This window comes from Hypanus sabinus, chromosome 1 (genome assembly GCF_030144855.1).
Source record: "Hypanus sabinus isolate sHypSab1 chromosome 1, sHypSab1.hap1, whole genome shotgun sequence".
Taxonomy (NCBI): Eukaryota; Metazoa; Chordata; class Chondrichthyes; order Myliobatiformes; family Dasyatidae; genus Hypanus; species Hypanus sabinus.
In genome coordinates, this window is record NC_082706.1 from 79070965 (window position 1) to 79192039 (window position 121075).

General features: G+C 41.3%; 1 protein-coding gene across 1 annotated transcript; it reads left to right on the top strand.

Annotated features, from left to right (window-relative positions):
* The first annotated feature begins 23126 nt into the window (after window positions 1-23126).
* On the top strand, window positions 23127-70767 carry dpys (dihydropyrimidinase). Its single transcript, XM_059985246.1, has 9 exons — window positions 23127-23239; window positions 26350-26533; window positions 29457-29636; window positions 39948-40137; window positions 48543-48699; window positions 54331-54472; window positions 61968-62110; window positions 67942-68149; window positions 70720-70767. The coding sequence occupies exons 1-9, from the start codon at window positions 23127-23129 to the stop codon at window positions 70765-70767; spliced, it is 1365 nt and encodes a 454-aa protein (XP_059841229.1).
* Window positions 70768-121075: the final 50308 nt, after the last annotated feature.

Here is a 121075-nt window from a genome sequence, read left to right on the forward strand (position 1 = left end):
TGACATCTGTCACAGGTTGAACTAACATAAGAATAAAATCGAGCAAGTTTATCCTTAGACATTTGAGCTCTATGTACAACCTTAAATTGTATTAGAGCGTGTTTAGCACAAATAGAGGACGAATTAACTAATAGTAACATTTTCTCCCATTGCTCAGTGGATATAAGACAATGAAGTTCTTCTTCCCATTCCTTCTTAATTTTTTCTGATACATCTGGCTGTATATTCATAATCATATTATAAATGACAGCTACTAAACCCTTTTGACAAGGATTCAGAGCTAAAATTCTTTCCGTAATGTCCAATGGACCTAGTTTCGGAAGAGACTGTAACTCATTATACAAAAAATTTCTAACTTGCAAATATCTAAAAAAATGAGTTTTAGGTAAATTATATTTATTAGATAACTGTTCAAAGAACATAACGCTATCATCTAAAAACAAATCACAAAAACATGTTATACCTTTTGTTTTCCATTAAAAAAAAGTTTGATCCATAAAGGAAGGCCGAAAAAAAATAATTAGATACTATAGGGCATGATAGAATAAACTTATTCAAACCAAAAAATTTATGAAATTGAAACCAGATTTGCAATGTGTATTTGACTATAGGATTAGTTATTTGTTTATTCAATTTAGATAAAGAAAAAGGAAGTGAAGATCCTAAGATTGAAAACAACGAAAAGTCTTGTACAGATTTACATTCCAAATTTACCCATTGTGGGCAGGCAGCTGTAGTCAATTCTTGTGTCCAAAATATTAAATATCGTATATTAACTGCCCAACAATAAAATCTCAAGTTTGGCAAAGCCAAACCACCTTCCTTCTTAGGCTTCTGTAAATATTTTTTGCCTAGTCTAGGATTTTTATTCTGCCAAAGATAAGAAGATATTTTGGAGTCAATAATATCAAAAAAAGATTTAGGAATAAAAATTGGTAATGCTTGAAATAAATATAAGAATTTGGGTAATACCATCATCTTAATAGCATTAATTCTACCAACCAATGACAAAGATAGTAGAGACCACCTGGTAGCAAGTTGCTTAATCTGGTCAATTAAGGGTAAAAAGTTAGCTTTAAATAAATCTTTGTGTTTTTTTAGTAATTTTAATACCTAAATAAGTAAAATAATCTGTAACAACCTTAAATGGTAAACGTTTATAAATTGAAACTTGCATATTTAATAGAAATAGTTCACACTTGTTAAAATTCAATTTATAACCAGAAAAGTTACTAAACTGAGCAAACAAAGACAAAATAGCAGGAATAGATCTTTCAGGGTCAGATATGTATAGTAACAAATCGTCAGCATATAATGATAACTTATACGTCCCCTCCCCATGAGTAATACCAAAAATATTAGGTGATTCACGAATAGCTATAGCCAAAGGTTCTAGAGCGATGTCAAATAGTAAAGGACTTAAAGGACAACCTTGCCTTGTACCACAGAATAACTGAAAAAAAAGGAGATCTTTGATTATTGGTAAAAACCGAAGCCAAGGGTTTATGGTATATTAATTTAATCCATGATATAAATTTTGAACTGAAATTAAAATGCTGCTTTGTATTAAATACATATGGCCATTCAACTCTATCAAATGCTTTTTCAGCATCTAGAGAAATGACACATTCTGGTATTTTGGGTGAGGAAGTGTAAATAATATTTATTAATTTTCTAATGTTAAAAGATGAATAGCAATTTTTAATAAATCCAGTCTGATCTTCAGAAATGATTCAAGGTAATATATTTTCTAATCTAGAGGCCAAAATTTTACTAAAAATCTTAAAATCCGTGTTCAGCAAGGATATAGGCCGATAGGATGCACACTCAATAGGGTCTTTATCTTTTTTAAGAATTAAAGAAATAGAACTTCATAAAAAGTTTGTGGCAATTTACCTATAATTAATGCATCTTTAAAAATTTTACAAAGCTAAGGAGAGCGTATAGAGGAAAAAGATTTAAAAAATTCTGCAGAATAACCATCTGGACCAGAAGCTTTACCGGAATTCATTGAAAAAATAGCCTTTTTTATTTCAGTTTCCGTGATAGGTGTATCTAAAAATACATTATCCTCTACTGTTAATTTTGGAATATTCAATTTCCTTAAAAATTAATTTATTATAGAAGAATCCTCAGCAAATTCTGATTGATATAAGGAATTATAAAAATTATGAAAGGCTTTATTTATCTCTTTATGGTTGATTGTTAGAGTACCATCTTGTTTACGAATCCTAGTAATCTGTCGTTTAGCCGAAACAGTTTTCAATTGATTAGCCAATAATTTACCAGACTTATCTCCACACACATAAAACTGAGTTCTAGATTTAAATAACTGATTTTCAATCGAAGAGGATAATAACAAATTATGTTCCATTTGGAGTTCCACTCTTTCTTTATAGAGTTCTTTGCTAGGAGTCACTGAATAAATCTTCTCAATTGCTTTGATTTTATCAACCAATGTTAATATTTTAGAATTAGTTCATTTCCTAACTCCAGCAGAGTATGAAATAATCTGCCCAAGAATAAAGGCTTTAAAAGTGTCCCATAAAATTCCACTAGAGATCTCTGCTGTAGAATTTGTTGAGAAAAACAAATCAATTTGTTGTTTGATAAAATTGACAAAGTCTGAGTCCTGCAATAAAATAGAGTTAAACCTCCAAGATTTAACATTAGTAAATGAGTCCATTATCTTAATAGATAACTTCAAAGGTGCATGATCAGAAATGGTAATAGAGTCATATTTACAATCGATAACATCTGTAAGCAAACGGTGATCAATGAAAAAGTAATCAATTCTTGAGTAATTATGATAAACATGAGAAAAGTATGAAAACTCCTTGTCATTGGGGTGTAGAAAACACAAAATTTCAAAAATTGCTGAATCAGTCATAAAGGAATTGATAAGAGAAGCGGATTTATTCGGAAGAACTTGGGTGGGCCTGGATCTATCCATCGAAGGGTTTAAACAACAGTTAAAGTCCCCACCCATTATCAGTCTGTACTGATTCAAATTGGGAAAGGATGTAAATAGACAAAAAATTCCGGACAATCAGTATTTGGAGCATAAACATTGACTAGAACAACTTTTTGATTAAAAAGTAGACCAGTGATAAGTAAAAATCTACCTTGTGGGTCTGAGATTGTTTCATGATGTATAAAAGAGGTTGAAGAATCTATAAAAATGGAAACACCTCTTACTTTGGCTTGAGAATCCGTGTGATATTGTTGGCTTTTCCAAAACCTAAAAAAGCGTTGACTATCCACCTTCCTTACATGAGTCTCTTGTACAAAAATAACATTAGCATTCATTCTATGGAATACTTTGAATATTTTTTTCCGTTTAATCAGATGATTTAAACCATTAGTATTCCAAGAAACAAAATTAATACCCCTATCCATATTGACAATATTTATTACAATTAACACATAAGGTTGTTATTTGTCCTCTGATGGGCAATGATTCATGGTGTTTGGCATGGAGACAGTTGTGGCATCATCCAGTACCTTTTTTAATTCACTTTCAAATAGCTTCATTGCAAGGAATGTGGTGTGAAAATTGTGGATGAATCTACAATTAAATTATAGTTGTCTCAGCCAATCATATTCCCTCAATGCCGATTCTCCTGTTTTTACCAAATACAAGTTCAGTGTGTCTTGTTGGTTGTTGTATTTCACTGTTAATAATGTTATTCCCACTTTTGGTCTCCTCTGTGCAGTCCATTTATCTTTGCCTGCCCAATGTGCTCTTCATATGTGACCTATTTGCATTTTCTGGAAGTTTGACCATTAAATCTGCATTTCTTTGGTGCATGTAAACCCTTGCAACAATGGTAACATAATTTGTTTGCCCAGGCTGCTTTCTAAGTTAGATGCTATAATTTTGTTCACACTCACTTTCATTCTGACTGCAACTCAATTGTGTCTCTGCGATTTCCGTTGAAACAGCGATTTTAACTGGTCTTTTAAATGTAAGTTGTGCTTCAGTTAGGAACCATTTTTAAATGCTTAATTTTATGCTTCCATAAACTTCTCAGTGCATCGTTAAGACCATTACTGAACTGACAATGCTCAGACAAATCTCTTCAATTCAGCCACATATGCTGAAATGGACTCCCCTTCTTTATGATTTTGCTCATGAAACCTAAAGTGTTCTGCAATTAGCAATGGCTTCAGTTCTAAATGTTCCTGCATCACTTTGACAATATCAGCAAAGCTCATTTCTGCTGGTTTGGCTGGAGCAGTTAAACTTTGAAGCAAACGGTATGCCTTTGAATCTTGTCATTGGTTATTTAATTCACTTCAAAATATTGTCCAGTTAGTTCAGTATACATATTCCAGTTATCTTTTTATGTAATCAAACATGTCAATCTTTCTTATGTAGCCAGCCATTTCTGTTTTTGTTTAAATGATTATCACCCAGTACTCACTCTTTATGGACCCACGAATTCTTCAATTTACTGACTTAAAAAAAACTTGATTATGTTTTTCATTCTCAAAAACTTGCACTGTGCTGCTTTGTTTAAAAACTTGACTATTTCAGCACATGCTGGGCTATATTTTTATAAATTTCGACTGTTCTTCACTGTGCTTTTTTTAGTTTGAACATCTTGCTGCACTTTACCAGGTCAGTAGCTGTCTCAGGTTCATTTTGAAAACACCTTATCACCAATGTTATGTTTTGTATTTTCAGAGCATTAAACTAATTCATAGGAAGACACAAGGGTCCAAAATGTTGGTTTAACTTTGCGTTTACTTTAAGCGAGGTGCACATATACTACATGGTGGTGTGATGGTGTATGCAATTCATGTGCTTTTATATATAGCCTATAATTATTTAACTGAACAAAAATGCTTAAACAAAAAATAGACGATTATTCAAACATTATTGAAATTTTAAATACACAATTTTTTCATGTTTTCATAGAGAATAGGAAGCCGTTTCACCTCTATGCTGATTCACAGAGCAATCCCATTCTCTCACTAGTTTTCCCTGTAACCATTTCTCACCCTGTTACCATGAAGTGTTTGATTGTGCTGCGCACCTAAAAACAGGGTTAATTTGAAACTGCCATTTAACCTTCAGAGTTACAAGGAGAACATGCAAACAGAGGCTGATTTCCAAGTGAAAACATTGACCTAACCAAGGTGTAACCTTTGGCTTTTGTCTTTGTACAATCATTAACCTTACATATACAACATAGCCTCACTATGCTCTATTTTCCCCTTGCTTTTGCCTTAAACATCTGCTTGGTCTGAGTTGTATGCCATTGGAAGCATTGATTTATTTACCACAGCTTTTCGTAATTCTAAATAATTTTATCTATTCTAATAAGATCTATATTTTTAAAATCTATCAGAAATTTTCCCATATTGTGCTGATTATAATGCTGAATAAACTGAAGGAAGCTTGGATCTCATTGTTCTGCATGCAAGCCAATGCATTTTGGAAAGTCAAACCAGAGAAAGACTTGTTTTATGAATGGAAGGGCACTGGGGCTAGAGAAATGGTATAGAGGAACTTAAGAGTACAATTACACAGTTTATTGAAAGTGATGGCATGGGTAGACAGGGTAGTGAAAAGGCATTTACCGTGCTGAATAGTAACAGTTAGTGGAATGGTAACCCAGGGTAGGAGAATCCAGAACTATGGGGGATAAATTTAAGGTCTCCGAGGGAAATGACTTAAAAGGAACCTGAGGGTGATTTGTTTACACAGAGGATGGCGAACAGGTGGAATGAGCCATCAGAGGAAGTAATTGAGGCTGGTACAATAGTATCATTTATGAAGCGCTTGAATAAGTACATGGAGGGGAGAGGCCTGATGGGATATAGAGCAAATGCCAGAAATTGAGGTTAGTTGGGTGGGCAGCATAGTCAGCATGGATTTGTTGGGCTGAATGGCCTGTAACTGTTCTGTATTGCTCCATGACTCTGTCTGTTGTTAAGTTCTTCTGGGACAATACAGTCTTAACATCTGCACTGACTTGGAAAAACTGCAGGAAGTGAAGCACTCTGCTTTTAGAACCACCCCAGCCCCCACCATCACCTACACAAACAATGTGTTGCCTTCCACAATCCATTTCTGCTACTCAATTTTGTCTCAGCCTCCCTGATCACATCAGCATAAAAGCCATTTGTTTAGAATACAACAGAATGTCTAAGCAATAGTATTGAATTGTGTAGGCATGCACCAAACATGCTGGAATCAGGAGCAATAAACAAGATGCTGGAGGATCTCAGTGAGTCAAGCAGCAGGTGTAGAGAGAAATGGACAGTGAACATTTTGGGTCAAGACCCTTCGTTTCAACCGAAAGATAGTGGATATATTAAAAAGAAAGGGAAAGGGTAAAGCATGAGCTAGCAAATGATGGGTGGATCCAAGTGATGAGTTGTGATTGGTTGATAGGTAGTTGTTCAATGGTGATCGTTTATGTAACAAAATAGCCAGTTTTGCCTTTCCTCACTTATCCAAAAAGATGTTGCAGATTGGTCTATCCAATACCTATAAGTGGGTCTTCTCAAACAAACATCAGTGCACACAGTACAAGCCTTTCAACCTACTCTAAGACCAGTCTAACCCATTCTGCCCACATAGCATATTCAGCCCTCTGTTCTTCTTTCATCCTTGTGCTAAACTTCAGGTTTTTAGATTCACAGGGAATGTTTTGGGGACAGCGGGGAGTTAGGAGTCAGGTTCGAGTTTGAGGACAGTGATGTGGGGGAGTTAAAAGTTAGGCCTCTTCTATTGAATAGCATTGATTTTGCGTGGATATATGTTGGATCGTCAAGCGCTATGGACGAACCCCAGTGAGGATGAGGGCTGGGGACCCTCCCAGGTGGGCGAATCACCACAGGTCAGCAAATCCTGGGATTTGAGGTCCATGCAGGTCAGAGGTATTACAGCCAATGACACCCTCCCTCCCAAAACCCCAGGCCAGAGGATCTGGAAATTGGGGGTCCCGGTATCAGAAAATCCTGTGGTTGATACCGAAGATTGAAGTTGGTGATTGTGGAAATCAAAGCCTGATAACTGAAGTCCTGGTACCTGTGAGTCCACTGGAGGCTGGCAATGCCCAGGCGGTCCTGGGTTTGAATGTACTGGAATGTGTGATGACAGTTGTGGACTGCCCCCGGCATATCCTTAGCATATGGTGGTTGTTAACATAAATGACACATTTCACTGTATGTTTCAGTGTATATGGGATAAGTAGATTTAGATCAGGTCCATTTAAGTGCCTCTTAAATGTCCCTGATGTACCTGCTCTACCATCACCCTGGCAGCAATTTCCACATACCCACCACTCTGTGCATTGTATAACAAACATACCTCTGACATCTCCCTACCCCTTTACTTCCTTTCAATCACTTTAAACTTATGCCCCATCGCATTAGCCACTTCCTCCCTGAGAAAAGGTCTCTAGCTGCACACTCTATCCATGCTTATAATTTTATTCACCTCTACCAAATCACCTCTCGTCCTCCTTCACTCCAAAGGGAAAAGCCCTGGCTCGCACCTGTGGAAGTCCTCACATACTTTAATGTATGACAGGATTAATTTATTTTGCTATTCTATCAAAGGAGAAGGCTGATTGATAAATCATTGCAACCGATATCCTTAATCCTGTCTGTGATTGACAACTTAAAAAGTTGTTCTGAATTGAAAAGGTCTTCAGAATCCAAAAGAATACACATTGCTTGAAATGCCAGTTTTCTGTGAAAGCAGAATTTGGATCCTCACTTCCCCCCAGAATAAATGCATCAGTAGGGCCATGGAGATTCATGGCAATGTATATCATGTAGCAGTTATCCACCTAATTTTCCCCCTCACTTTCAACTTAGCCCCTCAAATATTTATCTTTTTAAAAAAAATTATTGTTGAAATTATGTCCATCATCTTTTCAGGCAAAGTTGTTGTCATCATGTTGAGTGTTTTGGTCAATCTTCTTAACTGTATAAGGGTATACAACTGCATGTTGTAAAGGTCACTAGTGAACTCAAGTGCAGGATTCACTGTGATCTTGGTAATTCAAACAAAAGATTTATTACAGAAATCACCAGTGAAACTAACAAGAACTCAGGCAAACTACAGAATCTTGAAGAACTGAAAGCAGTCATGATACACAGAAGAACTCGGTCAGAGTTTCACCAGACAAGGATCCACAACGACTGAACAAGGAGGGGTTGGCAAGCTCCTACCTCCTGCCCTGCCGAAATACATTCTGAAGCACATCGGAATTCAGGACCAAACAGACATTCCAGGTTTTCAGATGAAGCAATAACCCCCCCCCCCCCCAAAAGATAACAAACGCATTGCAAGACATTGAAAATCCCATGCTAATTCAACGATCCCAAATTCAAGAGAAGTAATGAATACAAACATAGCTTAAAAATCCTCACGATACCAAATGAGACACCTGCAACATAAAGTGAAAACCTAGAGCTAGTCCAAAGATAAACGATTTTATATAAAAGGTAAACAATCCAAGGAGCAATGCATTGTCACGAGGAGACTCTGAGAAAATAGAATTTACATACTAATTGGGGTAAAAACAACCTTTTCTTTAAAAACATCCCCTGGTTGTAACACACAGAGATAGAAAGAATTTACATGGAGTTCAGGGCTTACCTTCAGAAGAAACTTTCCTCTTTATCACAAGCTGACATCAACCTGGGAGTCACTTGAACTGGAACAATGCTCCTGATTCAAAGTTTCTTTTCATTATGCTATCTATTATCTTCTTTATCTCCATTTCTCTCTATCCTGCATGTGTGTGATTACATTAAATGTGTTAAGTCTTTTTCAGTCAAGCTTCAGCATCTATATGCTGCATAAGTTGTCAAACTTCAGTGCTTCATATCTCATGCAAGCCACGTGCAGTTCCATCTTTATGTTGTGTACAATAGCAAGCTTCTATCCTGGAGCTTATGGGATATTTGCGAAGTTAGTAGCTATGCATGGGTTTTCTATAATTCATTTTAGCCTCCAACTTCTTACTTGGGTCAGAATTAACCAATTCTAGCTGCCCTTGTCTCCTTGTTGTGGGCCTACTTGCTGTGGTTTAGAAGAATGGGGGGGGGGGGGGGTGGCATTTCATTGGAACCTATACAGTATTGAAAAGCCTAGATAGAGTGAACATGCAGAGGATGTTTCCTACAGTCAGGGAGTCTAGGACCAGAGGGCACAGCCTCAGAATAGAAGGACATCTCTTTAGATCAAAGATGAGGAGGAATTCCTTTAGCCAGAGGGTGGTAAATCTATGGAATTCTTTGCCATACACAGCTGTGGTGGCCATGTTGTTGGGTATATTTAAACCGGAGTTTTATGGGTTCTTGATTAGTAAGAGAGTGAAAGGTTATGGGGAGAAGGCAGGAGAATATGTTTGAGAGTGACAAATCAGCCATGATCAGGCTGAATGGTCTAATTCTGCTCCTATGTCTTGTGGTCTTTATCTCTCTGCTTCAAGACTTCACCCTCTACCGCAGTGCGGCTGAGATATTTTGCTGTATCCTACTACCGATAAAACTATGATCCAAACAGCCCCACAAGATCAAATTTCAAAGGAGAATAATGACCCCAATGCTCTTCACATTTCTTACCCTCATTCTTGGTACCATTCACTTATGATAAAAATTTGAGTGCTATTGTTTTTTTACTTTTTGCTTCTGCTGGAATTATCCCTCTGATATTGCTCCTTCTGTTAAGGACTGCCTTCCAACACCCATCCTCCCTCCCCCTCTCCACTGCCCTCGGCTAGGGGCTCCAGTCGTGTTTCAAACTGGCAGGAGGATGAGTTTTTGTACAGCTGACTCTAAACTGCCTCTTGAGTTTCACTTTTCATGCCAATGAATCTAGTTCTTTAACCCTTGAACTTTGGTTTGGCTGTATCCTTGTTCAGCTGGCACGAGTTGCTTTGTAGTGTAGTTTCCACAACCTCACTGACTCTTAGCATAAACTTTCTTTATTTTAACTTAATATTCAACTCTTTCAAAGGTTTGTTTGATTTGTAGTGCTGACTTTCTCTCGCAAAGCCAGTGGTTTTGCTTGTTGAAGTATGCTTTATTCTATGCTTTGTTCCATTAATAAATTCTTGGGAATTTTGTTTCGGCTACACTGCTTTTTGAAGTTGTGCCAGGCCACTCACAGCTTTATCATCCAAAGGAAGGAGATTCAAATTAAATATTTGCTCTAAGTGATAAGTAAACTCCAGAAGAACTCAGCAGGTCAAGCCAGAAAATGCTCCATAGGTCAGATAATCATTTGTGGAGAGAGATAAGTGGTTACTTCTCAGATGATGAATTCTTTTATTAGAACTAGGTAAAAGATAAACAAAAACCTTAATGGAGAGAACAGTAGAATTTATTTGAGGGGAGATGTGCCTGGTAGAGATGTGACAGTGAATGACACTGTAATTAAAAGGGAGATTATGAAAATATAAACAGATTGTTAGAAGCACTTCAGTCAGGTGACACCCATGAAGAGAGAAACAGAATTAAGATCACCTACACGAAATGCATCAGGTGACTGATTGCTGGAATGGGGCATAGTCTTATGAGGGGACTTTAAGCAGACAGGACATGTTGTACATTCTAAAACAAAAATGTGGAGCCATTTGATTGAAAAGTACACATTTTTTATGGGACTAGACAGGATTCGTGCACAGATGATAGTTTGCCTGGCTAGGATATCTGGAGCTAGTGATCGGCCTCAAAAGAGGCCCAGCTTTTCAGGACTGATACAAGGAATCTTTTTTTCACTCGGAGGTAATGAAAGCCAAGAGGGTTGTGGCAGATCAGTCCATGATGTTGTTCATAATAGAGATTGTTAATTATCAAAACAAAACTGCAAATACTAAAATGTGAAACAAGAATTGAACATCTGGAAGGTCCACGTGCATTTGTGGAAAAAAGAACCAGTTTGTGTTTCTGGTTAGGGACCCTTTTCTAGAACTTGGATCTCTAGCAAATTAGGTAATTAAGAAGTCAGAGATATAGGACCATAAGGTCAGAAAATATAGGAAGGACAGTAGGCCATTCAGCCCATCAAGTCTGTTCCACCATTCAATCATGGGTTGATCCATTTCCGGTCATCCCTACTCCCCTACCTTCTCCCTGTACCTTTTGATGCCCTGGCTAATCAAAAACCTATATACCTCTACCTTAAATGCACCCAATGACTTGGCCTCCACAGCCACTCGTGGCAACAAAATTTAATTTCTCTGCATCTCTGTTCTAAATGGACATTCTAAAATCCTGAAGCCATATCTTCTTGTCCTAGACACCCTACCATGGGAAATAACCTTGCCATATCTAACCTGTTCAGGACTTTTAACATTTGGAATGTTTCTATGAGATCCCCCCTCATTCCCCTGAACCCAAGGGAATACAGTCCAGGAGTTTCATTCCTGGAAACATTCTCGTGAATGTTCTCTGAACCCTCTCCAATGTCGGCATATCCTTTCTAAAATAAGGAACCAAAACTACACACGATACTCAAGTGTGGTCTCACGAGTGCCTTATAGAGCCTCAACATCACATCCCTGCTCCCATCATCTATATCTCTAGAAATGAATGCCAACATTGTATTTGCCTTCTTCACCACCGACTCAACCTGGATGTTAACCTTTAGGGTATCCTGCATAAGGACTCCCTTTGCATCTCTGTATTTTGAATTCCCTCTCCATCCAAATAATAGTCTGCCTGTTTATTTCTTTCACCAAAGTGCATGACCATACACTTTCCAACATTGTATTTCATTTGCCACTTCTTTGCCCATTCTGCTAAACTATTTAATTCTCTCTGCAGGCACTCTGTTTCCCCAACACTACCCACTCCTCCACCTATCACATCTGCAAATTTAGCCACAAATCCATTAATCCCATAGTCCAAATCATTGACATACATCATAAAAAGCAAGAATCCCAACACCAACCCCTGTGCAACTCCACTGGTCACTGGCAGCCAGCCAGAATAGGATCCCTTTATTCCCACTCTCTGTTTTCTGCCAATCAGCCAATGCTCCACCCATGCTAGTAACTTCCCTGTAATTCTATGGGCTCTTACCTTGCTAAGCCGTCTCATGTGTGGGACTTTGTCAAAGGACTTCTATAAACCCAAGTTCACCACATTTACTGCATCTCCTTTGTCTACCCTGCTTGTAATTTCCTCAAAAAATTGCAGTAGGTTAGTCAGGCAGAATTTTCCTTTCAGGAAACCATGCTGGCTTTGGCCTATCTTGTCATGTGCCTCCAGGTACTCTGTAATCTCATCCTTAACTATCTATTCCAACAACTTTCCAACCACTGATGTCAGGCTAACAAGTCTATAGGTTCTTTTCTGCTGCCTCCCACTCTTCTTAAATAGCGGAGTAACATTTGCAATTTTCCAGTCATCAGGTACAATGCCAGAATCTATTGATTCTTGAAAGATCATCATAAATGCCTCTGCAATCTCTCCAGCTGCTTCCTTCAGAACCCAAGGGTGCATTCCATCAGGCCCAGGAGAATGATCCACCCTCAGACCATTAAGCATTAAGATTCAGATTGATGGGTTCACATTACACCGCCAAGATAGGACTGCTAAGTCTTTTAAAGTCAAAAGCCAGGGGTGGGGATGGGTAGGATGGGGAGGGTGCTTCATGATCAATTCTTAATGGTGCACAAACGTGGTGATACTGTCCCAGTCCTGTTCTCCAGAACTAGAACACCTCACGATCAACTGCCGACCATTTTACTTCCCGCTGGAGATTCAAATAATAATTTTGGTAGCTGTGTACAATCCACCACAGGCCAATGTCAAACAGGCTCTAGACAATCTGAACGGTGTGATCAACAGGCATGAAACAGCACACCCTGATGTTTTCCCCGTCATTCTGGGGATTTTAACCAGGTGCTTACCGTGCTATTCCACAAGTCTGATCACTTGACTTTGCCTCTACTCGCTGAGTACAGGCAGAGACTGAAGACTGCAGCACCAGTAGTGAGGACCAAGAAGGTATGGACAAGGGAGGTGCAGGAACACCTAGAGGACTGCTTTGAGTCGGTGGACTGAACAGTATATGGGGATTTGTCTTTGAGTTGAATGTGTACGCAACAGCAGTCACTGACTTCATTAAAACCTGTGTGGATGATTGTGTGACTACAAGAACATTCTGTACAGAGTCATATCAAAAGTTGTGAATGAACCAGGAAGTTCGTAGTCTGCTGAGGGCTAGCTCTATGGCCTTTAGGTCTGGTGATCAGGTGTGTACAAGAAAACCAGGTATGATGAGGAGGAGGGCTATTTCAAGAGCTAAGAAACAACTCCGAGTGAGGTTGGAAGCAACGTTGGATGCACATCAACTCTAGCAAGGTTTGCAGGCCATTACTTCTTACAAAGCAAAACTCAACATCACGAATGGCAGATGCTTCACTCCCAGATGAGCTCAACACCTTTTATGCTCACTTTGAAAGAGAGAATAAAATTACAGCTATGAGGATCCTTGCTGCACCTGGTGATCCTGTGACCTCTGTCCTGGAGGCCAACGTCAGGCTGTCTTTCAGGAGGGTGAACCCTCGCAAGGCTGCGGGCCCCGATGGAGAACCTGGTAAGGCTCTGAAAATTTGTGCCAACCAATTGGCAGAGTGCTCAAAGATATTTTCAATCTCTCATTACTACAGCTGGAAATTCCCACCTGCTTCAAAAGGTTAACAATTATACCAGTGCCCAAGAAGAGCAGTGTGAGCTGCCTTAATGACTGTCGTACAGCCGCACTCATATTTCTGGTGATGAGATGCTTTGAGAGGTTGGTCATGGCTCGAATCAAGGATCAACAGGGACCTGTACCCATTGTAATTTGCCTTTAGTCACAATAGGTTACAGTGGATGTGATCTCATTGGCTCTACATGAGCCCTCGGATCACCTGGACAATCCGTTGTCAGGATGTTGTTTATTGACTATAGCTCAGCGTTTAACACCTTCATTCTTACAGTCCTGATCGAGAAGGTACAGAACCTGGGCCTCTGTACCTCCCTTTCCAACTGGATCCTTGACTTCCTAACAGGAAGACCACAATCTGTGCAGATTAATTTCTCCACCTCGCTGAAGATCAACTCTGGCTCACCTCAGGGATGTGTGCTTAGCCCGCTGCTCTACCATTATTGGCAGAGTCTCAGGTGGTGACGAGAGGACTTATAGGAGCAAGATATATCAGTTAGTTGAGTGGTGTCACAGCAACAACCTTGCACTTAACATCAGTAAGACCAAAGAGCTGATTGTGGATGTCAGAGAGGGTAAGTCGAGGGAACTTACACCAATCCTTATAGAGGGAGCAGGAAGTGGAAAGAGTGAGCAATTTCAAGTTCCTGGGTGTTAATATATCTGAGAACCTAACCTGGTCCCAGCATATTTATGCAGCTATAAAGAAGGCAAGACAGTGGCTGTATTTCGTTAGGAGTTTGAGATTTGGAATTTCATTTGAAAATTTCTGCAGATGTGGAAAGCATTCTGCTTGACTGCATCAGCGTTTGGTATGGGGGGGGGGCTGTTACTGTACAGGATTGAAGTAAGCTGCAGAGAGTTGTAAACTTAGTCAGCTCCATCGTGACTACTAGCCTCCATGGTAACCAAGGCATCTTCAAGCAGAGGTACCTCAGGAAGACGGCATCCATTATTAAGGACCCTCACCACCCATACATACCCTTTTCTAAATGATTCAGGAACAGCTTCTTCCCCTCTGCCATCTGCTTTTTGAATAGATATTGAAACCACAAACACTACCATACTACTTTTTTAAAATTATGTTTTTGCACTACTTATTTACTTTAACTATTTCTTATGCATATTATATACCTACATGTATTGCATTGTACTGCTGCCGCAAAGTTAACGCATTTCATAACAGTAGTAACTTCATAGTTTAGCTATATGAAATAAGGCAAGGAAATTTACTTTTGACATACAGTATATTCTGTCAATGCAAGTTTTTCTTCAGACTTAAATAATGTAAATCATAAATGAGCCAGCATAGTTTGGACATTATCCTCTGAGGTTTCATTTTCAAGATAAGCAACATTCACTTACATGTGAATGATTGTGGCGACATCTCTTCATGAGATCTGTATCGATAAGGAAGCAATTGAAGAGATCTCCTTGATGGTGAAATTTCAGGTCTAATTACCATGTACCTATGTACAGCTGTAAATGTAACTGAAGGCTATTGTAATCAAATGTCTGATTTATAGGGATCGCAATATGAAAGGGGGGAAAATTCACATGCAGCATCATAGCACTTTACAGCCTCTCCATTGGTTCTTGGTCTGTTCAGAAAGAGGGGGCAAATGACTTGGAGCAGTTCAGAATAAAAGAGAGATCTGGGGTAAAAGCACCATGGGGAGAGAAACAATCTAAAAGAATCAAGGAATTTTCATCTTGCACATTGCAGATTGAAGGATGTTACTCAATCACAGTTATCAATATTATGGAGAAGAATATGAAAGCTAACGTGCCTCATCCTTCACCCTCTAAATATACAAAGAGACAGGACCCAACTTAAATGTCTACTCCCTCCCCTGCAGCTCAGGCAAAACAGAACGTAAAGAAGGGGAAGGCTGAAGGTAATGTCATGGAAACTGCGTAGAAGAATTTCAGCTACAACTCTAATCTCATGCAGGGATGGCCAGCCTATGGCCACGCGCCAGAAGTGGTGCATTGGATGATTAGAAGTGGTGCATTGCACCCCAGTGATAATAATAAGAAAGGAAGCCTACTCATGCAAAAAGTATTAACCAAAAACCAATTTGTAGGAAAATATCTATAACAGGAATTCAAGTAGCTTAGAGCTAGAAATGGGTTTTACTGAGAATAAATCTAAAACTTAACAATTATTTTTAGCGATTTTATTATTTCGTGCACATCTTTTGGCGAATGTTATCTTCTTTCACATTAATCTGTTTTCAATTTTAAAAAATGTTCAATGAGTCAAACTAGGAAAGAAGAGCTTTTGTTCTGCAGTGATTCCATAACTGTTCAATTATGTTATGAACAACTGTTCAACCATAACTGTTCATAACTGTTTGATACTTGTTTGATCCTGAGGCGCCAGGCGTCTGCAGCAGTGGTGTGTCGCAGGTTTTTGCCAGTCAGTTTACAATTGACACTCATGCACTACGGAGTTGTGCTTTGTTTGCCCTTCATGAACATTTGCAGTTTTGTTCTTTTTTGGAAATTAAGCCTTGTTTTTACATTCAGTTACCCATCACAGTAAAAAAGAAAAGTAGAAAGCGATAGTAAGCATGAATTCAATGAACAGTGGGAAATTGAGTTCTTATTTATAGCGGGTCCATCAGGAAAAGGGTTGTGCATTGTTTGTGAAAACACTTTCTCACATAATAGAAGACATGATCTTAATAGACACTATAAAACACAACATCAGACTGAAATAGAAGGAAAACTGAAGCTAGTGCTTGGCTCTGAGTTACGGAAAGAATATGTGATTAAGAAAAAGGAAGAAATCAAAAGAAGACACCATATATTTGTTTAAAGTCTCATTAAGTTAAGTAATGTTTATCTTGTTTTTATATTAAATCAATATATCATGTAAAAATGCTAAATATATCTATATTAACATTTTTACAAGAATTGAATGGGGGTACAAGAGTTTTATGGCGCATCTGAACTTGTGTATGAAAAAATGGATGCATGGAATGTAAAAGGTTGGCCACTTCTAATCTAACGAATAAGATACAGGCATACCTTGTCCTGCCTTACCATCTGCCAAAGCTCATATTTTTTGGCAGAATTTGCCCTTGCTGTTTTAGTAAAGCAACAGTCATTATATCACATGGCCAAGGATTGATTGGTATAAATCTTGCACAGATTTGTAAAGTGAAAATGCTTTCAGAAGAAATGAAAAGTTTCTAAATATTAAAAAACTATAAGAACAGTAAACAGTAAAAAATCTAAATCAAATCAATATTCGGTGTGGCTACCCTTTGCCTTTAAAATTGGCACGTAGTTCTATACTCTGATGGCATAAATATTGATTTCTCCATCCATCCAGTTAAAAAAATTCCCTTCCCCTTCCCTCATCCCCACTCTGGCCTCTTGCCTTGCTCACCTGCCTATCATCTCCCCAATGCCCCTCCTCCTTCCCTTTCTCCTATGGTCCACTCTCCTGCCGTATCAGATTTCTTCATCTCTAGCCCTTTACCTTTCCCACCCATCTAGCTATCCTTCTTCCCCTCCTTCACCTTTTTATTCTGGTGTCTTCCCCCTTCATTTCCAGTCCTGAAGAAGGGGCTCAGCCCGAAACAACATCAATTGTTTCTTCATTTCCATGGATGCTGCCTAGCCTGCAGAGTTCTTCCAGCTTTACGTGTGCGTTGCTTTGTGTACCTGCAGAATATTTTTGTGTTTATAAGAAAATCAGTTGGTAGGTTCTTCCAAGCATCTTGGAGAACTTGCCACAGTTCTTCTGCAGACTTTGGCTGTCTTGCTTGCTTCTGTCTCTCCAAGTAATCCTAGGCAGCCTCGATGATGCTGAGATCATCAGGGCTCTGTGGAGGCCGTGCCATCTGAAACCATTTTAAAAAAATCTAAGACTTTTGTGCAGTACTGTATGGATAGAGAACATCCCCACTTCAGAGTGGGCAATTAAGATGATATATAGATTTTCAACTTGTAACACCCAAGTTCTATATGGTAATTTGTGAAATGATTCAAAAGTGTTCCAAACCACAAAATATACAAAGGTGCAGTATATGAGCTGTTGAGAAACCTGACACAAGGGCAAATGCAACAGCTAGTTAACAGGAATGCAGTGGAACAGAGAGATCTAGGAATAACAGTGCATAGTTCCCTGAAGGTGGAGTCTCATGTAGATAGGGTGGTGAAGACGGCTTTTGGAATGCTGGCCTTTATAAATCAGAGCATTGAGTACAGAAGTTGGAATGTAATGTTAAAATTGTACAAGGCATTGGTAAGGTCAAATTTGGAATATTGTGTACAGTTCTGGTCACCGAATTATAGGAAAGATATCAATAAATTAGAGAGTGTGCAGAGATGATTTACTAGAATGTTACCTGGGTTTCAGCACTTAAGTTACAGAGAAAGGTTGAACAAGTTAGGTCTCTATTCATTGGAGCGTAGAAGGTTGAGGGGGGATCTGATTGAGGTATTTAAAATTTTGAGAGGGATAGATAGAGTTGACGTGAATAGGCTGTTTCCATTGAGAGTAGGGGAGATTCAAACGAGAGGACATGATTTGAGAGTTAGGGGGCAGAAGTTTAAGGGAAACACGAGGGGGTATTTCTTTACTCAGAGAGTGATAGCTGTGAGGAATGAGCTTCCTGTAGAAGTAGTAGAGGCCAGTTCAGTTGTGTCATTTAAGGTAAAATTGGATAGGTATATGGACAGGAAAGGAGTGGAGGGTTATGGGCTGAGTGCGGGTAGGTGGGACTAGGTGAGATTAAGAGTTTGGCACGGACTAGGAGGGCCGAGATGGCCTGTTTCCGTGCTGTGATTGTTATATGGTTATATGAAGAAAATCCCATGAACAATTGGTGTTAATTCTTGGTATTTGGTGTTTCCTCATCTGTGGTTAATTAATTATGGCAACATATAGCAAAACATAAATAACAGTCTGACATGTGGCAGGCATGTCAGGCAATTACCTGACAATTGCCAGGCAATAACTGTCATCAACAAAAGTAGGTCAAGTATTTAATTGTAATGTTCAAGAGCAGCACTGTCATTAAGTTTTCAACCATAAGCATCCTGTCGTCAGGATAGGTGTTGTCATGAAACAGAAATGGGGTTGAATTATTGTTATGGCAGGATAGAGATTAAATGCTTAATAATGAGGAACTCCTCCAAGAGAACCACAACCTTGTCATAGGATTTGGAGGCTTGTGTGCCTCAGTGACCCAGAGAGCTATATTGGCCAGAGTAAGGGCTTTATGCTTTGGCTTTTGGTGGGGTCACACATGCCAAACTGATCAAAGGGTGGAGGGCAGACCAAGAGAGGTCCACCGGTCCTCCAGGTTCAGGGGTTCAGCTTGGGGCTAACAACCCTGACAGGTAAAACAAAATTATTACAGAGACAGCAATGAATAATCTTTCTGCATCTGAGTTTTCTTGAGTCTCCACCTGGGACTTGCATGACTGACATTAGTGAAAACCAAGCTACTGACACGATGAAGGAAACCCTGAACACCGCCAGAGTTGGAGGACCTGCATTGCTGCCCTAAACCCTAGCAGCATAACGGGCAGTAAAGTAGAGAATGAGGAACTGCTTCCCAAATTGTGAGAACCTCTCTGCTATCAGCAAAGTACAAGAATATTCTTCTAAATCAGTGTATCCACATTACCATCCATCTCCATGCTTCCAGATGGTTCACTCAATTTCTCCAGCAGTAGTTCACTGTGCCTTTACTGTGTGTGTGTGTGTGTGTGTGTGTGTGTGTGTGTGTGTGTGTGTGTGTGTGTGTGTGAGATCCATAGTTAGAAAGCACTGCCAGTGAGAAGAATAGTAAAAATATTGAGGGAAAACGTTCCAGTTTGTCTCCAATTTGTACACTATACAAGGCTAGGATTTGCAGAGGAAGTATGGGGCAATGAATCAGAAAGTCATAGAGCAATACAGCACAGAAAAAGGCACTTCATCTCATCTAGTTCAAGCCAGCCTGGATTTTTCCTGGTCCCATTGGCCCACATCTGGACCATAACCCTCCATCTCTCTCTCTCATCCATGCATCTATCTAAAATTCTCAGATGTTACAAATGAATCTGCATCTGCCACTTCTGCTAGCAATTCATTCCTCTGCAATCATTGCTAATGATAACAGCCACAAAGTCGATTATCATCAACGCATTCTCAGATCATCAGTATTCATGTGTTGCTGTTTGGCTTCCCAGCTGTCTTATGTGGAATAGAACTATTATTAGGGTAAAACTGTAATAAAGTGTGAGGTTGATATTGAATTTCTTGACCAAGGCAAATGATGTACAAAGGTTAATTACCTGGCTAGGAAGGATGGAATTGCCCAGCAGAGGACTGTGACTTCATTTTACAAAAATCAATATAAAGCTTCCTTGATTCAGAGCAATCTACTCAGCGGAACTTCAAAGGTAATTCAATGGCAAGGGATCGTTTCCCTTGAATTCTAACTTACTTCTTATATCTTCGACCTTCATAAAGATCTAGTTGAAAAGACCACATTTAAAACAAGTGCAGTTTATTTTTCATTTAAGCAGTAGATTTATTAGAAACAGTCTCTGTGTGATCTATAGAAACCCTTTCTCATTGTAAAGTACTTTACTTGGTCACCCTGCAGTTTTTGTTTGCAAGAGAAAAGGGGCCCAGCCTGTTCTTCATTTCTGATCTGGTGTGAGCTTGCATTTCATGGGTCATCCTTGTAATTATTTTCCCACATCCTCCAAGCAACTGTTCTTCTACCTTGTTTCCTCCTCCTCCCCTTCTTCCTTCTCCTTTGGCCTTTTTTCTCACCCCTCCTTCCTCCCTCTTCTTCCACTCTCCCTCTCATTTCTCTTCCTTCTTTCCAGAACAAGGAAGTTTAACACAACATCTACTTTTCAATTTTACTTTTCTAGTGATAACGAATTGTTCTTTATTTATTTTTTGACTTAAAGCCTTTTGCCTGCACCTTTATTTTCTGCAGCCTTCGGAACATGTCCAATTGGTGTCATCTGAAATTTTTTAACGGCTTGCTGACCACTTTGCTACATGTTCCTGATTCTGCATTTTCTCTCCTTGCTCTGGACTTCCATGTTGTGTGCTGTTGAAGGTATCTTGAAACTCCCATCTATGTTTCATCTTCTGCAGTCAGGTACTTTCAGTTTCTGCTACTGAAAATAATAGTGTAAGTTTGGTCAATCGCAACCCTCTATTTGGAAAACTCTGCTGGAAATTGTATATTCTCAATCTCTGAAAGCTTTTCTGTGCATCTTTGATTAAGGATTGGATAATATTTCAGCCATTCAGTGAGTGGATGTCGATAGGCTGTTTCCTGTGGTGGGAGAGTCTAAGACCAGAGGACATGGTGTCAGGATAGAGGGGTGTCCTTTTAGAATGGAGATGAGGAGGAACTTCTTTGGCCAGAGGGTGTTGAATCTGTGGAATTCATTGCCACAGGCGGCTGTGAACGCCAAGTCATTGGGTATATTTAAGGCAGAGGTTGATGGATTCATGATTAGTCAGAGCATGAAAGGATATGGGAAGAATACAGGATATTTCGGTTGAGATGGAAAATGAATCCACCATGATGAAATGGTGGAACAGACTCGATGCACCAAATGGCCTTGTTTTGCCTTTAAGGCATTTATTTAGCTTTATTACATTTTCACTTTGAATAATTCATTTGTAACTATTTTCTAGTTAAAGTTAAAGGTTGATAACTACGTCGCAGTTGTTAAGAATAAATTCATTACCTGTGATGATGTCACACCCGGTTTGGCCTGTCTTGTGGGTAAGTTCCAGTTTGGAGAAACAGGAAGGCGGGAGCTTGTGTGTTCAGGATCAACATGAGAAACGTTCCATTTCTACGTACTAAGAAACATCATAGAAGCAATGCCGTAAGTTCATATGACAATTGATATGTTGAAGTAAAAATGTTAATGCTGATTCTGTTGAAAGAAATGACGGTTGATAAAGTTTCTTGTGCTATTGAAAGCGTTGCTGGAAAGTTTGCGTTGAAGTGTATTTAAAGCTGTTGATGGTGTAGGTAGATTCTGACTGTATGTTGTACTTTAATGAGACTTTAATGTAATATGGTTTGTTGTTTTATTTTTACAGTATTTAAGATGTAAATGTGATGCCAAGAAGGAAACAAATACTGTATATATTTTGTATTGTTTTATCAACAGTTTTCACCATACATTAATGTGGAAGAGTGAACAGTATACGGTTAATCTTACTGCAGTCTTGTCCTCATTGGCTACAGTTTAACTTGGTGTTTAGTTCAGAGTTTCTACACAATGCACGAGAACACTACAGTGAAAAGGCGCCATTACCAGGTGCTTCAACAAGTGGTACGATGGCCTTGTGATCCAGCGTCAAGTCATTGGCATCCAGCGCCAAAAGCAGTAGGGTATCAGCAATCAAGGCTGCCCTCACAAGAGCTAAAGCAGGAGCCGCCAAGGTGCGACTGGCATACACTTAACAAGAAGCAAAACTGAAAACAGAAAGGGCTGCCAGAGAATTGGAAAACCAAAAGGAAAAGGCTGCCAGAGAATCGGAAAACCAGAGGGAAGAGGCTACCAGAGAAGCTCAAAACCAGTTGGCAAAGGTAAAGATAGAAACAGAGTTAGAAGTGCTGATGCTACGCCGAGAAGCCGATGCTGCCAGGGTAGAAGCAGAAATATTAGAAAGTGCCGAAGAAATGCACGTTCAAGATGAAGCAGTAAAATCTACATCAGAAAGGACCAGATTGGAATGCACCAGTGAATATGTCCAATCTCAAAATGACTTGCAGATTCATTCCTCCTCTCCTTACGTACCTGCTGACGTCCCATTTCATGAGGAGTCAACGAGAAGCCCAATTGCATCGCATCCATCTGAGGAAGACAATTTATGCTTGCAAACTTGCAACGAACTCAAGAATGAAAGGGCTGACGACAAATACTTCTCGACTCCAAACTTCCCAGATTTGGCAAGAGAGGAGGCAAAGGCTAAAGTCAGAACAGCAAATCCCATAACGAACATACACCCTCAGTCATATACCTGCCAACATATACTCCCAGCCAGCATGCCACTTGCAGTTGAACCCTTGGCACAGTATTTAGCACGACGAGACCTCATCAATTCAGGACCATACCAGTTTGACAATAAACCTGAAAATTACCGTGGTACTCCTCATTCACCAGTGCAACTGGTGGAGTCCAGCTCACAGCAACCCAAGAGTTGGATCTTATGACTAAGTGGCTGGAAAAGGAATCAGGTGAACAGGTGAAATGCATACGTTCAGTGTTCATCAACAACCCCCAGCTAGCCTTACGCAAGTCATGGGAGGGCCTTCGGGAGGGCTATGCGGCCCCTGAAATTATTGAAGCAGCTCTATTTCAATGGCTGGAAAATTTTCCTGGAGTGTCAGCCAAGGACCACACTAAACTAAGAAAACTCAGAGATTTACTCATGGAGATTGAAGGCGCTAAAGAAGACGGCTATTTAACTGGCCTGTCATATCTAGATACTTCATACGGAATTGGTCCAATCATGGACAGACTTCCATTTGGGCTTCAGGAAAGGTGAGTGTCTGTTGGCTCCGAGTACAAGGAAGAGAATGGTGGTTGAATCCCTCCCTTTAAGTATTTCACTAGGTTTGTGTACAAGGAGGCGAAGAACTGAAGTGGCCCTAGCTTCATGAGTCAAGGTAGCAGTACAATTCACACCAAGCCAGTCAAATCCACTTTGAACAACTTTAACATCAATAAACCTGTCTCAGTGCGTAAAACTGAAGTCTCCACAACTAACAATGACCCTAGCAAGAATTGTCTATTGCACAACAAACCCCACCCCCTCAAAAAATGCAGAACGTTTAGGAAAAAACCCTTTGACGTGAGAATGGCCCTTCTCAAGGAGAAAAAAAATGTTTTAAATACTGTTCCTCTATCTCTCACCTCGCTAGAGAGTGTACATTTCCTGTAAAGTGCTCGGAATGCAACAGCATTAATCACGATGGGGACATTCATCCCGGCCCGTCACTGCATACAGACAAAGCTCCTTCACCCTCACAAGAGGACGGCAGGGAGGGAGAGGATCACCCTGATACAACTGTTGTCAGCTCGAGCTGCACAGAAGTTTGCAGTTCAGGTCAGTCAAGTCGTTCATGCTCAAAGATCTGCCTCACTAAGGTATACCTTAAGGGAGCCAAAGACAAGGCCATCAAAGCCCATGTAATCCTGGATGACCAGAGCAACCGCTCACTAGTCAGACCAGAGTTCTTCAAGTTGTTCGGCGTAGGGAGTAATCAGTTCCTGTACTACCTTAGAACTTGCTCAGGCAATGTAGAAACATATGGCAGGAAGGCAGAAGGCTTCCAGCTCGAGTCCCTGGATGGTAAAATTATCATCTGTCTCCCTCCACTCTTAGAGTGCAATGAAATTTTGAATAACCACACCGAGATTCCGACGCCAAGCGCAGTACAACACCAGCCGCATCTCCACCACATTGCCAAGCACATCCCAGAACTGGATCCAAAAGCAGAAATACTCCTGCTACTAGGAAGAGACATTCTCCAGGTGCACAAGGTCAGGCAGCAGGTCAATGGACCACACGACGCCCCCTTTGCCCAACGCCTGGATCTGGGCTGGGTGGTGATAGGAGAGGTGTGCCCTGGCAATGTACACAAACCGACAGTAAACACGCTCAAGACCAATGTGCTAGAGAGTGGCCGCCATTCAATTTTGCAACCCTGCACAAGCTTTATGTGTATCAAGGAAGCACAACAAGGCTTTACCAAGCGTAGTAAAGTAACCGAGAAGAGACTGGGACAGTCAGTCTTCGCTCAAACTGAGCATGATAATAAACTTGCACTATCAGCAGAAAAAACTCAAACGAGAGAAACATTTGAGCTGATCGAACCTGAAAGAGACTCAGAAATTCGGCCGCAAATACAAACCAGTGTCACCTACCTGGAAGAATCAATATGTACCACTAAAGGCTTTCAATGATTCTCCACCTTGAATTCCTTAGTGAGAGGATTGGCATTCCTCATCCTTTAATTTAATTTTAAGTAATCATTTCATTTAATTTTAGGTAACCTCCCACAATCTGTAATAGAGAAGAACAAACTATATATGTTATGAGTTTTGATTTTGATTGCCCATAAAATAATAACTGTTAATTGGTTTATATGTCATCCACCCACTTTGGAACAATGGATACTGAAACTGAAAGGCATGAACTGTATGGAGAAGATCACTGCAAGTCTACAGCTGAAAATGGACTCCCACTTGGAAAGATGGAATGCTGTTGTAGTATACCTGGCACAGTGAAAGGCCCATATAGAGGCCTGGCAAAATGTGGGATGGGAGTTGATTGACTGAGGAGTGTGATTTTATTTAAAATTGATGTAAATCTATACTGAGGGGTGATGTTAAGTATATAGACCATATGTATGTTTGTATATGTATGTAATTGTAGGTATGTGCCTTTTATTTCTTCTTTCTCTTGCTCCTACTCTCTGCCACCCCTGGTATTGTTAATTTAGGTACAGTGAATTGTGGACCGATAGCCAATGTCTGTTTGTATCTGTGTGTTTGTCTATTAAAATAAAAAGACTGAAGTTTAAAAAAATTACAAGGATTTCTTTGGAACTTGAGCACCTGAGTTATGAGAATAGGTTGAGTAGATTAGCATTTTATTCCCTGGAGTGTAGGAGAATGAGAGGAGAGGTATATAAAATAATGAGGGGTATAGATAGGGTAAATACAAGCAGGGTTTTTCCACTGAGGTTGGGTGATATTAGAACTAGAGGTCAGGTTAAAGGTAAAAGGGTTTAAAGGGAACTGAGGGTAAACTTCTCTCAGAGGATGGGGTAGGTGTGGAATGAGCTGCCAGTGGAAGTGCTGGGTATGGGTTCAATTTCAACATTTATTAGAAGTTTGGGTAACAACGTGGATGGGAAGGGAATGCAGGGAAGTGGTCCACATGTGGGTTGATGGGACTAGGGCTACATGGGCTGAAGGGGCTGTTTCTGTGCCACAGTGCTCTATGACTAGGTAAACCACTGCATCACTTGTGTCTGAGTCTGTCATCCCATTCCCCTTTATTCATGAGTTACAGGCCTGAGTTGAACTTCTGGGTTGAAGGTCAAATGAGAATAAGGCACTTTTCCAAAAATCATGTCAACAGGGTGGGTGGCTAGATTGATTAACCAAAATTCCCAAGGTTCTGGAAGTGTTCTAGTGAATTGTAAAACAGAGGCGACACGGGCACTAACAGAGGAATGCACTATCGAATGAGAGGTATGAAGACAAATGAGACAGCTGATTAAAGATTCAAGTTTATTTATCGTGTGTACATCAAAATATACTGTGAAATATGTCATTTGCATTAACAACCAGCATATCCAAGTGTGTACTGGGGCAGTCCGCCAGTGTTGCCACACCATCTGGTGCCAACATAGCATGCCCACAATGCTCATCAGAACAATACAGAACACAACAAAACAAGCCCCATTCCTCCCTCCCACCCATGCACATACTATACATAGCTGATGCTAGACTTTGGAACAGAAGGCAAGGGAGAGACATTGGTTTGTGATAAGTCGAACTGGATTCTGGGCAGGTGGAAGTAGATTGGGGGAAGAGTGAGTGGGAAATGTGAGAAATTTCTTTGGTCTAACTGAGCTTAGCAATGTAATATTTCATATTTTACAGGCTGCTGTGGCAGGAGGTACGACCATGATATTGGACTTTGTGATCCCGCACAAAGGTACCTCTTTATTAGAAGCTTATGACAGATGGAAGAGCTGGGCAGATCCCAAAGTCTGTTGTGATTACTCATTCCATGTAGCTGTGACTTGGTGGAGTGCAAAGGTACAGTGAACACATTAAATAAATTTGTTTCGGCCTAAATAATGTTTGTAAAATTCCAGTGATTTTCATAATCTGTGTTAACATTGAGGGCTTTCTGAAACTAGTCTCAGTAGTTAGTGTGTGTTTTGAGATATTTTCAACAGGCTTAGTCTTGCATGGGTGATGTAAGGATTGAATATACAGAGTGGGTTGCCAGTCAAGTCAAACAATGCATGTTATTGTTTGAGTTGCACTGATTCAAACAAGTGGAGACATTTCCATCATATATTTGGGCTTTTAGATGATGGGAAGGGTTTATATCAAGTGTATTGTTCACTGCAGAATATTGTGCCTCAATTCTCTTGTAGCTACAGTATTAATATGATTGATTTAGTTAAGAGGTAGTGATCATAATATGATAGAATTCACCTTGCAGTTGGAGAGGAAGAAGCATAAATTCAGATGTATCAGTATTACAGTATAGTAGAGGGAATTATAGAGGCATGAGAGAGGTGCTGGCCAAAGTTGTTTGGAAGGGAACACTATTAGGGATGACAGCAGAACTGCAATGGCTGGAGCTCCTGGGAGTAATTGGCAAGGTGCAGGATAGATGAATTCTAAAGGCAGGATGACACAACTGTGGCTGACAAGGGAAGTCAGAGACATCATAAAAGCAAAAGAAAGGGCATATAATAGAGCAAAAAAAATGGTGGGAAGTTAGAAGTTTGGGAAGCTTTTTAAAACCAACAGAAGGCAACTAAAAAGGCAATGGGGGGAGATGATATCTGAAGTTAAGCTTATATCAAAGAGAATACCAAAGTCATTTCAGAAAAATGAAAAGAGAGGTGAGAGTAGATGCCAGCCTTGGCTTGACTGTGTATAGGTAAGAGCAGGGACTGTTATAATGTTTAAGGTTTTCAGGATTAAGCATTAAGTGTCAATGCTTTGAAGTTGAGTGCCACATGTCTCCTCCCAAGTATTCCAGGTAGTACTCTAGAAGTTTCTAATGCTCCTCTTTCCATTTCTCTTCTTCTCACTGTAACCCCCTGGGTCGCCTCAGGCTCGCTCAGCTCGTTTCGTCTAGGGGGAGCAGTCTTCGGCCCCGCCAAACTGGGTAATCAGCTGGTGTGGATGCTGTGTGATGTCCCCGCCTCGCCCAAAAACAGACAGTACACCATATGCGATTAACTGAGTACAATTTATAAAGGTTACTATAACTAAGTGATTAATAACGATACAGTATATATGAAGAGAAAATTAAAGAAAAGGCGCCAAACTTATCAAAGTCCAAACCACTTCGTGCACAGCCGTTGGAGCTCAATTACTGAAGTCTTCTGGCCACCATTCGATCCCCTCCGAACTCCTGGACTCGCAGCTCAGGACCCTCCAACCTCCTCGACTCTCCAAACAGCTCAGGACCCTCCGAGTGGTCAACCAAGCACATCTAGCTTCATCCCCCCCCCCCCCCCGGAGAATCTCCCGGCCTCGGACCCCCCTTTGGGGTCCGATCCTCGCCCAGCTTAGAGCATTGCGTCCTCTCTCTCGACCCCCTCACGCCGATCTGCCCAAAAGCCCGTCAACAAAAGCTTACAGACTCAGAAGAAAGAACATTAATCCCCATTTGGTTTACAAAGGAATACCATTCTTGTTATCAGTAAATTAGCATTCCTGCTAGTTAACAAAAAGAAACCCTTTCCCAACAGTAACAAAGAAAAAAGAAGAAACCCCCTTTACATCACCTACCCATCACTGCTCTCTGCTACCCCTCCTCCTTTCTTTTCTCCATTAGTTCATTCCTTTACTACTTCCACCAACTTGGTTCCAATCTTGGCTTCTCTTCTCCTTCCACCCACCTTCCTGCTCACCTCGTTTCATCTATCAGCTGCCAGCTAGTAGTCCGACCCCTCCCCCACCTTCTTATTTTGACTTTTTCACCCTTCCTTTCCAGTCCTGATGAAGGTTCATGGCCCAAAACATTGACTACACATTCCTACCCATTGATGCTGCTTGATTTGCTGAGTTCCTCTGCCATTTTGTATGTATTGATCTTGATTTCCAGCATCTGTAGAATCTCTTGTGTTTATTTTTCCAGGAAGTGGCAGTTATACTTTGAGGATGCCAGACGTCTGTTCTGTAATGTTCTTCATGAGTCATAGGTGTTACTATAGGCTGGTATACATACCTGCTCTGGGCACTTTACATAGTCTTGGATTGAAGAAATTATAACGTTGATTGTACAGTTCCCTGTAGTTGAACACCAACTCCAAATTGACACTGGAATTCATGAAAAAGTTCAAGTTCAGAAGAGATAGCATGTGTGCAACAATAGTACACAAACTATACCGAGTTCAGTAAATATGGATAGTATATTGTGTTAAAGAAACAGTCTGGGGATTGATTTGAGTGACTGGCTGCCCTCCAGTTGCTGACCTGGGCAGCACTTCCATCTCGTTCCCTTTTGTCCTGGCTGTAGTCATCCTCTGTCTGGTCTCATTTCTCTCTGTCTCCATTGTTTACCCGCTTCTCCAAATTGTAGTCATCCTCCGTCTGGTCTCATTTCTCTCTGTCTCCATTGTTTACCCGCTTCTCCAAATTGTAGTCATCCTCCGTCTGGTCTCATTTCTCTCTGTCCCCACCGTTTACCCGCTTCTCCAAATTGCTCACTGTTCTCTACTTATACTACATTCCACTTTCTTTCAGCCTCCTTTGTCACTCTCTCTCCCACTTCTCCTCTCTCATTCTCATGTCCTTCTCTCTCCCTTGCCACCTCTTTTTTTTCCTCTGTCTTTTTGTCTCTGTCTGCCCCTGCCTTTGTTCTGTCTTGCTCCCTCTGTTGTGGAAAACCACCATAAGTGTTCGGCATGGACTAGAAAGGCCGAGATGGCCTGTTTCTGTGCTGTAATTGTTATATGGTTATATACCTTTTTAATCTGCTTTTTCACAGGTGAAAGAAGAAATGGAAATATTAGTCAGTGAGAGGGGTGTGAATTCCTTTAAGATGTTCATGGCATACAAAGATCTCTTCATGCTTCAGGATGATGAATTGTATTCCGTCTTCTGTCACTGTAAGAAGTTGGGAGCAATTGCTCAGGTTCATGCTGAAAATGGGCATTTAATATCTGAGGTGAGTATTAACCAAGTTGTGCTTTTTTCCCCTCAACGTTTTCCCACGTGTGTGCTGTACTTTTCATTTTGGTTTTCGCTTGATTAAAAACCAAGGAATTAAAATGAAGTTCTTATGATTCCAACATTTTAAACACTTCAGTAAAGATTGCTTTCAACTCATTCCACAACTTGACTTGCCATAACCCTCTAGTTGCACCTTCTTACGTATGGAGGACTGAATGAGCAGACTTACACATGACCAGCAAGACAGACGGGCTTCAAGTGAAAAGTGGACTTGGCCAACCCTGAAGCTTCATCCCTGGAGTATCCAGTCCTTGTTTGCTTTGGGTTTTTCATCAACACTTTAGCATTTGATTTAAATAAGTAATAAGAAATAAACAAAAGCATACTAATGTGACTAAAGTACGTCAAGCAAATATCTCTGTCATGAGTTTGTTGATTGAAATGAATGGGAGGCAGCAGCCATCCCTGATAACAAGGAGAGAGTGTGATGCAAAGAATATCTGGACTTTGCCTAAGTACATCACTTCTCTACTAGTGGATTTTGTGGTGAGTTCAGTGGGTGAGCAAACAGTTAATTGTGCTTCTGACCTTCAGTCTCTCTGGATTCTGTCATTTATCATCCCTCACACACCTCTACCACTTCAGTTATTAGTCACATTAACCAAGCTGTTATTTTCGATATCAAACAGTGCTAATACATGTATAGAAACATAGAAAATAGATGCAGGAGTAGGCCATTCGGCCCTTCAAGCCTGCACCGCCATTCAGTATGATCATGGCTGATCACCCAACTGAGAACCCTGTACCTGCTTTCTCTCCATACCCCCCGATCCCTTTAGCCACAAGGGCCATATCTAACTTCCTCTTAAATATGGCCAATGAACCGGCCTCAACTGTTTCCGGTGGCAGAGAATTCCACAGATTCACCACTCTGTGTGAAGAAGTTTTTCCTCATCTCGAACCTAAAAGGCTTCCCCTTTATCCTTAAACTGTGACCCCTCGCTCTGGACTTCCCCAACATCAGAAACAATCTTCCTGCATCTAGCCTGTCCAATCCCTTTAGAATTTCATACGTTTCAATAAGATCCCCCCCCCACAATCTTCTAAATTCCAGTGAGTATAAGCCTAGTCGATCCAGTCTTTCTTCATATGAAAGTCCTGCCATCCCAGGAATCAATCTGGTGAACCTTCTTTGTGCTCCCTCTATGGCAAGAATGTCTTTCCTCAGATTAGGGGACCAAAACTGCACACAATACTCCAGGTGCGGTCTCACCAAGGCATTGTACAACTGCAGTAGAACCTCCCTGCTCCTGTACTCAAATCCTTTTGCTATAAATGCCAACATCCCATTTGCCTTTTTCACCACCTGCTGTACCTGCACGCCCACCTTCAATGACTGGCGTACAGTGACACCCAGGTCTTGTTGCACCTCCCTTTTTCCTAATCAGCCACCGTTCAGATAATAATCTGTTTTCCTGTTCTTGCAACCAAAGTGGATAACCTCACATTTATCCACATTAAATTGCATCTGCCATGAATTTGCCCACTCACCTAATCTATCCAAGTCACCCTGAGTCCTCTTAGCATCCTCCTCACAGCTAACACTGCCGCCCAGCTTCATGTCATCCGCAAACTTGGAGATGCTGCATTTAATTCCCTTGTCTAAATCATTAATATATATTGTAAACAACTGAGGTCCCAGCACTGAGCCTTGCGGTACCCCACGAGTCACTGCCTGCCTTTCTGAAAAGGTCCCGTTTACTCCCACTCTTTGCTTCCTGTCTGCCAACCAATTCTCTATCCACATCAATACCAGACCCCCAGTACCGTGTGCTTTAAGTTTGCACACTAATCTCCTGTGTGGGACCTTGTCAAAAGCCTTTTGAAAATCTAAATGTACCACATCCACTGGCTCTCCCCTATCCACTCTACTAGTTACATCTTCAAAAAATTCTATAAGATTCGTCAGACATGATTTTCCTTTCACAAATCCATGCTGACTTTGTCCAATGATTTCACCTCTTTCCAAATGTGCTGTTATCACATCTTTGGTAACCGACTCTAGCATTTTCCCCACCACCAATGTCAGACTAACTGGTCTATAATTCCCCGGTTTCTCTCTCCCTCCTCTTTTAAAAAGTGGGGTTACATTAGCCACCCTCCAATCCTCAGGAACTAATCCAGAATCTAAGGAGTTTTGAAAAATTATCACTAATGCATCCACTATTTCTTGGGCTACTTCCTTAAACACTCTTGGATGCAGACCATCTGGCCCTGGGGATTTATCTGCCTTTAATCCCTTCAATTTACCTAACACCACTTCCCTACTAACATGTATTTCCCTCAGTTCCTCCATCTCACTAGACCAGGGGTCAGCAACCTTTACCACTGAAAGAGCCACTTGGACCCGTTTCCCACAGAAAAGAAAACACTGGGAGCCGCAAAACCCGTTTGACATTTAAAATGAAATAACACTGCATACAACGTTTTTTTTGCCTTTATGCTATGTATAAACAAACTATAATGTGTTGCATTTATGAAATTGATGAACTCCTGCAGAGAAAACGAAATTACATTTCTGCATGCAACAAAAACATTTTGAACTCCGAAAAAAAGACGTTGGGTTGAAGGTTACTTTTAAGTAAAATACTCAACGTGTATTTGAGTCCTTCTTGTATTTATGAAAAACGCCAAACTTAAATTTGCCGCCAGCAGCAAACCAAAAATAACATCAGCCAGCTGTCAACCTGAAAAATAAAAGGACTATTTCACTGAACAATGAAAAAATATGAATATACATAAAATAATAGGCAATTAAAATATTTATCATACTTGGTTAATGGGATTTCTGCTCCTGGACCTCAGCGCACAGCGTCTGCACATCAGGGCTGTATGACGTCACCTTCATCTTTACACAGGATCGCAAGCTGTCATCTGTGAGGCGTGCGCGATGTTTGTTTTTAATAAAGTTCATGTTGGAGAACACCTGCTCACATACATATGTGGATCCAAAGATCGACAGGACTCCAAGCGCATACTTTTTCATGTTTACATAAATGTCGGGCATAGCATTCCATGTTTCGAACACAAGTTTGTCCGGTTTTGGAAGGTTTTCAATATCACTCCATTTGTGATTCTGAGCAAGAACGGCCTTCTGACGGGCAACATCTTCAAGGTCTGCTGTCAAGCGTCTAAATTTGGACACCCATATGTCTTTGTCGGCTATGTCGGCCAGTTCCATCTCAAGATCAGGTTGACTCACACCTGCCAATGCAGTCGTATTCAGTAGGGAAGGATTGATGCTTAAGGGAGTGACCGGGAAGGATAATGTGTTTTTTTCCTCTCTGAACTCACAGAAGCGTTTCCCAAACGATGTTTGCATTGCGATGATTGCAGAATGTAAATACTCCGAAATTATCATGTCGTGACCTTGTTTGAACTCTCTCAAATTGGGGAAGTGAGACAAAGTGCCTTTCTGTAAATCTCTGGCAAGCACTGTCAACTTGCGCTCGAATGCCAAAACATCCTCCAACATGTGCAGGGCTGTGCGTCCTTTCCCCTGAAGAGCTGTGTTCAGCGTGTTCAGGTGCGCTGTCATGTCTACCATGAAGTGTAGCTTTTCCAGCCACTCTGGCTGTTCCAGCTCAGGAAAGGTGAGCCCTTTGCTGCCCAGGAAAGTTTTCACTTCTTCCAGACACGCGACAAAGCGTTTCAGCACCTCCCCTTTGGACAGCCACCGGACTTCGTTGTGCAGCAGGAGATCAGAATATGCGCTTTCCATCTCGTCCAGTAACAAACGGAATTGACGGTGATTTAAACTTTTTGCCATTATTTTATTGACAATCTGAATGACAACATCCATTACTTCTGTGCATTCCGGAGGAAATGTTTGAGCGCACAGTGCCTCTTGGTGCAAGATGCAGTGAAAAGTCAGCAGCTTTCTGTCCAGCGACTTCTGCAGTAAAGCCACAAATCCCTTGTGCGTTCCCGTCATATTCGGAGCCCCATCAGTAGCTACTGACACCAGATGGGTGGTCTTTATTCCTTTGGCTCTTAAACAATTCAAGACAGCCTCACAGATGTCCTCCCCCCGTGTTTGGTCTTTTAGAGGTATCAACTCAATCAGTTCTTCCTGTGGCCCGGCAGAGTTTACATACCGGCAGAACAACGCTATTTGTTCAATATCACCTTTGTCTTTAGACTCGTCACAGGCAATCGAGTAGGCCACAGCTGAATTGATGTCTTTAATTTGCTGTCTTGTGATGTCTTCTGCCATTTTTATGGTTCTGTCTTTGACAGTCTTTGCAGAGAGGGGCATATCCCTGATTTTCTGCACAATTTCACTCTTGTTTTTAAAGTCCGTGAATAGATGTTCTGAAATCTTAATGAAAGATTCTTTTATATATTCACCATCTGTAAACTGCTTCCCGTGCCTGACTATTTCCTGAGCGGCAATATAACTGGCGTATGTCGTTGATTTTCCAGACTTCATCCATTTCTGGAAATGATTTTTACTCAGATCAACCTTCCGCATCAGTTCCGAAACGGCTTTTTTTCTCTCATCTCCATCCGGATATTTTTGAGCAAAGGCTGCGTGTTTACTCTGGAAATGCCTTGCGACATTTGACTTTTTGTTGTTTGCTAGTTTCTCATTGCATATTAAGCATACCGGTAAACCAGTCTCGTCAACAGTGAAAGCAAATGAATCTGTCCACGTATCATTAAACGTTCTGTTTTCTTCAGTCACTTTTCTTTTTTTAGAATTCTCCATAGTTGGCTTACCTTGGATCGAAAAATTAAAGAAATCGCGCACTGGCGGGTGTCAGGTATTGGCAGTGGTGACGTATATTAATAGCGATAAAAACACGTTGTAGCGGTGTGCTCACGCAGTCAGTAAACTGCAGTCGAATAACTTTATTCGAACTGAACAGCCTTGCTTTTAAGCCTCCCTCAACCCAGCCCCCATGGACGCAGATGCTGCAAAAGACGCGTACTCACAAACCCCCGTAGGCTATCTCCCTTAGCCGGAATGCTGGCTAATTGTGAGCCGTTTCAGATGTGCCAGGAAATGTGTCGCCACACTTAGATTGTACAAGATCACCATAATCTTCAAATTTAGAATTACATTTCAAAAGCTAACAAACTAACATAAAATACATTTTAATTAAATACTGACCAATTATTTCCCAAAGCCACAGGGAGCCGCAGCACAGAGATGAAAGAGCCACAAATGGCTCGGGAGCCGCAGGTTGCCGACCCCCGCACTAGACCCTCGGTCCCTTACTATTTTCGGAAGATTATTTATGTTCTCCTTAGTGAAGACAGAACCAAAGTAGTTATTCAATTGGTCTGCCATGTCTTTGTTCCCTATGATCAATTCTCCTGTTTCTGACTGTAAGGGGCCTACATTTGTCTTGACCAGTCTTCTTCTTGTCACGTATCTATAAAAGCTTTTACAGCCAGTTTTTATGTTCCCTGCCAGCTTTCTCTCATAATCTTTTTTCCCTTTCCTAATTAAGCCCTTTTTTCCTCCTCTGGTCTCTGAATTTCTCCCTGTCCTCAGGTGTGCCGCTTTTTTTTTGCTAATTTATATGTTTCTTCTTTGGACTTGATACTTACCCTAATTTCCCTTGTCAGCCACGGGTGCACTATTTTCCCTGGTTTATTCTTTTGCCAAACTGGGATGAACAATTGTTGTAGTTCATCCATGCAATCTTTAAATGCTTGCCATTGCATATCCACCGTCAACCCTTTAAGTATCATTTTCCAGTTTATCTTAGCTAATTCACGTCTCATACCTTCAAAGTTACCCTTTTTTAAGTTCAGAACCTTGGTTTCTGAATTAACTATGTCACTCTCCATCTTAATGAAGAATTCCACCATATTATGGTCACTCTTACCCAAGGGGCCTCGCACGACAAGATTGCTAACTAACCCTTCCTCATTGCTCAATACCCAGTTTAGAATGGCCTGCTCTCTAGTTGGTTCCTTGACATGTTGGTTCAGAAAACCATCCCACATACTTTCCAAGAAATCCTGTTCCTCAGCACCCTTACCAATTTGGTTCACCCAATCTATATGTAGAGTGAAGTCACTCATTATAACTACTGTTCCTTTATTGCACGCATTTCTAATTTCCTGTTTAATGCCATCCCCAACCTCACTACTACAGTTAGGTGGCCTGTACACAACTCCCACCAGTGTTTTCTGCCCCTTAGTGTTATGCAGCTCTACCCATATCGATTCCACATCCTCCAGGCTAATGTCCTTCCTTTCTATTGCGTTAATCTCCTCTCTAACCAGCAATGCTACCCCACCTCCTTTTCTTTCCTGTCTATCCCTCCTGAATATTGAATATCCCTGGATGTTGAGCTCCCATCCTTGGTCACCCTGGAGCCATGTCTCTGTGATCCTAACTATATCATATTCATTAATAACTATCTGCACATTCAGTTCATCCACCTTGTTACAAATGCTCCTCGCATTGACAAACAAAGCCTCCAGGCTTGTTTTTATAACACTCTTAGCCCTTATACAATTATGTTGAAAAGCAGCTCTTTTTGCTTTTTGCCCTGGATTTGCTGCCTGCCACTTTTACTTTTCACCTTACTACTTTTTCCATCTACCTTCATTTTACACCCCTTTGTCTCTCTGCACTTGTTCCCATCCCCCTGCCTCATTAGTTTAAAGCCTCCTGAACAGCAGTAGCAAATGCTCCCCCTAGGACATTGGTTCCAGTCCAGCCCAGGTGCAGACTGTCCTGTTTATACCGGTCCCACCTCCCCCAGAACTGGTTCCAATGTCCCAGAAATTTGAATCCCTCCCCCCGCAACATTTTTCAAGCCACATATTCATCTGAAATATCCTCCTATTTCTACTCTGACTAGCACGTGGCACTGGTAGTAATCCAGAGATTATTACCTTGTGATCCTACTTTTTAGTTTATCTCCTAACTCCCTAAATTCACCTTGTCGGACCTCATCCTGTTTTTTACATATATCATTCGTACCTATGTGCACCATGACCACTGGCTGTTCACCCTCCCATTCCAGAATGCCCTGCAGCCGCTCAGAGACATCCTTGACCCTTGCACCAGGGAGGCAACATACCATCCTGGTTTACCATCATAGTATCTGTTTCATATTCCAGCTGGCTAGTGGCTTCTTCCCCCAGGCTACAAAGCTTCTGAACACCTTACCACCCACTACATATCATTTACGCCAGCACCAGTAATGGTAATACTGATGTATATTTAACTATATGTTGTATGTGCACTTTCAGAATATAGATGTTATTATCTGTTAATAATATTGTGTTAATATTACTTCATGTGATAAATGTACTGTGTTTTGTACCTTAGTCCCAGAGGAGTATTGTTTTGTTTAGTTGTATATGTGTGTACAGTTGAATGACAGTAAACTTGAACATGACCATTCACCAGGATACGACAGTTGTTTGAATACAGACTCTTAACTTCCTACCCACTTCGAATTTTGTTCCCTGAAGTGATGACTTTTATAATGCATTAGGAAGGGATCTCTGCTTAAAGAAGGAAAAGTGAAAGATAATAGGGAAAGATCAGATCAATGGGTTTGCTCTAGTAACGATGGGTGAATGGCTTCTGTCTGTGGCATAATTCTGAATTTCTATTATGGAATGGCTCAGTTTTACGTGTTAAAACAGCATCATAACTGCAAAGTTAACTTCAGGTATGGCACCAGCAAACTGGAGGCCAGCTAATTCTTTTGCCTTGTTCCAAAAGCTAGTAGGGGGTAAGCCTGGAAACTACAGGCTGGTGAGCCTCATATCAGTAATTGAAAGTTGATGGCAAAGAATCTGAAGAACAGGATTTATATTCACTTGCAAGAAATGATTAGGAAGAGTCAGTGTGCTTGTGTGCATGGGAGATCATGTCTCACAAAGGTGCAATTCCTTAGGAGGTGTCTCAGAAAATTGATGAGGGTAGAGCAGTAGATGTAATTTAGATGGAGTATATTAAGGGTTTTGACTAGGTCCTACATGCTGTGTTGGTCCAGGAGTTTAATGTGAACGGATCTGAGGAACATTGGTAAAATAAGAGGCAGAGGATGTTTTCATAACTGGAAGTCTATAACAAGTGGTATTCCATAGGTTTGGTGTTGGTACCTTTAGTAGTTTGTAATGCATAACCGTCATGGATGATTAATAAGTTTGCCAATAACACAAATTGGAGTGAAGTGATAGATAGTGAAGAAGATTTTCAAGGGATATGTGGGATATAAATCATCTAGAAAATTGAGCAGAACAGTGATGGATGGAATTGAACCCAGACATAATGTACTTTGGGAGGTCAAATTGTGGTTGGTCATATAGAGTAAATGTCAGGGGCATTAGGAGCATTGGTTTACAGAGACAGCTTGATTGTAAATCCATAGCTCCTTGATATGTTGATGAAGAAGGCATTTGATGTGCTCATCTTCATAAACCAAGACACATTGGTTTGTCATGTTGCAGTTGTACAAAATATTGGTTGGACTGCACTTAATTGTGTGCAGTTCTTATTATCACACTACAGGAAGGATGTGCTAACAATAGAGAGTGTGCAGAAGAAATTGACTGGGATGAACTTCCGGAGGAGGTATTGTAAAGGCATTTGTAAATGTGCTGAAGGATATGGATTAAAAATAAGATTAGCATAGACAAGCATCAAGGCCAGTAGGAACAAGGTGAGTTAAAATGGCTTGTAATCGTATCTGTCCTGTACATTTCTGTTGTACTATGATTCTTTGTCAGTTGTTATTGGTGCCGCAGGTAGCACAGTGACGTTGAAGAGTGGATCCAAATGTATTTAGCATACAGCCCTTAGTGCTGAATCGGGAAGGGTAGACATATGGGTAGTAAATTCACCCCTCCATATAACTTCATTGAGTTTACAATCATTTCACAAACCAAAAGGGACAAATGCTTGGATAATGAAATGCATAGACTGTGCTAAATCAAATAAGCGAGGTTTGTTCTGGACAGCCTGCAAGTGTCATTACACTACTGGCGCCAACATAGTACAGTGCCCATAACTTACTAATCCTAACAGTATGTCCTTGGAATGTGGGAGGAAACCAGGGAACCCAAATCCTTACTGTCAGTGATGGGAGATTGCTTGATTGGAGATTGCTGGCGCTGTAAAGCGATGTGCTAACCTCTTGTTACTATCCCACCCTGATTGAATTGAATGGTATAAGCAATAACTGCCTACATTTGGTTAGCACGTTTAACTGGCAAAAGTGTGCATAGATGCTTCAAAAAAGTACAAGTGGATTTGAAAAACCAAAGCAAAAAATATTTGGAGGGGTGGCTTAAGTTCACAGGTGAAAAATTTTAATTGAAGACATTTGAAGGCAGCATTCCCATGTAGCTAAACCAAGGAATTAGCATGGGTTAGGATAATGAAAATAATAGAAGGAAAAAATGGGGAGTATGTTCATGATCTAGAAATTAAAAAAAATGTGAGAGAAGGTTTCAGCACCAGATGTAGGGACAGTGCCAGGCTATATTATATGTGTGGAGGAAGACTGTATAACAGAATGAATGGGTTTGGAAGATTGGCTCTGAATCAACTAGACAGCTGATGGAAAAGACAATGGTTCAACCTGAGTCTGTGACTAGGGTAGGAAATTAGTAGCAAAGATATATGGTTAATGTCGTAGACTGAAGGTTACAGTTCTGGTCTTCCCAGAGATTAGCAAAAGTGGCGTAATGGTTCTACTTGTAAATCTGCTGCCTCACCATTTCAGTGATTTCAGCCTTAAATTTAACTTTAATGTGTGCAATTCTCCAGTTGATTGCCCGTGTTTCCCCTCTTGTTCCACAGATGTGACAGTTGGTGGTATGACAGCTGAAAGTTCTCTCTGGAATGCAGATGCAGTAAATGGTAGAAACTTGGACAGTTGATGAGAATGTAGGAAAGATAAAATAGGACAGGTATAGGACTTAGTGAAGAGGGTGCTTGATGCCACTGAGAGCTCAGTCCTATGACTCTATAATGTATATTGGGGGAGGGGAGGGGGTCACTGAGGTGACATACTGCCACAGTGCTGCTGCTTAGAAAGTTTCAGAATTTTGACAATAGAAAAAGCAGCAGTAATTTTCTAAGTCAGGATAGTTTCTGAGATGGAGGGTACCTGCAGCCACTTCCTGCTGGGCTAAAGCACAAATTAAAGAAAAATTGAAGAATGATGTAAGTTTTTGCCGACTTCTGTTTTCTACCATAGTATTAAATAAAATCTTCAGTTTTATTTATTTCTGCTTGTTTGTTTGTTTGTTTCTGCAGGGTGCAAAGCAGATGCTTGCAATGGGAATTTTTGGACCTGAAGGTCATGAGCTTTGTCGACCTGAAGCAGTAGAGGCTGAAGCCACACAAAGGGCAATTACTATAGCCAGTTGTGTTAACTGTCCCATCTATATAGTCCATGTAATGAGTAAATCTGCCGCTAAAGTGATTGCTAGTGCACGGAGAGAAGGTAAGAAATGACATTCAATCCCATTTCTTCCATGCACTGCTGATTTATAGTCTTTCTCACATTTTCAACACATCCCTCGAAGCACCGTTGGAATGAAATGATTTGTATGGATGGCATGCAAAACAAAATTATTTTACTGTACTGAAATGACAATAATTTACCGATTTATTAATTTGCAGTGTAATGTACTGGAATGTTAATTCTCTGACCCTTTTCTCTCTGGGGCAGCTGCACTGAAGGTACAATCACCGAAGGATTTGTAGCATTCATGAACATAAATAATTCATCCAATACCAATTTACTGACCCCTCTGTTGTGGTGTGAGTGAGTGAGTGATCACAATGAAACAAAATGGCAGAGCGCAGTGATGCAGTGACATCTCTGAATCCCAGTAATGATGCTAGTTTTAAATTCTTCAGTCATGTCTTGTCTTGAAGACTGCCTTTCCTGAAGAACACTGCACTGTCAATATAGTAATAAAGCAAGTGGAAGTAATGAGATTAATAAGATAAAAATAGATAAAAAAAGTGGTACTTAAAGGAAGTGGGTGCTGGAAGTTGGAAAGTCATGTGGACCAGATGGATGCATTCTAGATTAAAGGCCAAAAGAAGAGCAAGACTTGTGACGATTCTGTCAAATCTTACACTCTTCAGACCCACACTCAGTAATTATAGGCTGCTCAGCTTAATAACAAACTTGACTGGAGCTTCATTTGCATAGCGTTTTATTCAGCATTTCTGATTGAAAACAGTTTTCACCCAAAAGTAAAATATGACATAAACCATTTTGGGTTATTTCCTGTCCTTTGGAACTCAGCTTCAAGAAAATACAGGATGATGTTATTCCCTGTGCATTGCTGACTCTTATGTTTTTTTCACGAAAACACTCATTTGTCCTGGAATGAATTGAATTCCCATAACAATGTGGTCTTCACCCCACAGTACATTGGGTGGTGGGAGCAGTAGAAAGTAATTCTTTTAAAGGTGAATTGTGGATATTTGAGAGGGATTACTTGGCATCGAGCTGAGAACTCAGGCTGAATGAATGTTTTTTTGGACAAGATACAGCACAGTTGCAAACCTGCTACCTTTGTGATGTACGTATGTTTGGGATGTTTTGTGGTCATTATGCAAAACAGTCCGAATGCCTCTTTCTCCCTTATTGAATGTCTTTGTCTCTATTGTTAAAATAAGCCAATCAACACATGAAAATTTTGCAGAATGTCTGATCAAATAATGAAAAAAATGAGCTTGTGAGTATGTAAGTGGGTATGTATAAATATGGATATTAGAATAAAACTGTCGATATTAGGTTTCAGTATTTTAACATGCTTCAATATGCTTTAGTATTTTCATAATATGCTTAACATAGCAACATAATTTATGTTACTAAGATTAACACTGTAAATTCAAATGTCATTTATGACTGCATGTGGGTGCCAAATACCTCACTCAATAGTCAAGGGCATACATATTAATTGAAAATGCATCTTAACTAATAAAGGTATTTTATTAGCTAAAAGATCAAAAAGCTGCTCTTTGAAGCATGACACTAAAATTTAGTCATTAATTTTCATTTATTATTTATTATAAATTAAGATTTATGGATTTTGACCTTTTTTTGCAATCTCTCATTTGAAGTACAGTGGATTCTGTTTAATTGTGCCATTCATTAATCGGTGCAGCCGCTTATTTGGGACAATTCTTAAAGAACAAAAAATAATTAAGTAGCTGAGATTCCCTTCATTTATTTGGGACAACATGACGATTAATTGGGACTGGACTGTTTCTGAACAGTTTCTAACTACTGTCAGTCGCGTGCACTTACGTGGCTGTTAGATGCTACATCGTGCTTGTAGTGAACAATTTTTAAATAGCATCAGTTGTGCATGTTTGTGTTTAAAAAGCTGTGATTTTTGGCAAGAAATGAGCAGCAAGACAATTCTTATGAATTCCTCCTTTGATGACTATTGGGAACCAATACACAATTTTATAGTATGATAGTAGTATTGTCAATGTTCTGATTTGTTCTGTGTTTTGTTTAGATACATTATTTTATTTTTCAGATACAATGCAGAATAGGCCCTTGCAGCCCTTTGAGCCATGCCACTCAGAAATCCCTATGGAATTGATTTAATCCTAGCCTACACACAATTTACAATGACCAATTAACTGTGGGAGGAGACTCGAGCATCCATATGGTCATGGGAAGAACATACAAACTCCTTCCAGGCAGTGGTGGGAATTGAACCCAGGTCGCCTGTACTGCAAAGCGTTATGCTAACCACTTTGCTACCATGCCACCAGTACATTTGTTACTCAGTTAAACAGTAGTCTAGCTTTTTAATAAAATATCTTTTTAACTATTTCCATGAAGCTAATTGGGGCAACTCCTTAATTGGGCCATAATGTACTGGTCCTAATGTGTCCCACTTTGCTTGGTTGAAGATCTACTCAGCTGGTTTCAGATCAACGAGGTAGAATTGACAAAATGAAGTTCTGAAAGCTAATTTGGTTCCCCAAATTACAAAGTGTTAACAACAAAGCATGAATTGAAACAGATCATTTAGAAAGGGTTCATCTTACCTCTTACATTAATTTAGAAATGACACATGAACATACAAAGTTAAAGACCAAGAAATGGCACTTTTTAGGAGTAATTGCAAAACACATTTTATGTCTTTAGCATCTGTTAACTAGTTTAATTAGCACCTATTAACTCGTTTGCTAGCTGTGGAGGCTGTCATTGAGTATATTTAAATCAGAGGTTGATAGGTTCTTGATCAGTAAAGCTATCAAAGGAATGGAGAGAAGGCAGGAGATTGGGGCTGAGAGGGTTAATAAATCAACTATGCTCAAATGAGGGCGAGGACTCGATTGGTTAAATGGCCTAATTCTACTCCTATGTCATATGTTAGTTAAGGCACACACCAGAGTGTGTCCAGCCTCTGACTTGACCTTGTAATCATGCTATTTATGTGGCTGGTTCAATGGAATTTCTGATCACTGGGGACCCCCTGTATGTTAGGGGTAGAGGTAACAGTATCGATAATCCCTTTGAAATCCAAAGTTATTGGTCTTCCAGCAGTGTCTAGATGGCGACTTGAACTGATGTTTCAATGACAGATTCCACCATCTTCATCAGGGATAAAACCTAGGCATGTCTAGTCCAGTGGTATTTATACTCAACTCCCATCATTTGTCCCTCTTGATTGGTTAGTTCTCAACCAGTCAGGTTTCTGCTGTCCCACCTTGTTTAAAATCTTACTTAGACCGAGACCTTCATCTTTGTTGACATTCTTATTCTCTAGTCTGATTTCAATGGCTTCCTGTCCAGGTGGTCCCAAAATCTAATGGCATGGCACAGTGCTTTTGGGCTGTCAAGATCAATCCTGTGGTAATTACATATGCAATGTTTTGCCACTGCTGATTTCTCCAGGAAATCCAAACAGATGCACCTCCTATGTTCCTTGCTGTGGGTTTCCAATAGGCGCCACATCTGGCTGATATACGCTGCTCCGTATTCACAGGGAATGTTGTAAATGCCAGCTGTCCTGAGTCCCAGGCCACCTTTTACCTGCATAAGCTGGGATTTGAGATTCCTTACGGGTTTGTGGATGGTATTTATCAGTGTTCCGGTACCAATAATGGTGAGTTTCTACATGGTGTCCCTGTTCACATGAGTTTCCATTAAGGACACCTGGTCCTCCTGTGGTCAGAGTTTGATAAAGGTATCAGTGACCTTTCTGAACACCCTTATCTCGACATACTTCCTCTACTAGGGGAACTACTATGAACAAATGGATGCATCTACCCTATCGCCTGCTATTGCTATTTTCTACATGGAGGACTTTGAGGATAGGGCACTGAGCTCATCTCCCTTGCGCCCTAAATGCTGCTTCAGATACATCAATAACACCATTTGTAGTGTGGTCACATGGACTCCAGGCACTCCGACAGTTCCACATTCATCTGAACAACATACATCCAAACATTCAATTTACAATAGAGATGGAGAAGAATGGTTGCCTCCCATTCCTGGACATTCTAATATGATGGAAACTGGACGGTAGCCTTGAGCATGGCATCTATCAGAAACTCACTCACATAGACTTGTATTTCAACAAAAACAACCACCATCATTTATCCCAATGCAGAGCAGTTCTTTCTACTTTGAATAACTGTGAGAAAACTATTTCAGACATGGAGAGTCTCCATGAAGAAATGAAACAATTATCCACGAAGTGGCTACAAGGTGAATGAAATCAATCAGGCCCTTAAAAGGGCCAGCAGAAAAACCAGGAAACCTAACGATGAGGAGTAGCCTGCCGCTACCACCCGTCTTCCCTATACTTCCACTGTTTCTGGAAAAATTACCAGGATCCTGAAAAAATACTGTATAAATACCATCAACAAGCCTTCAAGGAACTCAAATCCCAGCTTATGTGGGTCAAAGCTGAATTGAGAGTCAGCACGGCTGGGTCTACAGCAATGACCGCAGGATTGACTTTAGCAGCATAGAACTACTGTCCTACGCCAATGGCTTTTGGGACCACCTGAAAGGTGAAGGAAGCCACTGAAATAAGACTAGAGAATAAAAATTACAACAAAGGTGAAATTCTTGCTCCAAGTAAGAATTGGAATGCAACTTTTAAATGAGGTGTGACAGCGGAAACCTATTTGGTTAATCCTCAACCAATGAACGGTTCAATAATTCCATTTAATATCAGAGAATGTATATAGTATAGAAACATAGAAAATAGGTGCAGGAGTGGGCCATTCAGTCCTTTGAGCCTGCACCACCATTCAGTATGATCATGGCTGATCATCCAACTCAGAACCCTGTACCTGCTTTCTCTCCGTACCCCCTGATCCCTTTAGCCACAAGGGCCATATCTAACTCCCTCTTAAGTATAGCCAATGAACCGGCCTCAACTGTTTCCTGTGGCAGAGAATTCCACAGATTCACCACTCTCTGTCTGAAGATGTTTTTCCTCACCTCTGTCCTAAAAGGCTTCCCCTTTATCCATAAACTGTGACCCCTCGTTCTGCACTTCCCCAACATCGGAAACAATCTTCCTGCATCTAGCCTGTCCAATCCCTTTAGAATTTTATATGTTTCAATAAGATCCCCCCCACAATCTTCTAAATTCCAGTGAGTATAAGCCTAGTCGATCCAGTCTTTCTTCATATGAAAGTCCTGCCATCCCAGGAATCAATCTGGTGAACCTTCTTTGTGCTCCCTCTATGGCAAGAATGTCTTTCCTCAGATTAGGGGACCAAAACTGCACACAATACTCCAGGTGCAATCTCACCAAGACCTTGTACAACTGCAGTAGAACCTCCCTGCTCCTGTACTCAAATCCTTTTGCTATGAATGCCAACATACCATTTGCCTTTTTCACCACCTGCTGTACCTGCACGCCCACCTTCAATGACTGGTGTACAATGACACCCAGGTCTCGTTGCACCTCCCCTTTTCCTAATTGGCCACCGTTCAGATAATAATCTGTTTTCCTGTTCTTGCAACCAAAGTGGATAACCTCACATTTATCCACATTAAATTGCATCTGCCAGGAATTTGCCCACTCACCTAACCTATCCAAGTCACCCTGCATCCTCTTAGCATCCTCCTCACAGCTAACACCACCGCCCAGCTTCGTGTCATCTGCAAACTTGGAGATGCTGCATTTAATTCCCTCGTCTAAATCATTAATATATATTGTAAACAACTAGGGTCCCACCATGGAGCCTTGCGGTACCCCACGAGTCACTGCCTGCCTTTCTGAAAAGGTCCCGTTTACTCCCACTCTTTGCTTCCTGTCTGCCAACCAATTCCCTATCCATGTTAATACCATACCCCCAATACCATGTGCTTTAAGTTTGCACACTAATCTCCTGTGTGGGGCCTTGTCAAAAGCCTTTTGGAAATCTAAATATATCGCATCCACTGGCTCTCCCCATCCACTCTACTAGTTACATCTTCAAAAAATTCTATAAGATTCGTCAGACATGATTTTCCTTTCACAAATCCATGCTGACTTTGTCCGATAATTTCACCTCTTTCCAAATGTGTTGTTATCACATCTTTGATAATTGACTCTAGCATTTTCCCCACCACCGATGTCAGACTAACCGGTCTATAATTCTCCTGTTTCTCTCTCCCTCCTTTTTAAAAAAGTGGGGTTACATAAGCCACCCTCCAATCCTCAGGAACTAATCCAGAATCTAAGGAGTTTTGAAAAATTATCACTAATGCATCCACTATTTCTTGGGCTACTTCCTTAAGCGCTCTTGGATGCAGACCATCTGGCCCTGGGGATATATCTGCCTTTAATCCCTTCAATTTATCTAACACCACTTCCCTACTAACTTGTATTTCCCTCAGTTTCTCCATCTCACTAGATCCTCGGTCCCTTACTATTTCCAGAAGATTATTTATGTCCCTTAGTGAAGACAGAACCAAAGTAGTTATTCAATTGGTCTGCCATATCTTTGTTCCCTATGATCAATTCACCTGTTTCTGACTGTAAAGGACCTACATTTGTCTTGACCAGTCTCTTTCTTGTCACGTATCTATAAAAGCTTTTACAGTCAGTTTTTATGTTCCCTGCCAGCTTTCTCTCATAATCTTTTTTCCCTTTCCTAATTAAGCCCTTTGTCCTCCTCTGCTGGTCTCTGAATTTCTCCCAGTCCTCAGGTGTGCCGCTTTTTTTTTGCTAATTTACATGTTTCTTCTTTGGACTTGATACTATCCCTAATTTCCCTTGTCAGCCACGGGTGCACTACTTTCCCTGGTTTATTCTTTTGCCAAACTGGGATGAACAATTGTTGTAGTTCATCCATGCAATCTTTAAATGCTTGCCATTGCATATCCACCGTCAACCCTTTAAGTATCATTTGCCAGTTTATCTGAGCTAATTCACGTCTCATACCTTCAAAGTTACCCTTTTTTAAGTTCAGAACCTTGGTTTCTGAATTAACTATGTCACTCTCCATCTTAATGAAGAATTCCACCATATTATGGTCACTCTTACCCAAGGGGCCTCGCATGACAAGATTGCTAACTAACCCTTCCTCATTGCTCAATACCCAGTTTAGAATGGCCTGCTCTCTAGTTGGTTCCTCGACATGTTGGTTCAGAAAACCATCCCGCGTACATTCCAAGAAATCCTCTTCCTCAGCACCCTTACCAATTTGGTTCACCCATTCTATATGTAGATTGAAGTCACCTATTATATGACCTCAGGGGACTCCTGCACTACCTGCCTACCACTACGCTGCCTAGTGGCCACCCCTTCCCTTTCTACCTGTGAAGCCTTTACCTGTGGTGTGGCCAACTCACTGAATGTGCTATTCACGACTTTCTCAGCATTGCGGATGCTCCAGTATGAATCCAATCGCAGCTCCATATGCTCAATGCGGTCTGCCAGAAGCTGCAGTTGGACATACTTCCTGCACACATAGTCGTCAGAGACACTGGAAGTATCCCTGATTTCCCACATGCTGCAGGATGAACAAACCATGGGGACAATCTCAGCTGCCATGACCTACCCAATACTTGCCTCAACTTTTGAAACTTTCTCCTTCAAAAGGAACTTACCTGGCACCTCACTTGGAGTGAAGCTCATCCTCAGCCTCTTCTCATCGAAGCCTCAAATCTCCACTCCTTCACTGGCCACTTTCCACAGGCCACTCTGCTTGAGGTATCCCTCTATTTATTTGTTTGTATTTGTTTGAACGTTTCAAACTGCTTGGTCACCTGACCTCGATTGCCCAATCAGCTGCTTTCTGCTGAGTCTGAGCTATTCAAATCTTGATTGTCTAATCAATGGCTTTCTGCTGAGCTATTCAAATCTTGATTGACTTGATTGCACAGTCCAACTGCCAAAACTACCAGAATCTCTCGAGTCAGCCTCAAATCTCAACTCCTTCACTGGCCCTCTCACTCACTGGCCGCTTTCCACAGGCCACATTCCATATACAATCTGAAATTCTTGTTCTTCGCAGACATCCATGAAAACAGATGAATGCCCCAAAGAATAGGTGGCAGTTGATTCCTGGAGACTTTGCTGCATCCACTTTTTTGCACATTGGGTGTTTGACAATCTTTGTTGTGCAGAGCTTTTTCATGGAGTCTATTGCATTTCTTTGTTTTGTGGGAGCTTGCAAGAAGATGAACCTCAAGGTTGCATATGGTATACATACTTCGATAATAATTGTACTTTGAACTCAGAAGGAAGCTGAAATGGATAGTCTATTTGGCACTTCTTGTTGAACGTGGTTGAGAGAGTTTCAGTGAAACTTATATTCATACTAACACACAAGACTAGCAATACCTTTATTGAAAAGCTGTGTATTTTGTAATCTAATTAGATGAGTCTCCTACAAAATTTTTACTCCTAGGGAAGGTTGTTTTCGGGGAACCTATTGCAGCCAGTCTAGGAACTGATGGGACCGCATATTGGGACAAAGACTGGCGCAAAGCTGCAGCTTATGTCATGGGACCTCCACTACGACCTGACCCCACTACACCGGGATACCTCATGGACTTGTTGGCTAAGTGAGTATTGTGAAAATCTGCCTTGCAACTATTAACTTTACTTCCAGAATGAATACGAGCACTATAACACTGCAGTGCTACTTTGATGTCTCGATTCGTGAAGTATAAACATATCTAGAAATTAGATCAGGATCAGGTTTATTATTACCAACATATGTCATGAAATTTGTTGCTTTTGTGGCAGCAGTATGGTGCAAGACATAAAAAAACTAAATTGCAATTAAAAATAGTATAAAAGATGGATAGCAAGTTGAAGCATTCATGGGTTGTTCAGAAATCTGACAGCAGAGTGGAAGAAGTTGTTCCTAAAATGTTGAGTGTGTGCCTTCAGGCTCCTGATGGCAAGAGTGGGAAGAGGGCAGTCCTGGATGGTGAGGTGAGGCTTTTTGTCGCTTTACATCTCCAGAGTGAAAACATTTATAGGAAGTGCCGAGCCAGATTATAAAGATCAGGGTATCAAGACCGGAGGTGAGGGACAGGCCGGTTCTGACCAGCTCTGCTCCCTAGCCAATGGCGTTTACTGAACTCTGTGCTGCCTGAGGCTTTGGCCTGTTCCGGCTGCAATCGATGCCTGGCTTCGTGCCTTTCATAAAACTTCAGTTCAGAACACTATTTACTTACTTTTATTGCTGCACAATTTGTTTTTTTTTTCACTGCACATGGTATATTTGACTTTTTAAAAAATGGGTTCTATTGGGTTTTCAAAGGCACACGAGTGAATCTGCAGATGCTGGAAATAAATAAAAATTTCAAAATGCTGGCAGAACTCCGCAGGCCAGCATTTTGTGTTTTTATCTATTGGGTTTCTTTGTTTTGTGGCTGCCTGTAAGGAGATGAATCTCAAGGTTGTATATTGTAGATGTACTTTGATAATAAATGTAGGACCATAAGATGTAGGAGCAGAATTAGGCCATTTGGCCCATCAACTCTGCTCCACCATTCAATCATGGCTGATCCTTTCTTCCCCTTCTCATCCCCACTCCCTGGCCTTCTTCCTGTAACCTCTGATGCTGTGTCCAATCAAGAACCTCTCAATCTCTGCCCTAAACACACCCAATGACATGGCCTCCACAGCTGCCTATGGGAACAAATTCTACAAGTTCACCACCCTCAGACTAAAGAATCTTGTCCAGATCTGTTTTAAATGGATGCCCCTCTATCCTGAGGCTGTACTCTCTTGTCCTAGACTCCCCACCATGGGAATAATCCTTTCTACAGCTACTCTGTCTAGGCTTTTCGACATTCAAAAGGTTTCCGTGAGATCCCCCTCATCCTTATAAATTCCAGCAAGCACAGACCCAGAGCCATCAAATGCTACTTGTTTGATAACCCTTTCATTCCCAGAAGCATCCTCGTGAAACTCATCTGTACCGTCTCCAAGACCAGCTCATCTTTTCTTAGATGAGGAGCCCAAAACTGTTCACAGTACTCAAGGTGAGGCCTCACCAGTGCCTTATAAATCATCAGCATCACATCCCTGCTCCTGTATGAAGTTAGCCTTTAGGGTGATCAGCACAAGGACTCCCAAATCCCTTTGCATCTCAGATTTTTAGATTTTCTGCCCATTTAGAAAATAATCTGCACATTTATTTCTTCTACAAAAAGACATCACCAAGCATTTTCCAACATTGTATTTCATTTGCCTCTTTGTTGCCCATTCTCCTAATCTGTCTAAGTCTTTCTGCAGCCTGCCTGTTTCCTCAACACTACCTGCCCATCCACCAACTTTCATATCATCTGCAAACTTGGCAATAAAGCCATCTATTCCATCATATAAATCATTTATATACAGCATAAAAAGAAGCAGTCCCAACAATGATGCCTGCCAATACCACTAGCATAGGCAGCCAACCAGAAAAGGATCTTTTTATTCCCACTCACTGCCTCCTACCAATCAGTTAATGCACTTAACCATGCCAGTAGCTTTCCTGTAATACCATGGACTCTTGTTTTGGGAAGCAGCCTCATGTGTGGCACCTTGTCAAAGTCCAAATATATAACACCCACTGTATTCCCTTTATCTAATCTCCTCAAAGAATTCCAACAGGTTCTTCAGGCAAGATTTTCCCCTGGGGAAACCATGCTGACTTTGTTCTATCTTGTCCTGTGTCACCAAGTACTCCATAACCTCATCCTTAACAATTGACTCCAACATCTTCCCAAGCACTGAAGTCAGGTTAATTGGTCTATAATTTCCTTTCAACTGCCTTCCTCCTTTCTTAAAAGAGTGGAGTGCCATTTGCAATTTTCTCATCCTCTGGCACCATGCCAGATTCCAGTGATTTTTGAGAGATCACTACTAGTGTCCCCACAATCTTTACCTTTTTCAGAACTCTACGGTGCAATTTGTTTGGTCCAGGTGACTTGAGTACCCTTTCAGCTTTTTGAGCATCTTCTCCCTTGTGATAGTAACTGCTCCCACTTCTCTTCCCTCATACTCTTCAATGTCTGGCATTCTGCTGATGTCTTCCACAGGGAAGAATGATGCAAAATACTTATGTAGTTCATTTTCCATCTCCTGTCCCCGATATTATTTCTCCGGCCTCATTTGCTAGTGGTCCTATATCCACTCTCATCTCTTTTTATTACTCACTGTCCTCTTTGATCTTGTTTGCTAGCTTGCTTTCATTTTTCATCTTTTCCCTCCTGATTCTACTAGTTGCTCTCTGTAGGTTTTTAAAAGTTTCCCAATCCTTTATCTTCCTTTCATTTTTGCTTTGTTGTATGCCCTTTCCTTGTTTTTACATTAGCTTTGACTTCCCTTGTCAGCCACAAATTGTACTATTTTGCTATTTGAGTGTTTCTTTGTTTTTGGAATATACCTGTCCTGCACCTTCCTCATCTTTCCCAGAAGCTCACTCCATTGCTGCTCAGCATCTCCTTCCAATTTACTTTAGCTAACTCCTCTCTCATACCACTGTCATTTCCTTTACTCCACTGAAATACTGCTCCATCAGACTTTACTTTCTCCTTATCAAATTTCAAGCTGTGCTAATCATATTGTGGTCACCGCCTCGTAAGAGTTCTTTAACCTTAAACTCCCTTATCACCTTCGGTTCGTTACGTAACATCCAGTCCAGTATAGCTGATCCCCGAGTAGGCTCAATGACAAACTGCTCTAACAAGGCATCTCGTAGGCATTCAACAAACTCACTCCCTTGAGATCCATTGCTATCCTGACTTTTCCCTTTCGACCTTCTTGTTAATATCTTCCATGACTATCATAACATGCCTGTTTGACACACCTTTTCTATTTCCCATTGTAATCTGTGGTCCACATCCCAGTTACTCTTGAGAGGCCTGTATATAACTGCCATCAGGGTCCTTTTACCCTTGCAGTTTCTTAACAACCTACAATTCAACATCTTCCAGTCCAATGTCACATCTTTCTACTGATTTCATGCCATTCTTTACAAGCAGAGGCATGCCACCCCTTCTACCTAACTTCCTATCCCTCTGATATAATGTGTAACCTTGGACATTCAGCTCCCAATTACAACCGCCCTTCAGCCATGATTCAGTGATGGCCACATCATAGCTGACAATCCGTAATAGTTGGACAACATCAGCCATTTGATTTCTTATACTCCACGCATTGAGATATAACACTTTGAATACTTTGCTATCCTTTTTGATTCTGCATTCCTAATGCACTGATACTCAACCTACTGGCTGCAATTTTGTCCTATCATCTGCCTGCCCTTCCTGGCAGTCTGACTGCATGCTATCTTTGTTTTATTGCCATCTGAATTATTATTCCTGAATCCCTTCTCTCCGGTTCCCACCCCCTGCCAAATTAGTTTGGTACAATAATAAGTGTACTTTCAACTTTGAACACAATTGGCATAGTTGTGATAGGAACTAGCTAGACACTTCCAGTTGAAATTAACATACTAATGCATTTGATGTGAAGCATAAAATACATATCTAATGAGGCCAGTTGTTATGTAATGCTGTCTTTCACTATTAGTGACGTAAATTAGAGGTCTTGGGTCCAGCTCATGATTTTCTGACAGTGGTGAGAACAACAAACTACTCAATGTAACACCATGCAGAGTTCTGATTGGACCAGCCTGAATCTGCATGGAAGTGCTATGTCAGTGGTTAGTTTCCATTGGTTTCTACCAGTGAGAAGTGCCCAATCCAGTAACATAATGCTTTTTATATCATTACCTTTGCAACAGAAATAGCAGGAATAAATTCTTGACATACTGTTACCAAAAAATCGCATTCTTCTCCCCTCCCCCCCCCATCACCACCTACACACAAACACATATGCACCTTGTTCTTGGATATATTCTACAAACAATCCCTGACCTACGAAGGCTTATTGATAAGTTCATGGCCTAGGGTAAAATGAGTCAATTTTAGAAAAACTAGCACATTTATTTTTCAACATAGTTCCCTCCTACATGTACACCAGCAGTTGTGGAGCATACAGATCCCTTCTTTGTAGAAGTGGTCCCCAGCAGGGTTGATTGATAGCTTTGTGGTCTAAGGTAGAAGGAGATGAGTTATTAACTTCAAACTTTCTTCATTATCACTCAGAGTTGAACTGCACGTGCAAGTAACAAGTGTGTCTTGGACCTGCAGGTGGTCCACAGTAGGGATGATTGATAAGTTGGTGGCCCAAGGTAGAAGGCGATGAGTTATACAGCTCTCGTTACATGCATGTGCAGATCAACTCTTTGAGTGAAAATGCAGAAAATTTGAAGTTAATAACTCATCTCCTTCTACCTTAGGCCACAAACCTATCAATCACCCCATGCTGTGGACCACTTCTGGACGTCCAAGACGCCGACTTCTACAAAGAAGGATCCGTATGCTCCACAACTGCTGGAATGTGTAAACGTAGGAAAAATAAATGTGCTAGGTTTTCTAAAATTGACTCCTTCTATCTTAGGCCACAAACTTATCAATCACCCCTTGTATAATCTCCATTTTGACTTGCTTCCGTTGGTTACACATTAAATCTCATTTGACCCTATATGTGCAATCTCAATCTTGTCCTTGCATTTATAACACCGTTAACGTTCTGAGCCCTTCCAGATTGGAGATCCAGACCCTCTAGTTGTACACTTACTTCCCTTTCAAAACTCGTCTATGCTTGTATTTACCCCTGTTTCCCTGTGGTTCTGATGGCATTGGTCTTCTGGGCAGAATATCCGCTCCTTCCTTTGGTCTGGCTGCTGGCTGAGAAATCAAGAATGAAAAATTACAAGTATATTGCTGAAAATTATTCCTTGGGGTCACCAAAGCAAATCAGTGTGCTGTCTTTTTGCACATTCCTTCAACAGAATATGACAGTCTCTTGAATGGATCTCTCATATGCTGAAGGTTGAAATCTCAATCTCGCAATCTACCTCATTATGGACCTTGCACCTTACTTGTCTATCTGTACATGTAACCTTATTCTCTTTTTACTACCTTGATGTAATGATGTACATGTCATAATCTTTGGATGGCATACAACACAAAAAGCATTTCACTGTGTTCAGGTATAGGGATCAATACTTTAAACATGATGAGTGGATCTGCTTCATGGATTAAGATACCTTCTTCAACAGATGCCTTTGGTAAAGCGTTACACTGGCAGACTCTACTTGACCCTCACTTCATCTCTATTTATAGTGACGATCTCACTGTGACGGGAACTGACAATTGCACATTCAATGGCTGCCAAAAGGCCTTTGGAAAAGATGACTTTACAAAGATTCCAAATGGAGTGAATGGCGTAGAAGACAGGATGTCCATCATTTGGGAGAAAGGAGTGGTAAGTGTGACTTGAAGATAAATGGACAATAGTGTTGATGCATAGCTAAAGATTTTACAATTATCAGAGGAAGGGATTCATGTCATTAATAGGGCAGTGGCTTAATTGTTGTTATCAAGTTTAATGTAATTCATTCATCCTTTATCCTTCTTTCTCTTGTTTATTTCTTACCTTCTTTTATCTCCTTTGTTCTCTCTCTCTGAAAATGAGCAGCTGAAGTGAACCACTGTCATAAACTTCAGATTTGGATTCACGTTTAAATTTTTTTTATCACACGTACATTGAAACATACAGTGAAATGTGTTGTTCGCATTAACAACCAGCACACCCAGGGATGTGCTGGGGGCAGCTCACAAGTGCTGCCACACATGCCAGTGCCAACATTGCATGCCTAGCGCAAGCTGCCAAAACACCAGCAAAACTGGCCCCTTTCCCATCCCTCCCACCTGCTCACACATCCAGACAGGCCTTCAACCCCCAGGACAGGCTGCCTCCAGTCCTCCTGTTCTCCAGAGTACCTGGGAGGGTAATATGTTGGGGCGGTCCATGACAGGTGGAGGAGAGAGAGGCCCAGAGCTGTGGCAGAGACTGAGACAGGGCCACCAGGTACATCCACGTGGCAGAAAGTATGGAGGGAGAAACAGCGGGAGAAGTCCTTGTCTCTGGATCCTCATAGACAAAGGGCCTCCAAATTTTGTCTTAACCCCAGGACACTAATCATGGGTTTGACTTTTGGGCATCGATATCCAGACTCACATGGACCTCTGATTAATGAGATTTTAATTCAGTTCTTGATTCTTTTCTCCTGGAGATCTCATCTAAGTAAATCCATTTTTATTGTTCAGCTGTAGCAAAGCAATTTGATAAAGGTTCACATGGTTGTTTCTCAAAATTAGCAAAGGGAACTAGGGATAATGGGGAACTTTGAGAAATGCAGAGGTATGAGTTTTTTAGTTTGGGGACTAGTGACAGATATAGGGACATCCTACAAAGTGATTTGTGGCATAACTTGTAGAATTGCTGCCACATACACCAAGCTGTAATGACTTGGTTTTGATCCTGACATTCAGTGCTGTCTGCAGAGTTTGTGAACATGTGGATTTTCCTCCAGATGCTCCTCTTTCCTCCCACATCCAAAAAGCATGTGAGTTGGCAGGTTAACTGGGCAACGAAGATTGCCCCTGGTGTGAAAGTGAATGGCAGCAAGTGGGGAGTGTTGGTGGGAATGTGGAGAGAATACGATCAGTCAAGATAGGAGTAGTGTAAAAGGTTTAGCTGTGCTGTGCCTGCTTGTTGATCAGTATAAATGTGGTAAGGTCAATGGCATGCCACGGTGACTCTGAATGTAATAATACGAGTATTTAAAAGTCATTAGGAAGTATTAAGGAAATAAATTTTTGAGGAGTCTGTTCAAAATTAAACAATAGATGCTTTACTTAGGACCATTCATAAATAATTGATATCTTATTATTGCTTAAGAATGCAATTAAATCCATGATTATACCTGAAGTAATTTATTTAGTCAGTCAACAGGCCTAATGATTATTTCTGCATTGAGACCAGGATTTGTTATGAGTCCAGGTTCTGCTACATTTTTTTAATTGCATAATTGTTCACACTCATGAAAATTATATCCAGGAGAAATGCAGAATAGAACAATCTGTACTTTCAAGTACCCTTAAAAATAGCTATTAAAATACACTGTGTTGTCTCAGGTGGACTTTGCTTTTCCCGAAGCATATCAGATGTTTCGCTCTGATATTCCTCATCTCATGCAGAGCACAACAAGGCTAATAACAGCTGGTATTGCTATTGTGATCTTATGACTGCCAAAAAGGGCTCCCACATTTTTAATGGTATGGTACATGCATTAACTGTGACCTGGAGGATAAGCTGTTCAATATTGCAAATCTTTTGGGGGAAAGTGCACTCAGTGGCCACTTTAATGGGTACACTTGCATACCCGCTCAATCAATCATATGGCAGCAACACAATGCATAAAGGTATGCAGGTGTGGTCAAGAGGTTCAGTTGTTGGTAAAATAATGCATCTAAGTGACGGAGAATTGCAGAGGGATCTGGGTGACCTTGTGCATAATTCATAAAAAACAATGGTACAGATACAGCAAGTAATTAGGGAAGCCAACAGAAAGTTTTTGTTCATTGTTAGTGGAACTGAAAACAAAGGAGGGAATTTGCACTTTAGTGCCTTAGGATATTGGTGAGACTTCCTGTGGCGTACTCTGACTTAATAAGAATGCAAAGCATTTGTATAATATCTAGAACGGTCAGGTTGTCTTAACTGCAGAGGTTGGACACGCTGGGTTTGTATACATTAGAGTTTAGAAGGAAAGAGAAAAATAGACTGAAATTTATGATGGACTGAAAAGTCTTGACAGAGTATATTCAAGATTGTTTAATGTCATTTCCAGTACACAAATGTCAAGGACATCAAAATAATTGTTCTTTCTTTTCTTTAAGAAAAGAACTATTAAGAAAAAAAAGGAGAAAAAATATATAAAAAATATAAATGTGCTGTTTATAGTATCTATAAAAAATTACAAAATCATCAATGTCCCCAACTCTGATCCTCTCAATAGGAATATATATATATAAAATCAAAACCGGAAAAACAAATAGGATTGGAACAGGGTCAAATTACATCATTTGAAAATATCGAATAAATGGCCTCCAAATCTTTTCAAATTTAATAGAAGGGTCATATACGACACTGCCAATTTTCTCCAAATTTAGACATAACATAGTTTGAGAAAACCAATGAAATATGGTAGGGGGGATTAATTTCTTTCCAATTCAACAAAATAGATCTTCTAGCCACTAATGTAAGAAATGCAATCATCCAACAAGCAGAAGAAGATAAATGGATTGACCCCATCATTGGTAAACCAAATTCTGCAGTAATAGGATGTGGTTGTAAGCCAATGTTCAATACCGCAGAAATAATATCGAAAATGTCTTTCCAATATTTTTTAAAAAGCGGACATGACCAAAACATATGAGTTAAGGAAGCTATCTCAGAATGACCTCTGTCACATATAGGATTTATATGGGAATAAAAATGAGCCAATTTATCCTTGGTCATATGAGCTCTGTGCACAACTTTAAACTGTATCAATGAATGTTTAGCACATATAGAGGATAAATTAACTAACTGAAGAATTTTATCCCAGTTCTCAATAGGGATAATAAAGTTAAGTTCTCTTTCCCAATCATTTTTAATCTTATAAAAGGCCTCTGAACGTATTTTCATAATTATGTTGTAAACATTTGATATTACTCCTTTCTGAAAAGGATTTAGTTCTAACAATTTCTCCAAAATACCCCGAAGAATCAAGATTTGGAAAGGTAGGAAGTACAGTGTTTAAGAAATTCCTAATCTGCAAATATCTAACAAAATGAGATCTGGGCAAATTATATTTATTAGGTAATTGTTCAAAAGACATAAAACAATTATCCAAAAATAGATCAGAAAATCATAGTATTCCTTTAGTCTTCCAAGCTGAATATGCTTGGTCCATAATAGAAGGATGAAAAAAGAAATTGGAAACAATAGGAATAGTTAAAACAAATTGATTCAACCCCAAAAATTTCCGGAATTGAAACCATATACGTAAAGTGTGTTTGACTATCGGATTGTCAATTCGTTTATGCAATTTAGAAAGAGCAAAGGGAAGAGAAGTCCCTAAAATAGAACCCAATGAAAATCCTTGTACAGATTTAGTTTCCAGATTTACCCAATGAGGGCTAGGAGATAAATCCCAATCCCTTAACCAATATTTCAAATATCGAATATTAATTGCCCAATAATAAAATCTAAAATTAGGCAATGCCAATCCACCTTCCTTACTTGCCTTCTGTAAATATATTTTACCTAATCCAGGATTTTTGTTCTGCCATATGTATGACGAAATTTTTGAATCAACATTGTCAAAAAAGGATTTTGGAATAAAAATTGGTACCGCTTGAAATATATATAAGAACTTGGGTAAAATAATCATCTTAATAGCATTAATCTGACCTATCAGAGATAAAGACAATGGTGACCATTTAGTGAACAAACATTTAATCTGATCAATTAAGGGTAAAAAAATAACCTTGAATAACTCCTTATGATTTTTTGTAATTTTAATCCCTGTATATAAAAAAGTCATTAACTAATTTAAAAGGTAAATTTCCATAAATTGGACCCTGTCTATTTAAGGGGAACAATTCACTCTTATTAAGATTCAATTTATACCCAGAAAAATTACTAAACTGAGCCAACAATGATATAACTGCAGGAATGGATTTCTCAGGATCAGAAAAATTTAATAACAAGTCATCTGCGTATAATGATAACTTATGTATATCCATCCCATGAGTGATACCAAAAATGGTAGGTGATTCTCTAATAGCAATTGCCAAAGGTTCTATAGCAATATCAAATAATAATGGACTAAGAGGACAACCTTGCCCGGTACCCCGAAATAAACGAAAAAAGGGAGATCTTTGATTGTTAGTAAAAACCGAGGCTACTGGAGGATGATATATCAATTTAATCCAGGATATAAATGTTGGACTAAAATTAAATTTCTCAAGCACAGTAAATAAATATGGCCATTCAACTCTATCAAATGCTTTCTCCACATCTAATTAAATGACACATTCTGAGGTGCTAAGTGAAGGAGTATAAACAATAATCTCCTAATATTGAAAAAAGAATAGTGATTTTTAGTAAAACCAGTTTGATCCTCTGAGATAATTTGAGGTAATACCTTCTCCAGGCTGGTCGCCAGAAACTTGGAAAAGATCTTGGAATCTACATTCAATAAGGATATTGGTCTATAGCAGTGGTTCCCAACCTTTTTTTGGCCATGCCCCACCTAATCAGCTCTAAAATCCTGATGCCCCCTGTGGTGATATATAATTCTTATTATTTAAAAAGTGAACTCCTATTCACCTAGAGGAAGCCTAAAAGACCATTAACTTGGTTTAAACAAGCTTCCAAAGAACATGGCATTCATGAAAGAGAAAAATAAAAGAACCAAAGGACTGTTAAAGTTCTGAGGAAGAAATTACTAAGAAATTGTAAAAAAAGAACATTAAGTGATATTAAAATAATAATAATAATAATAAATTAATAAAACAATGCCGATTCGTTTCTACAGCATACAAAGACAGATACACCGTTTAAAAGAGATGATGCAATGTACACACCTTCACACCACCAAGAACTGAAAGCTACTGCAAAAAAGCAGCACTGGTGCGACTTCGTACGAGTTTCTTATGCATTTGGACTTGTTCATTCATTCCTTCCTACATCAGTCAATTCATTAATTTAATTATGAAAGCCATTTGATGGTTGTAATGATGGTGATATACTATATAAACAGTACATACGCAATTACACATGTACATACACACAAGTATTTTAATGTATGCATACTGTATATACACATATGTATTAACTTGCACACACACTCATATTCACACAGACTTACTAGAAAAAATTCACTGTTAATAACTCATTCTCTAATTGCCCTCCTTAAAAATCAAATTACCCTCCTGTGGGCGTACGCCCCACATTGGGAACCACTGGTCTATAGGATGCACAATCGGTAGGGTCTTTATCTTTTTTCAATATTAAAGAAATGGAAGCTCTATAAAAAGATTGTGGCAATTTACCTAGTCTAATTGCTTCTTCAAAAACCTTGCATAACCAAGAAGAGTAGAGGAAAAACACTTAAAAAATTCCACTGTATACCCATCTGGACCTGGTGCTTTCCCGGAATTCATAGAGGAAATAACCCCTTTAATTTCTGCATCTGTAATAGGAGTTTCTAATATTAAAAGTTCTTCTGATGATAATTTTGGGAAATTCAATTTCCCAAGAAAATCATGCATGGTATTATGATCATGAGGAAATTCAGAATGATACAGAGAGGTATAAAAATCTTGAAAAGATTTGTTTATCTCATCATAGTCAACTGTCAGTTCACCATCCTGTTGATGAATCTTAATAATTTGACGTTTAACCGAAGCATTTTTCAATTGGTTATCTAACAGTTTACCCGATTTATCACTATGTATATAAAAATCATTGTAAGCGTGTTTTAAGGTACTGAAGGAGTCTATGCTACAGCCTTATTGAAACTTAGAATGTGGGTAGGAAGAGTTTCCCAATCTTTAATGAAGAATTTTAATAGTTTTACAACTGAAGGTCATGGGTTAAGGGTGAAAAGTTTAAGGGGAACCTGAGGGGAATCTTCTTCACTCAGGGGTTCATGAGAGTGTGGAATGAGCTGCCAGTGCAAATGGTGTATGCAAACTCGATTTTGATGACTAAGAGAAGTTTGGATAGGTGCATGGATGGTAGGGGTATGGAGGGCTGTGGTCTTGGTGTAGGTTGATGGAATAGGCAATTTAAATGGTTTGGCATAGATAGGTGGGCTGAAGGACCTGATTCTATGCTGTAATTTTCTATGAATCTAAATATATTTGTAAGTATTTTACACAAATCCGTGTAAAATGGGCTCACTTCATGATGTGTTTATTCGAATCAATTTCATTTACTTTGGATGGCATAATGGCACACCAAGTAAAACTGCTCCCTCACGTCTTCAACAACTTGGGTTCAATCTTAACATCTGGTGCAGTCTTTGTGGAGTTTACAGACTCTCCATATAGCCCTATGTATTTCCACCAGATGGTCCAGTTCTGTTGCATATTCCTAAGACACTTGAGTTGGTAGTTGGTGTCCTTTGTGGAGTTGACCGGGAGAATATGGGGTTTGAAAAATGGAATAGGTATAGGGGATCATGCTGACTCAGTGGGCCCAAGTACCTGTACCTGCTGCATATCTTTCTGACTCTTGATCTAAGCTTGAATTTATATTGACTGAATTATAATATTAAACCATCACGAGTCACACTGGAAGTAACTTGAAAAGTGTGTATTTAGTTGGTTGATGGTTGGGTTGACTTGTTCTTGGCGATCCATTTGCAAGTGTTTTATCACCATACAAGGAGACATCATCAGTGTAGTTTTAATTTAACAGCACACTGATGATGTCTCCTTGTATGGTGACCGTGCATTTGCAAGTGGATTTCCAAGGTTGGAGAACAACTCAACCCAAGAGTCACACTTTTTAAAGTGCCAAATTGGTTGACTAAATGGTTTAAAGAAATTCTTTGTGCTTTTTAATAATTAACAGGAAATTGTGTTACATATGGTCTTTTAAATTAGCAGTGTTGTGAATGATCACAAGTATGCAGATGTCAACTGATCTTGAGTGATTTGTAGTCGGCAGTATAACTCCTGTATTTTAGCAGTGTTCTCGTTCCAAGTCGGCAATACTTCTAATACAATTGCCTGTGATAATGTATTGCAAGTGGTTTGTTTAATCCCTGCAAATTACCAGAAGATCTCTAATGTCACTGTAAATTGTTAGCTAATTCTGAGTAAGTTGCTGAATAATTTCTCCCTTTCTCTTCCAGCACACTGGTAAAATGGATGAGAATAGATTTGTAGCTGTGACCAGCACCAATGCAGCAAAGATATTTAATCTCTATCCCAGAAAGGGGAAAATAGCCAAAGGCTCTGATGCTGATGTTGTCATTTGGGACCCAAATGCTGTCAGGTAACATAGCAGCCTTTTGGTAAAGCGTAGACCTTCTCTTTCCACCAACCTCATTTCCTGTGTTGATTCGATTTCCAAGCACCCTTGTCAATGTCCAGTAAGAGTTCAAATTTATATCAGTAGTTTTGCTATCTTAATCATTTTCTGATGCCTCAACAGAAGAATTTGATTGTCAGTCATAAACAATTTCACTTCAGCAATTCCATGCCACTCAGCCTGATGAGAAGAGAGAAGGTAAAAAGCAGGTGCTGCATCTTTATCTATATCAGTGCTTCCAGGAGGAAGTGGTGGTATAGCTGTATGTACAGTATGTATAATGTTTGTTTTCTGAATTATAACCATAATTGTTTCTTAATTTATTGAGACACAGCACAGAATAGCCCTTCCAACACTTTGAGTCACACAACGCCCAGCAACCCCTGACTTAACCCCAACAATCAGAGGACAATTTAGAATGACCAATCTGCCTACCAACCAGCACCTCTTTGGATTGTGGAAGGAAACCAGAGAAAACCCATGTGGTCACGGGTAAAACATACAAACTCCCCACAGACAGTGGTGGGAATTCCTTGACAATCCTTGCTTTCAGTAACTGCACGTTAACTGTAAGTGAAGAAGCTTAAATCGAAGCAAGAGGCTGAGAGTGAAAGAGTAAAGGCATCTCAGAGAGAAGTCATTTTTTTACTGTTTGGGGAAAAGAGGGTAGACTGCGCAGACACGCCAAAGGTTTAAATAAAGACCACCATATCCACCAAGTGGAGTGAGAGGGAGCAGAGTTGGACGGCTTTGGCTCGACAGGCTTCGGTGTGAACAGGCAGAGGCGAGGGTAGATTCTGGTAAGTTTTGTTTTGTTTGCTTAGAGTAGAGAGAATGCCAGGCAGGATGTTGGAATGCTCCTCTTGCAGGATGTGGGAAGTCAGGGAGACCTCTGGTGTCCCTGACAATGACACCTGCAAGAAGTGCATCCAACTACAGCTCCTAACAAACCGTGTTAGGGAACTGGAGCAGGAGCTGGATGACCTCCGGATCATTCGGGAGAATGAGGAGTTTATGGATAGTAGCTACAGAGAGGCAGTTATGCCAAAGGAGCAGCACACAGATAATTGGGTTACCGTCAGGAGAGGGAAGGGGAAAGGGCAGGCAGAGCAGGGCTCCCCTGTGGCCATTCTCCTCAACAACAGGTATACCGATTTGGATACTGTTGGAGGGGATGATTTACCTGGGACAAGCTGTGGCAGCCGGATCTCTGGCACTGAGTCTGGTTCTGCAGTGCAGAAGGGAGGGTGGAAGAAGAGGAGAGTGGTAGTGATAGGGGACTCCATAGTCAGGGGTACAGACAGGAGGTTCTGTGGTCATGACAGAGACTCCCGGATGGTTTGTTGCCTCCCCGGTGCCAGGGTCAGGGATGTCTCTGATCACGTGCACAGCATTCTGAAGTGGGAGGGTGAGCAGCTAGATGTCATGGTACACATCGGTACCAATGACGTAGGAAGAAAGGGTGAGGAAGTCCTGAAAAGTGAGTATAGGGAGCTTGGTAGGAAGTTAAAAAGCAGGACCTTGAAGGTGGTAATCTCAGGATTGCTACCTGTGCCATGTTCCAGTGAGGGTAAGAATAGGATGCTCTGGAGGATGAACATGTGGCTGAGGAACTGGTGTAGGGGGCAGGGTTTCAGATTTCAGGATCATTGGGACCTCTGCTGGGGCAGGTGGGACCTGTACAAGAGAGACAGGTTACACCTGAACTACAAGGGGACCAATATCCTTGCAGGGAGGTTTGTTAGCGCTATGGGGGGGGGGGGGGGTTTAAACTAGATTTGCAGGGGAATGGGAACCAGAGTGCCAGAGCAGATAGTGGAGCGGGGGTGAAAATAAATGATGTTACAGGTTCATGCAAAGTCACAAATAGAAGGGTTGTGTGTGGTGGTAATAATCTTCTGAGGTGTGTCTATTTCAATGTGAGGAGTATTGTGGGGAAGGCTGACGAGCTGAGGGCGTGGATTGTCATATGGTATTATGACATTGTAGCCATTAGTTAAACTTGGCTACAGGAGGGGCAGGACTGACAGCTTAATGTTCCAGGGACCCGATGTTTCAGATGTGATAGAGGTAGAGGGATGAAGGGTTGTGGGGGGGGGGGGGGGGGCGTTGGCATTGCTAGTCAGGGAAAATGTTACAGCTGTGCTCAGGCAGGACAGATTAGAGGGCTTGTCTACCGAGGCCATATGGGTGGAGCTGAGAAACAGGAAAGGTATGACCACGTTAATGGGGTTGTATTATAGACCACCCAACAGTCAGCGAGAATTGGAGGAGCAAATCTGCAGAGAGATAGCAGACAACTGCAGGAAACATAAAGTTGTGATAGTAGGGGATTTTAATTTTCCATATATTGATTGGGACTCTCGTACTTTTAAGCATCTAGACAGGTTAGGGTTTGTAAAATGTGTTCAGGTAAGTTTTCTAAATCAATATATAAAGGTACTGTTCCGTCCGTAGCCCCCTCATTTGTGAGAATCGCAAGATCACTGGTGGGTTGGGTCAAGGGGCCCAGGAAATGAGAGTGGGACGTGCAAAATGCCTCGTTTCCCCGGCGATGTAAAGCTACGGGACATGGCCATTGTCTCCGGAAGACCAAGTTGTGTATTGAGTACTGTACTATTCATTGAAGCCCCTCAGGGGATGACCAGAGTGGGCCGGTTGAGGGATTGCATCATCCCAACCTGATTGACATCTGAGACCCCGTGAGGAAGTATAAAGGAGGGTCTGGGGAACAACCCCTTCAGACGCACCAGAGGAAATGTTAAGTGACCACGTAACAGCAGGAAGTCATCTGAAGGAAGCCACGTGCGTTAGATTCTGTGGCTGGAACCACGGAAAACAGCTTTTAGCTAACAACAGGGAAGCCCGCTCCCCTGACTCAACGGTTTGGCATCATAAGAGACCTGGGGCAAGTTTAAACCGCATCACTTTTAAACCCAACAATGCTGCAGCTTGAATGAACTGATAGTGACTGTTATCTTTCCATCGGACAATACATCAACCCCTAGACCATGATAGAGCTATTTCTTATTGGTTATTATTATACCTGCGCTTAGATTTAGTATTGACGACATATATTATCTGTATGTTTGCATTAATCTTATTTTTGTGCCCTTTATCAATAAATACTTTTAAAAATAGTACCATCAGACTTCAACGGACCTCTCTATCTTTGCTGGTAAGTGATCCAGTTATGGGAATTCGTAACAGTACCGACCAGAGAGGATGCAATATTAGATCTCCTATTAGGAAACGAGCTAGGACAGGTGACGGAAGTGTGTATAGGGGAACACTTTGGCTCCAGTGATCATAACATCATTAGTTTCAACTTGATCATGGATAAAGATAGATCTGGTCCTCGGGTTGAGGTTCTAAACTGGAAAAAGGCCAAATTTGAAGAAAGGATCTAAAAAGCATGGATTGGGACAGGTTGTCCTCTGGCAGGGATGTTATTGGTAAGTGGAAGGCCTTCAAAGGAGAAATTTTGAGAGTGCAGAGTTTGTATGTTCCTGTCAGGATTAAAGGCAAAGAATAAGGAACCTTGGTTCTCTAGGGATATTGGAACTCTGATAAAGAAGAAGAGAGAGATGTATGACATGTATAGGAAACAGGGAGCAAATAAGGTGCTTCAGGAGTATAAAAAGTGCAAAAAAGTACTTAAGAAAGAAATCAGGTGGGCTAAAAGAAGACATGAGGTTGCTTTTACAGTCAAGATGAAGGATAATCCAAGGAGTTTCTACAGGTATATTAAGAGCAAAAGGATAGTGAGGGATAAAATTGGACCTCTTGAAGATCAGAGTGGTCGGCTTTGGAAGGAAACAAAGAAATGGGGGAGATCTTAAATGTTTTTATTTGCATCTGTAATTACTAAGGAAGCTGGCATGGAGTCAATGGAAATAAGGCAAACAAGTAGTGAGGTCATGGAACCTATACAGATTCAAGAGGATGAGAAATCAGAGCAGATAAATCCCCAGGACCTGACAGAGTATTCCCTCGGACCTTGAAGGAGACTAGTGTTGAAATTGCAGGGGCCCCGGCAGATATATTTAAAATGTCAGTATCTACAGGTGAGATACCGGAGGATAGGAGGATAGCTCATGTTGTTCTGTTGTTTAAAAAAGGCTTTAAAAGTAATCTGGGAAATTATAGACTGATAAGTTTGACATCGGTAGTAGGTAAATTACTGGAAGGAGTACTAAGAGACAGGATCTACAAGTATTTGGATAGACAGGGACTTATTAGGGAGAGTCAACACAGCTTTGTGCGTGGTAGGTCATGTTTAACAAATCTGTTAGACTTTTTGAGGAAGTTACAAGGAAAATGAATGTCGTCTACATGGACTTCAGTAAGGCCTTGACAAGGTGCCGCATGGGAGGTTAGTTAGGAAGATTCAGTTGCTAGGTATACATGGTGAGGTAGTAAATTGGATTAGACATTGGCTCAATGGGAGAAGTCAGAGATTGGTAGTGGAGGATTGCTTCTCTGAGTGGAGGTCTGTGACTAGTGGTGTGCCACAGGTATCAGTGCTGGGTCCATTGTTATTTATCATCTATATCAATGATCTGGATGATAATGTGGTAAATTAGATCAGCAAATTTGCTGATGATACAAAGATTGGAGGTGTAGTGGACAGAGAGGAAGATTTTCAAAGCTTGCAGAGGGATTTGGACCAGCTGGAAAATTGGGCTGAAAAAATGGCGGATGGAGTTTAATACAGACCAGTGTGATGTATTGCACTTCGGAAGGTCAAACCAAGGTAGAACATACAAGGTAAATGGTAGGGCATTGAAGAGTGCAGTAGAACAAAGGGATCTGGGAATACGGATACAAAATTCCCTAAAAGTGGCGTCACAGGTAGATAGGGTAGTAAAAAGAACTTTTGGTACATTTGCCTTTATAAATCAAAGTATTGAGTATAAGAGTTGGAATGTTATGGTGAGGTTGTATAAGGCATTGGTGAGGCCGAATTTGGAGTATTCTGTGCAGTTTTGGTCACCAAATTACAGGAAGGATATTAATAAGGTTGAAAGAGTGCAGAGCAGGTTTACAAGGATGTTGCTGGGACTTGAGAAACTGAGTTACAGAGAAAGGTTGAATAGGTTAGGACTTTATTCCCTGGAGCATAGAAGAATGAGGAGGTTGATGGAGGTATATAAAATGATGATGGGTATAGATAGAGTGAATGCAAGCAGGCTTTTTCCACTGAGGCTAGGGGAGAAAAAAACTGGAGGACATGGGTTAATGGTGAAGGGGGTAAAGTTTAAAGGGAACATTAGGGGGAAGCTTCTTCACACAGAGTGGAACGAGCTGCCAGATGAAGTGGTAAATGTGGGCTCGCTTTTAACATTTAAGAAAAACTTGGACAGGTCCATGGATGAGAGCTGTATGGAGGGATATGGTCCAGGTGCAGGTCAGTGAGACTAGGCAGAAAAATGGTTTGGCACAGCCAAGAAGGGCCAAAAGGCCTGTTTCTGTGCTGTAATGTTCTCTGGTTCTATGATATATGTACAAAGGCACTCAGTTGCCTATGAACACCATTAAACAGAAGAGCACTTTTCTATTCTCCAGAGTCGATCACCTAAGTGAAAGCTTATTTGCCACCGCTCCAGTCACTGTATTCTTGGATAAAGAGTCAGTGGCACAGTGGTCTCTGTAGTACAAAGGCAGTCCTCTTGATCAATTCTTCCTCATTAGAACATAGAACATCACAGCACAGTGCAGGCTCTTCAGCCACAATGTTGTGCTGACTTCATCAGATTGCTGTGATTTTTATTGGGTATTTCCATTTTTAACAGGACTATTTCAGTTAAAACACACCATCAGGCTGTGGATTTCAACATCTTTGAAGGTATGGTCTGTCATGGGGTCCCTTTGGTTACCATCTCACGAGGAAAGGTGGTGTTTGATCATGGAGTCCTACATGTTGTGCCAGGCGACGGAAAATACATTCCACGGAAACCATTTGCAGAATATGCCTTTAAGCGAATTAGACAACGTGATCAGGTCAGTGATTGTTCCGAAGATTAAAAGTGTTGATGCAAGCTGGAAATTAACCCTCACTAAGTAGAATATGACACAGTCATTTCCCAGATGTGTAAATTTCTTCAGATCTCTCTTCAGCTTTACAACTTTATCTTACTATTACTCACTTTCCAGTTTCATTCCTTTTCACTCTGCATCTTTTTGTACTGGTTTAATATAATTCCCGCTACTTTCCCCATTCCACTTTTCGTCCTTTCATAGAAGGATCAATTCACTTGTGTTTTGCTTCATTGCCTCTGATTAAAAGCAGTTTTGTTTTGTCAGTAAACTTGGAGTGTCTCATTGTATTGCTATTTATCTTGTCTATGTACAGAGCACACTTTATTGGACAGGGCATAATTTGCACTTCTTCACATCCCAGGAAAGGGGTAAACCAGCTTGTGTATTAACTCCTAGTTAACATCAGTAATGAAAAAACGGAGTTTATCTTGGGCCAACTGTAATGCCTTCACTCTTCCATTTCCCTTCAGTTTTTGGACTAAAGGGGCATAATGGTTAACTTGTTCAGAGGCATGGAATGTAGGCCAAAGCTGGGGAATTTAAATTTAAGTATTTTACAAAAAAAAATCAACAATAAAAAAACACTAACATTAGTAATGGCATCATGAAGTTACTGGATTGTAGTATAAATCTGAAAAATCCATGTGTTCCACTGGTGTTCCTCAGGAGAAACTGGTGGTGAGCTGCTTTCCTGAACCTCAGCACCCATTTTTATAAATATGCACTCACAGTACTGGTTGGTAGGGCATACCAGAACTCAGACCCAGGGACAGTAAAGGAAAGACCACATATTTACAAGTCATGATATTATACAACCTAGAGTGGATCAAGCAGTCAGTGGTATTTTCATGTGCTTCCAAACCTTGTTCTCCTTAGTGCTGGAAGTCATGGATTTGGGAGGTAACTTCAAATATGTTTCTGCATCATTCTGCTATCAAAATTCTGCCTAAATATGCATGCTTCCGACAATCCATCCTTAATATTAGCGTTTATATAGGCTCGGAGGGAGAAAATAATGCCTTTGTTCTGGATGAATTAGTAGCTTTTTCTTGAGTAGCTCTGATCCCTCTGCTCCTTTCAAACAAGCTATAAAAGACAATTGGACAATGATTAGGCAATAAATTAGGGCGGAGGCTATTAGGGTATATTACCCTTTCACTTTTGTGTTTCACTCTTCCTGTGCTTGTTGTGAATGTCCTATTTAATTAAGACTAATTGAGGTCAAAACTGCTTTTGATTTTGCACAATTGACACTGAATAAACATCACAGGATGTAATATTAACTCCCCACATTGGATGTCTGCTGATCAAAACTGAGCAATGGAGCAGTTAATCTTAGGCCTTCAACGCTTCCCCCCACCTCCCCCAGATAGGACGCCAGTCTATCGCGAGGTTAACCCCCAGCAGGTACCCATTTTCAGCTGGGTGGACTGGAGCAATGTGTGGTTAAGTGCCTTGCTCAAGGACACAACACACTGTCTCGGCTGGGGCTCGAACTCACAACCTTGAGATCTCTAGTCCAACGCCATGACCACTTGGCCATGCGCCACACTCTGATCCCATACCCATACAATACTCCAATCTTAAAAATGCAGGAAGGAATCTCTGATAACAGGTGGAAGAAGGCCAGTGGTAAATCAAAGATGTTTTCATTTTTAGGTTTCTTATGTGATCAAGGAGTGCCTTAAAAACCCCTTAACCTGGAATTCTCCTGTTACATCTCTGCCTATTCAACATTGATTATCTCTAGGTATTTCTGCTCCATAAGATCCCTTCCAGATATATGGTGCAGATTCGCACAGGAATGTACACCTTATGTACAGGGCTCTGGCCATTTCAATTGCTGACCAGAAAATGTATCTGTTCATGACACTGGGAAAATTTCTTTCAACCGGGTCCTGATCATTATGACTGACAGACACCTTCAACCCCAAACACACTGGTTGCTTTGAAGTTTCATACACTCACCTGTCCCACCCCCAGCAACCACTTTGAAAGCAAAACCCTTAAGGGCATCGTGTCACGGTGCTATATTTGTGTTGGGAGTGCTTGATTATCTCCATTATTTACATCTTTCATCGCAATACAACACTCTTTTCTGTCAAAGATAATATTGTAACATTGAAACAGAGAGCTGCTGGTCTCCCACTCTTGTTTGTTGCAGGAGCGACCCGTGAGATACTGCAGTGTTGGGTTATGGATGGTAGATTTCTGATGGAGTCTAGATCAAGGTCTCATTGGTGGCTTTGCTATCCCTTGCATGGTGGGGGGGGGGGGAAGGGGAGGGTTGATGCTTCTGCTGCCGTTTGTGCATGGAAGCTTCTGATGTTTCTGTCATTCATTCATTGGAGTTTTTTTTGATTTGTGGATGTCTGTGAGGAGGAAGAATTTCAGGTTGCATAATATACATACGTGCTCTGATAATAGATTGATCCATTGACTCTCTTTTCCATCAAAGCTAACTTTTAAGGTAGCATTAAATCTACTCCCATTGATGGGTAACCATGTTAATCATTGTTTTTAAAATACAGGTTTGCCAGCCCAAGCCAGTACAGAGAGAGCCATACATGGGAGAATGAGCACCAAAACGTTCAGCTGCCACTGCCCTGTAAAGACAGAGACATGAATACACCAAAGATTTCCCTGTCTGAAATGTATCATCTGTTTATAAATCGCAATTGTTGCTCCAGCAAGTACTAAATGCTTTTGCAGTTTGAAGCACAAATGATTTTTACTGAAGATTTATTGTGTGTTTGTTTTTATATCCCTGGAGAATCCACTGTATTGAATCAGTTCTTGAGAGATGATGGAATTACTAAAAAAATGTTTGTCTAATGTACAATATATAAGTCATTATTACTGGATGCAAAACAATGGCGAAATACTCAGCAGATCAAATAGGATCTATGGAGAGGAATGAAACTCAAGAGAAAACAGATGCTGAAATTTTGAGCATAAGTCAAACAGCTGGAATAATTCAGTGTGTTAAGCGCATCTGTAGAGGTAAAAGGATGGTTGACATTTTGGGTATAACACTTTGAATCGGCACACACAGTTTCAATTGATCACTTCTACATTCCTCTCCAGCAAAAGCATTTGTGCTGTGCTCTCCTCCTTCCTTCCACTTTACACTGCATCTTAAAAATGGTCTATTTTTAATGTTTTCCGGTTTTACCAAAAGGTCATTGATCTGAAATACTAATTCTACCTCTCTCCATGGAACAGAAAAAAATCTGCTGGAAAAACTCAGCCATTCAAGAAGCATCTCTAGAGGCAAAGGGTAGTTGATGTTCTAGACTGAGAGCAATGAGGGAAGGAGGCCAGTATGAGAGGGAAGCTTGAGACAGAGGTTGGTAGGGATGGGTGGATGCAGAAAACAGGAGGATGATGAGCAGGTAAGACAGAGACAGATGCTGGAGGTGATGGATGGAAACTGAAAAGTAAAAAGAATTATTTAGTTGATGGAGCTGAGTGGGCGGTGGAAAGGTAGGGACTATGTTTAGACAAGACAACCCTTTTGCAAAGCACCTGCACTTTGTTCACAATAGACATCTTGAAATTCTGGTTGCATGTAATTTCAAATATCCTTTCGTTCCTGCACCAACCCGTCGGTCTTCAGCTTTCTTCACTGCCACAGTGATGATAAGCATAAAATAGAAGAACACCACCTCATATTCCACTTGCTCAGCCTACAGCCCAATGGTATGAATGGTGAATTTTCCAGACTTAAGTTATCTACTCCTCTTGTGTTAATTTTGCATTTCCATGAGTCCACTAATGTTTTATCTCTCTATCTCCCTCTCTCCTATCTTGTGTATGCCCCTCATTAACAGGACACATTACCCTCTCCACCTGGTCTGTTGTTCCTAGTCCACCTATCTATTTCACCTGGATTTCTTCTCCATTGGGTCTCCTTTGCTCCTACTCCTCTATGTAGCTCCATCTATCCATAATCTTCCAAGATTAAAAGTACATTTATTATCAAAGTATGTATTGCAGTATACAACCCTGAGATTTGACTTTCCACAGTCAGCCATGAAACAAAGGAACACCATGGAACCCATACAACAAAAAAAATCAAACCACCCCCACCATGTGGAAAGTCAGCCAAAGGCAAAACAGAGAATATAAAACACCTGCTCACAAAGTCATTGAAAGAGTCCAATCATATTCAGTTCAGCTCAGCTCAGTTAAATCCAGCACTGTATTGCTCGTTATGTGCTGGCGGTTACATCCCCCCCCCCCCCGCCCTCTCTCACCGATCAAAATCACATAAAATAGTAACAAAGAAAGGAGATATTTGAATCTGGCTGCTAACTACCATTCATCTGATTCTTCCTATCACTTACCAGCCTCGGTCTGAGCCCTCCCTCATTTTGATAGCCTGCTTATCTTCCTTCTATATTCTCAGTCCTGATGCCGAATCTCAGTTCAGAGCATTTCCGTCCCTTCACCTCCACAGACGCTGCTTGACCTGCTGAGTTCTTCCAGTTTTTGCTCTATGGAAAAAGAGGCTAAGTTAACTTTCATACCAGTGCCCTTTAAATAAAACTGGAAAAAGTAAAAAAAAAGTTTTAGGATGCAGTGGAGAGAGTGAAAGCACTGCCAGAAAAGTTTTCCTCATGTAGAATGCAGAAGAGATTAATAGAATAAGAGTACACTGGTGCAAGGTATTATAAGATGGTAAACGAATAACTGAATGACTGGGAGTTGAATTGGAGGAAGAGGAAGAAGCCTGAAATTCCCAGAATGGGGAAAAATGGATACTAGAAATGTGAAGGACTAAAACTACAAATTCAGTAAAATTATTTGTCTCCATGTTGATCCTAAGGTGTAATATGTCCAATCAGAAAATGAGGCAATGTTCCTGAACACAGAAAGAAATATATTCTAGGGCAAAAAAGTGATGCAGTGCTATTGAAAATTAGTCCAAACTGGAGTACAATATATTTGTACCTAGTACCTCTTGCGACAGAGTCATACAGAACAGAAAAAAGGCCTTTATAACCAAGGTGTACATTCAAGTTAAACCCCTTTCTCAACATTTGGCCCATATCCTTCCAAATTCTTGTCATTCAGATACCCATCCATATATTTCCTAAATGTATTCAATGTACCTACTTCAACCATTTCCTCCGGCAGCTGGTTCCATTTATTAGGATGAAGGGTAAAGTTGGCAAGCTTAGGGAACCATGGATGATAAGAGATATTAAAGCTCTGGCCAAGAGATAGAAAGAAGCATACATTAAGTTTAGGAGGTCAGAATCAAGCAAAGCACTTGATGACTATAAAAAGGTTAATAATAATCTTATTGAAATAAGGAAGGCAAAGAGAGGGTATGAGGTGATTCTGACATTTAAGGAAAATCCCAAGATGTTCTGTAACTGAATTAAGAGTGAAAGGATAGGCAGGGAAATTTTAATGTATCCCCTTGAAATTCAGCAGGGCTGCCTATGTCATGAGCTGCAGGAGATGGGTGAACAAGTATTTCTCCTCTTTGTTTGCTGAGGAGAAAATCATGGTTTTCACAAGAGATAAAGGGAAATATATGGTGATGTTTTGGAGGGTATTCATATTACTAGGGAGGAGGTTTTGCAGCCATACTGCACATTAAGGTGTCTAAATCACCAGGGCCTGATAGACAGGCAGACATACTTTATTGATCCTGAGGGAAATTGGGTTTGTTACAGTCGCACCAACCAAGAATAGTGTAGAAATATAGCAATATAAAACCATAAATAATAATAAGTTAATTATGCCAAGTGGAAATTAGCCAGGACCAGCCTATTGGCTCGGGGTGTCTGATACCCTGAGGGAGGAGTTGTAAAGTTTGATGGCCGCAGGCAGGAATGACTTCCTATGACGCTCAGTGTTGCATCTTAGTGGAATGAGTCTCTGGCTGAATGTACTCCTGTGCCTAACCAGTACATTATGGAGTGGATGGGAGACATTGTCCAAGATGGCATGCAACTTGGACAGCATCCTCTTTTCAGACACCACCGTCAGAGAGTCCAGTTCCACCCCCACAACATCACTGACCTTACAAATGAGTTAGTTGATTTTGTTGGTGTCTGCTACCCTCAGCCTGCTGCCCCAGCACACAACAGCAAACATGATAATACTGGCCACCACAGACTCGTAGAATATCCTCAACGTCGTCTGGCAGATGTTGAAGGACCTCTGTCTCCTCAGGAAATAGAGACAGCTCTTACCCTTCTTGTAGACAGCCTCAGTGTTCTTTGACCGGTTCAGTTTATTATCAATTCGTATGCCCAGGTATTTGTAATCCCTCACCATGTCCACACTGACCCCTTGGATGGAAACAGGGGTCACCAGTGCCTTAGCCCTCCTCAGATCCACCACCAGCTTCTTAGTCTTTTTCACATTAAGCTGCAGATGATTCTGCTCACATCATGTGACAGTTTCCCACCATAGCCCTGTACTCAGCCTCATCTCCCTTGCTGATGCATCCAACTATGGCAGAGTCATCAGAAAACTTCTGAAGATGACAAGACTTTGTGCAGTAGTTGAAGTCCGAGGTGTAGATGGTGAAGGGAAAGGGAGACAGGACAGTCCCTTGTGGAGCCCCAGTGCTGCTGACCACTCTGTCTGACACACAGTGTTGCAAACACATGTACTGTGGTCTGCCAGTCAGGTAATCAATAATCCAAGTACATGCTCAGATTTTGTGGGAGGCTAGAGAGAACATTATGGAGGCCCTTGCAGAGGTATTTGCTTCATTATTAGTGAAGTTCCCCAAGACTGGAAGGAGGCTGATATTCTTCTGTTTTTTTTTTAAGAAGGGTAGCAAGAACAAGTCAATCAGCCTTCAGTAGTGGAGAAGTGATTTGTGTGTGAACCAATGTTCACTGGTGTGTGTGTATGGTATGCAATGAGAGTGTTAAGGTAGTGAGTGTTGAGTGCTGCATTACTTTACCAAATTTTGAGAGGTGATTGAAGTCATGGATCCAAGCTCATTGAAGATTTGTACCTGGCAATTTTTCTGCAGCCTTCTCCTCCTTTTTTGCTTAGCATGGATTCCCTGTAATCCTCTTTTACCTTTACTTCATTAGTAATTGTGGACAGAATAGCTTTGTTCAATCTGGGACCCACATTATGCCATTTGAACATTTCTTGCAGCTGTTCATTCCTGGCTATCCATAACTTCTCTCAGTGAGTGATATTATTATGGTCAGGTGGCCTTTAAGACCTGGAAATCTGCTGTAAATGAGCATCATACATTTGTCACAAGTATACTAATTTGCTAAATTGAGTTTTCCAAGCAGTTATCAGGGGAAAAAAAAGTGAAATGCATGGTGAAAATGCTCAAAGGTATTTGCATGAAGTCATTGAAAAAAGTCTGCCAATGACACCAAAATAAATTACTGCAGATTACATACAAAGTGCCAGTTCTGTGTATTTATTTAAGGGGCAAAAATCTACTTCCCCATATTTCTGTGGGCAAGAACAGGAACTGTAAATCAATGTGGATTTCAGATTGTATTCCTGGTTCATTTGTATTTTATATAGCATATGATTCATGCTATTAAAATAATACTGTTGTATCATTAAATAAGGTTTTTATCCCTGTGCATTATTCTGTAGAAAATATATATTCTACATAATGTGGAATATTACAGCAGAGTACAGGGCCATTGGCCCACACTGTTGTGCTGACCTTTTAATCGAAGAGCAATCTAACCCTTTCCTCCTACATAGCCCTCCATTCTATCATTTCAAGTTCTATAAGTACTAATGTAGGAATTTCTCTGAGAAATCGGTTAAATGATATTGGACTCAGAAGAGTTAAATTATGAATGCAGATTACGTAGATCAGAAAGGTTCTTAATGCAGAGGAACAGAGGGACCACGTCCATAAATCCCTTAAAGTTTCAGTGCATGTTGATAGGGTGGTTAATACAGTGTGGTATGTGGCTTTCAACACTAGTTGGAGGTTTGAGGTCAGGAGCCAAGAGGTAATGCTGTACTTGGAACATAGTGTTCGGTTCTGCTTGCCTCATTTAGGAAGGATATCAAAGATTTAGAGATGGTGCAGAGGAGATTTACCAGGATGCTGCCTGGATTAGAGAGGATGCAGAGGAGATTTACCAGGATGCTGCCTGGATTAGAGAGGATGCAGAGGAGATTTACGAGGATGCTGCCTGGATTAGAGAGGATGCAGAGGAGATTTATCAGGATGCTGCCTAGATTAGAAAGCATGTCTTAAGAGGATAGGTTAAGCAAGCCAGGACTTTTCTCTTTGGAGAGAAGGGGCATGCAAAGGTGACTTAATAGAGGTGTACAAAGTGATAGGGGACCTAGTTGGAGTGGACATCCAAATACATTTCCCCAGGGTGGAAATGGCATTTATGAGAGGTCATAACTTTGGGTTGTTTGGAAGAAAGAATGGTGGGGGGAGGAAGTCAGAAGTAGGTTTAGTGGTAGGTTCATTGAATATTCTCCTGGGGTGGGTGATAGTGGCAGATGCATTAGGGACATTCACGATCCAGATAGATAGGCACGTATATGAAAGAAAAATGGAGGGCTACATGAAAGGGAAGGATTAGATTGATTGTTCATAAAGGGGAGAAAAAAGCAGAATAAGGATGCACCGTCTTGCAATTAGAACAAAGCCATACTGAGCTAAACCAATTAACACTTTTTTTTTACGCTCATTAGTGAAGACCTGAGAATACCCCACATTGCATCCTTCCTTGTTCCCTCCTCAACTAAATTGTTCAGCAAGGTTAATAACAGTTATAAAATCATGACAGGTAAATGAAGTGAAGGTGTAAGTCAGCTGTGATGTATTTGAACTGACAAAGGAGACTTAATGATCTACTTTTCTTTCTATATGCATGTACAATGTCCTGTGTATGTTACTCAAAATGGCCTCTTTGGTTTGTTACAAGTAGGAATGCTTCTTTGTCGGATAAGTGTTTCTCTCGCCATTGTTTCGCTTTAGAATGGCTGCTATGGTAATTGTATTCATCTGTTAATCAATGGGGAATGTTATTGTGTCTTGTGATGCTGGGAACTTGGGGGAGGGGTTTTCACAGGTTTTTGCGTGTGCGGAAGAGGCCGAGGAAGGTGGACGTGTGCTGGACTGCTCGTAAGACCACCGGGGTGGTCCCAGGTGCGACGGCCAGATGGGTCGATTGGTTCGTTGATTGAGCTCCAACGAGTGCACTAAACAGACTAAACTTTGATAAGTTGGCACCTTTTGTTTTTTTTCCTTGTATATATGTATATATAGTATGGCCTACTATTTTAATTTTAGTAAACTCTTTAAAGTGTATTTCATAACGGTATTTGTTGTGGATTTGATACTGTTGGCGGGTGCGAGGCATAAACTCGATTCTCACAGCACCTGCGTGTACGGGAGGTGGGTTAGTGAGTGGCTGGATCTCCTTTTCCCCTAGACATATACCAGCCTTTTGGGTAAGTGTTACATGCATATGGAAGTAAATTGGTTAATGCCAGAACTAACAGTAGAGTTAATCTTGCTCTCTGAGACCCACTTGGCAGACACTTAAGGACAAATTCAAGGTATACTTCTCCACTCAGAAAGTTAGTGGTGAAGATGTTGCAGATAGAACATTTAATATTCTTCTGTTCTTCTTAAAAAGTCACCAGGATTGAAGGTGGTAAGTTTCCATGTTGGAATAAATGTATTGTTCATAAAGGGGAGAGGGAGACAGCAAGCAGGAGACTATAATTCAAAGTTCAAAGTAAAATCTGTTATCAAAGTATATACATGTCACCATACACAACCCTGAGATTTGTTTTCTTGTGGACAATCACAGTAAATACAAAGAAACACAATAAAATCAATAAAAGACTGCACTCAACAAGGTGGACAAGATATACTCATTGACTTAGCCTCTAAAGTTATCTGTGGCAATGAATTCCACAGATTTACTATCCACTGGCTAAAGAAATTCCTGTTCTAAATGGACATCCATCTAGCCTGAGGCTGCGATCTCTGGTCCTAGACTTCCCCACTAAAGGAAACATCATCTCCACATTCACTCTATCTAGGCCCTTCAATATTTGATGGGTTTCAATGAGATCCCTCCACATTCTTCTAAACTGCAGTGAGTATAGGTTCAGAACCTCTAACCCAAAATCATTCTCATTAACATTCTCTGGATCCTCTCCAATGCCAGTACATTTTTTCTTAGATAAGGGGCCCAAAATTGCTTGCAATACTCCAACTGCAGTCTGACCAATGTCCTATAAAGCTACAGTATTACATCCTGGCTTTTACATTCTACTCCTCTTGAAATGAATGCTAACATTTCTGCATATTGGAATCCTCTGACTATTGTAGCATTGTTCTTTTTACTTGCTTTTTCTGTTTTCCATTGTAATTTGTACTTTACCTCCTGCCCATTGTTCAGAGGCCTATATGTAATTTCCACCAGGGTATTTTTACCCTTGCAGTTTCTTAACTCTACCCACAAGGATTCCATATCTTCCAATCCAATGTCACCTCCTTCTGAGGATTTGATTTCATTTCTTACCAACAGCATCATGGCACCCCCTTTGTCTATCTGACTGTGCTTTCAATACAATGTGCATCCTTGGGTGTTCAGCAGCCAGCTGTGATCTTCTTTCAGACCTGACTCAGTGAAGCCCAGAACCTCATACCTGCACTACAAGATCATCTGCCTTATTTCATATACTGCATACATTCAAATACACCACCTTCAGTCCTGTATTCATCACCCTTTTCAACTTTTCCCCTATATTGTTTTTCAATTTTGTCCTATCTGCCTGTCCTTCCTCAGTCTCTACACTCCATGTTGACATGTATACCAATGCCCCACCCTCAGCCCTCTCACTCCAGTTTCCATCCTCCTGCCTAATTAGTTTAAACTCTCCCCAACAGCTCTGACAAACCTGCCTGCAAGGATACAGGTCCCCCTCAAGCTCAGGTGTAACCCATCCTTTTTGAACAGGTCATACATTCCCTAGAAGAGATCCAAATGATCCAAATATCTGAAACCCAACCCCCTGGCACTAATTCCTCAGCAAAGTCATCCTATTCTTACCCACTCTGGTGCATGGTACAGGGAGCAATCCAGAGATTATTATCCATGAAGCCCTGCCCTTAAGCTTTCTACTTAAATCCCTATATTCTCCCTTCAGGACCTCATCCAAGTTGCTAACCATGCCATTGGTACCAAACACAAAATACTGGAGGAACTTAGCAGGCCAGGCAGCATCTATGGGAAAAAGTATAGTCGATGTATCGGGTCCAAACCCTTCAAAAGGGCTGGAGAAAAATAGCTGAGAAGTAGACTTGAAAGATGGGGGCAGAGTGGAGAGAGAAACACCAGATGATAGGTGAAACTTGGAGGGGAAGTGATGAAGCAATGAGTTAGGAAGTTGATTGGTGAAAGAGACAGAAGGCCATCAAAGAAAGAAGAAAGGAGTGGTGAGGGAAGAGGAACACCAGAGGGAGGTGAATGTGTCAGGAGCAGACATGGAATGGACCCAAATGTAGGACGAAGGCACTGAAGTTCTAGGGGTCAGATAGGATGGGGATGCCATGGCATGCAAGGGGTAATGCAGGCAGGGCTGGATCCCAGAGGTCAGGCAAGGCAGGAGGGTTTCCTGGGCAGGGCCACCTCCCAGGCAAGACATAGAATACCTGGGCAGGTGCAGGCACAACCCATAGGGAGCAAGGGGTGAGAAGGGTTAGAGTCCTCAGGGCAGGCCACATGGATCCCAGGCAGGGCCACCTCCCAGGCAGAAACACAGAGGCCTGGGCAAGGTGCAGACACCTGGGCAGGTGTGGGGCACAACTCATGGGAAATGAGGGGAGGAAAGGGTAGGAGTCCTCAGGGCAGGCCACATGGATCCTGGGCAGGGCCACCTCCCAGGCAGAAACAGAGGCCTGGGCAAGGCACAGACACCTGGGCAGATGCAGGGCACATCCCATCAGAGGTGAGGGGTAGGAAGGGACAGAACCACCCAAGGGATAACAGCAACAGCCTGGCTTACCCAACAGGGGCAAGGGAACAGAAGGGACCTGGGTCCAGGGTGAGCAGCAGGACAACCAGGATACACCAGTAAATAGGGAGAAGCAAGCAGACAGTGCAACAGCACAGGCAAGGCAAATACAGCAGAACAGCAGGACCAGCACACACAAGAGAAGCAGGAAAACAAGACAAATCTGGACAGAGCAGGCCAGCAACCAAGGAAGAATAGGATTCCAAGCAGGGCCAAACCCCATTTCAGAGCAGGACAACCCCCAACTCAGCTCAGTCCCTGAGCCCCTTATAAACACTTGCCCCCTAATAGGCAACAGGTGTACCTCCTTAAGCCAAGATGATCCAATGGCTCCGTGTGACTGGAGGGCTGGCTGCAAGGCCCGGAGTCTGGAGTCTGCGGACCGGAGCAAGACCCGGAAGGTGGGCTCCGGACCGGACCCTAACAGAATGATGCAAAATACTCATTTAATTCATCAGCCTTCTTGTACCCCGTTATTGTTTCTCTTGCCTCATTTTCAAGCAGTCTATGTCACTCTCATTTCTCTTTTATTTTTAACATACTTGAAAAAACTTTTACTATCCACTGATATTATTTGCTAGCTTGCTTTCATATTTCATCTTTTCCCTTTTAATGATTTTTTTGCTGCTCTAAGTAGGTTTTTAAAAATTTCCCAATCCCATTAATTTTTGCTTTGTTGTATGCCTGGGAGGCCTGTCTATAACTGCCATCAGGGTCCTTTCACCCTTGCAGTTTCTTAACTCAACCCATAAGGATTCAATATCTTCTGATCCTATGTCACATCTTTCTACCGATTTGATAGCATTTTTTACCAGTAGAGCCACAACACCCACTCTGCCTACCTTTCTATCTGTCCGATATAATGTGTAACCTTGGACGTTCAGCTCCCAACTATAACCATCCATCAGACACGATTCTGTGATGGCCACAACATCATACCTGGTAATCTGTAACAGTGCAACAAGATCATCCACCTTATTTCTTATATTATGTGCATTTAGATTCAACACCTTGAGTACCACATTTGCTACCCTTTCTGATCCTGCATATCTCATGTTTTGATTCTCAGCTTGTTGGCTAAACTAGGGCCCATCATCTGCCTGTCCTTCCTGACAGTCTGACTGCAAGCTAACTTTGCTTTTTTACCATCCATCCTATCCTGAGTCCCATCACTCTAGTTACCACCCCACTGCCGAGTTAGTTTAAACCTCCCCAGTAGCTTTAACAAACCTGCCCAATTGAATACTGGCTCCCCCCCCCCCTTGGGTTCAGGTGCAACCTGTCACTTTTGGACAGGCCATACCTCCCCCAGAAGAGATCCCAATGATCAAAGAACCTGAAGCCCTGCCCCCTGCACCAGCTTCTCAGCCATGCATTTATCTGCCAAATCATCCTCTTTCTACCCTTACTGGCTGGCACCAATTCAGAGGTTACTACCCAGGAGGTCCTGCTTCTTCACTTTATACCTAGCTCTCTAAATTCTCTTTTCAGGCCCCCTTGCTTTTCCTTCCTGAGTCACTGGTACCAATATGTACCAGGACATCTGGCTGCTCCCTTGTGGATGTGATCTGAGACATCCCTGACCCTGGCACCTGGGAAGCAACATACCATCCAGGGTCCCGTTGGCGTTCACAGAATCTCCTGTCTGTTCCCTTCACTATTGAGCCCCTATCACTACCACTCCCTTCTTCTCTCTCTTTCCCTTCACCACGGACCTTGCTCAGTGCCTGTAACCAGGTTGTCGTAACATTCTCCCAGGAGGTTGCTCCCCCACAAAAGTATCCAGAGCAGCATACCTTTTTTTTGAGGGGAATAGACACAGGGAAGCTCTGCTCTAACTGCCTATTTCCATTTCTCCTGACCCAGCTACTCGCCTCCTGCAACTTCGGGATGACTATTTCCCTGTAAATTTGATTAATTATTTCCTCATTCTCCTGCACAAGCCGAAGGTCTTCCGGTTGCTGCTCCAGATCCCTAACGATCCTCAAGGAGTTGCAGCCGGATGTACTTCACGCAGACGTAGTTCCCCGGGAGACTCTGGGTCTCCCGGTTCTCCAACATCCAGCACAAAGAACACACCACAGCCATTTAAATGGCACAGTAAGAGAGAAAAAAGATGAAAAGGAAAACCTTTACAGACACTTTACACAGAGCTGATGCCTCTTCCAAGCCAAAGCCTGTCACTTCTACTTTGCCACTGGCCTACTCCTGAAGTTCGTAGAGCTCTGTTAATGCTGCTAATAGGCCTCGTACAATGGACAAATGCCCACGAAGCTCTCTTTTTAAATAATCGCCGTTGACCTGCGAGAAACACCTCTTCCTCGTTGAGCTCTGTTGACGCGACTGATAAGCGTCCTAGGTCACAACTCCCCTCCTATGTTAGTTCCACATAGCCCTCAATTTTCTGACCTTACTTAAATTTAACTTCCTCATCTTTAAATGTCTCCTAAACCCACTGGAGGAATGAATTATCTTTTCAGATTTAATCTGGGGCACCTTCTTTAATTTTGTACTGGATTTTTAAGATGATGAAACACAAATAAACCAGTGTGGCACTGAATCGCAAGAATTAAAATGATTGAAATTTGCACAGGGTAGCTTGGAAAAACACTTTCTTGCAATCACCTCTGTGCTCTTTAGAAGATGTGATAATCCTGTTGAATTTATATAATGCTTGTTGGCAGAATCAATGTCTCCCTCAGGACTTCAAAGATGCGCTGATTATGGTGAAGATACTGCTCGACCAGTTCAAGATCATCTCAGAAGATGTGATTCCTAAAAGCCAATGTGGCTTTAGGGCTGGAAGAGAAACCACTGACATGACTTTTACTTTGAGGCAACTCCAGGAGAAGTCGGTAGAACAGCAGCAACCATTGTACATTGTCTTTGTTGATTTCTCACAAGTATTTGATACAGTGGTCAGAGAAACACTCCAGGAAGTGCTCAAAACTTATGGCTGTCCAGATAGGCTGGTTATGATGATCAAGTTGTTTCATGAGAACATGTCTGGCAAAGTATCTATCAGAGGAGATGTCAGCGAAGCCTTCACCATCAACCATGGGGGTAAAACAGGGATGCGTTCTTGCTCCAACTTTGTTCACACTATTTCTTGCTGCAGTTTTGGAAATAATGGACCATAATTTGGACAAAGGTGTATACATCAGGACTCACTCAGATGGAAAATTGTTCAACCTGTTAAGACTCAAAGCCTCAACCAAATCAAGAGAGAAATGTGTCAGAGAGCTTCTGTATGCAGACGACACAGCCCTGGTTGCTACTGATGGTAATATGATTCAAGAAATTGTACACCGCTTCTCGTTTGCTGCCACTCTTTTTGGCGAAGAATCAATAACTCCAAAACCGAACTTCTGTACCAGCCCCCTCCTCTGTGTAGTCCCAGTGAGACCCAGCCACCAGTCATATCGGTCAATGGGGTAGCGCTGAAATATTCTGACTCTTTCACATACTTAGGAAGCGCTGTGATCAACACCAACTCATCAGATCTGGAAGTTCAGAGGAGAATTCAATCAGCTACAAATGTCTTCAGTGCTTTGCAGAAGCAACTTTGGTCTCACCATGACATTAAAATGGCAACCAAGGTCAAAGTGTATAGCACAGCTGTTTTACCGTCTCTGCTTTAGTCAACTGTAATGATGACATTGTATCAGAAGCACATCAAGAAATTGACCGAGACACAACTCTGGTATTTACACCAGATATTACACATCAGGTGGCAAGAGAGGGTACCAGACGTAGAGGTGCTCAAACGTGCTGGGACAGTCAGCGCAGAATCACTCATCACAGTTTCTCAGCTGTGTTGGACTGGTCATGTCACAAGAATGAGCGATGATTGTTTACCCAAACCTGTTTTCTATGGCGAGCTACATGAAGGAAAGGGACAACATGGTGGTCAGAAGCTGCGCTACAAAGATGTGCTCAAGGGCCATATGAGGAACACTGACATGAACGTCAACACCTGAGAGAAAGATGCTTTGGACAGAAGAAGTTGGTGCTGTATTGTCAAGAAGTCAATCCCAGCTATCGAAGAGAAAAGGCAGAAGAAATATGAAGCAGGTTATGAATGCAGACATTCAATGCTAGACCAGTCAAATCACAAATGCAGCCGATGTGGGAGACAGTGCCGATCCAATGCTGGTCTTGGGGCCCACAAACGTCCCTGCAGAGTCTAAATTCTCAGCACAGTCAACATTGAAATCAATGGACAGCCGAAGAAGAATAATCCTTTAAGATTATTAACCATATAACAATCACAGCACGGAAACAGGCCATCTCGGCCCTCCTAGTCCTTGCCAAACTCTTAATCTCACCTAGTCCCACCTACCCGCGCTCAGCCCATAACCCTCCACTCCTTTCCTGTCCGTATACCTATCCAATTTTACCTTAAATGACACAACTGAACTGGCCTCTACTACTTCTACAGGAAGCTCATTCCACACAGCTATCATTCTCTGAGTAAAGAGATAGTATATAACTCTCTGAGATATATACTCGCTGAGCATTATAAGATTATTAATGCTATATATCATTATAGCATTAAGATTATAACATAGTATTTTATTATTAAGGTTCATTATGGCAGTCCTGATGGTCACAAGACAACAGAGAAATAAATGTGCTTTGCATACAAGTGCATGTTGAGAAAAATTCATCTCTGTGTATTATTTCTACTCAACAGTTGTGTAGAGAAATCAGTGGCACTTTGATTATTGGTGAGGAGGATGGGGAAAGAAATAGGAAGATGAAATATTATTACAGTATTAGAGAAAAATCCATGGTGACAGTAGAATGAAATGGTTCTCTGGGGATTTACCACTAGGAAGAAGAATTTCTTTTGAAGTGGTTTCATGAAAGTGAAACTATTTATCAATTTTGTCTGGTGGCCTGAAATAAAGAAGAATTTAGAGGACACAATGGAGGAGTGTACACATCACTAACTCTGTAAGAAATCATCTCAAACTTAAGGTTCTTTTCCCTCAAACCTAACAAACATGGTTGCGAAGACACGTGGATTTTACAGTTCTATTTATGGCAAAAGAAATCATGATCATGATGGGTATGCATTCTAAGCGGAAGGAAGGGTATCTCTAGCTCTCAGGTAACAAGCTGAAGAGCTACAATAACCTGTGAGCATCACTCTTGACAGACATTGGAAGCAACTTCACTGATACTCAGTTTACTGAATTCCACAGAAATGGAATAAAGGGAATGCACAGGGCTTCGTATTGTAACACCTGTGTAGCACCAGTCTTATTGTGTGTCTCATCGCACTCTTTTGAGAAAATCAAATTACACTAGATGCTAATAGGCCATCAGAAGGTTCCAGGTATCTGAAGGAGGCAGAGTATAGAAACCACACACTTCTGGAGATGTTTCGTTTACAGGAAAAGAAAGAATACGTACAAAATATTAATATGCAAGAACAATTTAAAATTCAAACATTATGTTTAGGTTCAAAATCTCAGCTATCACACCACAGCATATTCCTTTTTACTTAGAATCAGTAATATTCATTAGAATAACCCTTGTTATTCCAATTTCTCTAACTAATTAGATCTAGTGTTATTTCCTATTAAAGTTTACAGACTAAACTTTCCTTTTTACTTACCTCTAGTTAGTTAGAAAACCAAATATAATTCCTATTCTCAAGTATTATAGTTAACTTCAGTTTCAGTTCCAGACAGCGTATCTACAAGATTAAATTCAAATATTATCCATATAGTTTAACACCTTTCACAATAATTTTCCAACATCACAATCTTTAAATAAAGTAAATTTCATTCAGTAACTTATCAAAGTTGTGGTAACTTCTACTGTACTAAAAGACCACTCGACAACTTGATGGCCAAAAAAGCATCTTTATCTGGGACGGCAAATGATATTTACAATACAGAGGCTTCCAGGTACCTCGTGCGGCCTGGGTGGTGGAACTATATACAATGCACACTGGGAGTAAAAAGAGCGGAAGTAAAAACCCCGCCAACCCCGGTAGTATTAACTTACTTTTAATAATACTCACATTACAACAAAAGTCTTTGCAAAAATAATCAGTTCTTGCCGAGAATCAAATTCAGATTCTTCGAATGAAAATAAACGTATACATCCGACCATATTAAATCCTTGACATTATTACACATTTTGTTCCCGCGCTGGTTCTTCATAGTGGGTGGCTTGCCATCTTGTTTCTTGGATTCGTTAGAATGAAATAGTTTATCATCCACAGAAAGTCAGTCAACAAACTTGTACTAAAACTTGGTATGATTTTGCAGAACTAATTTCTGACTACACAGTAGGGATTTTAGACACTCGTCAATGCCAATATTGTCTTGTTATAGCTGTAGCTTCAATAAATCTTTTATCGGTATTGTTCTTCCTCCAGGGGTTGCACCCTGAAGGTTTCAAGATAGTAGAGTAAAGATACTCAGTACTAAATCCACTCTTAACAGTTCATGTTTTTAATCATTGCAGCGTTTCTCTCCTCATCCGTCCTGTGTCCAGCCACCACCCCTCCCTCGCATAGCGTTTTTTTTTTCAAATTCTTTTTTCTTTTTAATCGGTAAACCTTGTTTTCATCCCTCCGCAGGCAGAACTTTCTAACATTACAACTTTTGATTTAATTAACCTAGGTTACAATACCACTCACCGACATTCCAATAGGCAGAATTTGCTGTTTAAATTGGACTGAAAAATATGAAGATTATAGTAAAATGAATGTTTCACCCTTTATTTTGCTTCCAGAAAGTGCCATGCACAACGGCAGGACAGATGCTTGCAAAGTTTATAGACGGGTAGAATTTTATCAGCATACTGTACCTCGCACTTAGGACCCGGGCACCGCTGCTATAAAAGGCTCTGAGGCTATATGATCCTGCTCTGCGACTCGCTCCAGGCCCAGTTTTCACCGGCCTGCCTGAAGCCACGCTCAAGCTCAGCGCCCAGAGTGATCCGCCCGGGCCTGCAGAATGGGCATCGGAACTCCATTGCAATGATTCTACAACACTCCATCATCCCCCGAACTCGCATCACCATCACTCACTCCTTCACTGTCTGCGGCGATAATTTAACACAATTTACCTCAGGAAAGTATTTTTATTGATTCTTTTAGTTGGATTTCCTAGGTTTTTGACTACCAGAAAGCTGCCGCCCATGTTTGACAGTGCCATCTTAACCGGAGTAAGGTTGAAAGAGTACAGAGAAAATTCACAAGGATTTTGCTGAGTTGAAAGGAAAGATTGAATAGTCTATTCTTTGGAATGTGGGAAACTGAGGGGAAATTTGATAGAGGTATCCAAAATTATGAAGGGTGTTGATAGGATTAATGCAAGCGGGCCTTTCTATTGAGATTGGCTGGGACTACAATGAGAGGTCATGAGCTAAGGGTGAAAAGTGATAAGTTTAAGGGGAACATGAAGGGAAACGTCTTCACTCAGAGGGTCATGAAAGTGTGGAGCGAGCTGCCAGCGCAAATGGTGCATGCAAGCTCCATTTCAACATTTAATAGAAGTTTGGATAGGTACATGGTAATGTATAATGGATTGATGAGTTTAAGAGCTTAAACAAATCTAAATCTGCCACCTAGTGTTCATTTTAATTTTATATTTTAATGTTGTATTTGAGATTCATCATTATTTTTTGCAAATCCCAGAAAATGGAGAGAATTTTCATTCTTTTCAATGCAACAATACTTCAAAAGATCTAACTAATTTGTAGTGTAAGACTGCAAAATGATTGGGTCGGTTCAGTAGATCCACAGTGGACTCCGCTCAATAAATCGCCAGCTCATCCCTTCTACCATTGGCAGCATCAACAGGAGGTGGAAGCACTGGAAAGGGTACAGAGGAGATTTACCAGGATGCTGCCTGGTTTAGAGAGTATGCATTATGATCAGAGATTAAGGGAGTGATGGCTTTATTCTTTAGAGAGAAGGAGGATGAGAGGAGATATGATAGAGGTGTACAAGATATTAAGAGGAATAGATAGAGCCAGCGCCTCTTCCCCAGGACACCACTGTTCAATACAAGAGGACATGGCTTTAAGTTAAGGGGTGGGAAGTTCAAGGGGGATATTAGAGGAAGGTTTTTAACTCAGAGAGTGGTTGGTGAGTGGAATGCACTGCCTGAGTCAGTGGTAGAGGTAGATACACTAGTGAAATTTGACAGGTATATGGAGAAACTTAAGGTGGGGGGATATATGGGAGGCAGGGTTTAAGGGTCGGCACAATGTGGGCTGAAGGGCCTGTACTGTGATGTACTGTTTTATGTTCTATAGACATAGAACATGTGTTCAAATCGGCAAAGCCCCAATCACAACAATTTAGCAAGACTATGACCACCTTGACCAATGGACTTAGTTTTTCTTTTGTTATTCTAATTGTGTTTTTCTTGTTAACTTGGTGTATAATTTAAGTGTAATTATATTTTTCTTGTGAATGCTGCTAATATGATTCTGAGTCTGTGATGCTGCTTCAACTAAATTTTGCATTGCACCTGTGCATATATGAAATTATGCGTATGGTAATCAAAGTTCAAAGTGCATTTATTATCAAAGTATGCATAAATAATACAACCTTGAGATTTGTTTCCTTACAGGTAGCCCCTAAAGAACCCAAGAAACCTGAAAGAACCCATTTTTAAAAATAACTAACACCCAATGCACAGAGAGAGCGGGGGTGGGGGGAATACAAACCGTGAAAACAATAAAAGCAAGCAACAGCATTCAGTGAGTCCACAGACACAAAGCCTGGAGAAGCCCCTAAGAGGAGGCCCACAGCCTCAGCCCCCGTTCATCATCCAGCTGAGCAAAACTGAATAAAAACAAAAATAAGCTTGACTTGAAAGCTTTAACCTTGACTTTGACTTTAGAAATATAGGTTTACTCAGCACTGTTTAACTGGCAAGTAGCTGGATTTGATTCCAGAAGTCATGTTTCTGACTGAAAATAAGAGAAAGTTTGCAGATGCTGGAAATCCAAGCAGCACACACACACAATTCTGGAGGAACTCAGTAGTCCAAGCAGCATCAGGGTAAGGGGTCTTGGCTGGAAATGTTGACTACTCTTTTCCATAGATGTTTCTGATTGTGTGGTTCTTATTTGAACTGGACACCAATGACAAGTTTAGAATGTACTTAGTTATTCTTGAGAAAGTGGTGGAGAGTTGGTATCTTGAACTCCTGCAGGCAATGTGGTGATGCCCTGGAGCTCTAAGAGTTGAGCCTGGTGACATTAAAGTCAAGGCTATATCCTCTAAAGGTAAAGTAGCATGTGAATTGGTAGAGTAATGGGAGCATGCATTTGCTTCATTTGTTTTTCTCTATGGTAGAGCTTGTGAATTGACATTTACTTTACATTTAGGAAGAGCTGCAATACCTCCAGTTTAACATTGGGTGTCAGCTTATCAAATTTTACAGTAATCTTCATACATTTATACACATACTTTCATACCCTCACCATTCTCACTCCCCTGTACATTGATGGAACAGCAGCAGAAATTGCAAACAGTTTGCAAACCCCAGGAGTGCACGTCACACACAAGCTCACAATGTTCCAGACACATCCTACACAGTTAAAAAAGCTCCCCAACACCTCTATGTTCTGAGGAGGCTGAAGAGGGTTGGACTTTGCACATCCATGTGCATGTCATTCTAAAGATGTGCAGAAGAGAGCATCCTAACAAGCTGTATCACTGCTTGGTACAGAAACTGCACTACAGTGGCCAGGAAGGCTCTACAACAGGTACCAAAATTGCCAGATGAATCACAGGCACCGACCTACCCACCATCAAAGAGATATATATGGAAAGGCCCAGTAACATCATAACGAATCCCACACATCCTGCTCTTGGACTGTTTGATCCACTCCCATTAGGGAGGAGGCTACATAGGATCAAGGACTTAAAAATCAAAGTATTGAGTACAGGAGATGGGATGTTACGTTGAAATTGTGCAAGACATTGTTGAAGCTAATTTGGAGTATTGTGTACATTTTGGCCACTTACCCACAGAAAAGATGTAAACAAGGCTGAAAGAGTACAGAGAAAATTTACAAGGATGTTGCCAGGTCTTGAGGACCTGAATTATAAGGAAATATTGAAAAGGTTGGGACATTATTCCTTGTAAATGTAGAAAAGTGAGAGGAGATTTAATAGAGATATACAAAATTTTGAGGGGTATAGATAGAGTAAATGTAAGCAGGCTTTTTCCACTGAGGTTGGGTGGGACCACAACCAGAGGTCATAGTTTAAGGGTCAAAGCCGAAAAATTTATGTGGAACATGAGGGGAAACCTCTCAGAGCTTTATGAGAGCGTGGAATGAGCTGCCAGCACAAGTGGTATATGCAAGCTTGATTTAAACATTTAAGGGAAGTTTGGATAGGTACATGGATGGAGGGTTATTACCTCAGTGCGGGTCAATGGGAATGGGCCGTTTAAATGGTTTGGTGCAGTCTAGATAGGCTGTAGGCCCTGTTTCTGTGCTGTGCTTTTTTATGACTTTATGACTAAAAACAGTTCCATTCCTCAAACAGTAAGTCTGATCAACATGTCCATCCACTAATTCTACCAATGTTTTTTTAATTTCCTTTCAGTCATCTTATGTATAGCATAGCTTCACTCTATGGACATAGAATCAATCTGTGCATTTATACATTTATATTTATTGTGTGTTTTTTATTATTATTGTGAATTTTATCTTTTGTATATTGTTTTGTGTGTCATTGGATCTGGAGTAGCAATTATTTCAATCTCCTTGAACTTCTGTGCAGGAAATGACATTAAACCATCTTGAATCCAAACTTGGTTTATGTTGAGATTCTGAATCAGTGTAGGTCCTGACACAGTAATCCACAGCTCTGTGCAGAACTGGAAAAACTGCAGAAATGTGGATAGACAAGCTTTTCACTGCATATTGGTATATGTGACAATAATAAACCAATTACAGTTCCAATTCCATGCATTTGAAACAGGGCTCCGAAGAGTATAAAGGGAACAAGGAATGTACACCCTGGTAAGTTTAAAGGGAGGCCAAAGTATGTTTGAATGGAAGGAACCAGGACACCATTGTGGAGCCCTGGTTAGTTAAAGGAATAACAGGTTTTATATACTTCATTTATTAATTATTATTATAGAGTAAGTGGTTGCTATAGTGGGTGAATAAAACTTGAAGAATGGACACCTCTGCAATATCTAGACATCTACACACCTAACAACATCTTAGAGAAAAATAAACACACAGTGGCCATTTTATTAGGTACACCTGCTCATTGATGCAAATGTCTTAGTAGCCAATCATGTGGCAGCAACTCAATGCATAAAATCATAAGAGGTTCTATAGTTCAGACCAAACATCAGAATGGGGAAGAAATGTGACCTAAGTGACTTTGACTGTGGAATGATTGTTGGTGTCAGATGGGTTGGTTTAAATATTTCAGATACTGCTGGCCTTCTGGGTTTTCACACATAATAGACTCTAGAGTTTACAAAGAATGGCATATGATAAAAAAAATTCCAATGAGTGTCAGTTCTGTGGGCAAAAATAGCTTGCTTGCTGAAGGATCTTGGCCCAAACCATCAACTGTACTCTTTTCTATAGATGCTACTTAGCCTGCTGAGTTCCTCCAACATTTTGTGTGTGTTACTTGTTGCTGAGAGAGGTCGGAGGAAAGTGGCCAGACTGGTTCAAGCTGACAAGAAGGTGGCAGAATTTTATTTATGTGCAGTTTCATACATGCCTGTAATTCCTGCCAACAAATTCCTATTGAAAGCAACTCAAGAAATGGCATCATGTGACTCAGCTCTGTACCAATCACAATCTGCAAGGAAGGTTAGTATTGTGATCTTGAATGAGCTACACAGTAACTGGAATTGTAGGCCTTTATTTAGTACAACATACTCAGAGAAATACTGGAGGAAAATTCTCCTGGTAAAATCTGCTGAAGTCAAAGTAAATCAAGGTTTTATACATTTTAAATGTAAGGATAATAGCAGGTGATTAACTTCAGTTTCAGTAATTGCACTTGCATGGAAAACTTCAATATTTTAATACTCTAGGGCTTTGGGGAACTTTTTATTAGTTTGCAATAGAAGCATATCTCAAGTGACAAGGACACTCTTGAATATTCAAACATCTTTGGTGAAAATCCAGACACCCAGCTTTCTTTTATCTCTATGTTGGAGGATGACTCTTCACAGGTGATTGTGTTGTATGAAATGTTTGACACACCAGACATTTGGGTGGCACGGTAACATAACAGTTGGAGTATATTTTAGAGGGCCCTGGGATCCATTTCCACTGCTGTTTTTGAAGAGTTTGTACGTTCTTGCTGTGACTATGTGGGTTTCCTCCATGTGCTCTGGTTTCCCCCCATGTTCCAAAGGCATATGAGTAAGAAGGTTAATTGGTCACAAGTGTGTAATTGGTCAGTGCAGGCTCCGTGGGCCAGAAGAGCCTGTTATCGTTCTGCATCTTTAACCAAAATAAACAAACATGAATAGATTCTCTTTTGAAGATTAGTCCCCATTGCAACCTCCATAACTCCTGAGTAAAATCTAAATTCAATTCCTAACAGTAAAGGGAAAAACTGAAATTAATCAATATTCTAAGCTGTTGAGCTTGATGAACAGCAAATCAATAAATGTTGTTATTATTTTTACTTAGCACCTCTGAATCTTCTCAATTACATTATTGCCCTACAATCCTTTCATCTAGTCTGTGCAACATACTGTATGTACATGAAGAATGGAGAATTGCCTTCTAATTTGATGTGTAAGGTAATTCACCCTTTGCCTTTTACTTGCTCAATTTATTAAATACAAAACATTAATTTCCTAATGCAACTGTATAAAAAGCCCAGAACAGCCATGGTTAATATATATTTGATATATTTTTTAAAGTTCAGGGTTCTGATGAAGGGTCTTGACTTGAAATGTTGATTGTTTATTCCCGTCCACAGATGCTGCCTGATCTCTGAGCTCCTCCACCATGTTGTGTCTCCACCTTTGCTCTAGATTTCCAATGTCTGCAATACCTCTTATGTCTTTCAAAGTTCAAAGTACATTTATTATCAAAGTATGTATACATTATACAATCTTGACAAACAACTGTTTGGAGCACTCAGAAGCAAATATCATACAATTTTTCCTTCCAGGCAGTCAAAAAAACAAGAAACCTAAAATAACCCATTTAAAGAAAATCCAATAAACACCCATTGGGGAGGGGGGTGGGAGAGAGAGTGAAAGAGAACAAATCACGTGAACAATATAAGCAAGTAAACAGCATTCAGAATGAAAAAGTCTGCAGACACGAAGCCTGGAGCAGCTGGAGCGACTCACAGCCTCAGCTTTAGTTCATCACATTCGTCTCCAATTCTGACCACTGTGAAAGCCAATGAGCTAAATATGTGTGGAGCATGGGAATGGGAATGATATGAATTATAGCGAATAGTCCATTGCACAGCAAGGTCAATTTACTCACAAATAGTAAAAGAACTAAGTATTCAAAGAAAGAGGAAACAGAAACTATTGCTTCTCCATAAAAGCAGAGCATTTTCTCCAGGGAAATATTACATATGTGAATAAAGTCACTGTCATTTATGGCATTATGATAATCAAACTCATTTAACAGGAGAGTTAGTGAACTATATGAATAGAAATTATGTTGTAACCATATGTAGCTTTTCCCATTAGGAGCAAACGTTAACCAACACTCTATTTGTGGGAGCCAAATAAATAAATTTGAGAAAATTATTCCAATTTGGTGTTCTCTTGTCCTAGACTCTCCCGCCATAGGAAACATTATTTCCACATCTACTTTGCCTAGGCCTTTCAACATTCAAAAGGTTTTAATGAGATCCCTCTTCATCTTTCTAGATTCCAGCAAGTACAGACCCAGAGCTATCAAATGTTCCTCTCATGATAACCCTTTCATTCCTGGAATCATCCCTGTGAACCTCCTCTGGACCCTCTCCAGTGCCAGTGTCTCTTCCAAGATGAGAAGCCCAAAACTGTTCACAATACTCCAGGTGAGGTCTCACCAGTGCCTTATAAAGCCTCAGCATCACATCCTTGCTCTTGTATTCCTCTTGAAATGAATGCTAACATGGCATTTGCCTTCCTCACCACAGACTCAACCTGCACCTTTACCTTTAGGGTGTTCTGCACAATGACTCTCAAGTCCCTTTGCACCTCAGATTCCTGGATTCTCTCCTCATTTAGAAAGTAGGCCGCACATTTACTTCTACTACCAAAGTGCATGACCATGCAATTTCCAATATTATATTTCATTTGCCACTTTCTTGCCCATTCTTCTAATCTAAGTCCTTCTGCATCCTATCCGTTTCCTCAACACTACCTGATCCTCCACCAATCTTTGTATCATCTGCAAATGTGGCAACACGCTACCTATTTCATCATCTAAATCATTTATATACAGCATAGAAAGAAATGGCCCTGTGGAACACCACTATTACTGACAGCCAACCAGAAAAGGATCCTTCTATTCTCACTCGCTGCCTCCTTCCAAACAGCCAATGTTCTAACCATGTCAGTAATTTTCCTGTAATACCATGGGCTCTTAACTTGGTAAGCAGCCACACGTGTGGCACCTTGTCAAAGGCCTTCTGCAGGACCAAATATACAATATCCACTGTGTTCCCTTTATCTATTCTACTTGTAATCTCCTCAAAGAATTCCAACAGCTTCGTCAGGTAAATTTTCTCTGAAGAAAAACATGCTGACTGTCTTGTCCTGTGTCACCGAGTACTCCACCTCATTCTTAACAATTGACTCAAACATCTTCCCAACCACTGAGGTCAGGTTAACTGGTCTATAATTTCCTTTCTGCTGCCTTCCTCCTTTCTTAAAGAGTGGAGTGACATTTGCAATTTTCCAGTCCTCTGGCACCATGCCAGAGTCCAATGATTTTTGAAAGATCATTTCTAGTGCCGTCACAATTTCTAACGTTACCTGTTTCAGAACGTGAGGGTGCAGTTCATCTGCTTCGGGTGACTTAAATACTTCTAGCTCTTACAGTTTTTTGAGCACCTTCTCCCTTGCAATAGTAACCACCCACTTCTCTTCCTTCACACATTACAACATTTGGCACACTGCTAGTATCTTCCACAGTGAAGACTGATGCAAAATACTCATTTAGTTCATCAGCCATCTTCTTGTCCCCAGTTACTATTTTTCCTGCCTCATTTTCTAGCAGTCCTATATCCACTCTCATCACTTTTTTTTGTATATACTTGAAAAGGCTTTTACTATCCTCTTTGATATTTTTGCTAGCTCGCTTTCGTACTTTATCTTTTCCCTTCTAATGATTCTTTTAGTTGTTCTCTGTAGGTTTCTAAAAACTTCCCAATCCTCTGTCTTCCCACTAAGTTTTGCTTTGTTGTATGTCCTCTCTTTCGTTTTTACATTAGCTTTAACTTCCCTTGTCAGCCATGGTTGTACTATTTTGCCATTTGTGTACTTTCTCACTTTTGAAATACACATGTCCTGCACATTCCTCATTTTCCCCAGAAACTCACGACATTGCTGTCCTGCTGACATCCCTGCCAGCAGCTCCTTCCAATTTACTTTGGCCATAAAGCCTAACGTAGTCGTATTTCCCTTACCCCACAGAAATACTACTACATTAGACTTTATTTTCTTTCAATCAAATTTCAAGTTGAGCTCAATCATATCGTGATCACTGGTTCCTAAGGGTTCTTTTACTTTAACTCCCTAATCACCTCTGATTCATTACATAACACACAATCCAGTATAGCTTATCCCCTAGTAGGCATGATGACAAACTGCTCTAAAAAGTCATCTCGTAAGCATTCAACAAACTCTTTCTCTTGAGATGCATTACCAACCTGATTTTCCCCAATCGACCATGTTAATATCTCCCATGACTACCACAACGTTGCCTTTTTGACACGTCTTTTCTATTTCCTGTTGTAAAGTGGGGGGGGGGATGTCAGGGGTAGGTTTTTTACACAGTGTCGGGGTGTGTTGTAAAGTGGGGGGGGATGTCGGGTAGGTTTTTTACACAGTGTCGGGGTGTGTTGTAAAGTGGGGGGGGATGTCAGGGGTAGGTTTTTACACAGTGTCGGGGTGTGTTGTAAAGTGGGGGGGGGATGTCAGGGGTAGGTTTTTACACAGTGTCGCGGTGTGTTGTTCAAGTGGGGGGGGGATGTCAGGGGTAGGTTTTTTACACAGTGTCGGGGTGTGTTGATCAAGTGGGGGGGGATGTCAGGGGTAGTTTTTTACACAGTGTAGAATGTGTTGCCAGTGTTGGTGATATAAGCAGACGCACTAAGGCACATTTAAGAGACTCTGAGATAGGCATAGTGATGAAAGAAAAATAGAGGGCTTTGTGGAGGGAAGTATTACTTTGATCTTGGGATAGGTTAAAAGATTGTCACAACATTATGGGCTGAAAGGCCTGTAGGGTAAGAAAAAGAAACTTCAGCCCTTGTTTATAATATCCAAAGTTTAGCAAATAATTGAATAAGAGGTTGGAATCCTGAGAATTCAAAGCATAGTTCCAAACTCATTCCTCCCCCGCTTCTCCTCTTTTGGTTACCGCTAGGGATAGAGGCTGATATAATCTATTTCTGTAGGTTCTAATGTGAAAAGGAAGCCAATGTGTGAACTACAAACTCACTCACTGACAATGTAGAAGTGTTGGCAGAGCAACTGGATAAGCACAATAAGACTGCAATAATCTAAAACACTGAGTTTAAAGGGATGCTGGAAAAACTGATCCCAGTCCATTCAAAGTGAACGTGGAAAACAAGCTTAAAGTGATGAGGGAACTGGGATCCTGGTGAGTTTAAAGGAAACAGAGGAAACAGAACCCCATTAGTCATGTGCCAAGTTATTAGGATTTATGAACAATGGGATGGCGGATTATTGGAGTTCTACTACAGTTTTTGAGGCAAAGCAATAAATTCCTTCCACTGATCCTATAGGGCTTCAGTGTGCTCCTGATGGTCATTTTTCAGAGCTTGTGTCGCTTTTTAAGTGATTTTATTGTATTTCTTGGCTCGACTGTGAATGTCTGCAAGAATCTTAGGATAGAATATGATGACATACACGTACCTTGATAATTAATCATCTTTGAACTTTAAACTTTTATGCATGACCTGAGGTTTCTCAAGGATAAAACTGTTCCTCTGATAGTGGAGAAATTGCCTTCCATGACCGAGTTTGAAACAGTGTTGGGTGTCACATTTGGAACATGCTTGTGGTGAGCTACATATACCTGTCTGGACACGCCCTTCTGCTGACTGCTCCTGTGGCTCCTCCCACAGACCCCTGTATAAAGGCGATTGAGGCACTGCTCCTCCCTCAGTCTCCAGGATGTTGTGTGATGGTCTCTTGCTGCTAATAAAAGCTTATCGTTCACCTCCCGTCTCCGAGAGTTATTGATGGTGCATTAATGCTATAAAATGATCTATACAACATAGTTACCTGAGAGTAACCAAAGCCTCAATGCCAGGAGAGGATGCTGAGATGGATTCTCCTGTCCTACCAATGATTTCTGAGTCAGCATTGGTGGTACTTCTCCCTTGTGCATTAAGAGGTCCTCTGTAGGTAACAATACATGGAGCCCAGTAGATCACATGTTTTGCATTGAGTGTGTAGTCCTGATCATCAATGATCCTTTTCCTTGATCAACCTGTGTTGTTAAATTTGAAGAAAGGGATGAATCTATGAGAAGTGGCTCCTGAAGTAAAGGAAATTATGTATGTTTTCCTTGGTTTCTGTGATATTAACATAAATGATTTCAGACATCTGTCAATTTTTGTTCTAAAAGTGGGTGCTGGTATATTAAATGGAAACAATTTTAAATTTTGATATCAGTGTTCCATCCATTAAACTGTAAGTCTACCACTGACACTTTAATGCCAGAGTTCTGAAATAAAAACAGATTTTTTTTTGTTTTTTTTTTACAAACACTAGACAGAGAAAAAAGACAGTAAAATGAACAAAGCATCAGCCACTTTTTTCTACTTCCCACATGTCTGCTCTCAGCCCCTTCTCCTGGACACAGAAAGAACAAAGTTCCCCTGGTCCTCACCTTCCACAGCACTGTTCTTTGTATTGAATGGATAATCCTTCACAATTCCTGCCACTTTTCACAGATCCCCACCACCAAACGAATGTCCTCCTTTCGGCATTCAAAGAGACCAAATCCTTCACCGAGAAGACCTGACGGAGAATGAGGGACTGCTTCACCACAAAGGCCGGGATTTCCTATTTGCAACCCATTTTAATTCTACTTCCCAATCCCATTCTGACATATCAGTCCATTGCATCCTCTATGATCATGATGAGACCACTTGCAGGTTGGAGGAGCAGTGCCTCATATTCTTTCAGTTCCCCTTCTCTTTTTTTCTATTCCCCATTCTGGCTCCCCTCTTACATGTTCTCTTTTCTATGAAGTTGACAAGCTCAGCATGGGTGCAGGAAGCAGCATCAATGCAGTCATCAATGTAGCATAGGAAATTTGGAGAGTGAGAGTGTAGACTCGAAACATAGACTATTCCATATAGCGAACACAAAAGACAGGCATAGCTGGGATCCATGCGAGTGTCCATGGCTACACCTTTTGTTTGAAGAAAGTGGGAGTAGCTGAAGGAGAAATTATTGTAAGTGAGGACCAGTTCCACTAGATTTCCACTATATGGAGGAGAGTGGTGGTGGAGAGGAGCTGGTTGGGTCTGGTGTCCAGAAAGAAGCAGAGAGCTTTGAGGCCTTCCTGATGGGGGATGGAGGTGTATATGAACTGGACATCCATAAATGAAAATTAGATGATCGGGGCCAGAGAACTATAGGGACTGGACATCCATAGTGAAACTGGGACAATTGGGGCTAAGGAATGATAGGGACTGGATGTCCATAGTGAAAATGAGGTAATTGGGGCCATGGAACAAAGCCACTTCTATCCTCCATTAGGAAGGCCTCAAAGCTCTTTGCTTCTTTCTGGACACTTCTATCTGGATGACTGCATTGGTGCTGCTCCCTTGGTGATTTCATCAACTTTGGCTCCAATTTCCACCCTGCCCTCAAATTTACCTGGTACATTTCTCATGCCTCCCTCCACTTTCTCAAGCTTTCTGTCTCTATCTCTGGAGATAGTTTATCTACTGATATCTTTTGTAAACCCACTGATTCTCACAGCTACCTGAACTGTACCTCCTCCCCACCCTGTCACTTGCAAAAATGCCTCCTGCTTCTCTCAATTCCACCGTCTCCACCGCATCTGCTCTCAGGATGAGGCTTTTCATTCCCGAACAATTGAGATGTTGTCCTTCTTCAAAGAAAGGGGCTATCCTTTCTCCACCATCAGCACTGCCTTCACCTGCGTCTCTTCCCTTTCATGCACGCCTGCCCCCACTCCATCTAGTTGCTACCCCACCAGGGATAGGTTCTTTTTCTCACCTACCTCCCTACTAGCCTCCGCATCTAGCACGTAATTCTCCGGAAACTTCTGCCATCTCCAATGGGATCCCACCACCAAGCACATCTTTTCCTCACCTCACCTCCACTTTCCATTTTCCACAGGGATTGCCCCCTACACGACTCCCTTGTCCATTCACCCTCCCCACTGATTACACCTCCTCCCTCACTACCATTTAGGGCCCTAAACAGTCCTTCCAGGTGAGGTGACTCTTCACCTGTGAGTCTGTTGGGTGATCTACTGTATCTGGTTCTCCTGGAATGGCCCCTATATGTAAGTGAGACCTGATGTAGGCTGGAAGATCACTTCTCTGAGCACTTACACTCCATCCGCCACAGAAAACAGAATCTCTGTCTTAATATTACTTCCCATTCCTATTCTGACATGTCTATCCATGGCCTCCTCTACTGCCACGATGAGGCCACACTCAGGTTGAGGAACAACACTTTATATTCTGTCTGGGTAGCCTCCAAATTGATGGCATGAACATCAATTGTCCAAGTTGCATGCCATCTTGGACAATGTCTCCAATCCACTCCATAATGTACTGGTTAGGCACAGGAGTACATTCAGCCAGAGACTCATTCCACAGAGATGCAAACTGAGCATCATAAGAAGTCATTCCTGCCTGTGGCCATCAAACTTTACAACTCCTCCCTCGGAGTGTCAGACACCCTGAGCCAATATGCTGGTCCTGGACTAATTTCCACTTGGCATTATTTACTTATTATTATTTAATTATTTATGGTTTTATTTTGCTATATTTCTACACTATTCTTGGTTGGTGCGACTGTAACGAAATGCAATTTCCCTTGGGATCAATAAAGTATGTCTGTCTGTTTGTCTGTCTGATTTCTCGAAGTTCCAGTAATGCCTCCCTCTTCACCATTCCCATTTCCCTCTCTCACTCTATTTCCTTGCCCACTCATCACCTCCCCTTGGTGTTCCTTTCCTTTACCTTTCTTCCATAGTCTTCTATCCTCTACTATCAGATTCCCTCTTTCCCAGTCCTTTATCTCTCCGACCAATTGACTTCACCTCTACTCCTCTCCTGGTTTCACCTAGTTGCTACTACTTGCACTTCTTCCTTCCTCATTTCCCCCCTCTCCACCTTCTTACTCTGACCTCCTCCTTTTGTTCCTGTTCTGATGAAGGGTCTTGGCCCAGAACGTTGAAGGTCTTTTCCATAGATGCTGCCTGGCCAGCTGAGTTCCTCCAGCATTTTGTGTGTATTGGTTTGATTTCCAGCATCTGCAGATTTTCTCTTGTTTGTGAATAAAGATGGTCAAGAACACAATATTCCATATGTTGATAGTAGTGAAGCTGAGGTTATACATAAGCTGATCATTAAAATACAATCCTCTCCAGTGTGCTTGGTGAGACAAATAATGCCCCCAAGAGTCTGATGCTCGATTTAGGAAAACGTTAAAACACTAGAAAAGTCATTTTTACATTTAAAGTCTCATTTTTTTCCCCAAAAACAATATGACCTAGTTTCTGTTGAATTAATAATACTTTATTAACTGTTGAAATAATTAAGTGGAAATAAAACTGAAAAACACATTTGCTTTCATCTATCACCTGACAGATTGTCCTCCTACCTCTCCCCCCACCTTCTTATTATGCCTTTTTCCTTCCCCGTCCTTATGAAGGTCTCGACCATAAACATCAACTGTTTATTCCTCCCCATAGATGCTGCCTGACCTACTGAGCTTGTCTAGCATTTTGTCTGCGCAGTTGTTGTTTTGGAACCTACCCAGTGGTGACACTCATCCTGCGCCTAAATCTAGAAGATTTCGGAAATAAATAACTGATAACTTGGTTACACTAATAGGAAGAATGCAGAAGGCAGATGGTCAACAGTTAATTTCAGATCTGTAGATGACACAATATTTTGCACAAACCCCATTTCAGGTCTCCAATTTTCATTTCCTATAAATGTGAAATCTTTTTCATCATCTAATTTGAAGTTCTCAAATTGCGTTCTTGCTACAAGAGCTGGTTGTTTCCTTGTGCCCTAATTGAAGATTATTGAAACATAGAAAACCTACAGCACAATACAGGCCTTCGGCCAACAAAGATGTGCTGAACATGTCCTTACCTTAGAAATTACCTAGGGTTACCCATAGCCTTCTTTTTTTTCTAAACTCTATCTACCTATCCAGGAGTCTCTTAAAAGACCCTATCGTATCCGCCTCCACCACCGTTGCTGGCAGCCCATTCCATGCACTCTGCATGAAAAAACTTACCCCTGACATCTCCTCTGTACCTATTTCCAGGCACCTTAAAACTGTGCCCTCTCGTGCTAGCCAATTCAGCCCTGGGAAAAAGCCTCTAACTATCCACATGATCAATGCCTCTCATCATCTTGTACACCTCTTTCAGGTCACCTCTCATCCTCCATCGCCCCAAGGGAAAAAGTCCAAAGTTCACTCAACTTATTCTCATAAGGCTTGCTCCCCAATCCAGGCAATGTCCTTGTAAATCTCCTCTGTAGCCTTTCTATGGTTTCCAAATCTTTCCTGTAGTGAGGCAACCAGAACTGAGCACAGTACTGACCGAGATCCTATATAGCTGCAACATTACCTCTCGGCTCTTAAACTTAGTCCCACAATTGATGAAGGCCAGTGCACTGTATGCCTTCTTAACCACAGAGTCCACCTGCGCAGCAGCTTTGAGTGTTGTATGGACTCGGACCCCAAGATCCCTCTGATCCTCCACACTGACAAGGGTCTCACCATTAATACTATATTCTGCCAACACATTTGACCTACCAAAATGAACCACCTCACACTTATCTGGGTTGAATTCCATCTGCCACTTCTCAGCCCAGTATTGCATCCTATCAGTGTCCGGCTGTAACCTCTGACAGCCCTCCACGTTATCCACAACACCCCCAACCTTTGTGTCATCAGCAAACTTACTAACCCATCGCTCCGCTTCCTCATCCAGGTCATTTATAAAAATCATGAAGAGTAGGGATCCCAGAACAGATCCCTGAGGCATACTACTGGTCACCAACCTCCATGCAGTATATGACCCATCTACAACCACTTTTTGCTTTCTATGAGCAAGCCAGTTCTGGATCCACAAAGCAATGTCCCTTTGGATCCCATGCCTCCTTACTTTCTCAATAAGCCTTGCATGGGGTGCCTTATCAAATGCCTTGCTGAAATCCATATACACTACATCTACTGCTCTTCCTTCATTAATGTGTTTGGTCACATCCTCAAAAAATTCAATCAGATTCATAAGGCACAACCTGCCTTTGAAAAAGCCATGCTGACTATTCCTAATCATATTACGCCTCTCCAAATGTTCATAAATCTTGCCTCTCAGGATCCTCTCCATTAACTTACCAACCACTGAAGTAAGACTCACTGGCCAATAATTTCCTGAGCTATCTCTACTCCTTTTCTTGAATAATGGAACAACACCCGGAACCTCTCCAGTTCCCATTAATGATGCAAAGATAATTGCCAGAGGCTCAGCAATCTCCTCCCTTGCCTCCCACAGTAGTCTGGGGTACATTTCGTCCATTCCCAGAGATTTATCCAATTTGATGCTTTCCAAAAGCTCCAGCAGATCCTCTTGCTTAATATCTACATGCTCAAGCTTTTCATTCCATTGTAAGTCATCCCTATAATTGCCAAGATCCTTTTCTGTAGTGTACTCATTAAGTACCTCTGCTGTCTTCTCCAGTTCCATACACACTTTTCCACTGTCACACATGATTTGTCCTATTCTTTCACACTGTCTTATCCTCTTACTCTTAACATACTTGTAAAATGTCTTGGGGTTTTCCTTAATCCTGTCTGCCAATGCCTTCTCATAGCCCCTTCTGGCTCTCCTAATTTCATTCTTAAGCCCCTTCCTGCCGATCTTATAATCTTCTAGATCTCTATCATTACTTAGTTTTTTGAACCTTTCGTAAGCTCTTCTTTTCTTCTTACAACAGCCTTTGTACACCACGGTTCCAGTACCTGACCATCCTTTCCCTGTCTCATTGGAACATATCTATGTAGATCTCCACGCAAATTATAAATTATAAACCCATTTATAAAACACACTTTAAATGCTGATGTGAAGTCTGAAAATGTTATTTAACTTGCAGAAGTGAAATCTTGACATGGATTATGTATTTTCAAGGGTTTTTCCTTCTTGTTGAGTGCTTTGGTTTTGGCCTGTTTTTTACCTGCATGGTTTTCACTCTGTACATTTACTCAGAGCTTCTGCTTTTCTATAATAGCTCTGACAGGAACCCTGTTTGACAGTGTAGATGTGCCTTTTAGAAGCAATAGAAAACCTACAGCACAATACAGGCCTTTTGGCCCACAAAGTTGTGCCAAACTGTCCCCACCTTAGAAATTACTAGGCTTACCTATAGCCCTCTATTTTACTAAGCTCCATGTACCTATCCAAAAGTCTGCTAAAAGACCTATCGTATCCGTCTCCACCACCGTTGCTGGCAACCCATTCCATGCACTCACCACTCTCTGAGTAAAAAACTTACCCCTGACATCTCCTCTGTACCTACTCCCCAGCACCTTAAACCTATGTCCTCTTGTGGCAACCATTTCAGCCCTGGGAAAAAGCCTCTGACTGTCCACACAATCAATGCCTCTCATCACCTTGTACACCTCTATCAGGCTGTAAAAGTTTCGTTGGTGCATTCCAGCACTCAAAGAAGGTGGCACTGATAATTCAGCATGTACAATATTAAGTAAATGTTCCCACCATATTTGGACAGATGTCTTTACCAGCTTACCCAAGCTATTAAATAGGGGTAAAAACGCAAGAGCAGTCCACTTTATAGAGAAGAAATTGTTTGGTTCAGTTCTTCTCAATTTCAAGAAATTGTTTGGTTTAGGTGGCTTGCAGGTTTTCCTGAGCAGTAATAAGCTTGGGAATAATTTGCACATTTCAGTTTTCAACCATTTTTTTCAGGATAGTTTGAATCTTCAGGACTGAAAAATAAACAAGGTGCAAAGGCAAATGAGATGATGAGTGAAAGTACGATTTTTATATTATCACCTGTGAAAACAGAAAAGATAAATCAATAACATCAGATTTACCTCTTCATATTATTGTCCTCAATTAATGTTAAATTATATTTGTATGAAAAAGTATTTCAAAAACATAAATATAAACTTCTTGTTCATTTCAAATGTTTTGGCCTAAGGTCAATTTATACTGACCTTAGAATAACTATTACTGTCAATGCAAAAGATATTTTATCTATCTGAGTAGTTTAATAAAAATTGCCTTGTGCTATGTCTATTCATTATCATTTCTATATATTCACTGATTGTTTGAGAGGTTAAATAAATTATTATTTAATTAAGGCCCTGGCCAAGTTTTAATGTAATGATAAGACCATAAGACATAAGAGCAGATTAAGGCCATTTGGTCCATCACATCTGCTCTGCCATTTTATCATGGCTTATCTATTTTCCTTCTCAACCCATTTTCTGGCCTTCTGCCTATAACCTTTCATGCTCTGACTAATCCAGAACCTATCAACTTCTACCATAAATGCACTGAATGACCCATTTAGAAAATATTCTACTTCTTTATTCCTTCTACCAAAGTGCATGATCATGTCATAAGGGGACAGGAGGCAGGACCCAAGTGCAGGACACAGGCACTGAAGTACTAGGGGCAGGACAGTAACAACTAAACGATAGACAAGATGCAGTGACCGTGGTGTGCATGAGGGATGTGACGTTCAAGGTGATTCTGGGGTTCCAGGAAAGGAGGATCTTGGAGTTCAGGCAAGGCAGGATCTTGGAGTTCACTGGGCAGGCCACATAGCTCCTAGGCGAGGCATGGACCTCCCAGGCAGGAACACAGGGGCCTGAGCAGGTCACAGGGCACAACACATCAGCAGCAAGGGATGGAAAGGGACAGAGTCCCCCATTGGACAACAGCAGTCTGGCCAGGCTTGCTGGATGGAGGCAAGGGATAGGAAGGGAACTAGGTCCAGGGTGACTGCCAGACTTACTCAAAGAACTCATCTTGAACAAGGGGGACTCCAAGCCAGGACAACCCCCCAACTCCACTCAGAGCCCCCTATATACACCGCCAGCCGATGGGCATCAGGTGCACCTCCTTGAGCCCCAACAAGCCACGATGATCCCCAGGTGTGACTAATTGGGCTCAAGGGCAAAAGGAGGGTTGGCTACAAGACCCAGAGTCCAGAGTCCGTGGACCGGATCAAGAACCAGAATGCGGGCTCTGGACTGGACCATAACAGATGAAGAACTTCCCTACGTTATATTCCCTCTGCTAATTCTTCTCCATTCTCCCAGTCTAAGCCCTTCTGCAGACTCCCTGCTTCCTCAACACTACCAGCCCCTCCACCTATCTTTGTATTGTCCACAAACTTGGCCAAAAAGCCATCAATTGCATCTTTCAAATGATTGACATATAACCTGAGAAGAAACAAACCCTGTGGAACTCCACTAGTCACTGCCAGCAGCCTCCTGATAAAAGTGGAGAGCTGCCTTATTTCAGACTTTAAATTTGCATGCTACTTGTTGGTTGGATAACCTTTGAGAGTTAAACAGGGGTAAAATTTAAATCTAATGACACAGCACTGCCCTGTCTTTCATGAGAAGGCTTGGGTCATTTTGATAGCCAAGTCTTGTTTGTGTTATACTTGCAAACAGTTGGCCGCAAAAGAAAATGAAATTAGCACCAAAACAATAGTCAGCTGCAAAGTCAGTCTGCCTTGGTTCATACTGTCATGGCATGTGTCATCCTAAATATTTTGCAGTCTGCTGAGGGCTAGAACTGTGGCAGTTAACTCTGCTGACCTAGAGATACACAAGTCAACTAGGTATGAACTTGGGAAGGCCACTGTGAGCACAAAGAAGCAATTTCAGACTAAATTGGAATCACAGATGGATGCTCAATGGCTGCAGCAGGGCTTGTATAATACAACTTCCAAAAGGGTGACAGCTGGTAGCAATGACCCATCACTCTTAGATGATCCCAATGCCTTTTATGCACACTTTGATAGGGAGAACTATGAAACCCCCCCACATCCACAGATGACCCTGTAATTTCAAGCTCTGAGGCTGATATCTGAGTGTCTTTCCACAAGGTTAATCAACGAGAGGCATCTGTCTAGCCAAGTACTAAAGATCTGTGCAGGTCAACAGGCTGGAGAACTTACAAACTTCTTCAACATCTTGCCTCAGCATTCTGAGGTTTCCCACCTGCTTCACCAGACCAGTGCCTGAAGACTCACACCATAATGTTCAGGAACGGCTACTTCTCTTCAGCCAATTTGCTCTTCAACCAACCAGCAGAACCCTAATTGCAAAAGTTTATTGACATTATGACCACTCTGCTCTCACCCCATTCTCCCACCACCTACCAGGACCTCTAGTCCTCATCTACCACCTCAGTAGCCTTCGTGTCCAGCAATAATTCTCTGGAACTTCCATCATCTCCAATGGGATCCCACCAACAAGCCTATCTTTCCCTCCCTCCACTTTCTGCTTTCCATAGTGTTACATGTCAAGGTTGCTTGAATTAACCGTAAACATCATTTAGGTGCACCTAGACGGGGTGTGGGATGGCGTCATATAAAAAACAAGTGTAGGCCTTTTCGATTGAATTCAGGAGTTTTCTGAAAATTTCTGCAGCTAAGCAATGCAATGGACTGTGAGTTACCAGCGAGCGAGTGAGCTGAGTTGAGTTCATTGAAGAGTTCATTTCTTTGTGTCCAGAAGATTGCGATAATTTGTGGCACACAGTGCATATTGGATACGTGACTGTCACTTTGTATGATCCTTACTCAGATTTCTGGAATATTCTGTGGCAACCACTTTTTGTTAATCCATACGTGGATTGGAGTGTGTTAAGTGGCGACCACTTGTGTTAAGGAATATTCCGTGACGGTCACCTTGTGATAGTCCTACGTGGATTTTGGAACTTAGGCATCACTTTGTTGTCCCTGCATGGACTCTAGTATTTAAGTGACGAACACTTGACTTCTGGAATCTTTTGTGACTGTCAACTCATTATCCCTGCATGAATCCAGTGTGTTATGCGACGAATACTTGTCCTCTGGAATTTTCCGTGATCGTCACCTTGAGTCATCTTGATATGGATTTATGAACCCTTCCTCACCGACACCTGTACCTGTTCCCATGGATTCCGGAACCTTCTGGATTGCCATCCTAGGGCTCTGTTTGAGTAAGACTTGGGGGGAACTTTTCCAGACCTCCACCATTTGTGAGCTAAGACGCATTGCACTGTTAATTTTTGGTTAGGGCAGCAATTGTTTTAATTGTCTATATTTTGGGTAGGTGTTGAAAATATATTTGTTTAACATTAAAATCTGCGACTGTGGTCTGTTGCTGCTGGCCTGTAACAGTAGGGATCATGCCCTACGCGACTCCCTTGTCCATTCATTCCTCCCCACTGATCTCCATCCTGGAGCTTATCCTTGCAAGTGGAACAAGTACCATACCTGCAACTACATCTCCTCCCTCACTACCATTCAGGGCTTCAAACAGTTCTTCCAGGTGAGGCAACACTTCACCTGTAAGTCTGTTGGGGTCCTCCACAGTACGCGATGCTCCTGGTGTGGCCTTCTATATATTGGTGAGACCCGACGTAGATTGGGACACTGCTTTGTAGAGCAAATATGTTCCATCTGCCAGAAAAAGGAGGGATCTTGTGGTGGTCATCTACTTCAAATCTAATTCCCATTCCCATTCCAACATGTCAGTCCATGGCCTGCACTACTGCCGATATGAGGCCATACTCAGGTTGGGGGAGCAACACTTTATACTCCAACCTAATGACATGAACTTTGATTTCTTGAACTTCCAGTAATTGTGCTTCCCCCCCTCACCATTCCCATTTCCATTTCACTGTCTCATCTCATCTCCTTACCTGACCATCACCTCCTCTGGTACTCCTCCTTTCCTTTCTTCCATGGTCATCTACCTGCTCCTGTCAGATTTCCAACTTGTCCAGTTCTTTATCTCTTACACATATCAGCTTACCAGCTCTTTACTTCATCCCTCCCGGTTCACCAATCACCTACCACTTTGTACGTCTTCCTCCCCTCTGTCCACCTTCTTGCTCTAACTTCTTTTTTTTCCAGTCCTGATGAAGGCTCTCGGCCTGAAACATTGACTGCTTACTGTTTTTCATGGACGCTTCCTGGCCTGCTGAGTTCCTCCAGCATTTTGTGTGTGTTGCTTGGATTTCCAGCATCTGCAGGTTTTCTCTTCATCCCCCTTCATCTATGTTAAGCACCAAGCACCCACCTATATCATCCTATTTACTAACAATTGTCTATGTGTTGGTGATTCAAGTGATCGCCTAAGTACTTCTTAACTATTGGGTGAATAACTGTCTTTGCCATCTTCACATTCAATAAGTCCTTCCAGGTGAAAAAAATCTTTCTTAGATCCCCTCTAAAACTGCTGCCCCTTATTTTAGGCATGCCATCTTGTTCTAAGTAGCTTTGGTATGGGGAGTAACACACACAGAACGCTGGAGGAACTCAGCAGGTCTGGCAGCATCTATGGAAAAGAGTAAACTGTTGACATTTCAGGCTGAGACCCTTCTTCAGGAATGTTGCTTTGGATTTCCAGCATCTGCAGACTTCCTCATGTTTCAGAGAATCTCAAAACAAAAAGCAATGCAGCAGATTATAACACTGTTACAGCACCTGCTAGCATCTCTTTTTGCTGTGAAATGGGCTACATCTCTCTGACCCTTGTTAGTGACAGAGAAAGCCTGTGGGATATTGAACTGTCAGGTTTTTTTGTTGACTGCATGGTCATTCCTTAGGTGCTTTGCTGTTGATTGGTCCAAGGCGGGTGCTGATGTTTTGCTGAAATGGGTGGGAGGAGGTTGATGCTTTGCTAACACTTGTGCAAGGAGACGGAAGAAGGGAGAGGAGGTTTGGGGGTTCTAACATTGTTCTGTCATTCATTCTTTTGTGTTTCATCTATTTTTCCTGGGTGTCTGTGAAGAGTAAGAATTTCAGGTTGTATATTTTCTGATAAAAAATGGAACCATTTGAACCACTTGAAACAATCCTTTGTTTTTGTTATGGGGACATATTCTTTGCTACCTATCCTACCTATACCCCTCAGAGTTTTGTATATGTCAATCAGTTTCCCCTTTCTATTCTTTAATAAAAAGAAACTCAGTCTCTCCGGTCTCTCCTCATAATTGAAAGATTCTTCCTGGTAAATTTCCCATGCAATCACATGGTTTCTAAATGAGGTAGCCAGAACTACAGATGATATTCCAGTTGTGGGCAAACTAATGTTTCATAACAACCGCTAATATTTATTCTATGCCCAGATCTATGAAAGAAAATATTCAATATTAAGACAAACTGCTGGAGGAACTCAGTGAGTCAATCAATATATGTAGAGGAAAAAGGACAGTTTAGTCCTGATACAGAGTTGCAACCTGAAATGTCAACCATCCCTCTGCCATCACAGATACTGCCTGTACCAATGAGTTCCTTCATTATTGTTGTTTCAAATTCCAGCATCTGCAGTCTCTTGTGTCTCCAAAGTATCCTGTATACCTTCTTCACCAACTCATCTGCCCATGCTGCCATCTCCAGGAATTCTTGGACTTGTACACTAAAGTCCCCCTATCCATTAATACCCATCACCCCATGCCACCCAGGCTCAAACATTCATTATACATGTGCTCATCCCAATAGTCCTTCCAAAATGCTTCATGTCACACTTTGTAGGATTATGTTCCACTTACCATTCCTCTCCCATTTTACCAGATGATCAATACTGTACTGTAGCCTTCAACAGTAACTCACACTATTAACATCACCAATTTTGAAGCAGGATTTTAACCCCAAATGCTGAAAAATCCTTTTGGATCAGATACTGCTAGAACCATTGAGTTGCTCCAGCAGTTTTTTTGTTGATCTAGATTTCAGCATCTGCAGTCTCCATGTCATGAATTTACAGTATATATCATCTGTAACTGAGTTATCATATCACCTGCATACACATCCAACTAGTTAGTGTGTGTTGTAAATAGTATAGAGCACTGCATTAATTCCTGTGGTAGACTACTGGACACTGGCTTCCAATCATGAAAACAAAACTACTGCCTCCTTTTATCAACCAGTGTTTTGGATCCAATTTGCCAATTTTTCTTGGATATCACAGCCTCTAACTATTGGACGTGTTTCTCATCAACAGCTTTACTTAAGCCCATATCAAACACACTACCTTATCAATGCATTCACAGTAGTTACCTCTTAAAATACTAATCTTGATCTCTCCTCTTCTTTTCCTCTCTCTAGCTTTCTTGCAGATGCCACCACCCTTCTGGAGACTGTTACTTGGCCTCTTCCTTTGCCAAGTACCACAATGACAAGTGGCACAATAAGCTCACATTACTGGCATTACTCCAGCCACCTTCTCATTGAAGTGGTTTACTGCTTGTTGGTTGTCCTGATTCTATTCCCTAAATGCCAAGCAGGCTTGTCCCAGTTTGTCTAGCTCCATCTTTAACCTGTTGTGTACTATTAGTTCCATAACGGGGTTGAAGACAAAATTTTCGACAGTGAAGTGCTTTATAAGAGTTCAGTACTTATGCTTATCATGTCCTCCATACATCCTTATAAAAAACTTTGCCAATATTTTAATTCTCCAAGAGTACCACAACTTTGTTTTGGCTTGGACGCTTGTGTGCCTGAATGATCTGGTGAGTTATATTGGCTGGAGTCAGGGTTTTATGCTTTGGCGCTTGGTAGGGTCACCCATGCCGAATAGGTCAAAGGGTAGAAGCCATACTTAGAGTGGTCCACTGGTATTCCAGGTTCAGGGGTTCAGCTCAGTGCTAACAATCCCAACTAGTTAAATAAAATCGTTACGGAAACTGCAATGAAGAACCTTTCTACATCTGAGTCTCCACCCAGGTCCTGCGAAAGGAAGCTATTGACTCAATGAAGCAAGACCTGAACACTGCCAGAGATGGAGGACCTTCACTGCTGCCCTAAATGCCAGCTGTGTAATGGGCAGTAACCAGCTAACTATATTTTAATGGAGGCATTACTCCTTTAGAAAAATGCATAGCTACTTTAATGTATCTTACAAAGATGTTGCAGAAAAATTGCATTACAATGCATCATTTTAAGGTCTTTTGTTCCTAAACTAATGAGATCTATTTTGATATAGTTATGTATTACCAGATTACTTTGACAGTATTCAGAAAAATTTCAAAACTGGAACATTATGGAAAATGATGTGCTCGACAATATTCATAATTGACTTCAATAGAAGAAGCCAGGAGATACCACAGGTGAACAGCTGGCCAGGCATTGTAGTGACAAAATGGACTTTGTCAAGGGTCCACATGGGAGCTTGGTCAAGAAGGTTAAGTCACCAGGCATTCAGGATGCTGAGGCAGTAAATGGGATTAGGCTTGGCTTTGTGGGAGAAGCCAGAGGCCAGAGAGAAGCAGTAGATGATTGCCTCTCAGATCAGAGGCATGAAACTAGCTGTGTGCTGGATCTGATGTTGTTTGTCATCTATATCAACAATCCAGATGAAATAAAGTGGTAAAATGGATGAACAAATTTGCAGATGACACCAAGATTGGGGTGTAGTGCACAGTAAGGAAGGCTATCAACTGACCCACTTAAAAAAATGGGCTGAGAAAATGTCAGATGGAATTTAATGCAGTCAAGTGTAAGGTGTTGTACTTTTGGAGGATCATTAAGACCATAAGCTATAGAAGCAAAATTATGCCATTTGGCCCATTGTTCCTGCTCTGTCATTTCATCATGGCTGATCCATTTTTTCTTTTAGCCCCCTGCTCCTGCCTTCTCCCTGTATCCCTTCATGCCCTGACCAATCAATGATCATGAATCTATCAACCTCTGCCTTAAATATACCCAATGACTTGGCCTCCACAGCCACCTGTGACAAAGAATTCCACAGATTCACCACTCTCTGGCTAAAGAGATTCCTCCTCATCTCTGTTCTAAGAGGACGCCCCTGTATCCTGAGGCCATGTGCTCTGGTCTTAGACTCTTCCACCACAGGAAACATCCTCTCCACATCCATTCTATCATATCAAGGCCTTTCACCATTCGATAGGTTTAACTAGGTCACCCCTCATTCTTCTGAATTCTAGTGAATGCATGTCCAGAGCCATCAAAATGCTCTTGAAACGTCAAGTCATTCAAACCTGGGATCACTTTTTAAGAACCTCCTTTGAATCCTCTGCAGTTTTAGAATGTCATTTCTAAGATAAGGGGCCCAAAACTGCTCACAGTACTCCAAGTGAGGCCTCACCAGTGCTTTATAAAGTCTCAACATTATATCCTTACTTTTATATTCTAGTCCTCTTGAAATGAATACTAACATTGCATTTTCTTTCCTCATCAGAGACTGAAGCTGCAAATGGACCTTTAGGAAATCCTGCACAAGGACTCCCAATTCCTTTTACTCCACTATAATACTGGTACATCTGACTTTAGCTTTTCCTTCTCAAATTTCAGGGTGAATTTGATCATATTATGATCATTTTCCCCTTAGGGTTCTTTTACCATAAGCTCTCTAATCAATTCCAGTTCATTGCACAACACCCAATCCAGAATTGTTGATCCCTTAGTGAGCTCCACCACAAGCTGCTCTAAAAAAGCCATTTCATAGGCATTCTAGAAATTCCCCCTCTTGGAATCCAGCACCAACCTGGTTTTCACAATCTATTGCATATTGAATTCCCCCAGGACTATTGTAACATTGTCCTTTTTTCCCCATCTCCCATTCTAATTTATAAACCACATCCTTACGACTGTTTGAGAGTCACATTAGGGTATTTTATCCCTTGTAGTTCTTTAGCTCCAACCACAATGATTCAATACCCTTGACCCCAAGTCATCTTTTTTTTGTAATTGTGCTGGTTTAGAAGTCATACACACAGAAAGGGAAGTTGTTATATTTTGGGATTCCCCTTCCTCATGTGTATCTCTCTATTCCTTGTTCATCGTCTAGCTTCAATATCTGACATGGTTGACTAAAGGGCATTCATGCAGTACCAGATGACTGGACTGTGGCAAAAGATATTCTTTTGGTCAACAAAGGGTGCAGGGATAACCTTGTGTATTGTAGGCCAGTGAGTCTTCAGAAAATTATTGGAGATAATTCATAGCGACTAGATTTACAATACTTTGGAGAAGTATAGTCTGATTACGAATAGTCAGCATGGCTTTGTGAGAAGTAGGTTATACCTCACAAGCCTGATTGAATTCTTCAAGGATGTGACAACAAATTGATGAAGGTAGAGCAGTGGACGTGGCATGTATGGATTTTAGTAAGGTGTTCAATAAGGTTCTCTGATAAGCTCATTCAAAAAGTCGGGATGCATGGAATCCAGGGGACCGTGGCTATGTGGATTCAGAATCGGCTTGCCCAAAGAAGGCAGAGTAAAATAGTAGATGGATTACATTCTGCCTCGAAGTTGGTGACCAGTGGTGCTCTGCAACGGTCTGCTCTGGGATCCTCGATTTTTGGAATTTTTACAAATGTCTTGATTGAGGAAATGAAAGGTTGTGTTAGTAAGTTTTCAGATCACACAAAGGTTGTTGGCATTGTGGACAGTACAGAAGGTTATCATAGGTTACAACAGGACATTGACAAGATGCAAAGCTGGACTGAGAAGTAGCAGATGGAGTTAAACCTGGGAAAGTGTGAAGTGATTCACTTTGGAAGGTTACATTTGAAAACAGAATACAGGGTTAATGGCATTATTCTTAATTGTGGAGAAAGAAGGAACCTTGGAATCCATATCCATAGACTCCTCAAAGTTGCTGTGCAGGTTATTAGGGCAGTTAAGAAGATGAATGGTGTGTGGACTTCCTTAGTTGGGGAATTGAGCTTAAGAGCCAAGACACAATGTTTCAGCTCTATGAATCCATGGTTAGACCACATGTGGAATGTTGTGTTCAGTTCTGGTCACCATATACAGGAACACCATACATGCTTTATAGAGGGTGCAGAAGACATTTACCCAGATGCTGTCTGAATTAGAGAGCATGTCTTATAGGTTGAGTAAACGAGAACTTGTCTATTTGGAGCAAAAGAAGATTACAGGTGACATGATGGAGAGGCATAGAGTAGATTGAGTGGATAGCCAGAGACCTTATCTCAGGGCAGAAATAAGAAATACAACAGGGCATAAGTTTAAGGTGATTAGAGAAAAATATAGGGGGAATTTCTCCCCCCACCACCACAGAGTGAGGTGAGTGTGTAAGACACCCAGCCAGGGATGGTGGTAGATGTGTAGGGTACCAATCTGGAGAAATTTACACAATTCATAACCACTGACATTGAGTTGGGGTTTTGCTTCAAGAGGCTGGTCTGATGTGATGATGTTGTTACACAAGGGTTTATAGCACACCTTTGTATGTAGGTTTTAGAGTTAGTTGCATGGCAGCAATGCCAACTGGCCTACACATCGGAGTTCACAACTGATGCACAACATATCAAGGGGAAAAATAATGCTTTGGCTGATTGCCTCCCATGGCCATACACATAGGGGTTGATCACGCTGGCATGGCAGCTGACCAAGTTACTGATCCCGAGGTCCAGGCTTAAAGAACAGCAATTGCGGGCCTGCTGACTAAGTTTGAGGAGGCTGGGGTTTCTCTCCTGAGCGGTATCACAACTGGTTGCCCTCACCACCCCCCATGCCCAAAATCTGGGGATGGATTGTTTTCGATTCCATACATTTCCTCTCCCATCTGGGCCAGAAGGCCTCCCAGAAACTGGTTCTACTAAAGTTTGTTTGGTGCGGCCTCAGACAGGATGTGCACAATTGGACTGCAGCCTGTGTGGAGTGCTAACTGGCAAAAAATTAACCATCATGTTCAGGTCCTTGAGTGATGGTTTGACCATCTCAATGAAGACATTGTTGATCTTCTTTCCCCAACCCATGGTTTCTTGCACCTTCCAGCTATGGTGGACCATACTACCAGGTGGCTAGAGGTCATTCCTCTAGCATTGACAATGGCCGCAGATGTGGCTTTGGTGTTTACTCAGTTTGATACCCCTTCTGATATTTCCTTCGACCGCTGTCCCCAATTCATTTCAGACCTCTGGGCTGCAATGGCTCAGAACCTTCATGTTAGGATACCTCACATCATGGTGTATCACCCGTAAACCAATGGCCTATGTAAGTGTTTTCTCTGCTCCTTAAAGACTGCTCTGAGGGCTTCCCTGACCAATGAGTGCTGCTATGATCAGTTCCCATGTTGTCAAGTATTCCCCCACCCTCCATTATCAATAACTTGAGGTTCAACATTGGTGAATTATGTACAGTACTTAGGCTATTCACACAGTAATTTGTGTACAGAAGCAGTTTGGAAGCTTGGTATCCTGTAATGATTGACTCAGTTCTTTGCACACCAAGACTCTTCAGCATTTTCAAGGTAATACTCTGCAACATGGTGAATAGCTCTTCATTTGCCTGGTTGTGCGTAGCTCCAACAGTACTCAAGAATCTTAACAACATTCAGGAGCCTGATTAACTGGAATCTCAACCATCCCTAAAATATTCACTTGCCCCACCAAGGGTGCAGCGCAGTTGCCCTCGAGTGGCACTTTTTGAGCCCAAACCTACATCATCAAGAACAATGGAATCAGGCCAGGGAAACACAGACCTCTGTACTTAACTTTCCATTACAAATCTTTCTTACTTGGAAATATATTGCTGTTCCTACATATTCAATCATTCTACATTTCAGAACTCTCTACCCTAAAAACATGAGACAAACATGAGCCTGAATGGTTCAAGGAAGTGGCTCCCCTTTGTAAATCCATGGTGACTCGTACTGATCCTGTTACTGCTATCCAAATGTGCTGCTATTTCATCTTTTATTTCATTTTTTAAATCTTTTTTATTAATTATTGAAGATCAACAAAAATGCATTAAGGTAATCAAGTCAATATGTCATTATGTACAATGAAGAATTAAATTAGGAAATATCTGATTAACAAAGCTAAGCAATATATCTATAATAAGAAGAAAAAATAAAGTGTTACAAATAATTTTTTTGAAAGAAAAGAGAAAAAAAGAACCCCTACTAACTGAAAAAAACAAAAAAACCCATTGGGAGCACAACCCTGGAGCTATACATCATACAAGCTTCCATAGAAGAAAAACATCAATCCGCCAACTCAAATCCATTTAAACAAAAATTTGAAGGAAACCATATTAATTAACTCAAATCAGATGATAGTAGCGGGCAAATGAACCCCACCTTTTCTCAAAATCAAATTGAGGATCAAAAGTTCAACTTCTGATTTTCTCCAAACTAAGACATAGCACCACCTGAGAAAAACATTTTCTCAAAGTAGGAGCAAAAGCATCTTTCCATTTCAACAAAATAGCCAAAATAACAATAATGTAGCAAATGCAATTACATGCTGGTCTGATACAGAAATACCATGAATATATAAAGGGATTATACTAAACAAAACTTATATAATTGACAAACACGAGGAAATCTGCAGATGCTGGAATTTCAAACAACACACAAAATGCTGGTGGAAAACAGCAGGCCAGGCAGCATCTATAAGGAGAAGCACTGTCGACGTTTCGGGCCGAGACCCTTTGTCAGGACTAACTGAAAGGAGAGATACTAAGAGACTTGAAAGTAGTGGGGGGAGTGGGAAATGCAAAATGATAGGAGAAGACTGGAGGGGGTGGGATGAAGCTAAGAGCTGGAAAGGTGATTGGCAAAAGTGATACAGAGCTGGAGAAGGGAAAGGATCATGGGACGGGAGGCCTCGGGAGAAAGAAATGTGGGTGGAAAATAAACTAAATATGTCAGGGATGGGGTAAGATGGGGAGGAAGGGCATTAACAGAAATTAGAGAAGCCAATGTTCATGCCATGTGTCTGCGTTGCTGGGTCCATGTATGGCTGGTTCATTCTGTCATAGGGTGGGCGTTGAGAGCAGACCCAAATGCAAGACACAGACACTGAAGTACTAGGGACAGGACTAGATGTGTCAAAAAGCAAGGGAAATGGGGAATAAACAACACTGGACAAGACACAGGTCCTGGGTGAGACCAGGATACAGGGCCCGGGCTAGGACTAGACTAGGAATGAGGAACTAGGAACTAGGAACCTGGACAGGGACTCCGAGCCAGAGACTGGACAGGGACCCGGAACCTGGGTCTTGACTCAGGCTCGGACTCTGGATTTAGGCGAGGACAAGACATGGCAAGGCAACAGGACTGGACGTGGGACTCCTAGGCTGGACGCAGGACTCCTGGGCTGGATGAGGACATGAAGCTTAGACTTGGACTTGGGAGACAGTAACACAGAACACAAAGCTGGGACCCCTCCTTGGGAACAGGACGTAGGGCCGGGACTCATACACAGAAAGCTGAGCACGACGAGAAGGATCCCAACAGTAGGTAGTGGCAAATGGCTGGACCTACCTAGCAAAGGCGAGGACACAAAGAGACAGTTCCAAACAACAAAAGACGTTTCCTTATCTAGACACAGCAAGGCTCCTGACTTGCTCCAGCAGTAGAACTTGACAGCAAAAATAGGCAAGGCTCCAGCCAAGGGATTCAGATGGAGAGGGAAAGGAAAGGGAACAGTCCAGCCTCAAGTTAACAGCAAAGACAGCCTGGCTTACACAACAGAGGCAAGGACAGGAAGGGACAGATCCAACCACAGGGTAATGGCAAAACCAGCCTGACTTACCCCACAGAGGCAAGGATAGGATACTGACAAGATGAACCATCCCCTACACTCGAACCCAGAGCCACTTATATTCCCACCCCAAGATGAGCATCTGGGGCCTATGATTAAGCCCAACTGTAATAAGAGACAGCCAGAAGACCCGGAGTCCAGAGTCCATGGATCAGACTTGAACCGGAACGCAGACTTTGCGGACCGGATCATGACAAAAGAAGCTTTTACTATCCTCCTTTATATTCTTGGCTAGCTTACCTTCGTACCTCATCTTTTCTCCCCATAGTGCCTTTTTAGTTATCTTCTGTTGCTCTTTAAAAGTTTCCCAATCCTCTGGCTTCCTGCTCATCTTTGCTATGTTACACTTCTCTCATTTTTATACTGTCCTTGACTTCCCTTGTCAGCCACGGTTGCCCCTTACTCCCCTTAGAATCTTTCTTCCTCTTTGGAATGAACTGATCCTGCACCTTCTGTAGTATTCCCAGAAATTCCTGCCATTGTTGTTCCACTGTCATCCCTGCTAGGGTATCTTTCCAGTCAATTTTGGCCAGCTCCTCTCTCATAGCTCCATATTCCCCTTTGTCCAACTGTAATGCTGGTAATTACTTTACTTTACTTTTATTGTCACCAAACAATTGATACTAGAGTGTACAATCATCACAGTGATTTTTGATTCAGCGCTTCGCGCTCCCTGAAGTACAAATCGTAGTAAATATAATGAAAATTTAAATTATAAATCATGATTAGAAAATAGAAAAGGGGAAGTAAGGTAGTGCAAGTCAGGTCTGGATATTTGGAAGGTACGGCCTAGATCCGGGTCAGGATCCGTTCAGCGGTCTTATCGCATTTGGAAAGAAGCTGCTCCCAAATCTGGCTGCACGAACCTTCTCCCAGAGGGAAGAGGGACAAAAAGTGTGTTGGCTGTGTGGGTCTTGTCCTTGATTATCCTGGCAGCACTGTTCCGACAGCATGCAGTGTAAAGTGAGTCCAAGGATGGAAGATTGGTTTGTGTGATGTGCTGGGCTATGTTCATGATCTTCTGCAGCTTCTTCCGGTCTTGAACAGGACAACTTCCATACCAGGTTGTGATGCACCCTAGAAGAATGCTTTCTATGGTGCACCTATAAAAATCAGTGAGGGTTTTAGGGGACAAGTCAAATTTCTCAGGAAATAAAGGCGCTGGTGGGCCTTCTTAGCAGTGGACTCTGCTTGGTTAGACCAAGTCATTTGTGATATTCACCCCAAGGAACTTAAAGCTTTTGACCTGTTCCACCTGATCACCACCGATGTAGATGGGGTCATGTGGTCCGCTACTCCTTCTGATGTCAACAACCAATTCCTACATCTTGTTGACGTTGAGGGATAGGTTGTTGTCTTTGCACCATGCCACCAGGTTCTTAATTTCTTCTCTGTACTCAGACTCATTATTACCCAAGATATGGCCTACAATTGTGGTGTCATCAGCAAACTTATGTATTGAGTTTGATGGCTACATATTCATGGGAGTACAGTGAGTACAGCAGGAGGCTGAGTACACAGTCTTGTGGGGCACCGGTGCTCAGAGTGATTGTAGAGGAGAGCTTGTCACCTATTTTTACAGCCTGGGTCCTGTCTGTGAGGAAGTTGAAGATCCAGCTGAAGATCTGAGTGCTAAGACCCAGGGTCCGGAGCTTAGGAATCAGTTTATTTGGAATGATGGTATTAAAGGCAGAGCTGTAGTCAATGAAAAGGAGCCTTACATATGCGTCTTTATTCTCCAGGTGTTCTAAGGAGGAATGTAGTGCCAGAGAGATGGCATCTGCTGTTGACCTGTTGCTCCGGTAGGCAAATTGCAAAGCGTCGAGGTTGACTGGTAGGTTATGGTTGCTATGTGCCATAACCAATCGCTCGAAGCTCTTCATAGCAATTGATGTCAGAACCACAGGTCGATAGTCATTCAGGCATGCCACCTTGCTTTTCTTCAGCACCAAGATTGTCGTTGCCTTCTTAAAACACGAGGGGATCTTAGACTGAAGCAGGGAGCAGTTGAAGATGTCAGCAAACACTCCAGCTAGCTTGCTTGCACAGGCCCGGAGAACCCGAACCGGGACACCATCAGGACCCATCGCCTTCCTTGGACTTATCTTCAGGAAGGTCGGTCTAACATCTTCCTTAGTGATGATGAATCTCGATGCCACCAGTTTCCATTCATCCAGAGGGGGTGGGACGCTTCGAATCTTGCGTAGAATACATTAAGTTCATCAGGAAGAGAAGCGCTACAGTTATTGATATTCCCAGCCTTTTCTTTGCGCCCAGTGATCCCATTTAGAGCCTGCCATAGTCTCCTGGCATCCCTCTGGTTAGCCTGGGCTTCCAACTTGGCTCAATATTGCCTCTTGGTGTCATTAATAGCTTTCCAGAGTTCACGCCTGGATTCCATGTAGTGACTGGTATCTCTGGACCTAAAAGCCACAGCTCTAGCCTTCAAAAGGGACTGGACCTCATAATTCATCCAAGGTTTCTGGTTAGGGAATACCCGGATCGTCTTTCCAGACACACTGTCTTCTGTGCATTTCCAGATAAAGTCCGTGACAGCTGAGGTATACTCATTGAGGTTAGCTGCTGAGTCCTTGAATATTAACCAGTCCACCGATTCAAAGCAGTCACGGAGGAGCTCATC

Bases quoted from the DNA above. Each gene is read 5' to 3' on its own strand.
- dpys (XM_059985246.1), top strand. From the start codon at position 23,127: ATGGAGATTGAAGGCGCTAAAGAAGACGGCTATTTAACTGGCCTGTCA. The intron at 40,138-48,542 runs GTAAGAAATGAC...TTTTACTCCTAG, and splicing joins TGCTAGTGCACGGAGAGAAG to GGAAGGTTGTTTTCGGGGAA. The intron at 68,150-70,719 runs GTCAGTGATTGT...TTTAAAATACAG, and splicing joins GAATTAGACAACGTGATCAG to GTTTGCCAGCCCAAGCCAGT.